Source organism: Triticum urartu, chromosome 2 (genome assembly GCF_003073215.2).
Source record: "Triticum urartu cultivar G1812 chromosome 2, Tu2.1, whole genome shotgun sequence".
Lineage (NCBI taxonomy): Eukaryota > Viridiplantae > Streptophyta > Magnoliopsida > Poales > Poaceae > Triticum > Triticum urartu.
In genome coordinates this window covers 101,479,473-101,623,651 of record NC_053023.1, presented here as the reverse complement: position 1 = coordinate 101,623,651, position 144,179 = coordinate 101,479,473, and the positions used below count along the sequence as shown (strand labels likewise).

General features: G+C 49.1%; 2 protein-coding genes and 1 pseudogene across 2 annotated transcripts in view; all 3 read left to right on the top strand.

The window, feature by feature from the left end:
• LOC125536134 (ribonuclease 1-like) overlaps window positions 1–1,224 on the top strand; it is a 1,237-nt gene extending 13 nt beyond the window's left edge. Inside the window, exons 1-2 of the mRNA XM_048699279.1 lie at window positions 1–175; window positions 335–1,224. The exon at window positions 1–175 is cut by the window's left edge and continues 13 nt beyond it. Coding sequence (XP_048555236.1) covers window positions 80–175; window positions 335–964 — 726 coding nt within the window. The 5' untranslated portion in view covers window positions 1–79 and the 3' untranslated portion in view covers window positions 965–1,224. The remainder of the gene's footprint in view (window positions 176–334) is intronic.
• A 24,563-nt stretch (window positions 1,225–25,787) lies between these two features.
• On the top strand, window positions 25,788–105,020 carry LOC125535274 (annotated as a pseudogene).
• An 18,516-nt stretch (window positions 105,021–123,536) lies between these two features.
• On the top strand, window positions 123,537–124,876 carry LOC125541198 (ribonuclease 1-like). Its single transcript, XM_048704666.1, has 3 exons — window positions 123,537–123,760; window positions 123,845–124,030; window positions 124,106–124,876. Exons 1-3 carry the CDS (start codon window positions 123,668–123,670, stop codon window positions 124,526–124,528), a joined length of 702 nt encoding a protein of 233 aa, XP_048560623.1. The 5' UTR covers window positions 123,537–123,667; the 3' UTR covers window positions 124,529–124,876.
• The last annotated feature ends 19,303 nt before the right edge of the window (window positions 124,877–144,179 follow it).

Genomic DNA, 144,179 nt, shown 5'->3' with positions numbered 1-144,179 from the left:
CTAAAAAAAAAACTTGTTACCTTACGTCGTCCTATAAGTAGCTGCGCGATAGCTGCGGCTACACATCTCATAGTTGAAGATGAAGCTTGTCGTTGTGCTCTCGGCCCTGCTCCTGCTTTCTCTCCTCGCCGTCTCCTCCGCCGAGGAATTCGATTTCTTCTACCTTGTTCAGCAAGTGAGTAATACCACTACTAAATCGATGATGATGATTTTACGATCTGTAGATCCATTCTTGTACAGATTTCAAAGTTAGGGTTACCTGATTCCTCCCAGAAAAGCGGCGAGTCTAACGACCGGCATCTTGTTTTTTGGACGTACGTACTGTACTTTCTAGTGGCCTGGGTCCTTCTGTGACACGAAGAAGGGGTGCTGCTTCCCGGACACCGGCAAGCCGGCGACGGACTTCGGCATCCACGGGCTGTGGCCCAACTACGCCAAGTGCAAGACCCGCGGCGAGCTCGACGGCGCCCTGGAGATGGTGACCAAGCGCAAGAAGAAGTGCTGGCCGGAGAACTGCAACAGCGAGCGCCTCAAGCTCTGGGAGATCAAGGACCTGGTGACGGAGCTGGACGCCAACTGGCCGACGCTGGCGTGCAAGGGCGGCAAGAGCATCGAGTTCTGGACCCACGAGTGGGAGAAGCACGGCACCTGCTCCAACCTGGACCAGCACGGCTACTTCGCGACGGCGCTCGGCTTCAAGGCCCGCCACAACCTCACCGGCATCCTCGCCGACGCCGGGATCGTGCCGTCGGACAGCGAGACCTACTTCCTCAGCAGCATCAGGGACGCCATCAAGGAGGGGACCGGGTTCACGGCGAACCTCGAGTGCAACCGCGGCGTCGCCGGCGAGACGCAGCTGTTCCAGGTGTACCAGTGCATCGACAGCGCCGGGGAGAACCTCATCGACTGCCCGCTGCCGATGCAGGGCAACTGCAAAGACAGGGTCCAGCTGCCGGCCTTCTGATTAAATTTTGAATTCTGATTGAACACCCGTTGCCGGCTTGCCGCCGTCCGTCGGGGTGTGGTGCGGCGGCTGATTGGCTCGACGCGGCCCGGCCGGCCGCCTGCACAGTGCGCGGGTGGATTACGTGATGGATGTACCTTTGTGTTTGCTATTGGTTCAGTTAAAATGCCGTCACAGTCCCGAGTTCTGGGCATCGACGTAACGTTTACTATTAATTCCTGATCTGATCAGGCGAATAAAGACTTTTAATCTTGCCTTTTGATTTTGCTTCACAAATTCTGAACAAAGTCAAAAGATGAAACAAAGTATGTCACGGCACTTTGAGTTGGGATATTTTGTTGTTTCGATGAGATGACCTTGAGTTTATTCAAAAAAAAAAAAGAAGATGACCTTGAGTTGCCATTGGTGCGTGTCTTCTTGATTGATGAGGCCATGAGGTAAGAGCATCTATAGCCGTCTTCTTGGTTGGGGGGGGGGGGGGGGGGGGTAAGAGCATCTATAGTTGGATTTAATAAATCTCCCCTCCCCCCTAACATCTATAGGACGTGTCATAATGCCGGACGACCCCTCATAAGTGCTCAACCTTACAGTGCGGTGCCACCTCACACCAACTGCTCTTCATGGCCGGCCTATGGATGTAACGGCAAGTGTCTTCGTTATCGATGGCATCTTACATGCGCATGGTAACTGGATGCCATGACTAGTCCTGTAGTTGATCTCGAAATAGACTTTTGCCCCGCTTTATAAACTAGATGATGCCCCGCGCGTTGCTGCGGGACATTGGTGCGGGATACCATTATTTTTTCCTAAGCATATTAGCATGAAACATGTCAGATGAAAGGCGAATTAACAACTGGTAGATGCTAGTAATTGAAATATAACAACAAACCCTTAGTGTTTTCATGTCTGGCAAACATGGGGAACTATCTTCGTATCAATATATCATCAGATATAACTATATAAAACAAATAGACATATGAAGTTTATGCTAGGTTGAAAGATTGTATGTACATCTTAGTTAACGTACACACTCACGTATACATGCGCCCTTGCTTCAAACTTTGTCTTTAATAGTGAAAATTATCAGCTAAAAGGTCAGATAAAGACAGAACAAATAAGGGAATGGATAAAAATTGAAAGATGGGTATAGGAGAGAAAAGAGATACAACCACAGATTTAGGAGGGGAAAACTTAGGCTCAACTCGCTTTGTAGTGTATTCAGAAGATAGCACACAGAAAAATGTTTCTCTTGCAAGATGTTTATGGTCTCCTTTGGCAGGGTAATAAATGACATGTGATAAAATTAGTACTAAAGCAGAATTATGTGTTAGGCCTAATAGGCAAGAATTACCATGAGATAATATCAGTAACAAATTAACAGAGAATGGAAATCATATTATCTTGGCACAAACCTTAAGACTGTAGTTGGTCCAACATGTTATTGGACATTGTCACGGCTTAAAACATTGAGGATGTTTATCCTACAAAAATTCAGTACATACTGTCATATTGAGCAGTTCCTACACGTTCCAATAAATCAACGTATCGAACATAGAGTATTTGCTGCAAGATCAAATTTATTTCTATCATGCACCAACAATAATATATCAAGAAAAATATATGCAAAAAAGAAACCTAAAAAATTATAATAGTAGAGTCAAGATCGGGCACAGACCTACCGGATCGTACACAATGACCATCAGGCATTCAGTCATGTCATGCGTGGCAACCACGCTGCTTCGTGGGCAGGGAGTCATTCAGATCGTTGACACTCAATGCACCCTCCAGATGGGAAACTTCGATGTTTTAAGGCCTTGCGAAAAAAACTAATTGAAACATAGATCATAGCATACAGATCATCCTCGTACATAGAGCATAGCAGCAGCGGAGGCTTTCCTGATTGGTAATCAAATAGGGAAAATGTAAACAGAAGTGGGTTCCCCAAAGGATAGAATCGAAGGGTGGCCTCTCCTTTGGCTTCTTGGCAAGTTTAGGCAGAAAATGAAGGGGGTTGTGGTGCTGTTTGTATATCATGTTGCGCCGCAAAAAGAGACAAACAGGGAGGGGGGTATGCAAACCTTAGATCAGATCCAATCGGGGCCAACCTAGGCATGACTGGAGGGACACGCGGGGACAGATACCTGTAGAGAATCATGAATCCTCGGAGCTGAACTGTGGCTCCATCTTGCCCTCAAGGATGTTGATGTCGCTGAAGTACGGCTCCACTCATCCTCTAGATCGATTGCCTTGCGATCTTGCTGCGCCATCGCCGCCGTAGCCGCCGGTGCTACCTCCGATGGTGTTCGCAAACCCTAGATGAAGCTGCGTTCTGTTGCATCCGTCGCCTCATGGGGTTATTTGTCGTTGGGGAGAGAGACAGATGGGGAATGGGAGACAGCGAGGGATTCTGAACGGAGGACGTTTCCACTGGAGGATGGTTCGCTTCTGTGCGCTTCCACTTCCGTGGGTCGAGGGAGGAGTCAACCCGACGGGCGTGACCGCCTGAAGCACCGGGATCAATTCGAGCTACAGATCTGAGCCATCTGTGGTGAATCAATGGCTGAAAATAATTGTGGTGACGTGGATGCATGAGAATGCAGAGAAATCAAGCAGTGGGGGGCTCCTATTTAGATATAGTAGATAAAGCAACAACCGCACAAAGTACACGGTCAAACGATGCCATGGCAAGAGACGAGGCATGGTGGTGTCGTTTGCAAACCTGCCACCAACATTCACTTGCTAGGACGACGCGGGGTTGCCGGAGCGTCATGCCGATGCCCTTTCTCGCTCGTTAATGACCTCACCTTGTGTGTGACGGTGTTGGGATGGCGGAAAGTGGAGGCGGCAACACATGATGAATTCAATTTTGTGGTGCTTTTCGAGTACCCTTGGTTTTGAGCTCTAGTGTGAATACCCTAGGTCTAACCGTAGTTGGTCATACCTGACAATAACAGTGTTTTTGCGTCGTTACCATGCTGAAGGCATTGCTTGGAGTTTGCTCGGACATAATCTTCAGGGTGAAAACCCATGATCTGGCATTCAATGGTTGGATCCGGTGATGGAGGTGCTTGCGCGTTGTTTCGTTCCTGGAAGCATCACTTTTGGAGAACTTTTCTCCTAGTCCTTGTGTTGTCAGGAATGATTGGTGTTGATGGTCATTTTTTTCCCGTCACCTAGGCATAGCTTCGGTCTTGTATGACTTTGTTTTTGCCAGTGTGATCCTTTGTGTGTGTTAGTGCTGATTGTGTGCATCATAGTTATGTAGAGGCTAGGGGCCTTTTCATTGTGTTATATATCCCCTGGAAACTACATAATGAGTCAATAAAAACGCCCTTTGTCAAAAGAATAAGTGTTGCAGGGCAACCACACTCCTTAAATCCAAACCCTCGAAACCATGCAATATATGCACGTGGATCATATATCATGAATTCATCACAATTCAACAATGCAACAAATACAAAGAAAAATAACAGCATATGCAACTATCGTATCCAAGGGCACAACAAATATAACGAACAAAGGCATACAAAATGGAGCAAAATTTATATCCCTTCCTGCTGGGACATTCCGTTGAACAGGACATTTGTAGACCGGATGTCGGTGTTGCCCATGCTTCTCCGCGCCTGTTGGAGTTGCGGCAAGTCGCACACCTCATTGGTCGTCCCCTGCGGTTACATAAATCTTGTTGGAAATATGCCCTAGAGGCAATAATAAAATGGTTATTATTATATTTCTTTGTTCATGATAATTGTCTATTGTTCATGCTATAATTGTGTTATCCGGAAATCGTAATACATGTGTGAATACATAGACCACAACACGCCCCTAGTGAGCCTCTAGTTGACTAGCTCGTTGATCAAAAGATAGTCATGGTTTCCTGACTATGGACATTGGATGTCATTGATAACGGGATCACATCATTAGGAGAATGATGTGATGGACAAGACCCAATCCTAAGCATAGCTCAAAGATCGTGTAGTTCGTTTCCTGTAGTTTTTCCGAATGTCAAGTATCATTTCCTTAGACCATGAGATTGTGCAACTCCCGGATACCGTAGGAGTGCTTTGGGTGTGCCAAACGTCACAACGTAACTGGGTGACTATAAAGGTACACTACAGGTATCTTCAAAAGTGTCTGTTGGGTTGGCACGAATCGAGACTGGGATTTGTCACTCCGTATGACGGAGAGGTATCTCTGGGCCCACTCGGTAATGCATCATCATAATGAGCTCAATGTGACCAAGTGGTTGATCACGGGATCATGCATTACGGTACGAGTAAAGTGACTTGCCGGTAACGAGATTGAACAAGGTATTGGGATACTGACGATCGAGTCTCGGGCAAGTAACGTACCGATTGACAAAGGGAATTGTATACGGATTGATTGAATCCTCGACATCGTGGTTCATCCGATGAGATCATCGAGGAGCATGTGGGAGCCAACATGGGTATCCAGATCCCGCTGTTGGTTATTGACCGGGGAGTCGTCTCGGTCATGTCTGTGTGTCTCCCGAACCCGTAGGGTCTACACACTTAAGGTTCAGTGACGCTAGGGTTATTGAGATATTAGTATATGGTAACCCGAAAGTTTTTCGGAGTCCCGGATGAGATCCCGAACGTCACGAGGAGTTCCGGAATGGTCCGGAGGTGAAGATTTATATATAGGAAGTCAAGTTTCGGCCATCGGGAAAGTTTCGGGGGTAATCGGTATTGTACCGGGACCACCGGAAGGGTCCCGGGGGTCCATCGGGTGGGGCCACCTATCCCGGAGGGCCCCATGGGCTGAAGTGGGAGGGTAAACAGCCCCTAGTGGGCTGGTGCGCCCCCCTTGGGCCTCCCCCTGCGCCTAGGGTTGGAAACCCTAGAGGTGGGGGGCGCCACACTTGCCTTGGGGGGCAAGCCACCCCCTTGGCCGCCGCCCCCCTAGGAGATTGGATCTCCTAGGGCCCCTGTCCCCTAGGGACCCTATATATAGTGGGGGAGGGAGGGCAGCCGCACCCTAGCCCCTGGCCTCTCCCTCTCCCTCCCGTGACACTCCTCCGTCTCCCTGTGCTTGGCGAAGCCCTGCCGAGATCACCGTTGCTTTCACCACCACGCCGTCGTGCTGCTGGATCTTCATAAACCTCTCCTTCCCCCTTGCTAGATCAATTTGGAGGAGACGTCTTCCCAACCGTACGTGTGTTGAATGCGGAGGTGCCGTCCGTTCGGCGCTAGGTCATCGGTGATTTGGATCACGTCGAGTACGACTCCATCAACCCCGTTCTCTTGAACGCTTCCCCACGCGATCTACAAGGATATGTAGATGCACTCCTCTCTCCCTCGTTGCTAGATGACTCCATTGATTGATCTTGGTGATGCGTAGAAAATTTTAAAATTCTGCTACGTTCCCCAACAGTGGCATCATGAGCTAGGTCTATGCATAGTTTCTATGCACGAGTAGAACACAAAGCAGTTGTGGGCGTGGATATTGTCAATTTGCTTGCCGTTGCTAGTCTTATCTTGATTCGGCGGCATCGTGGGATGAAGCGGCCCGGACCGACCTTACACGTACGCTTACGTGAGACTGGTTCCATCGATTGACATGCACTAGTTGCATAAGGTGGCTGGCGGGTGTCTGTCTCTCCCACTTTAGTCGGATCGGATTCGATGAAAAGGGTCCTTATGAAGGGTAAATAGAAATTGTCATATCACGTTGTGGTTTTGGCGTAGGTAAGAAACGTTCTTGCTAGAAACCTATAGCAGCCACGTAAAAACTTGCAACAACAATTAGAGGATGTCTAACTTGTTTTTGCAGCATGTGCCCTGTGATGTGATATGGCCAAAAGGATGTGATGTATGAGATTGATCATGTTCTTGTAATAGGAATCATGACTTGCATGTCGATGAGTATGACAACCGGCAGGAGCCATAGGAGTTGTCTTTATTTATTTATGACCTGCGTGTCAACATAAACGTCATGTAATTACTTTACTTTATTGCTAAAGCATTAGCCATAGTAGTAGAAGTAATAGATGACGAGACAACTTCAAGAAGACACGATGATGGAGATCATGGTGTCATGCCGGTGACAACGATGATCATGGATCCCCAAAGATGGAGATCAAAAGGAGCAAATGATATTGGCCATATCATGTCACTATTTCATTGCATGTGATGTTTATCATGTTTTACATCTTATTTGCTTAGAACGACGGTAGCTTAAATAAGATGATCCCTCGTAATAATTTCAAGAAGGTGTTCCCCCTAATTGTGCACCGTTGCGAAGGATCGTTGTTTCGAAGCACCACGTGATGATCGGGTGTGATAGATTCTAACGTTCGAATACAATGGGTGTAAGCCAGATTTACACACGCAATACACTTAGGTTGACTTGACGAGCCTAGCATGTACAGACATGGCCTCGGAACACAGAAGACCGAAAGGTCGAGCATGAGTCGTATAGAAGATACGATCAACATGAAGATGTTCACCGATGTTGGCTAGTCCGTCTCACGTGATGATCGGACACGGCCTAGTTAACTCGGATCATGTTTCACTTAGATAACTAGAGGGATGTCTATCTGAGTGGGAGTTCATTGAGTAATGTGATTAGATGAACTTAATTATCATGAACTTAGTCTAAAATCTTTACAATATGTCTTGTAGATCAAATGGCCCACATTGTCCTCAACTTCAACGCGTTCCTAGAGAAAACCAAGCTGAAAGATGATGGCAACAACTATACGGACTGGGTCCGGAACCTGAGGATCATCCTCATAGCTGCCAAGAAAGATTATGTCCTAGAAGCACCGCTAGGTGACGCACCCATCCCAAAGAACCAAGACGTTATGAACGCTTGGTAGTCACGTGCTGATGATTACTCCCTCGTTCAGTGCGGCATGCTTTACAGCTTAGAACCGGGGCTCCAAAAGCGTTTTGAGAGACATGGAGCATCTGAGATGTTCGAAGAGCTGAAAATGGTTTTCCAAGCTCATGCCCGGGTCGAGAGATATGAAGTCTCCGACAAGTTCTTCAGCTGTAAGATGGAGGAAAATAGTTCTGTCAGTGAGCACATACTCAAAATGTCTGGGTTGCATAACCGCTTGACTCAGCTGGGAGTTAATCTCCCGGATGACGCGGTCATTGACAGAGTCCTTCAGCCGCTTCCACCGAGCTACAAGAGCTTTGTGATGAACTTCAATATGCAGGGGATGGAAAAGATCATTCCTGAGGTATATTCAATGTTGCAATCAGCAGAGGTGGAAATCAAAAAGGAACATCAAGTGTTGATGGTGAATAAAACCACTAAGTTCAAGAAAGGCAAGGGTAAGAAGAACTTCAAGAAGGACGGCAAGGGGGTTGCCGCGCCCGGTAAGCAAGCTGCCGGGAAAAAGCCAAAGAATGGACCCAAGCCTGAGACTGAGTGTTTTTATTGCAAGGGAAGTGGTCACTGGAAGCGGAACTGCCCCAAATACTTAGCGGACAAGAAGGCCGGCAACACTAAAGGTATATGTGATATACATGTAATTGATGTGTACCTTACCAGTACTCGTAGTAGCTCCTGGGTATTTGATACCGGTGCGGTTGCTCACATTAACTCAAAGCAGGAGCTGCGGAATAAACAGAGACTGGCGAAGGACGAGGTGACGATGCGCGTCGGGAATGGTTCCAAGGTCGATGTGATCGCCGTCGGCACGCTACCTCTACATTTACCTACGGGGTTAGTTTTAAACCTCAATAATTGTTATTTAGTGCCAGCTTTGAGCATGAACATTGTATCAGGATCTCGTTTAATTCGAGATGGCTACTCATTTAAATCCGAGAATAATGGTTGTTCTATTTATATGAGAGATATGTTTTATGGTCATGCTCCATTGGTGAATGGTTTATTCTTAATGAATCTCGAGCGTAATGTTACACATATTCATAGTGTGAATACCAAAAGATGTAAAGTTGATAATGATAGTCTCACATACTTGTGGCACTGCCGCCTTGGTCACATAGGTGTCAAACACATGAAGAAGCTCCATGCAGATGGACTTTTGGAGTCTCTTGATTACGAATCATTTGACACGTGCGAACCATGCCTCATGGGTAAAATGACCAAGACTCCGTTCTCAGGAACGATGGAGCGAGCAACCAATTTATTGGAAATTATACATACTGATGTGTGCGGTCCAATGAGTGTTGAGGCTCGTGGTGGCTATCGTTATGTTCTCACCCTCACTGATGGCTTGAGTAGATATGGGTATGTCTACTTAATGAAACACAAGTCTGAGACCTTTGAAAAGTTCAAGGAATTTCAGAGTGAGGTTGAGAATCAACGTGACAAAAAAAATCAAGTTCTTGCGATCAGATCGTGGGGGAGAATACTTGAGTCACGAATTTGGCACACACTTAAGGAAATGTGGAATAGTTTCACAACTCATGCCGCCTGGAACACCTCAGCGTAATGGTGTGTCCGAACGTCGTAATCGCACTCTATTGGATATGGTGCGATCTATGATGTCTCTTACCGATTTACCGCTGTCATTTTGGGGCTATGCTTTAGAGACTGCCGCATTCACTTTAAATAGGGCTCCATCGAAATCCGTTGAGACGACACCGTATGAATTATGGTTTGGGAAGAAACCCAAGCTGTCGTTTCTAAAAGTTTGGGGATGTGATGCTTATGTCAAGAAACTTCAACCTGAAAAGCTCGAACCCAAATCGGAAAAATGCGTCTTCATAGGATACCCTAAAGAAACTATTGGTTATACCTTCTACCTCAGATCCGAAGGCAAGATCTTTGTTGCCAAGAATGGGTCCTTTCTAGAGAAAGAGTTTCTCTCGAAAGAAATAAGTGGGAGGAAAGTAGAACTTGATGAAGTATTACCTCTTGAACCGGTAAGCGGCGCAGTTCAAGAAAATGTTCCTGAGGTGCCTGCACCGACTAGAGAGGAAGTTGATGATGATGATCATGAAACTTCAGATCAAGTTGCTACTGAACTTCGTAGGTCCACGAGGACACGTTCCGCACCAGAGTGGTACGGAAACCCTATCTTGGAAATCATGTGGTTAGACAACAGTGAACCTTCGAACTATGAAGAAGCGATGGCGGGCCCGGATTCCGACAAATGGCTGGAAGCCATGAAATCCGAGATAGGATCCATGTATGAAAACAAAGTATGGACTTTGACTGACTTGCCCGTTGATTGGCGAGCCATAGAAAATAAATGGATCTTTAAGAAGAAGACAAACGTGGATGGTAACGTAACCATCTATAAAGCTCGGCTTGTCGCTAAGGGTTATCGACAAGTTCAAGGGGTTGAATACGATGAGACTTTCTCACCCGTAGCGAAGCTGAAGTCCGTCCGAATCATGTTAGCAATTGCCGCATTCTATGATTATGAGATATGCAAATGGACGTTAAAACGGCATTCCTTAATGGTTTCCTTAAGGAAGAATTGTATATGATGCAGCCGGAAGGTTTTGTCGATCCTAAGAATGCTGACAAGGTGTGCAAGCTCCAACGCTCGATTTATGGGCTGGTGCAAGTATCTCGGAGTTGGAACGTTCGTTTTGATGAGATGATCAAAGCGTTTGGTTTTACGCAGACTTATGGAGAAGCCTGCATTTACAAGAAAGTGAGTGGGAGCTCTGTAGCATTTCTCATATTGTATGTGGATGACATACTGTTGATGGGAAATGATATAGAATTCTTGGAAAGCATAAAGGCCTACTTGAACAAGTGTTTTTCAATGAAGGACCTTGGAGAAGCTGCTTATATATTAGGCATCAAGATCTATAGAGATAGATCGAGACGCCTCATTGGTCTTTCACAGAGTACGTACCTTGACAAGATATTGAAGAAGTTCAAAATGGATCGGTCAAAGAAGGGGTTCTTGCCTGTATTGCAAGGTACGAGATTGAGCACAGCTCAATGCCTGACCACGGCAGAAGATAGAGAAAAGATGAGTGTCGTCCCCTATGCCTCGGCCATAGGGTCTATCATGTATGCTATGTTGTGTACGAGACCTGATGTAAACCTTGCCGTAAGTTTGGTAGGAAGGTACCAAAGTAATCCCGGCATGGAACACTGGACAGCGGTCAAGAATATCCTGAAATACCTGAAAAGGACTAAGGATATGTTTCTCGTTTATGGAGGTGACGAAGAGCTCGCCGTAAAAGGTTACGTCGATACTAGCTTCGACACAGATCTGGATGACTCTAAGTCACAAACCGGATACGTGTATATTTTGAATGGTGGGGCAGTAAGCTGGTGCAGTTGCAAGCAAAGTGTTGTGGCGGGATCTATATGTGAAGCGGAGTACATGGCAGCCTCGGAGGTAGCACAAGAGGCAATCTGGGTGAAGGAGTTCATTACCGACCTAGGAGTCATACCCAATGCGTCGGGCCCGATGACTCTCTTCTGTGACAACACTGGAGCTATTGCCCTTGCCAAGGAGCCCAGGTTTCACAGGAAGACCAGGAACATCAAGCGTCGCTTCAACTCCATTCGTGAAAGTGTTCAAAATGGAGACATAGAGATTTGTAAAGTACATCGGACTTGAATGTGGCAGATCCATTGACTAAACCTCTCCCTAGAGCAAAACATGATCAACACCAGAACTGCATGGGTGTTCGATTCATCACAATGTAACTAGACTATTGACTCTAGTGCAAGTGGGAGACTGTTGGAAATATGCCCTAGAGGCAATAATAAAATGGTTATTATTATATTTCTTTGTTCATGATAATTGTCTATTGTTCATGCTATAATTGTGTTATCCGGAAATCGTAATACATGTGTGAATACATAGACCACAACACGTCCCTAATGAGCCTCTAGTTGACTAGCTCGTTGATCAAAACATAGTCATGGTTTCCTGACTATGGACATTAGATGTCATTGATAACGGGATCACATCATTAGGAGAATGATGTGATGGACAAGACCCAATCCTAAGCATAGCTCAAAGATCGTGTAGTTCGTTTGCTGTAGCTTTTCCGAATGTCAAGTATCATTTCCTTAGACCATGAGATTATGCAACTCCCGGATACCGTAGGAGTGCGTTGGGTGTGCCAAACGTCACCGTAACTGGGTGACTATAAAGGTACACTACAGGTATCTCCGAAAGTGTCTGTTGGGTTGGCACGAATCGAGACTGGGATTTGTCACTCCGTATGACGGAGAGGTATCTCTGGGCCCACTCGGTAATGCATCATCATAATGAGCTCAATGTGACCAAGTGGTTGATCACGGGATCATGCATTACGGTACGAGTAAAGTGACTTGCCGGTAACGAGATTGAACGAGGTATTGGGATACCGACGATCGAGTCTCGGGCAAGTAACGTACCGATTGACAAAGGGAATTGTATACGGATTGATTGAATCCTCGACATCGTGGTTCATCCGATGAGATCATCGAGGAGCATGTGGGAGCCAACATGGGTATCCAGATCCCGTTGTTGGTTATTGACCTGAGAGTCGTCTCGGTCATGTCTGCGTGTCTCCCGAACCCGTAGGGTCTACACACTTAAGGTTCGGTGACGCTAGGGTTGTTGAGATATTAGTATACGGTAACCCGAAAGTTGTTCGGAGTCCCGGATGAGATCCCGGACGTCACGAGGAGTTCAGGAATGGTCCGGAGGTGAAGATTTATATATAGGAAGTCAAGTTCCGGCCATCAGGAAAGTTTCGGGGGTAATCGGTATTGTACCGGGACCACCGGAAGGGTTCCGGGGGTCCACCGGGTGGGGCCACCTATCCCGGAGGGCCCCATGGGCTGAAGTGGGAGGGGAACCAGCCCCTAGTGGGATGGTGGGCCCCCCTTGGGCCTCCCCCTGCGCCTAGGGTTGGAAACCCTAGGGGTGGGGGGCGCCACACTTGCCTTGGGGGGAAAGCCACCCCCTTGGCCGCCGCCCCCCTAGGAGATTGGATCTCCTAGGGCCGCCGCCCCCTAGGGACCCTATATATAGTGGGGGAGGGAGGGCAGCCGCACCCTAGCCCCTGGCCTCTCCCTCTCCCTCCCGTGACACTCCTCCGTCTCCCTGTGCTTGGCGAAGCCCTGCCGAGATCACCGTTGCTTTCACCACCACGCCGTCGTGCTGCTGGATCTTCATCAACCTCTCCTTTCCCCTTGCTGGATCAAGTTGGAGGGGACGTCTTCCCAACCGTACGTGTGTTGAACGCGGAGGTGCCGTCCGTTCGGCGCTAGGTCATCGGTGATTTGGATCACGTCGAGTACGACTCCATCAACCCCGTTCTCTTGAACGCTTCCGCGCGCGATCTACAAGGGTGTGTAGATGCACTCCTGTCTCCCTCGTTGCTAGATGACTCCATAGATTGATCTTGGTGATGCGTAGAAAATTTTAAAATTCTGCTACGTTCCCCAACAAATCTATCTGGAATCCTCCAATCGGACGTCGGGCAGGGCAGATGGTGACTTCATTATTGACGACTGGATGGACGGGCGTGAGGCGACCAAGTGCAGTGGAGCTTACATATCCTCCTCAAGGTCCACAACATCCTTGTCCGGAACTCCTTACCCCGCCGCTTCCCTCTTGCGCTGCTTTCGTCACCGCTCCCTCCGGCGGATGTTCTCTGGCCTGCAGCTCAACGCCACGGATGGGAACCCCATGGACGACGCAGAGTTAATATCCTGGGAAGAGGTGGGGGACGGGGTACTCGACAACGACATCTAGGGTGGTTGGTAGGGTGGCAGCGCAGATGGAGGAGCAAGGGTAGAAGACGGCGACGGCTAGGGCGCGGGAAATGGTAGACAATGGCATATGAAGGGCGACGGATTTGGTGGACTTGATCAATTTGGTGCAAATTATGGTTGGTCATGCCTGTCGGATCCGACGTCACAGATGCGCCCGGGCGTGTCCGGGCCTCCTCATATGTGCCCCAGATTTGGGCTGGATATGAGGGATGCTCGTTAGCTCGCGCATATAGGGCTGGTATGAGGAGCCCATCTGGGTCGGGATTTTGTGACCATTCAGTGAACGGGCCATTCGCTCGAGCGCATAGGGTGGGTTTGGGGAGCTCGACTGAAGATACTCTAGTGTGCTGGTTAGGCTACTCATAGTGGGGAGTAGCTTAGACTAGTGTCATAGAATTAGTATGATATATAGTTGCATTTATTAGGTTGTAGACTCATTTTACCTTGGATTGTGTGATGTTACGGTAATATCTTATGTCACTACAAACACCTCTCTCCCCATTAATTACTTGCCACACAAACAAACTTGCCTTACTGCCACTATGGCCAAACTTAGAATGTATGATTTTTAAAGAGGCTTTCGCACTGTTTTATAAATAAGTCACACAATCTAACAATATAGAGTACTGAAGACATACACATACAGACTCATCAAACAAAGACACAACAAAAACAAACCGAGCATGCTAAGAAGCACGATGAGTGCAACTATTAGACGCTTTCGATAAGCCATTAAGAAGAAACACGGGGAGGCCGGACCAGCGCAAGACATAGTCAAGGCCACTGTTGAAAAGCAAACACACACCACCTCAAATAAACCACCGGACTTTGTCACACCATCACCATCAAATTGTCGGATGTGAGGACCCTCCACCCTCTCGCTCCAGGAGCGCTGACTCTGCCAGCAAGCAGAAAGTATAGAGACAAGACATTTGTCACGTGCAAAGGATAGGTGTACATGAGGCCACTAGTCACCGGAACCGAGACGTTGGAGCTCCAAACCACCTCGAACACACTGCAACTATTGTACCGTTTTAAGACATAGCTGAAATTATCTCAATGTAATTTTATTATGTTTGGGAAGTTTATACTTCTGGCAAACTTTTATAATGAATCCAGACCCGTAGGCAGAAAAAAGAAAATAAAAACTGATCCATCGATATTTAGAAGTTGTCAAACTGCCATCGATCCCAGTAGATCCTGTCTCAGTCGCCGAAAACCTCCGAACTGAATAATAACCTCTTATATGGAGGCAGGAGGCTAACAACCACTATAGAAGAGTCAGTCATCCACCCCATCATCGACATAATTTTTAGAGTGTCAATATGTGGTCTCGCAGCCTCCATATTGTCCGCTCGGGAGGGAGTGTAGCTAGTGATGAGGGCTCATTTACAGCTGGCTCCAAATCCAATTGTAAGCTCGGGAGGGAAGTTTTAACTTCTTCCTCTTCGCGCCATGCGTTTGAAGCAGTCCGTCCTCCCACACACTACTGGCGACGGGTGCTCAACCATTAATGCCACAACCTAACCCTCAGATTCTTGTGGCGCCCGTCGAATTGCCGCCACATGCCATCATCTCATGGCTTGCATGTTTCCTTGCAACGCGAGTGTACTGTACCGCGACCCAAAATTGGTGTTTCCTTGCCTCGTCTCGCTCGCTCGCGGCAGCTCGGTCACTTCTCACGCATGCTCCCCATGCCAGCTATTGTCGCTCTGCTGGTTTACGAAAAAAAAATCATTTTTTCTAAAAATCTGAAAAATGGGGAAATCAACAAATGTTCGCAAGTTTGCAAGTAGTTCACAAATTTTTAAAATATTCATAAGTTTAGGAAAAAAATTATGAATTTGAAAAAATATTCAGAAATTTGAAACTTTTGACTATTCTTTTTATTTCAAAAACTGAGAAATATTCATGAATTTGAAAATTCTCATAATTAAAAAAATGTTTACCAATTTCTGAAAAGTTCACAGATTTGAAAAATATTTGTGATTCTTCTAAAAAGTGCAAATTTCAAAAATTGCTCACGGATTTCGAAATTTTTTAAAAAAATGTAAATACATAAAACTGGATATTTTTGAAATTTTGTTTAAGAATTTAAAAATCAATAGTATCACTTTTTTTAATAAAATTTAGAAAAATAAATAAAAACAGCTGCAAGATCACAAAATCAGAATAGAGTGGTGGAGCTAGATGGGCCAGCCCATTAAATCAGTCACTCAGCTGGAGTGGCCGACTTATGCGTAGCGTTACAGAGGTGTGTGTATGCTTGTGTATGTGAGCGACTTTGATTATACCATGTTTAAAAAAAACTTAAACGTCAAATAGCATATTCCAAGATTACCTTTTGTCGGAAATATGTTTAAAACCTTTTTGTCCGAACTAAGTGCATGCCAATAGTTTCTAAAAAAAAAGTGCATGCCAATAATTGGGGTCTTCTCCAACCCACAACATAACAAAGTGCCACTGCTCCGTTGCAAGTTGCAACCTCGTGCTCCTTACTCACGTCCATTTTCTTCTCAAACTTTACATTACGTCGTGCTATAAGTAGCCGTGATCAAGCTGCAACTACACATCAACGTTGATAAGTGAAGATGAAGCTTGCTGTTTGTTAGACAAACTAGGATTTGGAACAATACTCGATACCCTTGATGGGCACGGCCGTCATATATTTATAAGAGGGAACCGTATAAATACAGGTTATGTTATAACACGTATATATGCTATATACTTAGTCTAACACCCTTCCTCAATCTTAACTATGTCCTGAAACACTCAGAAGATTAAGATTGCGTCGACAACCCTCAAAAGAAGGCAAGGGCAAGGTTTTAGTGAAGATATCAGCAAGTTGATCCTTAGAAGAAACAAACTTGATCTGAAGAAGCTTCTGAGCAACACGTTCCCTCACAAAGTGATAGTCAACTTCGATGTGCTTTGTTCGGGCATGAAATACTGGATTGGATGAAAGATATGTGGCACCAATGTTATCACACCAAAAGACAGGCGGCTGAGTCGGAGAGACCCTCAACTCCCGAAGCAAAGACTGCACCCACATGATCTCAGCTGTGGCATTAGCAACTGCTTTGTACTCAGCTTCAGTACTACTCCGAGACACTGTAGCTTGCTTGCGAGCTTGCCAGGCGATCAAGTTAGGTCCAAAGAACATAGCATGTCCCCCTGTGGATCGCCGATCATCAGGACTACCAGCCCAATCGGCATCAGAAAATGCTGAGATCAAGCCAGAAGATGCAGGCTGAAGATGAAGGCCATATGAACCAGTGTGACGGACATAGCGCAAGATGCGCTTAACGGCCGACCAGTGAGAGTCACGTGGTGCATGAAGGTACTGGCACACACGATTAACAGCAAATGATATGTCTGGACGAGTAATGAGCAAGTACTGCAGCCCACCAACAATGTTGCGGTATTCAGTGGCATCCGCAGGAGAGAGCAAGTCACCATCAAAAGCTGTCAGTTTGTCTGTGGCAGACGTGGGAGTCATAGCAGCCTTACACTGCAACATACCAGCACGGCGTAGGAGATCCTGAGAATACTTCTTTTGAGTAAGAGTCAAGCCACCATCAGAACGAAGCACCTCCAGACCCAAAAAATAATGCAGTCTCCCAAGATCCTTAACAGCAAATTCAGCACCAAGAGAGGACACAAGTCGATCCGTAGCAGCAGCGGATGAACTGACAAGTATGATATCATCAACATAGACCAGAATTTACATAGTCACCTCAGGTCGCTGAAGAATAAATAGAGATGTGTCTGCTGTAGAAGGCACAAACCCATGCGCACGAAGAGCAGTGCCAAGACGTGCATGCCACGCACGAGGGGCCTGCTTTAGACCATAGAGAGCCTTGACAAGGCGACATAAGTGATGTGGCCGAGCAGGATCAACAAAACCTAGTGGCTGACGCATGTAAACCTCTTCTTCCAGAACTCCGTGAAGAAAGGCATTCTAAACGTCAAGTTGTCGAAGCGACCATCCTCGAGTAACAGCCAAGGAAAGAAGAACACGAATCGTAGTTGGTTTAATAACAGGACCGAACGTGTCTTCATAATCAATGCCATACCGTTGTTTGAATCCCTTGGCAACCAGGCGTGGCTTGTACCTCTCAATGGAGCCATCAGCATGTTTCTTCACCTTGAAAACCCATTTAGAATCAATGATATTGACACCAGATGGAGGTGGAACCAAATGCCAAGTGTTTTTTCTTTGGAGAGCATGGATCTCCTGCTCCATAGCAGCACGCCAATGAGGAATGCCAAGCGCTGCCTGGAAATGTCGTGGTTCAGTTGTAGGATCGGCTTCAGCATGAGCAACACAGGCCGCAAGCCATGCGACAGTACCGTCAGTGAGCTTCTTCGGTTGGAAGATGCCACTCTTGCTGCGAGTATGAGGACGCAAGACGGCCGACTGAGGCGGCGGTGGAGCAGCCACCACACGGGAGCCACTGTCCAACAGAGACGAAGAAGACACGCTGTCAGGCGAGTCAATGATCGCAGCCGGTGAGGTAGTCACTGTCGTACCCGAGCCTGGAGTAGTTGGCGAAGACAGGCTGGGCATGGTTGGTGACGACGGGCCAGGCAACGAGGACGAACCCGAGGCACCAGCCGACGAGGCCGCCGACCCAAGTGACAGGGCTGCGGGGTCAGCCGACCCGGGCGACCGCGCAGACGCCAGCCCAGGCGATGTGGGTGTCGCGGGGTCCATCGCAGTGTCCGTCGCTACGGGGGTCGTCAGCCCAGGAGACTGCAAGGCCGCCAGGTGACGTGGGCGCCCCATCGAGGCCACATGCATGAGGCATGCATGTATGATCAGTGTCGGGGGAGGCGGCCGGCGTATCAACGGGGTCAGCCGGCGCAGCGACAGCTGGCACAGTCGAGGCCGCATTAGCATCATCATCAAGAAGCTCAAGTCGAGCACCTCGTCCAGTCCCTGCACCATGGTTAGGCAACAACAGAGGAGAATATGCAGCATCTACAAATTGATCAGGCAAAACTGGAAAAGAGTGCAACTTGGTGACGGGAGTATCAGTGGGAGATGTGAGCGTGGAAAAAGGGAAGACAGTCTCATCGAACACAACATCACGAGAAATGTAAACACGATTTGTTGGAAGGTGGAGACACTTGTAACCTTTGTGGAGAGGACTGTACCCAAGGAATACACATTTTTTGGATCGATACTCAAGTTTATGCTTATTGTATGGGCGGTGATGCGGCCAACACGCACAACCGAACACTTTAAGGAAGGAGTAGTCTGGAGTTTCATGGAGCAACACTTCTAGAGGAGACTTCATGTGAAGAAGTCGTGCGGGAATCCTATTTATCAAAAAACAAGCAGTAACAAAAGCATCACTCCAGAACCGAAACGGGACAGAGGCATGTGCAAGAAGTGTTAGACTAGTTTCAACTATATGACGGTGCTTGCGCTCAGCTGCACCGTTCTGCTGATGTGTATGAGGATAGGACACATGGTGAGAGATGCCAAGCTTCTGAAAGAAGGTGTTAAGATTACGGTATTCACCCCCCAGTCAGACTGGACATGAATGATTTTGTGCTTAAGCAACCGCTCAACATGTGCTTGAAATTGCATAAAGACATGAAACACATCAGATTTGCGCTTAATGAGATAAATCCAAGTAAAGCGACTGAAAGCATCGATGAAACTGACATAATAGTTGTGACCACTAACAGAAGTTTGGGCATAGCCCCACACATCCGAAAACACAAGTTCGAGAGGAGCCTTAACAACAGACTCGATACAGAAAAAAGCAACTGATGACTCTTGCCTTGTTGACAAGCATCACACACTAGAAACTCCTTATTACTAGACTCAACTGGAAGACGATGACGATGCAGCACATGGCGCACAATGGGAGTGGCAGGATGACCAAGGCGAGAATGCCACTGTGACAACGACACCCGAACACCACTGAAAACTTGAGATACTCGTGGCACATCAAGCGCTCGTGGTACATCAAGCACATATAAGCCATCGCGAGCTCGACCACTAAGAAGAACGGCCCTCGTGTCCCAGTCCTTAACAAAAAATGAAATGGACTCAACAAACACATTGTTGTCATAAGTCAATTTAGGAACCGAGAGTAAATTACGTGTGACTGAAGGAACACGAAGGACATCAAGGAGACGCAAAGTTTTAGTGGTACGCGAAAGAAGAGATGCCTGACCAACATGTGAGATGGGCATACCTGATCCATTGGCAGTGCGGACCTGATCATGACCGGTGTAGGGCTGGCGAGTAGCCAACTTGTCAAGCTGGCTCGTCAGGTGATCTGTTGCGCCTGTGTCCATGTACAAGGCAGGATCCACATAATATGAAGGAGTGAACCCAGGGTCATGTGTGGCGAGAGCGGCTTGCTTCTCGTTGCCCTTCCCATTATTCCCAATGCCAAGGAAGTCACGTTTAAACCAACGATGGCACCGAGACGCCAAGTGTCCCTCAATGCCGCAAAGCTGACACTCCACCCCACCGCCACACGCCTCGCAGTGGAGCCGCTTGCGGCTGGCCATTGGAGGAGCTGAAGCGGGCGGACGAGGCTGGTTGCCCGAGGACGGAGGCGGTTTCTGCTTAGCACCACGGCCACCGGTGCGGAGAGCAGTGTTCGCAGACGGGCCCTCCCTGTAGACTCCAACTGAGCGGCGAGCGGCGAGCCGCTGCTCCGTGCTGAGGAGGCGGGCGTAGAGGTCACGAGGCGGCATCGGCGTGTCACGTCCGTTGACGTTTTCAACAAGAGAGTCATAGTCCTCATCAAGGCCATTGAGAATAAATGAAGTAAACTCCGCGTCACGGAGGGGCTTCCCAATTGAGGACAGTGTGTCAGCCAAGCTTTTGACCTTGTTGAAGAAGGCTGTAATGGAGAGAACATTTTTCTTGACCTCACCTAGCTGATTACGAATGGCAGAAGAACCGGCCAGCGACTGCGAGGAGAAGCTAGTATCGAGGGTAGCCCATGCATCCCTCGACGTCGTGGCAAAGACCACCATGCCAGCCATGGAAGGAGTGAGCGAGGACTGAATAGCACCCAGAATAGCCTGATCCTGAGCAATCCACCGACGATGAGCAGGGTTGGGCACCATGACGGAGCCACCAGTGGCCGAGGGCACCGGAACAGTGGCCGGGGGACACGGCAGCGTACCGTCGACATACCCCTCGAGACACTACTAGGAAAAGGGCTACTAATGGCGCACCAGTTTTGCCTACTAATGGCGCACTACTGGTGCGCCATTAGTATCACGCCACTAGTATTTCTTACTAATGGCGCACCACCGGTGCACCATTAGTATCTGGTATACTAATGGCGCACCACGCAGTGCGCCATTAGTATCTAGCATACTAATGGCGCACTGTTGGGTGATGCGCCATTAGTATGAATATTAGGTTTTTTTTACTTTTCTAAATTTTGCACAAGTTACAAAATATATTATTGGACATAATATAGACAGCACCCCACAACAAGAGCAGATTCATCGAATACAATAGAAGATTAGTCTCCGAATACAATTCATCATATTAGTCTCCGAATTCAAAAGACCGAACAAAGATAGAACATTACAAGTCTCGAGACCGCGAGTAACGAGTTTGTCGGAAGTAATACTAATCCTAACAAGTCCTACTAATCATCATCATACAACTTCTACTCGTTATTAATAACAAGTCATACGATCATCATCTTGATAGTCATCGAACCAACCCAACTTAATTGTTCTTAGCACATGATCATCAGTATTAGGCAGGACCTAAATACCCTATTTAAGCTAAAATAGCATAAAACAATATAGACTCCATTATGGAGAATGGAGAACATCCTGTCTCCAATTCTTGCGCTTCGCTTCCTTTTGCTTCCAAGAATCTCCTTACGACTGTCCATACATTTTTTCCATCCTTTGATTTTCATGTCTCCACTTCTTTTAGAAATCTCGTATGGACAGTTGAGATTCGTAGGATGACCTGGCTGTATGTTCAAAACATTAAGACTACCTTTTGTTATACATCAAATGAGGCACACAATTCTCTGGGATTATCTGTTGAAAAACATAATAATAACTTCATAGTTAGCAATGATGTACTAGTTTTAGAAGTATGCAAAAGATGCACGGATGTCGTAATAGTAAAATCTTACCAGGGTATCTCCATGGTAGTTACCGTAGTTGAACACATGCACTAGTGGCACGTATTTACCATAATGTTGAGGAGTTTGATTGTGGATATTGTAATTCTCAATGTCAGTACAAAATCCGACCAGATGATTTTTCTCCTTGTAAGTTGTTAATTCGGAGCCATCGGTGTAGTGGGTTTTGTCTACCATCTCCTGCATATTCTTTGAACAATAAAAATAAGCTGTCAATGGAAATAAGCTATCAACTATTTTGAAATAAACAATATAAATTAGCTAATAACTATGTTTGAGAAACTCACATAGCGGTAGAACTGGAGGCGTATCAACAAGGACCCAAATGTCCATATTGTCTTGGTTGATGTCAGGATTACCAAGATCCATGGTGATAAGCATACCCTCATCAAAACCATACATCTTGAAAAATGCTTCCCAATTTTTGCAACCAAAATGGGTTACGCTCTCAGAATTATATAGATTTACTTCAAAGTCCACATCGTGATGAGTCCTTAGGTGAATTTTCTTTGTTTCAGAAATTTCATGGTCTTCAAAATCCATCCTCTCCAAGACATAGCGTCTTGCATGGCATGGGATAAGCTATACTCGAATTGTAAAAGATGAAAATTACACGTTGAAATAGTTGAAGTCATGCTTAATTATGAAAATAACACTTGTCGTCGTTGTGTACCGTTTCAACTTCGAAGGTCTCCTCGAGCTTAATGCTGAAGCGCTGATCATCGTCCAGGTGAGGCATGTCGCACAGACGTCGATCGTCGTGGCACCAGTCGCACTCCCCCGACAGACTTTTGTCGTCCGATGACGACATATCCTACGTTCATAATTCAAAACTACATCATTTAGGGTTTGTCGACACCGAGGCATCCTAAAAGCTAAGCTTTTATCATTTAGGGTTTGTCGACGCCGAGGCACCCTAAAAGCCTAAGCTTTCATCATTTAGGTTCTTATCGACACCGAGGCACCCTAAAAGCCAAGGTTTTATCATTCAGGGTTTGTCGACGCCGAGGCAGCCTAAAAGCCTAAGCTTTCATCATTTAGGTTCTTATCGACACTGAGGCACCCTAAAACCTATGGTTTAATGCAGCAAGAATAAAGGGGCAGTTGATCCTACTTAATTAAGTACTAAGATACCCCGGCCCATGCATTAGTCGCAGGTACCCCATATGTCCTATTTTTAGCAAAGTCATGCTAAAATTCATGGAAAATTTCAGCATGACCTTTGCTGAAAATAGGACATATGGAGTACCCGAATTTGCCGGAACGGAAGTTAATCGACATTCCGGCAAACTCAAGGGCCTCTCAGGGTACCTGCAAATTCATCACGACACAATGGTCGGAGACAAAACCCAGCAAACTAGCAAGATGATCATCATCTTTGCAAGTCATTACTTGTCAAACACAGAAGTGCATAACACAAGCTCACCGACATAGACACACATAACAGCCGCACAACAGCATAGACATTAAACATGTGCAGAGATCACAATCAACAAAGGTTTCCATCAGGTGTATTTCATACTATTATTCCCATCCTGAGAAAGCATCGACTTCAGAATATCCCCTTTTCAAAGAATGTGTTCTGTGATGAAAGCACTAGCTAATCATGTTAAAGCTAACCCCTACTTTTGACCCTCAACTATAACGACCGCATGTAGTACAGAGAAGTGTTGATGCAGGCATCAAACATTATAATGCCACAGGGCATGGTCTCAAGTTACATGATCAGTTGTGCTTGACTGAAAATTTCGACAGGAAAATTTTGACTGGAGTAACAAAGGCATAACAGTAGAAATTACAGGTGTAGATTGCTCTGTTCAACAAACTTCCTATTAGTCCAACAATGTTTCTGAATCTAAACTTTTTCAGTTAACAGAACCTAAACCTTACAATGTTCAGTTAACAGAAGGGGGGGAGGGGAACCGGTGCAGCTCACCGAGAGGAAGACGATGGCGAGCTCGTGCGGGGCCGGGGTTGACGAGGTGACGCGGATCGACGGTGAGGCGTTGGTGTCGTAGAGGCACCAGAGACCTTGCCCTGCGAGAAAGAGAAGGGGCCGTCAGCCCCAGCGCAGGCGGGGGGCAAGAGGGGAGGAAGAGGGGGAAGGGGAGGAGGAGGGTCGGGGGGCGTACAGTGCTGCGTCGCTGCTCGGTGCCGACGGCGAGGAGGAAGGCGAAGACGTTGAGGGTCGGGGCGGCGGGGGGCGGCGGGGGTGGGGCGTGGGGGCGGCGGGGGTGGGGGTGCGGGGTCGCGGGGGTTGCGGGGGTGGAGTCCGGCGGGGGTCGGGGCGGCGGCGTCGTGTGTCTGGCGAGGGAGAGAGGGACGAATGGATCTAGCGAGGGAGAGGAAGGACTTAGCTATAGGGGGAAGCTTACTAATGGCGCACCACCCATCGGTGCGCCATTAGAAATCGTTTTTTTAGATAGCAATGGCGCACCCACCACCGGTGCGCCATTAGAAATCTTTTTTTAGATAACAATGGCGCACCACCAGGCCGGTGAGCCATTAGTATATTTTTTTTAATAAATGAATATGAATATGAAACAGTAATCCATGCATTTAAATAATTATTATGTATTTGTATTCTGATAAATATTTGTTAGTTATTATGCCTGATTTATAGAATGATTGAAACTAGTTTAGTGGGTAAACCAAGTTAAGATTTATTTGTGGTGATGTTATAAATAATTTTTGTTATGAATGTTAGTAATTGTTTAAAGGTTTGTTCTTGCATACATAATTTGACCAGAGCGGGGGAGGGTGCGAGGGGTGCTCTTCGGCGGCGGTGGAGCGGGGGGGGGGGGGCCGGGGGGTGCTCGTCGGCGGGGGGGGGGGGGGGGGGGGGGGGGGGGGGCGGGGGGGGTGCTCGTCGGCGGCGGTGGAGCGGGGAAGGGTGCGGTGGGTCGTCGGCGGCGGTGGAGCTAGCGGGGGAGGGTGCGGGTGGAATCGAGATTTATACTAATGGTGCACCATGGCAGAGTACGCCATTACTAGTTTAAACTAGTAATGGCGCACTTTGCAATGGTGCACCATTAGTAATTTTGCAAAAAACAGAATAAAAAAATACAGTATTGGCGCACTCTATGGCTGGTGCGCCATTACTAGTTAGAACTACTAATGGCGCACTTTGCCCGGATTCGCCATTAGTATGTTTGTAAAAATGAAAAAAATTGTTACTTGTGGCGCACCTTGTGCCTGGTGCGCCATTAGTGTCTTCCACACTGCGCATCACCACATGGTGCGCCATTAGTATATAGTAGTGGCGCATCACTTCTTTGGTGCGCCATTAGTGTCAATTTCATCTATAGCCCTTTTCCTAGTAGTGAGATAGTGACTACGCATCAGCGGCAACACCTGAGCGCGCCACAGGAGGTAGTTGTCAGCAGAGAGCTTCACCGTCACCAGATGAGCGAAGTGGAACGGTCCTGGTTCAGCCACCGGTGTGGAGAGCTACGAGTCGTACGTCGGAGGAGCACTGTACGGAGTCAGCGCATCGGCCGACGGAGACGCACGGTAGAGTTGGTGATGACCGTGAGACGCCGGAGGAGGTACGCCGTAGGGCTGCAGCGGCGCGACGTACTGCACAGGGGCAGCGTAGGGCGCGCCATACGGCGCCTTGTAGGGCCCCACGGAGTACGAGGCATACGACACCAGCACAGTGTACGGCGGCGGCGATGACGCGACATACGGCGGTGGATAGGGGCCGCTGTATGGCACTTGGACCTGGGTACCAGGTGGACCGGAGCCCGGCGGCGCAGCACACAGATGGGTTCCATCGGAAGGCAGCGGCGCAGAATACGTATAAGTCCCGCCGTAAGACTCCAATGGATGGATCACGCGTCATCTGCACGCGATTGAAGGGGACGGAGCGCTGGCGATCAGGATGCAGGGGCGCATCGCGCGCGATCGCGGGCGCTGGCGATTGAGGCGCGGGCGGGCATGAAGCACTTGGCCGGGCCCAGGCGAGCGGTGCAGAAGCCATGAACGGCGAGTCCATCGCTAGGGTTGACGGAGGCGGCACGGCGGCGGAGGCCGACGCGGCGGCGACAGAGGAAGCGGAAGCACGGTGCGGATCGAACGCGTCGTCTGATACCATGTTAAACAAACTAGGGTTTGGAACAATGCTCGATACCCTTGGTGGGTACGGCTATCATATATTTATAAGAGGGAACCGTACAAACACATGTTATGTTACAACACGTATATATGCTATATACTTAGTCTAACACTATTGCGCTCTCGGCTCTGCTCCTGCTTTCTCTCGCGGCCGTCTCCTCGGCGGAATAATTCGATTTCTTCTACCTTGTTCAGCAAGTGAGTAACAATAATGCTATACTAATCGATGAGCAATTTCCAATCTGTAGATTGCATCTTGTTCAGATGTTGGTATGCATTGCAATGTTAAAATTTGTGCGATTCCTTCCAAAAAAAGCGATGAATCTAACGATGGTCGTCTTGTTTTTGGACGTGCGAATTTTGTTTCAAGTGGCCGGGGTCGTTCTGTGACACGAAGAAGGGGTGCTGCTTCCCGGATGCCGGCAAGCCGGCGACGGACTTCAGCATCCACGGGCTCTGGCCCAACTACGCCAAGTGCAAGACCCAAGGCGAGCTCGACGGCGTCATCGAGATGGTGACCAAGGGGAAGAAGAAGTGCTGGCCGGAGTTTTGCAACAGCGAGCCCCTGCAGCTGTGGGAGATCAAGGACCTGGTGAAGGAGCTGGATGCCAACTGGCCGACGTTGGCGTGCAAGGGCGGGAAGAGCATCGAGTTCTGGACCCACGAGTTGGAGAAGCACGGCACCTGCTCCGGCCTGGGCCAGCACGGCTACTTCGCGGCGGCGCTCGGGCTCAAGGCCCGTCACAAACTCACCGCCATCCTCGCCGACGCTGGGATCGTGCCGTCGGACGACAAGACTTACTTCCTGAGTAGCATCAGTGACACCATCAAGGAAGGGACTGATGAGGACATAGACCTGGGGTAGGGTAATAGGCCTGACCTATACGTCCTACCTAAGGTCCTTGCCCTAGAAGCAAAGAAGTTCGAGAGTAAACAAGGTGGACCCAATAAAGGCGTCCAGCGCAATCCACTCGACCTACCATCCACTTGGAGTCTACTTCTTCTTTGAGTCACTCGACTATTCAACCACTCGACCATGTAAAAGACCACTCGACGTACAAGAAGATCTAAAGCCATTCTGGACAGCAACGGTCGGGCATTTACTCGTATATTTAACGATCATTCGTAGCACTTTATTACAGACGTTACCTGTAACGCTCTCTCTTTATGAACATTGAACCCTGTGTAACGGAGGGGAGCTGGGGTCCTGGCGCACTCTATATAAGCCATGCCCTCCTCTGGGACAAGGGTTCGCACCCCCTGTAACTCACACGCATATAATCCAGTCGACCGCCTCCGGGATCCGAGACATAGGGCTGTTACTTCCTCCAAGAAGGGCATGAACTCATAAAACTTCCGTGTACAACTCCTCCATAGCTAGGATCTTGCCTCTACTCTCCTACCCCCCATTCTACTGTCAGACTTAGAACCACGACAGTTGACGCCCACCTTGAGGCAGGTGTCTTAGCGACTTGTTGGAGAAGTTGCAATTTTTCCAATCCCCATCAACATTGTTTCAGGCGGAGGTTTGACCGAGGGCCGCGAGATCCGTCTCGGCGCGCTCGTATTAGTCGCCGACAACTCCGCTTGGCTCCAAGAAGCGCCACTTGACGTCGAGGCGCTCCCCGTCCGCGGGGCAACGCACTTTCGCGCGTGCGTCCGTGGCATCCTCCTACGGCAGCCGTCGACTCAGTATCAGTCGGCTCCTGTGCTGACCTCCCTCCCTGTAGTCCGTCGGAGTAAACGTTTCGGTCGATCGAGGATTCAGCGGTGGGTGAGGCATGTGGTGGCTCGCCAGTCGGTCACCCCACAAGTCGCGGCAATCAAGCCCGACGAAACTCTCTACGGCTTGTTCGATCTGTCGACTAGCTCTGTAGAGACTGCATCCGAGTGCGACAGCAACGAGCCTGCGGCGGAAATTTTAATGGCCAATGGACCATGCAGTCCTCCCGGCTTCACCCGTGAAGACGGAGGCAATGGGGGTGGCGATTCCTTTGCGTGTTCACGAAGAGTACCGCCCCGAACCCCTCTCTTCGCAGCGGAGGGAAGAACTTCGCCGCCGAAACATGGATGCGCTCCACACTCCTATCGTTGGAGAAACCCCTGAGGCGCAGGCCTTGGAGGAGGCGCGCCTGGCCAACTTGGCTGAGCGCACTCGACTGGAGAACCTCCAGCGTGCACTCGACGAGCGTGCTCGGCAGCGTATCCCCGAGTCCAGTCGACGCCAACTTTTTCCGCCTCCAACTCAGGTATACCGAACTCCGATCCAGAATCTCGCAGCTGCGGCCCGAATAGAGGAGTCAATTCAACCTTCCCAGTCAGAAGCTGGTTGAGGTTTGGTACAGATCCGGGCTTTGCTCCGTGCTGAAGGAAATATGCCCTAGAGGCAATAATAAAGTTATGATTTATTTACTTATATCATGATAAATGTTTATTATTCATGCTAGAATTGTATTAACCGGAAACATAATACATGTGTGAATACATAGACAAACAGTATGTCACTAGTATGCCTCTACTTGACTAGCTCGTTGAATCAAAGATGGTTAAGTTTCCTAGCCATAGACATGAGTTGTCATTTGATTAACGGGGTCACATCATTAGGAGAATGATGTGATTGACTTGACCCATTCCATTAGCTTAGCACTTGATCGTTTAGTTTGTTGCTATTGCTTTCTTCATAACTTATACATGTTCCTATGACTATGAGATTATGCAAATCCCGTTTACCGGAGGAACACTTTGTGTGCTACCAAATGTCACAACGTAACTGGGTGATTATAAAAGTGCTCTACAGGTGTCTCCAAAGGTATTTGTTGGGTTGGCGTATTTCAAGATTCGGATTTGTCACTTCGATTGTCGGAGAGGTATCTCTGGGCCCTCTCGGTAATGCACATCACTTAAGCCTTGCAAGCATTGCAACTAATGAGTTAGTTGCGGAATGATGTATTACGGAACAAGTAAAGAGACTTGCCGGTAACGAGATTGAACTAGGTATTGAGATACCGACGATCGAATCTTAGGCAAGTAACATATCGATGACAAAGGGAACAACGTATGTTGTTATGCGGTTTGACCGATAAAGATCTTCGTAGAATATGTAGGAGCCAATATGAGCATCCAGGTTCCGCTATTGGTTATTGACCGGAGACGTGTCTCAGTCATGTCCACATAGTTCTCGAACCCGTAGGGTCCGCACGCTTAAAATGCGATGACAGTTATATTATGAGTTTATGTGTTTTGATGTACCGAAGGAGTTCAAAGTCCCGGATGAGATCGGGGACATGATGAGGAGTCTCGAAATGGTCGAGACGTAAAGAGCGATATATTGGACGACAATATTCGGACATCGGAAAGGTTCCAAGTGATTCGGGTATTTTCGAGAGTACCAGGGAGTTACGGGAATTCGTATTGGGCCTTAATGGCCATACGGGAAAGGAGAGAAAGGCCTCAAAGGGTGGCCGCACCCCTCCCCATGGGCTGGTCCAAATTGGACTAGGGAGGGGGGCGCCCCCTTCCTTCCTTCTCCTTTTCCCTTCCCTTTCCTTCCCTCCTACTCCTACTACTTGGAAGGGCTCCTAGTTCTACTAGGAAAGGGGGAATCCTACTCCCAGTGGGAGTAGGACTCCCCTAGGGCGCGCCATAGAGAGGGACGGCCCTCCCCCTCCTCCACTCCTTTATATACGGGGGCAGGGGGCACCCCATAGACACAGCAATTGATCTCTTGATCTCTTAGCCGTGTGTGGTGCCCCCCTCCACCATAATCCACCTCGATCATATCGTAGCGGTGTTTAGGTGAAGCCCTGCATCGGTAGAACATCATCATCGTCACCACGCCCTCGTGCTGACGGAACTCTCCCTCAAAGCTCGGCTGGATCGGAGTTCGAGGGACGTCATCGAGTTGAACGTGTGCAGAACTCGGAGGTGTCGTGCGTTCGGTACTTGATCGGTCGGATCGTGAAGACGTACGACTACATCAACCGTGTTGTGCTAACGCTTCCGCTTTCGGTCTACGAGGGTACGTGGACAACACTCTCCCCTCTCGTTGCTATGCATCACCATGATCTTGCGTGTGCGTAGGAAAATTTTGAAATTACTACGTTCCCCAAGAGTGGCATCCGAGCCAGGTTTTATGCGTTGATGTAATATGCACGAGTAGAACACAAGTGAGTTGTGGGCGTTATAGGTCATACTGCTTACCAGCATGTCACACTTTGGTTCGGCGGTATTGTTGGATGAAGCGGCCCGGACCGACATTACGCGTACGCTTACGCGAGACTGGTTTTACCGCCGTGCTATGCACACAGGTGACAAGCGGGTGTCAGTTTCTCCAACTTTAGTTAAACCGAGTGTGGCTACGCCCGGTCCTTGAGAAGGTTAAAACAACACCACCTTGACAAACTATCGTTGTGGTTTTGATGTGTAGGTAATAACGGTTCTTGCTAAGCCCGTAGCAGCCACGTAAAACTTGCAACAACAAAGTAGAGGACGTCTAACTTGTTTTTGCAGGGCATGTTGTGATGTGATATGGTCAAGACGTGATGAGATATAAGTTGTTATATAAGATGATCATGTTTTGTTGAAGTTATCGGCAACTGGCAGAAGCCTTATGGTTGTCTCTTTATTGCATAAGATGCAAGCGCCAAATAATTGCTTTACAATTATCTCTATGCGATAGCAATAGTTGCAAGAGCAATAGTTGGCGAGACGACCATGTGACGACACATTGATATAGATCAAGATGATGGAGATCATGGTGTCATGCTGGTGACGATGGAAATCATGACGATGTTTTGGAGATGGAGATCAAAGGCACAAGATGATGATGGCCATATCATGTCACATATTTTGATTGCATGTGATGTTTATCTTTTATGCATATTATCTTGCTTTGATTGACGGTAGCATTATAAGATGATCTCTCACTAAATTTCAAGATAAAAGTGTTCTCCCTGAGTATGCACCGTTGCCAAAGTTCGTCGTGCCCAGGCACCACGTGATGATCGGGTGTGATAAGCTCTACGTCCATCTACAACGGGTGCAAGCCAGTTTTTGCACACGCAGAATACTCAGGTTAAACTTGTCGAGCCTAGCATATGCAGATATGGCCTCGGAACACTGAGACTGAAAGGTCGAGCGTGAATCATAGAGTAGATATGATCAACATAGTGATGTTCACCATTGAAAACTACTCCATTTCACGTGATGATCGGTTATGGTTTAGTTGATTTGGATCACGTGATCACTTAGAAGATTAGAGGGATGTCTTTCTAAGTGGGAGTTCTTAAGTAATATGATTAATTGAACTTAAATTTATCATGAACTTAGTCCTGGTAGTATTAGCATATCTATGTTGTAGATCAATAGCTCGCGTTTAGCTCCCCTATTTTATTTTTGATATGTTCCTAGAGAAAACTAAGTTGAAAGATGTTAGTAGCAATGATGCGGATTGGATCCGTGATCTGAGGTTTATCCTCATTGCTGCACAGAAGAATTATGTCCTGAATGCACCGCTAGGTGACAGACCTATTGCAGGAGCAGATGCAGACGTCATGAACGTTTGGCTAGCTCAATATGATGACTACTTGATAGTTTAGTGCACCATGCTTAACAGCTTAGCATCGGGACTTCAAAGACGTTTTGAACGTCATGGATCATATGGATGTTCCAGGAGTTGAAGTTAATATTTCAAGCAAATACCCGAGTTGAGAAATATGAAGTCTCCAACAAATTCTATAGCTAAAAGATGGAGGAGAATAGCTCAAGCAGTGAGCATGTGTTCAGATTGTCTGGGTACTACAATCGCTTGAATCAAGTGGGAGTTAATCTTCTAGATAAAATAGTGATTGACAGAATTCTCTAGTCACCTTCACCAAGTTAGTAGAACTTCGTGATGAACTATAGTATGCAAGGGATGATGAAAACAATTCCCGAGCTTTTCATGATGATGAAATCGATGAAGGTAGAAATCAAGAAAGAGCATCAAGTGTTGATGATTAACAAGACCACTAGTTTCAAGAAAAGGGCAAAGGGAAAGAAAGGGAACTTCAAGAAGAACGACAAGCAAGTTGCTGCTCAAGTGAAGAAGCCCAAGTCTGGTCCTAAGACTGAGACTAAGTGCTTCTACTGCAAAGGGACTGGTCACTGGAAGTGAAACTGCCCCAAGTATTTGGCGGATAAGAAGGATGGCAAAGTGAACAAAGGTATATTTTATATACAGATTATTGATGTGTATTTTACTAGTGTTCATAGCAACCCCTTAGTATTTGATACTGGTTCAGTTGCTAAGAGTAGTAACTCGAAACGGGAGTTGCAGAATGAACAGAGACTAGTTAAGGGTGAAGTGACGATGTGTGTTGGAAGTGGTTCCAAGATTGATATGATCATCATCGCACACTCCCTATACTTTCGGGATTAGTGTTGAACCTAAATAAATGTTATTTGGTGTTTGTGTTGAGCATAAATATGATTGGATCATGTTTGTTGCAATAGAGTTATTCATGTAAGTTAGAGAATAATTGTTGTTTTGTTTACATGAATAAAACCTTCTATGGTCATACACCCAATGAAAATGGTTTGTTGGATCTCGATCGTGGTGATACACATTTTCATAATATTGAAGCCGAAAGATGCAACGTTAATAATGATAGTGCAACTTATTTGTGGCACTGCCGTTTAGGTCATATTGGTGTAAAGCACATGAAGAAAATCCATGCTGATGGGCTTTTGGAATCACTTGATTATGAATCAGTTGATGCTTGCGAACCATGCCTCATGGGCAAGATGAGTAAGACTCCGTTCTCCGGAACAATGGAGCGAGCAACAGATTTGTTGGAAATCATACATAGTGATGTATGTGGTCCGATGAATATTGAGGCTCGCGGCCGGTATCATTATTTTTTGATCTTGACAGATGATTTGAGCAGATATGAGTATATCTACTTAATGAAACACAAGTCTGAAACATTTGAAAGTTCAGAGAATTTTAGAGTGAAGTGGAGAATCATCGTAACAAAAATAAAAGTTTCTACGATATGATCGTAGAAGTAAAATATTTGAGTTACGAGTTTGGTCTTCAATTAAAACAATGTGGAATATTTTCACAAAATCATGCCACCTAGAACACCACAGCATAATGGTGTGTCCGAACATCATAAACGTACTATTATTGGATATAGTGCAATATATGATGTTTCTTACCGATTAATCACTATAGTTTTGGGGTTATGCATTAGAGACAGCTGCATTCACGTTAAAAATGGCACAATCTAAATCCGTTGAGGCGACACCATATGAACTGTGGTTTGGCAAGAAACCAAAGTTGACGTTTCTTAAAGTTTGAGGTTGCAGTGCTTATGTGGAAAAGTTTCAACCTGATAAGCTCAAACCCAAATCGGAGAAGTGCGTCTTCATAGGATACCCAAAAGAAAATGTTGGGTACACCTTCTATCACAGATCCAAAGGAAAGTTATTCATTGCTGAGAATGGATCCTTTCTAGACAAGGAGTTTCTCTCGAAAGAAGTGAGTGGGAGGAAAGTAGAACTTGATGAGGTAACTGTACCTGCTCCCTTATTGGAAAGTAGTTCATCACAGAAATCTGTTCCTGTGACTACTACACCAATTAGTGAGGAAGCTAATGATGATGATCATGTAACTTTAGATCAAGTTACTACCGAACCTCGTAGGTAAACCAGAGTGAGATCCGCACCAGAGTGGTACGGTAATCCTGTTCTGGAGGTCATGTTACTTGACCATGATGAGCCTACGAACTATGAGGAAGCGATGATGAGCCCAGATTCCGCGAAATGGCTTGAGGCCATGAAATCTGAGATGAGATCCATCTATGAGAACAAAGTATGGACTTTGATTGACTTGCCCATTGATCGGCGAGGCATTGAGATTAAATGGATCTTCAAGAGGAAGACGGACGCTGATAGTAGTGTTACTATCTACAAAGCTAGAATTGTCGCAAAAAAGGTTTTCGACAAGTTCAAGGTGTTGACTACGATGAGAGTTTCTCACTCGTATCTATGCTTAAGTCTGTCCGAATCATGTTAGCAATTGCCGCATTTTATGAAATCTGGCAAATGGATAAACAAAACTGCATTCCTTAATGGATTTATTAAAGAAGAGTTGTATATGATGCAACCAGAAAGTTTTGTCAATCCTAAAGGTGCTAACAAAACATGCAAGCTCCAGCGATCCATTTATGGACTGGTGCAAGCATCTCGGAGTTGGAATATATGCTTTGATAAGTTGATCAAAGCATATAGTTTTATACAGACTTGCGGTGAAGCCTGTATTTACAAGAAAGTGAGTGGGAGCACTACAACACTTCTGATAAGTATATGTGAATGGCATATTGTTGATCGGAGATAATGTAGAATTATTCTGCAAAGCATAAAGGAGTGTTTGAAAGGAGTTTTTCAAAGAAAGACCTCGGTAAAGCTACTTACATATTGAGCATCAAGATCTATAGAGATAGATCAAGACGCTTGATAAGTTTTTCAATGAGTACATACCTTGACAAGAGATTTTGAAGTAGTTCAAAATGGAACAGTCAAAGAAGGAGTTCTTGCCTGTGTTACAAGGTGTGAAGTTGAGTAAGACTCAAAGCCCGACCACGGCAGAAGATAGAAAGAGAATAAAAGTCATTCCCTATGCCTTGGCCATAGGTTCTATAAAATATGCCATGCTGTGTACCAGATCTATTGTATACTCTACACTGTTTTTGGCAAGGGAGTACAATAGTGATTTAGGAGTAGATCACTGGACAACAGTCAAAATTATCCTTAGTGGAATAAGGATATGTTTCTCGATTAAGGAGGTGACAAAAGGTTCGTCGTAAAGGGTTATGTCGATGCAAATTTTGACACTAATCCAGATGACTCTAAATCTCAATATGGATACATATTGAAAGTGGGAGCAATTAGCTAGAGTAGCTCCGTGCAGAGCATTGTTGACATAGAAATTTGCAAAATACTTACGGATCTGAATGTGGCAGACCCGTTGACTAAACTTCTCTCACAAGCAAAACATGATCACACCTTAGTACTCTTTGGGTGTTAATCACATAGCGATGTGAACTAGATTATTGAATCTAGTAAACCCTTTGGGTGTTGGTCACATGTCGATGTGAACTATGGGTGTTAATCACATGGTGATGTGAACTATTGGTATTAAATCACATGGCGATGTGAACTAAATTATTGACTCTAGTGCAAGTGGGAGACTGAAGGAAATATGCCCTAGAGGCAATAATAAAGTTATTATTTATTTCCTTATATCATGATAAATGTTTATTATTCATGCTAGAATTGTATTAACCGGAAACATAATACATGTGTGAATACATAGACAAACAATATGTCACTAGTATGCCTCTACTTGACTAGCTCGTTGAATCAAAGATGGTTAAGTTTCCTAGCCATAGACATGAGTTGTCATTTGATTAACGGGGTCACATCATTAAGAGAATGATGTGATTGACTTGACCCATTCCGTTAGCTTAGCACTTGATCGTTTAGTTTGTTGTTATTGCTTTCTTCATAACTTATACATGTTCTATGACTATGAGATTATGTGTCGGATTTCGGGTTCCGGCATTCCCTTGAGGTTCGAACACTGGGGTGCGCGCAGAGATTTCGCCTCCTACCTTCCTGCACCCCTCCACCACACTAGGATCAAAGCTATGAAAAGAACAACACAAGGGACACAGGGTTTATACTGGTTCGGGCCACCGTTGTGGTGTAATACCCTACTCCAGTGTGTGGTGTGGTGGATTGCCTCTTGGGCTGATGATGATGAACTGTACAAGGAAGAACAGCCTCGCAAGGGTCTGTTCTTGGCTGGGGCCATGAACTGCTAGGAGGAGTTCAGCCACCTTTCTCTATCTCACTCTCTCTCTCTGCTTACCACCTCTCTACTTGTCGAGCCCTTGGAGGAGACTGAGCCGAACCCCTTGCTACGTGGGTGGCCAGTCCTATTTATAGTGGCCCTGGTCCTCTCCCCAAATATTGAGTGGGAAGGGAGCCAACAATGGCGGGCTAATTTGAAAGGGGACAGCAAGTATCAACTATCCTGACAAAAGTAGTCTTCGCCTACGCAAAGCTCTGGTGATGACGCCGTCTTAGGCTCCATGGTGACCTCCGTCTCGTGGTCCTCCTGGTCTTGGTCTCGTTGCACCAAAATGGCAACCTTTGCCTGATGCCTCGGTACTCCGCGGCTGCGCTTGCCCCCTTTGCACCAAAGAGGAAAGGAGGACGCTGCGCGGGCTGGCACCCGCCTGGCACCCTGAGTCGTCATGGCTTGCGTCACGGGCACCTCGCGAGGTACCCCGCCTTGATCTCTCCGCCTCCTCGTGAGCCAGCCTGACGAGGCCGTGCCTGAGGAAGCTCCGTGTCGTCCGCCCCGCGAGGCTTGGCCCCACGCGAGGGTCTTGAGTTTGTGTTGGTGAAGATGGGCCGTGCTGGGCCCCCCTTTGAGCCACGCCGCAGGCAGGCAAGTCTGGGGACCCCCATTCCCAGAACACCGACAGTAGCCCCCGGGCCCAAGGCGCGCCCGGACTTGGCCGTGCAGGGAGGTGGAAGGGCAAGAGCGAAGCGCCGCGGGCCCTAACAGCCTTCGGCCTTGGGCGCCGCGTGGCGGTTGATTGGACGTGGGCGTCGCCACTTCCCCACGGCGCCTTGGCAACTGCACAGATTGGACAAGTCCCTGCATGCAAAGCGGGTCATAATTACCTGCGATCGTGGGGGCCGTTGGTTGGCCATCGCCAGCCATAAGTACGGACCGGCGCGCGCCCTTCTAGTTCATCCCCCCTTGCTTATCCTTTTTCTTCATGGCCCCGTCGAGGAGGTTCTCAGCCGCCGAGAAGGGGAAGGCTTGCCGGGTTGAGCCCGCCTCTCCCCCACCCAAGCGCGGCCGAGGGCGCCCTCGCTAGCATCCTTTGGCCACCACGGTGGCTCCCCACGGCCGTGGAGGCGATCTTCAGCACGGCGACGGGCGGATTGCTGCAGCCGGGGGGGCGCGCTCCGGCTGCGCGTCCCCCCAGGCCGCGCGTTCGTGCTGCTGAAGTGCTGCCGGAGTTCATCATGTGGTCGGCGGAGCCGGCTAGCACCCGGCTCCCGCTTCCTCGCTTTCTCCTCGGCGAGCTCCCGGCCGGCGCCTCGGGCGGCCTTTGGCTCCAGGCTGACGGCTGCTGCAGCCGGGCCTGATGGGTCTCTTTGGAGGTCTCCGTGGCCGGGAGCCTGTCCCTGGCCCGCGGTTGGCTGACGTTTTGCCCGCGCGCGTGGCCTGAGCCGTCGGTGCACCCTGCACTTCAAGTTCGACGGCGACGTCACCCTCTACGTGAGGGTGTTTGGGGAAGATGGTCGCCGCGCAGGGTGTTGCCCCGAGGGTGATGACCACGGCTGGGAACCCAGCTCCGGTGATGATGGAGAGAGCAGCGCTCGCACGGCTGGCGGCGTTCGGGGTTCCCCAAGCTTCTCCGATTCTTCTTTAGGCGGCGACTCCTCTAGCGGTGGCCGCGATCAGCCTCGACATCGTCGTGTCTGCTTGGGGGGTGGCGATGTGTCCACCCGCCGCCGCGCCCTGGTGAAGCGCGAGAGGGAGTCCGCCTAAGCTCCGGAGGCAGCTCGGGCCTTCCCTGCGGGCCGGTGTGAGGCGAGCCGCGCCAGATTTGTTCTTCCTTTTCCCTTTTTCCTGCGTAACAAAGACAATAGTGTGGAGCCCCGCGGGGGCGTGTTTGGGTTATTGCTTGTTAATCATCGTTTTGCCTTCGTTACCATACCTTCCGGCTATGTGCCCGAGCGTGGATAGTTCCCGGCCTCGGCCGTGGGGGGGGGGGGCGACCGACCCAGGCCCTTTGTTTGTGTCGCGGTGCCCGTGGGGCACGGACTGGAGGGGTGCTCCTGTAAGGGGCCCAAGTCACGAACTCTTTGAGTGACTAGGATAGGAACACTCGCGAGGGCGCTCGTCTCTCCCCCTCGCGAGGCCTTGCACAAGAGAAACCGAGGCAGGAGAGCGAAAAGCCGAAGAACCGCAAGCCAAAGACGGCAGCAACTTCAATAAAACCCCAAGCAAAGAGGAACAAGCCAACTGCGGAAAGCAAATGAAAAGCCGCGTCCGGCACCTAGTCTAGTCTTCGACGTCTTCTCACCAGCGCGGTGCTAAGTGCTGCCACTGGGCGTGGGAGGGAGCCCCAGGGTCTGAGGCCGGCGCTCCTGAGACTCCGGGGCGTGTATAGCCCCAACTCATTATTACGTGAGAGTGTCATGGGCGGCGAGCTTCACAGGCGCTGGCCTTCTTCACAGGCTCCAGGCCTTTTCCAAAACGCGATAGCTTCACAGGCACTCTCCTTGCTTCACAGGCTCCGGACCTTTTCCAAAACGCGATAGCTTCACAGGCACTCGCCTTGCTTCACAGGCTCCGGGCCTTTTCCAAAACGCGATAGCTTCACAGGCACTCGCCTTGCTTCACAGGCTCCGGGCCTTTTCAGGGGTAGAACCTCCGGAGGTGCCGGATTTTCCATGCATTCTGGACCGGCACTCCCTCTTGAGTCTCCAAGCACGCGGAGCTGGGCCTGGAAACATGAACAACCTTGAACGGGCCCTCCCACATGGGAGAGAGCTTGTGCAATCCCTCCCTGGAGAGAACCCGCCTGAGCACGAGGTCTCCTACCTCAAGAGTCCTGGGGCGGATGTTGCGGCAGTGATATCGCCGCAGTGCTTGTTGGTACCTCGCCGCTCGCAGCGCGGCTTCCCGGCGATGCTCCTCCCCTAGCACGAGGTCCGTCCCCCGCATGGCGTCCTACTGCGCCTCATCGAACGCCAGGACCCGCGCGGAGCGACGTCTGACCTCGTGAGGGAGGACTGCTTCTGCTCCGTAGACCAGGAAGAGCAGGGTCTCTCCAGTCGGCTTGGTCGCGGTGGTGCGGATGGACCACAACACGGACTGCAGTTCGTCATACCAACCTCTGTCGCAAGCCTCCAGCTTCTTCTTGAACGTCCTGGTCTTGAGGCCCCTTAGGACCTTTGCATTGGCTTGCTCGGCCTGGCCGTTGCTTCGGGGGTGCGCCACTGAAGCGTAGCATATCTGCGTTCCAAGGTTAGCACAGTATGTTTTGAAGAGGTTACTGGTGAACTGCGAACCGTTGTCCATGATGATGCGATTCGGCACCCCGAGCCGGCTCATGATGCCCTTGATGAATTTGACTGCAGAACCCGCAAGAATGGTGCGGACAACCTCCACTTCTGCCCACTTGATGAACTTGTCCACGGCAACGTAAAGGTAGCGGTAGCCCCCTGGCGCCCGAGGAAACGGACCCAAGATGTCGAGCCCCCAGACTGCGAATGGCCACGAAAGGGGGATAGTCTGCAAGCCCCCTGCCGGCTAATGGATCTACTTGGCGTGGAACTAGCAGGCCCCACAAGCCTTCACTAGTTCAACGGCGTCATTGAGCGCGGTGGGCCAGTAAAACCCACTGCGGAACGCCTTGCCAACAAGGGTCCGTGATGACGAATGATGTCCGCAGTCTCCATCGTGTATATCTTCCAGTAGTTCCTTCCCTTGCTCCCTGGAGATGCAGCGCAGGGATACATCGTTTGGTCGCTTCCGGTAGAGCTCTCCATCTTTGATGCAGTATGCCGTGGCCTGGCGCGCCACTCGCTCTGCTTCCTCCTCCTTCTCCAGCAGGGTCCCTTGCGTTAGGTAGCTCTGGAGCTCCATGATCCAACATCCCTCCTGAGGTTCCATCGTCAGGAGCAGGCATGCTCCCGAGGCCGGGCCACAAGCCGGAGCTCCTGAGGCAGGTGGCTGAGGGAGCTCCTCCCTGGACTGAGCCGTGTTTGATAATGACGGTAAGGCTGAAGGCTTGACGAGCCGCTCCTCGAAAATGCCAGGCTCCTGAGGTAACCGCCTGGACGCATGTTTGGCGATGTCATCGGCTTCCTGATTGGTGCCACGGGGCACATGCTGCAACTCCAACCCCCAGAACTGCTTCTCCATCCTGCGGACCTCTGCAAGGTAGGCCTCCATGTGCTCATCCTTCGGCTCGTACACCTTGTTGGAGAAATTGACAAGGAGCTGCGAATCGCCCTTGATGGTGAGGCGTTTCACCCCCAGGGCCGCTGCGGCCTTCATGCCCGCTAGCAAACCTTCATACTCCGCTATGTTGTTGGAGACCTTTTCGCCTTGCTGGAAAGAAAGCTACACGGCGTAATAGAGCTTGTCCTGGGTGGGCGATATAAGCACCGCCCCAGCCCCTGCGCCGTGTCTGGAGAACGCCCCATCGAAGTACATGACCCAGCCTTCTGGCGCCTCACTTCCCGGGGACAGGGACCGATGCTCGTCGGCCTTGAGACCTGGCGCCTCCGTCCATTCTGCCACCAAATCTGCCAACGTTGCTCCCTTGATGAGTCTGGTCGTGCTGAATTCAAGCTGAAATGCTTGCAGCTCTATGTTCCACTCAGCGACCCTCCCAGCTGAATTGGGGCTCCTGAGCACCCTCTCCAGGGGGTATGACGAGACGAGCTTGATGGGGTGACCCTGAAAATAGTGCCGCAGTTTGCGCGAAGCCACCAGTAGCGCGAGGAGGAGTTTTTGAGGCATGGGGTACCGTGCTCTTGCATCCCGCAGCACTGTGCTGACGAAGTACACTGGGTGCTCAACGAGGTGGAGTGTGTCAGTGCTGGTGGCTCCCTTCAGAGATCGTGGCGCCTCTTGAGGCAATGGGGCCTCCTGAGACTGGCCATCTGGAAGAGGGGCCTCTTCCGCCTCTGGTGCGCCCCTCTGCGGCGGCTGATCCTCCTCAGCCGTGATGGCGGTTTTTGTGGGCCTTCCTTGTCCCTGTTCTGCCTTATCCTGGGCTGCTGCCGTGGTTTTGATCCGGCGCTCCTCTTTGACTGCTACCAAGGCTGCACTGGCCGAGTAGGGAGTGGCGGCGAGGTAGAGCACCAGGGGCTCCTGAGGGCGCGGGGCCACCATGATCGGTGGGATGGTCAGGTATCTCTTGAGATCCTGGAACGCCTTGTCGGCCTCTTCAGTCCACTCGAAGGGCCCCTTTTTCTTCATTAGCTGGAAGAAGGGCAGGGCTCGTTCCCCCAACTTGGAGATGAAGCGCCCTAGCGCGGTCACGCGCCCCGTGAGCTTCTGCATTTCTCTGAGGGTCTTTGGCGGGCTCATGTCTTCCACCGCCTTGACCTTCTCCGGGTTAGCCTCGATGCCTCGATGGGACACGAGGAAACCCAAGAGCTTGCCCGAGGGGACTCCGAACACACACTTCTCTGGGTTGAGCCGTTGGTTCACTGCATTGAGGCTCGTGAAGGTTTCCTCCAGGTCTTGTATCAAGGTCCTGGCCTCCCGAGATTTTACCACGATGTCATCGACGTAAGCTTCAACATTCTTCCCGAGCTGCTGGCCCAAGGTGATATGCATCAGCCGCTGAAAGGTCGCCCCTGCGTTACGCAGCCCGAATGGCATGCAGGTTTAGCAGTACACCCCGCACGGGGTTAGGAAGTCCGTCTTCTCGATGTCTTCCACCGCCATCTTGATTTGGTGATACCCAGAGAAGGCATCCAGGAAGCACAGCAGGTCGCATTCCACAGTCGAATCAACGATCTGGTCGATGTGGGGGAGCGGGAACGGATCTTGCGGGCACGCTTTGTTGAGGTTGGTGAAGTCGACACACATGCGTTCCTTCCCTCCCTTCTTCGGCACAACGACAGGGTTGGCCAACCAATCTGGGTATCGGACCTCGCAAATGACCCCAGCGGCCTCTAATTTGCGGGTCTCTTGGACGATGAAGGCCTGCTTTTCTGTGGACTGCCGCCTGGCCTTCTGCTTCACTGGGCGCACGTTGGGGCACACGTTGATGTGATGCTCGATTATGCTCCTGGGGATCCCTGCCAACTGGTCCGGCTCCCAAGCGAATACCTTCTTGTTTGCGCGCAGGAACGCGACCAGGGCCTCCTCCTGCTCGGGTTTGAGGTGGGCGCCTATGGTGAAAGTGGCGTTGGTGGACCCGTCCTCATCGACGGGTACCTGCTTGGTTTCTGCCTTGTCTTGGGTGAACAACTGCTTCTTCTTGGAGGGCGCAGCCCCCTCGGGCTCGGGGGCCCCCAAGTCGGCAGGCTGTGCCGACGCTGCTGTCCTGAAGACGAGCTTGAGCACCCGCAGAGCGTCACCGGTATCCCCATGCACGATGAGGACACCGCTGCTCTCGGGCATCTTCATGAGGTTGTACGCCGGGTGCGTCGCGGCTATGAACTGGGCCAGCGCTGGGTAGCCAAGGATGGCATTGTAGGGGAGGCCGATGTGGGCGATGTCGAAGTCGACCAGCTCCATGCGGAAGTTGTCGTAGGTGCCGAAGATCACTAGGAGACGGATCTGCCCCAAGGAGTTGGACGACCTGCCCCCAGCGCCTGAGAAGGGCAGGCTGGGCTGCAACCGTTCCAGGGGTATGCAGAGGAGGTTGAAGGCCTCGATTGAGAGCACGCTAGGGCCCGCCCCGCCATCGATAAGAGTTCTGGTGACGGCCACCTGGCAGATGGTGGGGGTGCATAGCATGGGGAGCGCGCCCGAGCCGGCCGAGTTGGAGGGGTGGTCCTCCGGGCTGAAGCTCAGGCCGGTCTCGGGCGCCGCCCGACCCAGGGGAGCCCCCTGCCGTGTGGGAGCGGCCCTGACCCGGCGGATGAACGGCTTGACGTGGTAACTTGTAGGCGGCGCCTGCAAGCCGCCCAAGAGGGTCGTGACGACTGGGGGTGTTGGTCCAGCGCGATAGGTGGGGAAGAGGTTGCCGGGCTCCGTGGGTGCGCGGAGCACGCGGGACGAAGAACCAGCTGGGGTGAGCGAGTGAGTTGCGGTGTGGCCGTCTTGCCGCACGGATAGATGCCGGGACGATGCTTGCCGCTCGTCCCCCGCCGGGCCGGTGGCAGCGTTGATGGCAGGTGACGGGGAACGGCGAGGGCGCCCGCCGACAGGGGCTGTCTGGGTGACGTGGGAAGCGAGGGCGGCCCAACGCTCCGTGCGGGCCCGACATGCGTCAGACATGGGCGCGATGGTCGGAGGAGAACGGAGCGGTGGAAGACGAATTCTGGCGCACCCCTACCTGGCACGCCAAATGTCAGATTTCGGGTTCCGGCAGACCCTTGAGGTTCGAACACTGGGGTGCGCGCGGAGATTTCGCCTCCTACCTTCCTGCACCCCTCCGCCATGCTAGGATCAAAGCTATGAAAAGAACAACACAAGGGACACAGGGTTTATACTGGTTCGGGCCACCGTTGTGGTGTAATACCCTACTCCAGTGTGTGGTGTGGTGGATTGCCTCTTGAGCTGATGATGATGAACAGTACAAGGAAGAACAGCCTCGCGAGGGTCTGTTCTTGGCTGGGGCCATGAACTGCTGGGAGGAGTTCAGCCACCTTTCTCTATCTCACTCTCTCTCTCTGCTTACCACCTCTCTACTTGTCGAGCCCTTGGAGGAGACTGAGCCGAACCCCTTGCTACGTGGGTGGCCGGTCCTATTTATAGTGGCCCTGGTCCTCTCCCCAAATATTGAGTGGGAAGGGAGCCAACAATGGCGGGCTAATTTGAAAGGGGACAGCAAGTATCAACTATCCTGACAAAAGTAGTCTTCGCCTGCGCAAAGCTCTGGTGATGATGCCGTCTTGGGCTCCATGGTGACCTCCGTCTCGTGGTCCTCCTGGTCTTGGTCTCGTTGCACCAAAATGGCAACCTTTGCCTGATGCCTCGGTACTCCGCGGCTGCACTTGCCCCCTTTGCACCAAAGAGGAAAGGAGGACGCTGCGCGGGCTGGCACCCGCCTGGCACCCTGAGTCGTCATGGCTTGCGTCACGGGCACCTCGCGAGATACCCCGCCTTGATCTCTCCGCCTCCTCGTGAGCCAGCCTGACGAGGCCATGCCTGAGGAAGCTCCGTGTCGTCCGCCCCGCGAGGCTTGGCCCCTCGCGAGGGTCTTGAGTTTGTGTTGGTGAAGATGGGCCGTGCTGGGCCCCCCTTTGAGCCACGCCGCAGGCCGCAGGCAGGCAAGTCTGGGGACCCCCGTTCCCAGAACGCCGACATTATGCAACTCCCGTTTACCGGAGGAACACTTTGTGTGCTACCAAACGTCACAACGTAACTGGGTGATTATAAAGGTGCTCTACAGGTGTCTCCAAAGGTATTTGTTGGGTTAGCGTATTTTGAGATTAGGATTTGTCACTCCGATTGTCGGAGAGGTATCTCTGGGCCCTCTCGGTAAAACACATCACTTAAGCCTTGCAAGCATTGCAACTAATGAGTTAGTTGCGGAATGATGTATTACGGAACGAGTAAAGAGACTTGCGGGTAACGAGATTGAACTAGGTATTGAGATACCAATGATCGAATCTCGGGCAAGTAACATACCGATGACAAAGGGAACAACGTATGTTGTTATGCGGTTTGACCAATAAAGATCTTCGTAGAATATGTAGGAGCCAATATGAGCATCCAGGTTCCGCTATTGGTTATTGACCGGAGACGTGTCTCGGTCATGTCTACATAGTTCTCAAACCCGTAGGGTCCGCATGCTTAAAGTTCGATGACGGTTATATTATGAGTTTATGTGTTTTGATGTACCGAAGGAGTTCGGAGTCTCAGATGAGATCGGGGACATGACGAGGAGTCTCGAAATGGTCGAGACGTAAAGATCGATATATTGGACTACTATATTCGGACATCGGAAAGGTTCTGAGTGATTCAGGTATTTTCGGGAGTACCGGGGAGTTACGGGAATTCGTATTGGGCCTTAATGGCCATACGGGAAAGGAGAGAAAGGCCTCAAAGGGTGGCCGCACCCCTCCCCATGAGCTGGTCCGAATTGGACTAGGGAGGGGGGCACCCCCTTCCTTCCTTCTCCTTTTCCCTTCCCTTTTCTTCCCTCCTACTCCTACTACTTGGAAGGGCTCATATTTCTACTAGGAAAGGGGGAATCCTACTCCCGGTGGGAGTAGGACTCCCCTAGGGCGCGCCATAGAGAGGGCCGGCCCTCCCCCTCCTCCACTCCTTTATATACGGGGGCAGGGGGCACCCCAAAGACACAACAATTGATCTCTTGATATCTTAGCCGTGTGCGGTGCCCCCCTCCATCATAATCCACCTCGATCATATCGTAGCGGTGCTTAGGTGAAGCCCTGCGTCGGTAGAACATCATCATCGTCACCACGCTGTCGTGCTGATGGAACTCTCCCTCAAAGCTCGGCTGGATCGGAGTTTGAGGGACGTCATCGAGTTGAACGTGTGCAGAACTCGGAGGTGTCGTGCGTTCGGTACTTGATCGGTCGGATCGTGACAACCGCGTTGTGCTAACGCTTCCGCTTTCAGTCTACGAGGGTACGTGGACAACACTCTCCCCTCTCGTTGCTATGCATCCTCATGATCTTGCGTGTGCGTAGAATTTTTTTGAAATTACTACGTTCCCCAACACGAGCAGCGAGAGAGCAGAATACAACAGTATCTCAGTCGCGGAATAGGATCCATAGCAGATCCGTGGTTGTAGACACAGTCCAGTCGGCTCACAGCCCGAGATCGCCCTCGAGGCATGAGGGACGTGGGGAACGGCGAGATCAGTATAGAAACCGCGAGCAGTATTATCACCGACTCGATCATGATGATCGTCGTCGAGTGCCCATGCCTCCCCCAAGGAGTGGGTCATACATGCCTCGGCAACATGATGACAGACGTCCTCACGGTGGTGGGCGAAGGATTCTAGTCGACCCCAGGGAACCGGGCTTTGATGCGAGATCTATTCTCGTTCAGGGTCTGGTCGACAGAAACATAGCTCACAGAGAAGGCCACGACAGAGATTTTCCAACCAGTAGCAGAGTGCATGTCTCAGGTCCAGAGTGCTTCAGCAGAGCCATCAGGGCTGCGGTGATTCCTCCCAACTTCAGGTTGGCGACTAGAGTGAGTAAGTTCACTGGTGAGTCCAAGCCTGACACTTGGCTTGAGGATTACCGAGTGGCTGTATAGATTGGTGGTGGCAACGATGAAGTTGCCATGAAGCATCTCCCTTTGATATTAGAGGGCTCGGCCAGAGCATGGCTGAATCAGTTAGCGCCTGGTAATATTTATACTTGGGAAGATCTTGCCCGAGTATTTGTCAAAACATTTGAAGGTACATGCAAACGGCCAGCAGGGCTGACAGAATTACAGTGTTGCGTTTAGAAACCGAATGAAACTCTGAGAGATTATATCCATAGATGGATCACGTTACACCATACAGTGGAGAATGTGTCAGATCACCAAGCAATTTGTGCCTTCAAAGAAGGCGTTAAGTATCGGGAATTGAATCTGAAATTCGGTCAGACAGGAGATATGACTCTGACTCAGATGATGGAGATTGCCACCAAATACGCCAATGGTGAAGAGGAAGACCGACTCCGGAGTGGCAAGCACAAAACAGTTGCCCACGAAACCGGAGGAGGGAACTCCAGTCGGAGGCAGAAGCGCAAAGCCGAGCCAACTGCTCCTGGAGAAGCCTTAGCCGTGACTCAAGGAAAGTTCAAAGGGAAACCCAAAGGACCGTGGAACCCCAAGAAAGTAAAAGATTAATATGGAAATGATGTGCTAGATTTATCATGCTACATTCACACCAAGAAAGATGAAGAGGGTAATTTCATTTACCCGAAGCATACCACTCGACAGTGTCGACTCCTAATCCAGCAATTCTGAGAGAAACAACCCAAGAAAAAGGAGAAGGAAGCGGACAAAGTTGAGGATGAGGAACAGGACGATGATGGTTACCCCCAGGTCAATTCCACTCTGATGATTTTTGCTGATGTTGAGAGTAAGAGTCGACTGAAAATCATCAACAGAGAAGTGAACATGGTCGCTTCGGTGACACCCAGTTATTTGAAGTGGTCTCAGACTGCCATTACATTTGACCAGTCCGATCACCCAGCGCACATAGCCACCCCTGGGAGGCAAGCGCTGGTGGTCGACCCAGTAATCGAAGGCACTCGATTGACTAAGATTCTGATGGATGGTGGCAGTGGTCTGAATATATTGTATGCAGAGACGTTGAAAGGAATGGGCATTCCGATGTCCAGACTCAGTGAAAGCAATATGGGTTTCCATGGAGTTATTCCTGGCAAGAAGGCTGCATCACTCGGCCAGATCGCCCTTGATGTAGTTTTCGGTGATTCCAAGAATTACCGCAAAGTAAAGTTGACATTTGAAGTTGTGGATTTCCAGAGTGCTTATCATGCTATTCTGGGCAGGCCAGCTTATGCACGTTTTATGGCTCGGCCATGTTACGTGTACCTCAAATTGAAGATGCCTGGTCCTAAAGGGGTGATCACTATCACTGGCAATCGAAAGAAGGCAGAAGAGTGCTTCCAGAAGGGCTCAAAGATCGCCGATGCACAGATGGCAGTAGTGGAGTTCCAGGAGTATCAAAAAAATGCAGATCCGAGTAATTTGTTGCGAGCTAAGAAGCCTGCCACAGATTCAACATTCAGTCGTCTGGTGAAACGAAGCTGATTCATATTCACCCAACGGATCCCAATGCTGCTCCGACTCACATTTCAACAATACTCGACTCCAAATAGGAAGAAGCGCTCATCCAGTTCCTCTGTGAGAAATGGGACATCTTTGCATGGAAACCTTCTGACATGCCAGGTGTTCCCAGGGGACTGGTTGAGCATCGTTTGCGAGTCAACCCAAAAGTGAAACCAGTCAAAGAACATCTTCGACGGTCCACCGTACAGAAGAGAAAGGCAATCGGCGAAGAAGTGGCTCGGCTTCTAGCAGCTGAGTTTATCCGAGAGATTTACCACTCCGAGTGGTTAGCTAATGTTGTCATGGTCCCAAAGAATGACGACTCACTTCGCATGTGCATTGACTTCAAACATATCAATCGGACATGCCCGAAAGATCAATTTCCTCTCCCTCGCATCGACCAAATAGTCGACTCGACTGCGGGGTGTGAGTGTTTGTCCTTTTTGGACGCTTATTTCAGGTATCATCAGATCCGTCTGTATGGATCCGATGAGATAAAAATAGCTTTCATCACCCCATTTGGGTGCTTCTGTTATGTCACTATGCCATTCGGCTTGAAGAACACTGGAGCCACATTCATGTGGATGATTCAGAAGTGTTTACTCACTCAGATCAGTCGGAATGTGGAAGCATACATGGATGACATTGTGGTCAAGTCACGTAAAGGTTCCGACCTACTGGCTGACCTTGCTGAAACCTTTGCCAACCTCAGATGGTATGATATCAAGCTTAATCCATCAAAGTGCACATTTGGAGTTCCAGGCAAAAAATTAGTCGGTTTTCTCGTTTCCGAACGAGGGATCGACGCTAACCCAGAGAAAGTGGGTGCCATACTCCGGATGAAACACCCTGTGCGTGTGCATGATGTCCAGAAGCTTACTGGTTGTTTGGCCGCCCTAAGTCGATTCATTTCTCGCCTCGGTGAAAAGGCACTGCCTCTTTACCGACTGATGAAGAAGTCAGATAAGTTCGAGTGGACTCCTGAAGCTGATGCAACATTTGCAGAGCTTAAATCCCTGCTTTCCACCCAGCCGGTGCTTGCTGCTCCAATCAGCAAAGATCCTTTACTGCTTTACATTGCAGCCACTGGACAAGTCGTCAGTACAGTACTTACGGTCGAGCGGGAAGAAGAAGGAAAAGCTTATAAAGTTCAGTGCCCAGTATACTATCTCTCTGAAGTTTTGAGTCCATCAAAGCAAAGATATCCACATTATCAGAAGCTTGTTTATGGGATTTATATGACCACGAAGAAGGTTGCACATTACTTCTCTCACCACTCCATTACAGTCATCAGCGACGCTCCATTATCAGAGATTCTGAACAATAGAGATGCAACTGGTCGAGTGGCAAAGTGATCGATTGAACTCCTTCCCTTAGATATCAAGTTCGAGGCAAAGAAAGCTATCATGTCCCAAGCAATAGCGGATTTCCTCGCCGAGTGGATCGAACAGCAACTGCCGACTCAAGTTCACTTGGAGCACCGGACCATGTTCTTTGATAGTTCCAAGATGCTGAATGGTTCCGGTGCTGGGGTAGTACTGGTATCCCCCCGAGGAGACAAGCTCAGATATGTCCTCCAGATTCACGTTGATTCCTCCAATTACGAAGCAGAATATGAAGCACTCTTGTATGGGTTACGTATGGCCATCTCACTCGGCGTCCATCGCCTCATGGTCTATGGCGACTCAGATTTGGTAGTCAATCAAGTGATGAAGGAGTGGGACGTCAGAAGCCCAGCCATGAATGGCTACTGCAACGCGGTGAGGAAGTTGGAAAGAAATTTGAGGGGTTAGAGCTCCATCATATACCCTGACTGGAAAATCAAGCAGCCGATGATTTAGCAAAGATAGGCTCCAAGAGGGAAGACATTCCTAGTAATATTCCTGGAGCATATTCATGCTCCTTCAGTTCAAGAAGATCCCTTCACTGAAGAGCCCCCACAACCAAAGAGTGCCACCGATCCGACTGAAGTCAAGATTCCAGTCGTGGTCGACCTAATCATGGATATTTTGGTTATTACTCCCGACTGGACAATGACGTACATTGCGTATATCCTTAGGAAGGAACTCCCAGAGCATGAAGAAGAGGCTCGACAGATCGTCCGTCGATCCAAAGCCTTTACTGTGATAAGAGGACAGCTGTTCAGGGAAAGTATAACCGGAGTCAGGAAGAAATGCATAACCCCAGAAGAAGGTTTAGCGATCCTCAACGACATCCACTCGGGGACCTGTGGCCACTGTCGGTGTCAAAACTGGCGGATCTCGGGTAGGGGGTCCCGAACTGTGCGTCTAAGGCGGATGGTAACAGGAGGCAGGGGACATGATGTTTTACCCAGGTTCGGGCCCTCTTGATGGAGGTAAAACCCTACGTCCTACTTGATTTATTCTTGATGATATGAGTATTACAAGAGTTGATCTACCACGAGATCGGAGAGGCTAAACCCTAGAAGCTAGCCTATGGTATGATTGTATGTTGTCCTGCGGACTAAAACCCTCCGGTTTATATAGATACCGGAGGGGGCTAGGGTTACACAAGGTCGGTTACAAAGGAGGATATATACATATCCGTATTGCCTAGATTTCCTTCCACGCCAAGTAGAGTCCCATCCGGACACGAGACGAAGTCTTCAATCTTGTATCTTCATAGTCCAACAGTCCGGCCAAAGGATATAATCCGGCTGTCCGGATACCCCCTAATCCAGGACTCCCTCAGCAGCCCCTGAACCAAGCTTCAATGACGTTGAGTCCGGCGCGCAGTGTTGTCTTCGGCATTGCAAGGCGGGTTCTTCTCTAACTTTCGAACGTTTGTAAAGCAGTGTCCGGTCCCCTTAATGTTTGGACCTCTTGGCTTCTGTGCCCAATAAGGGCTATCTCCCACGCGTCGAATGAATACGAGGCGCCAGGGTGTTTTTACATTCGCCCCCCTAGCCAGATAAATAAATTGTCTATTAAAGAGATGGGGATCCTTAGATCCAATCCATACCATCCTCCCCTAGCGAGAATCCATCAGAGCGTGTTTCGGAAAGATCCATTCCAGCAAGGCCGACCTCCGCAGCTCCTCCTGCCGCCCCCGTAGCCCTAAGCCCGGTGATTGGGAGAGGTGTTCAGTCCCGCACAGTCGATTAGTCGAACTGCAGACTAAGGGATTTCTCCCTCCGGCGTATATGGTTCCCGTTCGAGCCAGGCTTGCCACCTACAATGGCGGGGAGCAAGTGGAGAGCTTTCCCTGTCCCTCTATGGGAGAACGGGTCTGCCTTGTTCCCTATTTTTAAGGGGACTCGGATTTCCAATTCATCCGTTCCTCCGCGGGCTCCTGGAGTTCTACGGCCTCCAATTACACAATTTCACCCCTGCCTCCATTCTACATATCGCCGGCTATGTTGCTCTCTGCGAGTTGTTCCTGGGCTGCGAGGCTCACTTCGAGCTGTGGAAAAGGCTATTTTGCCTCGTCCCTCGCACACAGAGGGGGTCACCTTATCAAGTGGGCGGAGCCGAAATATGGCGCATCGCCGGTACCGGATACCTGTCCGGTACCCCGAAGAAGTCGTCCGAAGACTGGCCTTCGGAATGGTTTTATATGGAGGACGTTCCCCTTCCGGACCCTGTTCGGTGGGGTCTTCCTGAGTTCAACAATGCTCCTCTGAAGAAACGCCGAAGATGGCGCCCACGGAGCCCCTAGGTGGAAGACAATGGAGAAGTCCTCTATCTGATGAACCGGATTAAAGCACTGGCTCAATCAGGATTAACAGTAATCGAAGTTATGTTGATTTGCATAATGCGGGGAGTGCAACCTCTTCAATATCGTGGGCACCCCTTGTGGTGTTTTAACGGGGCGGATGATGCCACCCGCTGCGGGCGTAAGGGCCCAGACAATGCCGCCGCTTTAGCGAAAATTCTGTCCGAATTGTTCAAGGGAGAGGAAGAGGAGTTCACCCACATGAAGCCACGGGATGGATTCTCCATGTACAATCCTCCAAGCTGGGTAAGTTATATCTCCTTACTCCCATTTTTCCCGCATTCTTTGTCATAAGTATTCACCTTGCCACTTTGCGGCAGGAACTGCGAAAAGCCATAAAGAAGGTCAGCAGCCCTTCTCCACAACTAGAGGACCCTGACCGGGCCCTCGACTCCGGACTTGAAGAAGATCCAGTTATATTCGTGGAGCTGATAGACCGGCAGTTCTATCAGTTAAGCTGCGATGATGCCATGGTGGCTATCACGGCCGACTATCCCGGACTGCTCCCTACATCGCACGTAATAAAAACCAAAAATCCCAACTCCAAAAACTAGGATCCCCTTTTATACACTTCACCCACCATATACATATGGCATTTTTACAGGGAAGGCATTCGGGACGCCCTGCCGAACCCGTAGCAACTCGCCAACAAGAGGCACCAAGGCCGGGTAGGCCAAAAAGGAAGGCGGTCAGGACGGAGACGCCGACGCAAAGGTGTAACAAAAACCCCGCTCCGTGGTTGTCGTCTTTCTCGAAATGTAATGACGCCCGTGTTTCTTTAACAGAAAAAACGCTCGCCGGAATATGTCCGGCGATGTTACTAATCACACTTCCACCAGTTAGGCGCCAGGACCGGACATAGAGGCGGAAGCCGTTATGGGGCGGGCGCCGGATAATCCCCCTACAGAGGATGCGGATAGATTATCCGCTACAAACTCAGAAGTGGAAAGTGCCATGAATCATAGGCGCCGTCGGGCCGTACCCCGTGACGCTTGTTTCTCACCAGAGGCATTTGATGCCTTTAATTCTGGAGAGGCGTACCTACGAGCTGCTCAAGATGGTCTAGCCAGAGCCATGGATCAGTATGTAAAGGATGTACGGGTAAGTAAATCTGACGATTTATATGTATCAGTAGCCCCTGAGACTTGAAGCAGTTTGCAAAACTGATTTAAGGATCATCTTTATTGTGCAGGTTCTCATAGAGAAGAATACTAGGCTGTCACAGGAGGTAGAGGAATGCAAGACCCAACCGCAGGCCACTGTTGCCGCATTGCAGGAACCGAAAAAGCCACCCGCTAGTAACATTTACTTTAAAGAATGATGGTTACCATATAGTGTGCGGCGTGGCTGCAGATCTAACAATAGATGTTGCAGATGAATCCAGAGAAACTCTGGTGGACCAACATGTCGTGCGACAGCTAGAGGCTGGCAAACGCGTGCTGACTGAGGTTAGGCGGGAGAAAAAAATCTCCAAGACGCCAATATCAAGCTGAGGGTGGAACTAAAAGACGTTCGAGCCTAGCTTGCAGATTCTGAGAAGGAGAATAAGTGGCTTTGGCGCGGCATTTTTAGTAAGTGCTTGAACAAATCCTTTTAAAGGAGTTCGGCGAAGAAGCCGACTAATAGCGTTATGTCTGTAGGTATGCTGACGGGTCATCCCGCGGAGGAAATGCCCGGGTCTGCGGGTGATCTTCTATCCGAGCTCTCACATCTGCACGAACAAGTTCGGCAGGTGATGCAAGGTGTTACCCAGGCCTTGTGGCATCCGCCTCCCTGCCAGAAGGCGTTGCAGAGCTTATGGAGAAGCTTAAGGGAGCACGGCGGCGCTTCCGATTATGGAAGATATCGACCTGCCGACAAGGTGCCAGAGAAGCCTGGGTCATGGTGAAGACGCGGTATACCAAGGCTGACCCAAATCACATGGCCGAGGTCGGACCTGTGGAGCCCGACGGAAAAGAGATCCCTGTTAGCTTAGTTTATGGGCAAGTAGAATTAGCCACAAAGTATTACCAATAGGATTGTTGGAGTAATGGGCCACGGGTAGGCCAACCTGAGTCCCAGAACTTTTCAAGACATCGGGGCAGGCTGCGCCCCTCAAGACCCCAGGACAAAGAGCCGCCTCCTGAGGAGTCGACGGCAAGGCGGCCGACTGCCTGCTCACGGCCGAGTCCCAGAGATGACTTCCAGAGAAGCCGGCTTTGGGGAGTCGGCCTGCGACTCCAACAAACCCCATGGCCTCATCAAAGGGGACGAGGCAGGGGCGTGGCTACAGCGAAGCCCACCCTCGCCCCTCACCAAGGGCAGGCATGGCCTCAGCACGTCGTACCCCGGAAGATCTCCGTGCGGCGTGGCACTGTGGCCATGCCGGCCCTGACATCAGCACCGCAGGGCTGAATCCTGTACCCACGACGGCTTGTTTGTACGGCCTGGAGGCAGCAGGCCCCACCAGTCAGTGAGACCTCGGAAGATGGCAGGAGAACCACCAGTCGGACCCGTCGGGAGTCGGCCCGGGGGAGTCGGCCGAGCCCTCCCCCGGGGCCCACGCGCCATTAATCAAGATGTGATGGGGAGTGGCAACAGTGATCGCCCGCCAGGCGGCGGGGCTGTTGCTACGACCTCATGATCAAGCCCGCATCATCAGAAGCACGACTACAGTAATCAGCAGCCGGCAAGACCCGCCCGCGGCGGACGCGGCCTGTCGGCTCCGTACCAGGCCAGTCGGCGGGGCCCGCCAGTCGGCGGGGCCTAGCGGTCGGCAGAGAAGACGGAGGCCAGAGGGACTGACGGCTAGGCCCGTGTCCAGCCGGATTACCATTGTACCCCTGGGGAGGTAGGCCTATATAAACCCCCCAGGGCACCCATGCAAAGGGTTGGAACCCATTAGTGCTAGACCAGATTGTATAGAAGGGAGAGAGCTAGCATAGCCCTCTCCTACCACCAGAAAACAGCTCAAGGAACAACCGTGTAAACACTTTTGCCATAGTGATCATGTGGAGACCCCGCAGAGCAGCAATAGGGGTATTATCTCCCCGGAGAGCCCCGAAGCTGGGTAAGATTCGCCGGCATGCATTTCTTCGCCTCATCCTGTTTCCAGGCACCGGCGACGTTCTACTCGCCCCCACCATGATAAGCCATCCGTTGGCATATGTCGCACCAAACCCCCGACATTTGGCACCCACCGTGGGGCCTGGTGCACCAACGTCCGGAGATCTGCTCTGGACGGGAACTCTTTTCCTCCCTGGCGAGCGCAGCCAGCCAGGCAGGCCAGACGGAGTTTGCACCGACGCGCTAAGCGGCGTCGAGATCGCCTGTGCGGTCAGCTCCTTGGCCGAACTTGTCGGTGAGGTCCGCCTCTCCGACGAACTTGCATCCAACGCAGGCACGGGCGGCACCGAGAACCTCCTCGCGGGCCTCCTCGATCAACTCCACGTTTCCGGCGAGCCTGCCGTAGACTTGGAGTCCATAGGCTCCACTGACCCGATGCTGGTCGACTCTGAGACCGCGTCGCTCGACGCGTTCCCCACCAATGTGGTGGTCTACGATGAACCTATCCCCCACGCAGAGAGCAACGGAAGCACCGTCACCGAGGTGCTAGTCATCAGTCATGACGAGCTCCCTGGTGGAGGAGCGCACAACTCGCTCGGTGCGGCGCTGCAAGACCTAACTGCGCCCATTCCTGAAGACGCTGACGCAGAGACATTGGAGGCGCGCCGCCTTCAGCTCGTTGAAGGCGCGAAGAAGCTGGCCAGCATGAGGCACTTGTCAGAAGCCTACCAGCGGGAGATGGATCGCGCCGTCGGCGGCTCGCCGGCCCCGGCGGGGCCCAGCCGCCTTGGCGTGGTCCGGCAGCGCGACGTAGCCATCGCCAACCTGTTTGGGGCAAGCCGCCCTGTGTACGCTACACCAGCGGAGAACATCCGAGCCGCCCAGGCAGCGGCGGACGAGCTGGACAATTTCGAGGGCCAAGAACGCCGCCTCATGATGGAGCGAGTCCAGCGCTTCTCGACGCGGCCGCCGCGCAGGACGAGGCCGGCTGCCGCACGGAGGCGCCTCAATGGCCCGTCGACGGCCTTCACCGATATCAAGGCGCGACGTCTCGGACGCCGACTGGCGGCGCCCGAGGAAGAAGAGACAAGGAGCCGACTGTCAGCCACAGTCGGACTTGCATTACCATAGAGCGCGATCGAGATGGCCGCCCAAGAGCAGTGGAACGACAGGACGGCTGTTCGCCTCCCCCTCCCCGCAAGGAGAGGCAAGTCTCCCCGCCGCCTGTTGACCATCCGACTCTCGATGACCGCCTTGGCTGCCGAGAGGGAGTTGGAGAGAACAACGCCCACCACCGGATCGACCGACTCCACCGATCCTTAGCGCTGGAAGAAGAAGACGAGCTGGGTCCGCCTTGTTTCGGGCCCCGCATTCAGGACGAACCCTTTCCCAGAGGGTTCACGCTCCCAAAAGACACACCCAAGTATACTACTCCATGGCTGTCAGCATAGAAAACGGCAACAAGCGTGTCGCCGTAAAGTACGTTCCGCTCATGCTCCAGGGCACGGCCCGGACATGGCTGAACAGCCTAAGCCCCGCAGCATCAACAGCTAGGTCGACTTCACCGAAGCGTTCGTCCGCAACTTCACCAGTACTTACAAGCGTCCTCCCAAGCCTCGTCAGCTCTCCTTGTGCGTGCAAGGCCCCGACGAGTCGACTCGCGATTACCTCACGTGTTGGGCCGAGCTCCGGAACTCCTGCGAATGCGTGCACGAGGTGCAGGCCATTGAGTACTTCACAGCCAGGTGCAGAGAAGGCACCCTCCTCAAGCACAATCTCCTTTGCGACGAGCCAGAAACCCTTGACGAGCTGCTGATCATAGAGGACAAGTACGCCACGGCCGATTCCTCCATGAAGGTGGAAATTCAAATCAGCACAACTGACAAGGTAGCTCCTCAAGCTCCAAGAACTCCGGCGGCAGACGCCGGCCGGCGACAACAGTAGGGCGACAACAAGCGCAAGGCCCCGCAGCCGGCTTCTAGCAGCCGGCAGGTCGCGACCGTTGAAGACCAGCAGCCAGATGAGCAGCCCCCGCCCAAGCGACAGAAAGGCGGCAAGACAAACTGGTTGCCTGCCTTCTCCTATGAGCAGACCTTGGATGGACCTTGCAAGTTCCACAGCGGCGCAAACCATCGAATCACACCACCCGGAAGTGCCACTGGCTCACCAGGATCGCCAAGGGAGACGGCCTCCTGCCTCCCCTGCCTGCTGGGCAGCCGCCTCCGCCTCCGCCCCAGCAGCCGGCTGTCAGGCCAGTCGGCGCGGTACAAGACAAATACCCTGAAGAGCATGGAGCCTATGTGGTGTTCACCAGTGTGGCTGATGATCGACGCAGCAGGCGGCTACAGCGACAAGAGGTGAATGCAGTAGCGTCGGAGACGCCAGAGTTCATGCACTGGTCTGAGAAGCCCATCAGCCGGAGCAGGGCTGACCACCCAGAAGTGATGCCGAGTCCGGGCTCCTATGCCTTGGTCCTGGACGCCACCTTTGCTACGGACAGACGAGCCGCGCGTTTCTCGCGGGTTCTGATAGATGGGGGCAGCAGCATCAATATCATGTACAAGGACACCATGGAGAAGTTAGGAATCAAGCAAAGAAAGCTTCAGAATAGCCGAACTGTTTTCCACGGCATTGTTCCTGGGCTTTCCTGCTCGCCAATCGGCAAGATCCTGATGGACGTCCTCTTTGGGGACAAAGATCACTTCCATAGAGAGCCTGTTTGGTTTGAGGTGGTGGATCTTGAGAGCCCATACCATTCGCTGCTTGGCCGACCTGCCTTGGCCAAGTTCATGGCGGTCCCCCACTACGCCTACCTCAAGATGAAGATGCCCAGTTCCAGGGGAATTCTGACTGTGGCTGGCGACTACCAGAAGTCGTCTGCTTGCGCAGCTGAGACCAGTCGGCTGGCCGAGTCCCTGGTAATCGCGGCTGAGAAGCGGCTCCTTGAGCGAGCTGTGGCGATGGCCGGCAAGCATCCTGAGGTATCGCCCAACCCAAAAGAGTTGGAGGCTGAGGGTTCGGTCAAGCCGGCCAAAGAGACAAAGAAGATACCCTTGGACCGGAGCACCCAGAGAGGTACGCCGTCGTAGGTGCAAACCTCGACAGCAAATAGGAAGGGGAGCTCGCCGATTTCCTCCGTGAGAATCGGGACATCTTCTCATGGTCCCCCAAAGACATGCCAGGTGTACCGACGAAATTCGCCGAGCACAAGTTACATGTCCGATCTGATGCAAAGCCGGTGAGACAGCCCCTGCGCCCCTTATCAGAAGAGAAGAGAAGAGTTGTCGGAGAAGAGATAGCCCGACTCCTAGCAGCCGACTTCATTATGGAAGTGTTCTTTCCAGAATGGCTAGCAAATCCGGTCCTGGTACTAAAGAAGAACAAGCAGTGGTGAATGTGTATTGACTACACGAGCCTCAACAAGGCCTGCCCCAAGGACCCATTTGCTTTACCAAGAATCGATCAGGTGATAGACTCTACAGCCGGATGCGAGCTGTTGAGTTTTTTGGATGCATACTCAGGATATCACCAGATCAAGCTAAACCCGGCTGACAGACTGAAAACCGCCTTCATCACGCCGTTTGGAGCCTTCTGCTACCTGACCATGACGTTCGGCTTAAGGAACGCCGGCGCCACCTTTCAGCGTTGCATGCAGAAGTGCCTCCTCAAGCAGCTCGGCAGGAACGCCCACGTTTACGTGGATGACGTGGTGGTGAAGATGGAAAAGCATGGGACACTGCTGGAAGACCTCAAGGAGACTTTTGAGAACCTGCGCCGGTTCCAGATCAAGCTCAACCCCGAGAAGTGTGTCTTCGGAGTGCCAGCCGGCCAGCTCCTAGGATTCCTGGTCTCTGAACGCGGCATAGAATGCAACCAAGTAAAAAATCAAGGCCATTGAGAGAATGGAGGTACCCAGCCGACTGCTGGATGTGCAGAAGTTCACCGGCTGCTTAGCGTCCATCAGCCGATTCATTAGTCGGCTGGGCGACAAAGCTCTCCCCTTATACCAACTCATGAAGAAGACCACTTTTTTCGAGTGGAACCATAAGGCGGACGAAGCTTTTCACCAATTGAAGAAGATGCTGACTACTCCACCCGTCCTGGCGGCTCCGACTCCCAAGGAACCTATGCTCCTGTACATCGCCGCCACCAGCCGAGTAGTCAGCACGGTCATTGTAGTGGAACGCAAGGAGGAAGGCAAGGCGCTACCTATCCAGAGACCGGTATATTACCTGAGCGAGGTACTGTCGACCTCCAAGCAGAACTACCCCCACTACCAGAAGATGTGCAATGGCGTACACTTCGCTGCCAAGAGATTGAAGCCTTACTTTCAAGAGCATCCAATCACGGTGGTCTACACGGCCCCACTTGCCGAGATCATCGGTAGCCGAGATGGTTCTGGTCGAGTGGCCAAGTGGGCCATAGAGCTGGCTCCTTACACCATCCACTACCAGCCCTGCACCGCTATCAAGTCACAAGCAGTGTCCGACTTCCTCGTCGACTGGGCCGAGACCCAGTACCTACCTCCAGCACCTGATTCCACCCATTGGCGGATGCATTTTGACGGCTCCAAGATGCGCACTGGCTTGGGAGCCGGCGTCGTCCTCACCTCTCCCAAAGGCGACAAGCTCAAATATGCGCTGCAAATCCACTTTGCCGCCTCCAATAACGTCACCGAGTACGAGGCGCTCATTCACGGGCTCTGGCTTGCCAAAGAGCTTGGCATCCGCCGGATCTTGTGTTGTGGCGACTCGGTCTTAGTGGTCCAGCAATCATCTGGCGACTGGGACGCGAAATATGCAAACATGGCGAGCTACCGTTTCCTCGTGCAGCAACTCAGCGGGTATTTCGAAGGGTGCGAGTCCTCCATGTGCCAAGAAATGACAACGACCAAGCAGATGCATTGGCACGAATCGGCTCTACCCGCCAAGCAATACCATCTGGTGTCGCCCTTCAACGCCTCCTCAAGCCGTCTGTCAAGCCTTCACGAGAATCAGACTCCATTTTTGTGCCGGCTCCTCCCGAAGACGTCGGATCTGACTTCAGAGCTCCGGCAGTCGGAACGAGGATTTTGGCGGAAGACCCCAAAGCTGCCACAGCCAAACCCGGCCCGGGGACTACGGTGGCGGACTCGAAGACTCCAGAACTCGGCCCAAGGACCGCGCCAGTCGGCCTGGGGACTTCATCAACCCAGCAAGCGGCTGTTGACTCCACCCCGCCGCCTCCCAGCCCAACCGCCCTCGTCCAAGTCGCAGTTCTGGCAGTCAAAGAAATAGCAGCACCCTCATGGGCCCAGCCCATCCTCAAATTCCTGGTGAACAAAGAGCTGCCGACTGATGAAACTTCAGCTCGGCAAATACAACGCCGGGCGGCAGCCTACACCATAGTCAACAGAGAGTTGGTCAGGCGCAGCGTCACTGGTGTCTACCAGCGCAGCGTAGAGCCAGAGCAAGGCCAAGCGATTCTCAAAGACATCCATCAAGGCGAGTGCGGCCACCATGCGGCTTCAAGAGCACTCGTCGCCAAAGCCTTTCGACACGGTTTCTTCTGGCCAACTGCCTTGGAAGAGGCCAAGGAGTTGGTCCAAAAATGCAAAGGGTGTCAGAAGTTCAGCTCCAAGCCGCACCAGCCAGCTTCTGCACTCAAGACCATCCCCATCCCCATTGCCTGGCCTTTCGCAGTTTGGGGTCTAGACATGGTGGGACCATTCAAAATAGCACGAGGTGGTTTAACTCACTTACCTGTCGCAGTGGACAAGTTCACCAAGTGGATAGAAGCAAAGCCAATCAAGAAGCTGAATGGGACGACTGCCATAACTTTCATCTTCGATATCACAATTCGGTACGGCATACCACACAACATCATCACCGACAACGGCACAAATTTCGCCAAAGGCGCCTTGGCCCGTTTCTGCGCAACACAGGGCATCCGACTGGACCTAGCGTCCGTCGCCCATCCGCAGTCAAACGGCCAAGTGGAGCGAGCAAACGGCCTCATCCTGTCCGGCATCAAGCCTCGGCTGATCGAGCCTCTGGAGCGCTCGGCCGGCTGCTGGCTCGACGAGCTGCCAGCCGTCCTCTGGAGTCTGTGCATGACTCCAAACAAGTCAACCGGCTTCACGCGCTTCTTCCTCGTCTACGGTGCCGAAGCCGTCATCCCAACGGACATAGAGTTCGACTCCCCACGAGTCACCATGTACACCGAGGAGGAAGCAGAAGAAGCACGACAAGAAAGTGTCGATCTGCTGGAAGAGGGCCGGCTGTTGGCACTCAGCCGGTCCAGCATCTACCAGCAGAGACTGCGCCGATACCACAATAGGAAGGTCAGGCCAAGATCTTTCCAAGAAGGCGACCTTGTGCTCCGGCTGATCCAGCGAACAGCCGGCCAGCACAAGCTGTCGGCGCCTTGGGAAGGCCCTTTCATCATCAGCAAAGTACTGGGCAACGATTCCAACTACCTGATCGACGCTCAGAAGCCCCGAGCACGCAAGAGGGACGACTCCGGCAAGGAGACAGAGCGGCCATGGAATGCAAATCTCCTCCGAAGATTTTACAGTTGACACAGTATGTACCACGCTACCTTTTGTATTAAAGTACCAAGACTTCGCGCAACCCGAGACGAGCTCGGGGACTGCCCTCTTTTGTCTGTATGATAAAAATTATGCCTACAAGTATGATACTCTTTGTCATGCCGCTTGGCACCGGGCTCGACAAGTCGGCCCGGGGACTTGCCGCCTTGCACTATGAAATGCTTCTTGCAGCCGGACAAGTAGTGTGTAACACCTAAACCGTCTTCTGTTAGAAGCCGCAGCTCGCAGAGCGACTGTACAGTGGGCAGAGGTAAGGTAGAATGGGTGTTCGCATGAAAAATGGTTAAGGACTCAAAGCATAGAACATAGCTCAAGACAGCTTCCAGCCTTTCTCGCAAACCGACTCTCGGATAGTCGGATTGCCGTCTTCTATCCAACTTGCTCAAAAGCTCTTTAAAACGGCTAAGTACTTGCTTTCCCAAAGTAGCCAAGCACTTGATCCAGCAACAGTCTGTAGAGCGGCTGTCCAATTGGCAAGGCAGGAAACTAAGAGAAAGCGGCAACGGAAAAAAACCAAAAGAGCAATGAGCAAGAAAAGATAGAACTCAGATAAATATATTTACATAACATAGGCCCTTGGCCGAATTTTCGAGCAGAGGTTCAAAATACACCCCACGGGTGGAATTGTGCGAATTAACAAGTTCTTCAAAGACTACTGAAGCAGACAAAATAAAGATACAGTGGCAGCTTAGGAAGCAGCAGACGGACTCGGAGGGTCGGAGGAGGCGCAAGCGCCAGGCGTCGGAGCGGCCGGCTGGCTAGTCTCGGCTTGATCGCCTCCGGCGGCAGTCGGGTCAGTCGCACGCGGCTCGTTGCTGGAGGCACGGTCGAGCTGAGGCTGGCCGTCTGCTCTGTCTTCTGGTGCCTCCGCCTCGCCTCTGTCCTCCGCCTCGCCCTCTTCCTCGACGCTGGAGCCAATCACCTCCGCCGAGTCCTCGCCGTAGTCTGGGTTCATCCCAAACCACTCCGGCGGTACCTCCTCGCCGTCTTCAGACCGCTCGGGGACGAAGATGCTGGTGTCGGTGTACTCGGTGATTGCCGTAGCACGCTTGACGAGGGCGTCTTCCGCGGCTGCCAGCTCCGTCTGGGCCTCCGACCGAAGCGTGGCCAGCCGGTCTAGGTCCAGCCCCGGATACCATGCCTTGACGAACTCCAAGGCCCGGTGCGCTCCAGCTCGGGCCGAAGAGGCCTTCCAGGCCTCAAGACGACCAGCCGCGACCTCTAGCCAGTCGGCCGTCAGGCTGGGGGTGCGCGGAGCCTGCATATCTGGCCACAGGGCGGCAATCGCCTGGGCACCGACACGCTGAAGCCGGCGCAGCATCCGGTGAGCCGGCCGAAGGCGATCCTCGATGCTCAGGATGTGCTCGTCAAGAGTTCGGGGGGCATCAGCGGCAATCTCTGCGCCCTCCGCCCTCTGACCTTCACGGTCAGCCTCGATGGCTTGGATAGCGGCCTGCGACTGCCCAAGGAAGAAGTCTGCAAAGACACAAAGAAATGAAGAAGCAAGTCAAAAACCAGGAGTCGGCACGATTTAAGTTGGCAGCTCGAAGAAAGGAAATAAAGAAACTCACCATCAACGATGTCTTCAATCTCGTGGAAGCCGGAGGACAGCAGCGCCCCCTTGTCAGACCAGGAGGAGCGCTCGCTCGCGAACTCGTCCAGGAGGGCGGTTTCCGTCTCCTCCGCCTCCCTATGCGTCTTCACAAGCAGCTCCTTCTGCTCTGCCAATTGAGTGGCCAGCAGATCGCGCTCCGTGGCGAGCTTGCTGCACTCCTCCTCTTTGGCGCGCAAAGCGGAGTTGGCGTCGCTCAGCTGCTGTTGAAGAGCAGCGTTGGCCCCTGAGAATAAGAAAGAAAGAAGGCGTCAAGTCATCAGTAAAGAAGGTCGCCGGGGAGATCCGGCCCGACGGCTCAGCAGTCGGCCCGAATCTCGGGTACTACAGCCCGCGGGTGCGCCCCCGCGCCCCCGCGAAGAAGGAAAAAGACTTACTCCGGCTCTCCGCCAAATCGGCGGTCCGCTTGCCCAGCTCTTCGACGTTACGGTTGAAGGCAGTGATGCGGAGGTTGTGGTAATCCTGTGACGAACGTTTCAGACAAAAAGTTAACACCCAAAGTTCATCAATTGGAGTTCCGGGCTGCCTGCTCAGCAGCCAGCCCGAAACTCGGGGACTACACCCAGTGGGTGCGCTGGCGCGCCCCCACAGAGAGGAACAAGAAAAACAAAGGCCAAAAGGAAAAAATACCCGGACGGCTGCCCGCGACGCCAGGTACGCCTTGGTGCAATTGTAGAAAGCGTCGCCCTCGGCACGAAGCTTCGCCTGGACGTCCAGAAGCGCCTGGTTCAGCGGCCCTGTCCCACCTCCTCGCACCCACCCAATGGGCGCGGCGCTCGTTGCCTCGGCGTCTGGGATCGCCGAGCTGGCGGCGCCGGCTTCCAAGGGCGGGGTGCCAAAGTCGCCTTCTCCAGACGGCGGCGCGTTGGCGAGCCGAGTTGAAGGAGTAAACTCGCCACGCCCTCGTCTTCGGTCGGCGGCATCGGAGGGCCCGCCGGTTGCTCGCCCTACGCACCTTCAGACAGCGGCGGAGGCGGCGGCGGAACGTTCACATCCGGCGTAGATGGGTCGCCGCCCTCCCCCACCACGATGGGGTTCTCCCCACCGGCTTCCCCAGTCTGCCCCGTGAACTCCGGAGGCGGCGGCGCAGAGTTCAACGGGGTAACAAGCACCGCCGACTGGCGGCGTGCGGCTTCCTTAGCCTGCTGCTTCGCCGCGGCGGCGGCTTCAGCCTCCGCCAGTTTTTTCTTGGCGGAGGCCTCCGCCCTGTCGGCCTCCGCCTTCTCCAGGGGGAGGGCCTCTTCTTCGTTGCGCTTCTCCTGCGCATTCCGCTCCGTCGCCTCCCGGAGGTCAGCAGCGGGGTCAATCCGTTGAGTGGTGGTGGACGTCTCCGTTGACCCCATGACGGAGGCGGCGGTGACCCTCTCAAGAGAGAGGGGAGCCCTGAAGCAAGAGGGGCAAGCAGAAACTTAGACAAAGTCACAAAGAAAGAATAAAACTTTGAAGACAGAATAAGTACGCGGAGACCAATGGCGGCTTCTTCACTTCCTTACGGAAGCGGATGGCCTTCGCGGCCACCTCGTCCCGCCGGGCCGCCGCAGCCGAACCCTTGGGCTTCTTCGGCCGACTGCCGAACAAGGTCGGCACGGCCCTGCGCTTCTTTCCGCCGCCTGGAGCGCCTGGCGCGACAGAAGAACCCGCGCCAGGCTGGCTGGCTCCTGGCCGATGGCGCGGGGCGACTTCTCCCTCGGCGTCGTCGTCAGGCCAGTCAGCGAAAGTGGCCGAGGGCCTGAAGTCTCCTGCTGTTCCTCCTCCTCCCTCGACGTCATCTTCCAGAGCCGCCGCCCCCAGATCGGGGTCATCGACATCGCTCTCCGCCCGGTCGGCGAGGAACTCGCGGGACGGCCCCGAGGTGCCGGCTGGTGGGTGGAGGAGGGGATTCAAACCAAAGCAGACTGGTCAAAACAAAACTCGGCAAGAAGAAGGCAATCCAAAGAAACAAAGGAAAGGCGACTCACCACGGGCGGGGGGTTGGCGTGGGAGTACGGCTCCTTGCCGAACCGCCAATCCTCCAAGAGCTTGCTGTCCGAGAGGTAGTTCACCATGAAGGCCACCTCTTCGTGAGGCATGTCCTTGGTGCACATCCGACTCGGGTCGCGGTGCCCACTCATCTGGCATATCATATGGGGGCGGCCTTGGAGTGGGAGAACTCGGCGCGAAACGAAGGCGGCCAGCAGGTCTGAACCAGTCAGACCCTCTGACTGCGTCAGCACTCGGAGTCGCGTGATGGCGCCGGCTCCCGCAGGTGTCAGCAACTTGGCCCGGTACGACCAGTTGGGCAGTCGCCCAGCCGGCGGGCCGGCTTCGATAGCCGGCAGATTGACCCAGTCCCCCCTTGCGGAGGCGTTCTTAACATAGAAGTAGGATCTCTGCCACATCTTCACCGACTTGATCAACGAGATGGAGGGGAAGGGATTGTCGGCCCCCGACCTTCGCACGACGATGAAAGCGCCCACTGAGCCGGCACGCCCGCAGCCTGGGTGCCGAGCTTGGAGAAGAAAAACTCCCCCCAGAGCTCAAGGGTGGGGACGACTCCGAGGAAGCCTTCACACATGGCCACGAAGGCGGACAGCAGCACCACTGCGTTGGGGGTGAGGTGGTGCGGCTGGAGTCCGTAGAACTCCAGGAAGGACCGGAAGAAACTGCTCGCCGGCGGCCCCAACCCGTGCAGGCAGTGCGAGCGGAAGATAACCCGCTCGCCCTCCTGTAGCGCGGGGGAAATCTCCCCCTTCGGCGCAAGACGCACCTGCATGCGATCCTCGCCGGGGAGCCAACGAGTCCGGCGGAGGAACTCGATGTGGTCTTCATGAACTTCGGAGCCGTCCCAGGTGCCGGAGCGCACTGGGGGAGGCGCGGCGGCGGAGGAAGAACTCATCGCGAGCTGTCGCCGCAGCGTTCGCCGGAGCTTGGGCGCACGGCGGAGCGAAGAAGAGAAGAGGAAGGAGGAGAGCGAGGAACAGCAAGAAGGAAGAGAACAAGGATTAGTGGGAAGGAGGGGCGCGCGTGCCCCCCTCTTCCCCCTACTTATAGCCTCGTGGGCTGTGAAGCCGAGGGGGCGGACGTGGGGATTTACTGCGCCCACGACCCCACGACCCCCACGATCCACGATAAAGTTACTGCGCGCAGTAACTCCGCGGGAATCCCAACCATCCACCGGGGCCGCAGCGGATCCGCTCGGGCGCCGAGGCGCGGTAGTGGCGGGCCCCGCCTATGGGCTTGTCCCGTCGCGCGCGTAGGCTGGCAGGACGGCCTAGCCACGTGCCCTCGGGTGACAGGCCTAGAACGGGCGGCGGCCTGGAGGCTTAGCTAGCACGCCACTTAAATCCCGCCGCGACGTTCGAAATACTGAGCGAGTCGGAATGAAGTGAGTCCGAGTTGAGCAAGTCCGACTCTGTCTAGTCGGCCCGGCAGAAGTCAATCAAAGACCATGTGTTAAGCACCCGGAAAGAGAAACTGCTGAGGCTTCTCGGTCGATCGTCCGCGACGCCTCACCAGCTTCGGGGACTATTGTCGGAGTAATGGGCCACGGGTAGGCCAACCCGAGTCCCAGAACCTTTCAAGACATCGGGGCAGGCTGCGCCCCTCAAGACCCCAGGACAAAGAGACGCCTCCTGAGGAGTCGACGGTAAGGCGGCCGACTGCCCGCTCACGGCCGAGTCCCAGAGACGACTTCCAGAGAAGCCGGCTTTGGGGAGTCGGCCTGCGACTCCAACAAACCCCATGGCCTCATCAAAGGGGACGAGGCAGGGGCGTGGCTACAGCGAAGCCCACCCCCGCCCCTCACCAAGGGCAGGCATGGCCCCAGCACGCCGTACCCTGGAAGATCTCCATGCGGCGTGGCACTGTGGCCATGCCTGCCTCACCACGTCGTACCCCGGAAGATCTCCGTGCGGCGTGGCACTGTGGCCATGCCGGCCCTAACATCACCACCGCAGGGCCGAATCCTGCACCCACGATGGCTTGTCTGTACGGCCTGGAGGCAGCAGGCCCCACCAGTCAGTGAGACCTCGGGAGACGGCAGGAGAACCACCAGTCGGACCCGTCGGGAGTCGGCCCGGGGGAGTCGGCCAAGCCCTCTCCCGGGGCCCACGCGCCATTAATCAAGATGTGATGGGGAGTGGCAACAGTGATCGCCCGCCAGGCGGCGGGGCTGTTGCCACGACCTCATGATCAAGCCCACGTCATCAGAAGCACGGCTACAGTAATCAGCAGCCGGCAAGACCCGCCCGCGGCGGACGCGGCCTATCGGCTCCGTACCAGGCCAGTCGGCGGGGCCCGCCAGTCGGCGGGGCCCGCCAGTCGGCGGCGCCCAGCGGTCGGCAGAGAAGAGGAGGACAGAGGCACTGACGGCTGGGCCCACGTCCAGCCGGATTACCATTGGACCCTTGGGGGGGTAGGCCTATATAAACCCCCAGGGCACCCATGCAAAGGGTTGGAACCCATTAGCGCTAGACCAGATCGTATAGAAGGGAGAGAGCTAGCCTTGCCCTCTCCTACCACCAGAAAACAACTCAAGGAGTAACCGTGTAAACACTTTTGCCATAGTGATCATGCGGAGACCCCGCAGAGCAGCAGTAGGGGTATTATCTCCCCGGAGAGCCCCGAAGCTGGGTAAGATTCGCCGGCGTGCATGTCTTTGCCTCATCCCGTTTCCAGGCACCGGCGATGTTCTACTCGCCCCCACCATGATAAGCCATCCGTTGGCATATGTCGCACCAAACCCCCGACAAGGATTGTAGGCTAGACTGCCTATTGGATGGTATAGAAGAGGAATTTAGTCAGTCTGCATGACTATGTAATTAAAATGACATGTATAATGCCTTCTAGCCGGATTGTAGATCATTTGTCTTGGCGGACCTTTTCGCTTCAACCTCGGGACCCGATAGTCCGGAGTGTATCCGAATACCCGCTCAGGTATATAAGAACCGGGGTATGCGTGGAGACCAGGCGCATGGGTCATTAGTGCTTGAACAGACAAGTGCCCAACTAGTTATGTTATATTACATGGGTAGTAAGAAACATCTTCCAGGAAGAATAGTTCCATTAAGGGTTCCTTTCCCTGGGTAAGCATGCCCTAAAGTGCATGTCCGGACTGCGATAGGAAACGCGGGAAAAACATCTGGGGGCAGATATGGGCAATAAATAAAAATCATCTTTTTTTCACCGACCGAATATTCCCTTAAGAACGCTAGCTTTCGGCTTCACCCAGTCTGAGGTACACATCCGGCTGACCCGGCAGTAACAATCGCAGAGGTGCTCCCCTTATGCCCTAGCCGAATTAACGGGAACGTAGGGCATAAATACAAGAGCCAGGCAACCCAGCTTGGCCAAAACTTAATTCATATCGATGCATATAATGGCGAAAAAAGGTACATGCGGAAGCATAACACATGTGCGGGGCCTGAGGCCCAGATAAATAATTAAGCTTCTGTGAAAGAAGCCCCTAGGTATGATGAACGCGGCTAGCGCATCTATAATGTGCAAGCGAGGCACAAGTTGTCCCTTGAAGGCCTAGAGAAAGAATAAAAGAAAGGAACAAAGAAAAACAAGACAGATAATGTATATGCAAAAAATGGACAAAGGGAGGAACATAGAGTCCGGGCTAGGCGTAGAATCTTCGGAGCCTGGCTGCGTTCCATGGGATCGGCTCGAGTCGACAAGTCAATGCATCCTGCAGTCGGTACGCTCCACCGGTCAGAACTTGGTCAATAATAAAGGGACCTTCCCATTTGGGCTCGAGCTTGTTCTTTTTCTTATCCGGCAGGCGTAGAACTAGTTCGCCAACGTTATAAGTTTTGACCCGTACTTCCCTACTTTGGTATCTGCGAGCCTGTTGCTGATAAAATGCGGAACGGGCTTTGGCTACGTCGCGCTCCTCCTCCAGGGTGTCCAGACTGTCCTGCCAATCGAGCTCGGCTTCCCTTTCTTCGTACATGCGCACCCGAGGTGAGTCATGAATTATGTCACAGGGCAAGACTGCCTCTGCGCCGTACACCATAAAGAAGGGTGTATATCCGGTACTACGATTCGGTGTGGTCCGCAGCCCCCAGAGTACGGAGTCGAGCTCCTCTACCCACTGCGTGTTAGACTCTGTTAAGGAACACATTAATCTGGGTTTAATGCCGCTCATTATAAGACCGTTTGCTCGCTCAACTTGGCCATTGGTTTGTGGGTGATAGACTGAAGCATAATCCATCTTGATGCCCATTTTGCTGCACCAAAGTTTTACCTCATCGACGGTGAAGTTCGTGCCATTGTCAGTGATGATGCTGTGAGGGACGCCATAACGGTGTACGACCCCGGATATGAAGTCTATCACTGGTCCGGATTCGGCTGTTTTAACAGGTTTGGCCTCTATCCATTTGGTGAATTTATCCACCATGAACAGTAAGTATTTTTTCTTGTGGGTTCCCCCTTTAAGGGGTCCAACCATGTCAAGCCCCCAGACCGCGAAGGGCCACGTAATGGGGATTATTTGGAGGGCAGTGGGTGGCATGTGGCTTTGATTTGCAAAGAGCTGGCAACCGGCGCAACATTGGACAAAGTCCTGTGCATCTGCCCGGGCCGTTGGCCAATAGAATCCTGTACGGAAGGCCTTGCTTACAAGCGCCCGGGCTGCGGCGTGGTGACCGCCGAGTCCGGCATGGATTTCTGCCAGAAGGTTCCGCCCTTCCTCTTCGGAGATGCACCTTTGAAGGACTTCGGTAGTGCTTTTTTTATACAATCCTCCCTCATGGACCCTGTAGGCCTTAGATCGCCGCACTATGCAGCGTGCCTCATTTAGGTCCTCTGGAAGTTCCTGCCTAGTTAGGTAGGCCAGGAATGGTTCTGTCCACGAGGCTATGATGGCCATTATTACGTGGGCTGAAGGTGTTATTTCGATGGCGGAGCCTCCGATTGTGTCAGAGTGTTCGGTATCGGGCATTTTGGCCGGGTCCGGACTATTATTACCGGTGTCCCCTTCCCATACTACGGATGGCTTGAACAGCCTCTCCAGAAATATGTTGGGGGCGATCGCATCGCGTTTTGTGCTGATGCGGGCGAGGATATCCGCCGCCTGATTGTTTTCCCGAGCCACGTGGTGAAATTCGAGCCCCACGAACCGAGCTGACATTTTTAGGACGGCGTTTCGGTAGGCCGCCATTTTCAGATCCTTGGCGTCAAAGTCCCCATTTCTTTGGGATATTGTGAGGTTTGAATCCCCGCGCACCTCCGGGCGTTGAATGCCCATGGAGACTACCATCCGAGGACCATGCAGCAGAGCTTCGTATTTAGCTGCGTTGTTGGAGTTTGTATACAATATTTGCAGTACATACTGAACGGTATCTCCGGTTGGGGACGTCAGGATGACGCCAACCCCTAGACCAGGCAGCATTTTAAAACCGTCGAAGTGCATGATCCAATTGGAGTATTCGCCGTACTCTTTAGGGAGTTCGGCCTCCGTCCATTCGGCGACAAAGTCGGCCAATACTTGCGACTTAATGGCTCGTCGAGGTTTGTATGTTATGTCGAACGGGAGGAGCTCAATGGCCCATTTAGCAATCTGGCCCATAGCGTCGCGGTTGTTTATAATATCATTAAGTGGCACTTCCGAGGCTACTGTAATCGAACACTCTTGAAAGTAGTGTCGCAGCTTTCGGGATGCCATGAATACCGCATAGGCTATCTTTTGATAATGTGGGTACCGTGATTTGCATGGAGTGAGGACAGTGGATACATAGTATACTGGCTTTTGAAGAGGGAATTTATGTCTGTCAGCTTCTTGTTCGACAACGAGCACTGCGCTTACAACTTGATGAGTTGCCGCAATGTACAACAGCATTGGTTCGCCGATGTTTGGCGTGGCTAGGATTGGGTTGGTTGCCAAAATGGCCTTTATTTCTTCCAATCCGGCTGTGGCAGCGTCCGTCCACTCGAAGTGTTCGGTGCGTCGAAGGAGGCGATAAAGGGGTAAAGCCTTTTCTCCTAAGCGGGAGATAAAGCGACTTAGAGCCGCCACGCATCCAGTTAACTTCTGGATTTGCTTGAGGTCTGTTGGGGTAGCCAACTGCGACAAAGCTCGGATTTTGGCTGGATTAGCTTCAATACCTCTACAGGAGACGATGAAACCCAGGAGCTTTCTGGCCGGTACGCCGAAAACGCATTTTTCCGGATTGAGCTTGATGTCGTATGTTTGGAGGTTGTCGAATGTGAGCCTCAAATCGTCTATCAAAGAGTCAACGTGTTTGGTTTTGACGACCACATCGTCTATGTATGCCTCTACTGTTTTTCCTATTTGTTTCTCCAGACAAGTCTGAATCATGCGCTGATATGTTGCGCCGGCGTTTTCGAGCCCAAAAGGCATTCTGTTGAAACAGAAGGGATCGTATGGTGTGATGAATGTCGTTGCGGCTTGGTCGGACTCCGCCATCTTGATTTGGTGGTAACCGGAGTATGCATCGAGGAAACACAATGACTCGTGTCCTGCGGTAGCATCGATAATTTGATCGATGCGGGGGAGGGGGAAGGGATCCTTTGGGCAAGCTTTATTGAGGTCCATGAAATCGACACAAAGGCGCCAGGATTTATCCTTCTTTGGTACCATCACCAGGTTTGCTAGCCAGTCCGGGTGTTTTATTTCTCTGATGAATCCGGCCTCCAATAACTTGGCTAGTTCCTCTCCGATGGCCTGTCTCTTAGGTTTGGAGAAACGCCGAAGATCTTGCTTGACCGGCTTGAATCCCTTTAGGATATTGAGGCTATGCTCGGCCAGCCTGCGTGGGATTCCTGGCATGTCTGAGGGATTCTAGGCGAATATGTCCCAATTCTTGCGCAGGAACTCTCGTAGTGCGGCGTCCACGGCGGGGTTTAACTGTGCCCCGATGGAGGCTGTTTTTGTAGGGTCCTTTGGGTGGACTTGGAATTTGACTATTTCATCCACTGGTTTTAAAAGAGGTGGACTTGGATCTCTTATCGAGTATAACGTCGTCCCTGTCCACTGTGGAGTGTAGCGTGGTTAATTCCTCAGCCGAGAGGGCTTCGGATAATGCCTCTAGGGACGGTGCGGCTGTTTTGTTTTCGGCGTGGAGTGCTGTGTCCAGATCACTGGCAGAGTGATGATTTCATTGGGCCCGGGCATTTTGAGCTTCATGTACCCATAATGGGGTACGGCTTGGAAGATCGTGAACGCCTCACGTCCTAAAAGGGTGTGGTATCCACTGCTGAACGGGGCCACTTGAAATGTAATTTCTTCGGACCTATAGTTCTCTGGCGTACCGAATACCACATCTAGTGTGATTTTCCCAGCGCATCGTGCCTCCCGACTGGGTATGATTCCCCTGAAGGTTGTGCTACTTTGCTCAATGCGGTTCCAATCTATTTCCATTTTTTGAAGAGTTTCCTCATAGATGAGGTTTAATCTGCTGCCGCCGTCCATGAGTACTTTGGTGAGTCGGAAGCCGTCCACAATTGGACTGAGGACCAGTGCGGCTGGTGCTCGGGCTGTTCGGAATTTAGGTTCATCATTGGCATTGAAGGTAATAGCCATGTCACTCCATGGATTTATTGCTGCTACATGGCAGATTTCGGCCATGCTGCAGAATGTTCGCTTGCGCCTATTATTTGACGCGAAGGTCTCAAAGACTGTTAACACCGTATTGTCATCTACGGGATGGTGCTCTGTGGCGTTTGGGATAAGAAGATCCTCACCACTTTTGGCCACCCGCCGGAGTATCCATCATGCTCTAAGGCTGTGCGTTGGCATTGTATTCGCTGTACTATGAATTTTGCCGGGTCCATTAAGCCATCCCTCCAGTACAGTTCCATGCCCTGTAGAGGGTTTTTGTTTCTTTGCAACTAGCTCGGGTGTCTTATGATAGTGCACCCTTTTACTTCGGACTGGGTGTATATTTGGAGCCGGATTATCCCAAAATTTCGTTTCGGTTTTCCAGGCGCTTTCCATTGCATAGTACTTTCGTACTATGGACGCCAAGTCAGCGAAGCGTGATATGTCACGGCGACTTAAGGCGTTAAGGATTCCCTTGTCCGTGCAATAATTGCAGAAAAGTGAGACTGCATCTTCCTCGCGACAGTCCTTAACCTTGTTCATCAGAAGGAGGAAGCTGGCCCAATAATGATGTAGTGTTTCATGGGGCTCCTGCCTGATGTGGGAAAGATCATTTATGTCTGGGTGGTGGGTGGATTTGAGTCCGTCCCCTACCCGATCTGAGACCCAGGGGCCGAGGAGTTTCCAATCTTGGAAGTTCGGGTTCCGGAGTGTTGCCCGATAAGTCTGGCCTGCTGCCTGATTCTAGGTTCAGGGCTTGGGTGATGTCCTCCCGTAAGGGGGTATCCGGCTCGGAGAGCTCAGGAATCTGGACATAGTTAGTCCTCAAAATAGAGGAAGAGTTGCCACATTATTCCTCCACCACCGCAACGTGATGGGTGACCGATGGAGAGTTAATCTCCCTTTGATCGGGTTTAAGCTCAATCCGATCATAGTCCGTAGCAACTCCCAAGGCGGCGATGCGATCCAAGAGTTCGGTTAGGAAAGAGAGCTCCATTGGATCCATCTGCTCGGCGAATTCCGAGCCGACGTGGAGGCTGCTTTTGATGACTCGACATGTCATCGTTGGTGCAGCGGCCGAACAGGCAGTCATGACGAAACTGCCTAGCCGGAGAGTTTGGCCGACAGCCAGAGCTCCCCCGGCGGTAATGTTGCTTTTCACAATGAGATGAGGCATCCTTCCTTACGGCGACGGCACAGAGGAACTCTCAATGAAAGCACCAATGTCTGTGTCAAAACCGGCGGATCTCGGGTAGGGGGTCCTGAATTGTGCGTCCAAGGCGGATGGTAACAGGAGGCAGGGGACACGATGTTTTACCCAGGTTCAGGCCCTCTTGATGGAGGTAAAACCCTACGTCTTGCTTGATTTATTCTTGATGATATGAGTATTACAAGAGTTCATCTACCACGAGATCGGAGAGGCTAAACCCTAGAAGCTAGCCTATGGTATGATTGTATGTTGTCCTACGGACTAAAACCCTCCGGTTTATATAGACACTGGAGGGGGCTAGGGTTAAACAAGGTCGGTTACAAAGGAGGAGATATACATATCCGTATTGCCTAGCTTGCCTTCCACGCCAAGTAGAGTCCCATCCGGACATGAGACGAAGTCTTCAATCTTGTATCTTTATACACTACTAGGAAAAGGCCTACTAATGGCGCACCTAATTTGGCCATTAATGGCACATTAGTGGTGCGCCATTAGTGCCACGCCATTAGTATATTTTACTAATGGCGCACCACAGGTGCGCCATTAGTATCTGGTATACTAATGGCGCACCTCAGATGCGCCATTAGTATATACAACAGTGCGCCATTAGTATGCCTCCCAGGGGGCCATGTATACCCAGGTGCTTTGGCATACTAATGGCGCACAACAACAAGATGCGCCATTAGTAACTTCGGCATACTAATGGCACACTGTTTAATGATGCGCCATTAGTATCCTTTGGCATACTAATGGCGCACTGTGATGTGATGCGCCATTAGTATGAATATTAGGTTTTTTTTATTTTTTTATTTTCTATTTTTTGCACAGGTTACAAAATGTATAATTGGACAAAATATAGACAGCACACATCAACAACAGATTCATCGAATACAATAGAAGATTAGTCTCTGAATACAATTCATCATATTAGTCTCTGAATACACTTCATCATATTAGTCTCCGAATTGAAAAGACCGAAGAAAGATAGAACATTATATTACAAGTCTCGAGACTGCGAGTAGCGAGTTTGTCTTCACATTACAAGTCGATATCGATCATCTAAACTACCATCACATAGAAGAGAGCTGCGGTCATCACGATGAGCATCATCACGATGAAACTCGTCTTCATCCGGTTCCTCCAGCGCTCCCTCCCCTCTCCCGCTAGATAGCGGGCGTATCTAGATTCGGCCTCGGCCCTAGTGGTGTACCCTTTGTAACTGTTACCGCTGAATCGGTGAACCTGTCTCCGACACTCCTCCTAGTCGTCGTAGACTCCGGGAACCTTACCCTTGTACACGACATACGATGGCATCGCTATGCAGTAGCCAAACGAAATGTTAGTACCAATTCATAGACAATACATAAGCAATATATAAGTATGCAACAGAACGATCGGAGGAACAAAGCAAGACATTAATAGCATCGATTACATCTAAGTTGAACGACTCTCGAAACCAAAGAGACATACTACAAGTTCATTAAAGTTTAATTACAACATGAGCCAATCGATGTTTCAGAACTAGACACAGCATCACTGCTTTCGACTCGACTCAAGGGACCGGAGCGTGGATGAAGCCGCCGTTTATCGTGGGAGTCATGAAATAACGGTCGTTGTCAGCCTGCATTTGTAGCATTGTGTCGATGTCACTGTTGGACGGTTGATTTCTGAGGTAGAACTGCCCCGAGGTACGAAGGACATCTTGATGGATGATTTCTGCAAACTCCAACTGGATGCGAAAGAATTCTTGTCTGATGTCCGCGTCCTGGATTGCCGACACGCTCGCGGCCCAATCTTTGAGTTTATTCGGTAGCAGAAGTTGATGATGGTCCCGTACGATCGCCCGCATGTGATGGATGGCGTAGTAGGCACCCTTCTGACTGCCAGGCGGCTGCTTGACGCAGCAGAACATCATATTGTGGGAGAACACGTGCTTGCCGTACTTACGAATAGGCCTGGTGAAGGTGCCTCCAGATTTGACGTAGCCGGGGAGAACATCATCAAGAACCTTCTTGACATTTGTGTAGTCTACGTTCGACTGATGGTCCGGGTCGAAATACGTGGCCATGGAATATTTGGGGCTTAGGAGGATGAGCGTGCAATGTGTGTCACTGCAGAAAACACGGAATGTTAAAAGAAAAACGATCGAAATCTAAGAATTCATATGTTACGGGGCGGTTGAGGGGAGGACTTACTCGGGAAAGTAAGGCACGAGGAAGTTATCCTTATCTTGGTTTGCCAGAATGACGCCTTCGAGGTAAGAAGTCGCGACTTGCCGGTCCCCAGCGCTGCCCAAGATTTTGGCACGCATGTAGAAGGGGTCGACTATCACGATGTCCGGGGTCTTGTCGCGAATGATCCGCATCTCCATACTCAGCGAAAATAGCCGAACGAAGGTGTAGTGCAGCGGATGAAGGTTCAACATAGCATGGATGTCATCAAACCGCAGGACGATCGTACCCCCGATGGAGTTATCCACAAAGCCCTTGCCCTCTGGCACCTTGGCCGCGAAAACCGGGTATGCCACATCCTTCTCGACGAGACGCCGCTTCTCCAAAGAAAGAACATTGTCATGCAGACTCCGCATAGCACCGGTTGCAGCATCGAGCATATTTCTTGGTAGCATCGGCCTACCCGCCACATGCACCCTCCTCGAGATATCCTCAGGTGAAGGTGGCCCGTCCTGAGCACGGATCGTACTCGGTGCCGGCTGGCCCGCACCCTTGTTAGTCTTTCTTTTGCATGCCTTCTTCTTCTCCTGTAATGGGACCGAGTTCTGCTCACAGACCGCCTTCTTGAGTGTGTTGGGGCTGATAATATTTCGCACCTCGCCTATCTGAGGCTCGGTGAAGTCGGCAGCTGGAGGCGTCTCCTGAGAGCTGAACGACAGACGACGCCTGTTGCAACTTGGCTTCTCCGCGGTACCAGCTAGATCGCGCACGTCTTTTGTTGGGTTGGGTTCTTGAGAAGGAGGCCCCATGAAGTCGCCACCGTACCCATGATCGGCAAAGTACTGATCGTCGTTGGCAAATGTATCGTCGTCGTCGTCGTTCTGATCCTGTGCCATATGCATGTTTGGATCCAGTGGCATAGGGATGTCCGGCACCGTTGCGGCGGTCTTGCCATGGGGCCGACTTGGCGTCGGCACGACTGGCGGTGTTGTCTTTGGGGTGGTGTCCCCCGCCCCCAAACGAATCTGGCTCTTCGGCCAAAGCAGGGGCCAGCTTAGGCAGGCGCTGAGGGTCATCACGTCATCATCGTCGGCCCCGACGGGTCGAACCGGAGGTAACAACTCGTCGCAGCCTGGCAGCACCCGAACCAGTTGAACCCTAAACAAGTTGGGTGGCTTCTGGGTACCGTGGAACAAGGGGTTGCCCGGTTGAACGATTTTGCCCTTGGCGACATCGACCAACTCATTGTTCACGAAGTGCAGGAGAGTGCACGGAACGTCGGCGGCGCCCTGCGAAAACATGTAGGGCGTCAGGGATGCCCAGTCAAAGGCAAGGAGATGAAGTCCTCGGCCGAGAGAGGCTTAATTAGTTACCGTGATGATGGCGTCGAGCTCGGCTAATGTTGAGGCACTGCCAACGGCGGGCGTGCAATTGACGGAGGGGCCGCTTGCTGCAGAGGTGCCGGCCGGCGTACACCCGGGTGCATTAAGCTCCCGTGCCGGCGTCGGAGACACCAATGCCGCCTCCGCCGGAGACACCAATGGCCCCGCCATCGCATTCTGCGAGTTGCTGGCCGTGAAGCTAGGAATCGGGGGCGGCCCCTGTTGGCCGCCCGCAATCCACGCACTAATCCCCTGGATCAAGGTAGGCACAATGGTCCTTCTTGTACCGGGCCCTGACAAAGTTCCTGGTCTGCTTGTCACCGTATTTATCGAAGAGGAGCGGTAGGCCTTGCTCGGCACGGTCCGCCTCCTCCTTGTCCCATATAGGCTCCGCCACTCTGTAACCGCCGGGACCGAGTGTGTGTTCCCCTAAGTTCAGCTCCCGCATTTCTTTCCCCCACTTACTTGATTCGGAGTTTGCGGTGCTCGAGCAATTGATCTTGAAGTCGTTGTAGTCATCTTCGGTGATCGAAGGATTTTTCTCCTTGATCTTCTCATAACTCTCACCTTTCTCGATCATTCTCTTCACATTGCTTTTCCAAGTAGACAGGGCCTTGCTCATCTTCGTGAGGGCAGCATTGTTCACTTTATTCCCTTTGAGGCTTGTGTTTTCAAATTCATCGGGGAACTTGTATCGTTCGTGCAGCTTCGTGAAGAGGAGGTTGCGCAAATTCCCTCGGTCAGGATGCCTCAGGTTCTCGGTGTTGATCGAGACGGTGCTCCGGAGAATGCACCCGAGCTGAAGCGAGTACCCCTTGACTATTCGCTCGGGCGCCGTTGGATTCCCGTTGGAGTCCACTTCAGTAACTTCCTTCTTGAGGGTGCAGACCACGGTCGGGCGCCGGTCCTTCCATTGCCTCTTCGGTTGGCTGCCATCTGTGTGTGCGCCGCCATCATCAGTGGTGGCATCCTCGGCGGCACCATCAGTGGTGGCATCAGTGGGGTCATCCTCGGCGGTACCATCAGTGGTCTCAGGATCGGTGGGGAAGGCGGCGTCCTCATACAAGTGAGGTTGTTCCTCCATCTCCTAGGACAGCTTCCAGAATGCCTTGCCGCCCGAACCCCCGGCCTCATCGTTGTTGGCCATGTTTCTCTCTAAATAGGAACAAAGTTTGGTCAAAAAGTTGGTTATTGTCAAGGAACAAGATCATGGTCTCATCATTTAGGGTTTGTCAACACCGAGGCATCGTAAAAGCTAAGCTTTTATCATTGAGGGTTTTTCGACGCCGAGGCACCCTAAAAGCCTAAGCTTTCATCATTTCCGTTTTTATCGACACCGAGGCACCCTAAAAGCCATGCATTAGTCACAAGTACGCCGGGGCACTTGATCCTACTTAATTAATTACTAAGATACCCCGGCGCATGCATTAGTCACAAGTACCCCATATGTCCTATTTTTAGCAAAGTCATGCTAAAATTCATGGAAAATTTCAGCATGACCTTTGCTAAAAATAGGACATATGGAGTACCCGAATTTTCCGGAACGGAAGTTAATCGACATTCCGGCAAACTCAAGGGCCTCTCGGGGTACCTGCAAAATCATTATCCAATGAAGGAATTGTGCCGCACACTGCTGCCTCACACTGCTGCCAAAATCATTATCGACATGTTGAACTTGTATTTCACTCTGCATAGCTGAACAGTCTAACAACCAGAAATATATAACAAGAACTGCACTGCAACCAGAAAATTTAATCATGGAGATTACACTGAAAATATGGGCTAAATTACACTGTAATTCTAGGGTATATTACACTGACAAATACACTCAAAATATGGGATAAATTGCACTATAATTCTGGGGTATATTACACTGAGAATTCATCAAAAGTTGCTGAGCTTACACTAAAATACATATGCACTGCAGGGCTTGTACACACAAATTCAGTGAGATGATCTAACACTGACAAAATAAAGGAAACACCTACTGAACCAATACAGGGCTAAAAACACATGGGGATTACACTTAAAAACATCCAGTGAAAGGCACTAGAAAACCATATAGACACAGGAATAAAGCAGAGCTGACTCATTAAATCTGTTACACTGAGAAAACCCTAAACTAGGGAAACTAATCACCTGCATCTAACCTACCAGGAGGTAACTGAACAAATTCAAGAACTACAACAGCAACACGAACCAATACAGAGATATGAAAGCACAAGTTACTAGCATTTGCCTAAAAACTACATAACTAGTGGACCAACTATCTGTCTGTAACAAGAACTATAACTAGGAAGCTAGCACCAGATGCACTTGGGGATATACTAGTTATGCACTTCACATTCGGATGGCAATTACCTAGTATTTTAAGCTAAAATTACCTAGTAAGTGCTCAATCAATAAGGTACCAGGTAAACTGAATTGACTTTCCAAATTGACAAGCGCAGACAGAGCATAATCAAAGAGGTCAACTGCTAATATCTATTCAATGCAAATAGTAGACATCTGAGTTCTGGTGCTCATATTGGAACATCCAGAACACCAAAGGCATCTTCAAAGTGAAAATTCTTACCCCTACACAACTATTCGGCATAATCAGAATTCAAAAGTAACATTCTTCGATATAGATCATGGGTGCTCGGGGGAAAGTAGCACAAACAGACAATGCAAACAACCAATCAACTAGTGAAGCCAATCAAGAACCTAGAGATATAGCTAGCAAACTGAGAAGCACATGCAGAGCAAAAGCGAAAAGGTTACATGTTCACTACGAAGTAATAGATGCGTGAGTTCCAGTGCCCATATATGAAAAATCTTGAGCAGCAAAGGGCATCATCATCAAAGTGAAACTCTTAAGCCCTACATAATTATGCAGCCTTGATCACACATGACATTACTGGATTTAGATCTATTGTAGTAAATATAAGTACTTGGATGCTCAGATTTAAAGTAAAGTGCACGAGCAGGCAATGCAAACACACAATCAATTGGTGAAAACCATCGACAACCTTGGGACAAATACGGTGCATCAAACCTAGATAATCAGTGGACCAATTCTAAGTATGTATCAAGAACTATAGCTAGGAAGTTAGCAACAGTTGAACTTGGGGATATACTAATCATGAACAATCTCTACTGGTCGGTCCAACTCAGAAATCATACCATTGTCTAAAACTGCTTAATAGATTCAGATCATCTAATTGTGAATCATGTGATTTGGGGTTTTCAATTTTAGATCATCTTTTACTTATCAACAAGATTGCAACAGTTGCAGACACCTCACACTAACAGTTTCAGACTTGAATAGATTCAGATAACTAAGAAGAACATATCCGGAGGAGGGAGGGAGGATGGGGGTGCATCACCCTAATGTGCTAAATGACGTAAGCGCGTGCGCGCGAGGGGGAGACGGGGAGAGGAGGAGGGGGAGCTCATGGTGGCCGTAGGGATAGGGCAGTGGGGCGCGGGGAGGATGTCGGGGACGACGACGACGCAGGGGAGGAGGCGATGAGGTCTAGGTGGTGGTGGTGCTCCGGCGACGGTGGTGTGGATGGGGCGGCGTCCGGGCCGCCGGCGACGAGGGCGGCGGGGCGATGGCGTCCAACGAGGTGGGGCGACAGGGAGAGCAGCGCCGACGTCGGGGCCTCGGGCGGCGGTGGTTGGAGACGTCGCGGCGGGGTCGAGGCGGCGTCGGGGCGGCGTTGAGGCGGCGGGGCAGCGTCGAGGCGGCGGGGCAGCGGCATCGGGAGAGGAGAGGGGAAGGGGATCAAGGGCGAGGGCGAGGGAGAGAGAGGGGATAGGTTTGGGCCGGGGTGGAAATATGGATGGGGGCGGCACAATACTAATGGCGCACCACCCCTCGGTGCGCCATAAGTACATCCATACTAATGGCGCACCTCACCCTGGTGCGCCATTAGTACATCCATACTAATGGCGCAGCTCACCCTGGTGCGCCATAAGTACATCCATACTAATGGCGCGCCTCACCCCGGTGCGCCATTAGTATTTGTGTTTAAATATGTTCAAACTTGTTTTATAAGACAGTAATAATTTTTTTATAAGACAGTAATAATTTTTTTTATAAGATGGCTACTGCAACAGTAATATTTTTTTATAAGACAGTAATAATTTTTTTAAAAATATCATCAAACAGTAATGCCGGTGGAGCGGGGGAGGGTGCGTGGGGTGCGGGGGGTCGGCGGTGGCGGTTGAGTAGGGGAGGGGTGCGGGGGGTCGGCGGCGGCCGTTGAGTAGGGGAATCGAGGGTGCGGGGGGTCGGCGGCGGCGGCTGGTGGACCGGGGGGTGCTCGGCGGCGAGGGGGACCAGATCTGGCGAGGTGGGATAGCGATCGAGATGGAGGGGGATCGAGATCGAGTGTCCATGAAATTTAAAAATATTCATGATAGTTCAAAAAGTGCCCATGAAATATAATCGAGAAATGAAGGCTACGATTTAAATACAATCGATCTTAGCTAGCTATCTGTTCACAATCTTCTTGCCCTTCTTTTTCGCAAATGGATTTCTTCTGTGGAACGGACGTCCTTTAGGTAGGGTGGTCCTGCTTCTTCTTGTGGTGTATGCTGCTACTTCATCATCGTCGTCATGTTCGATCCTCGGGTCGCCGTACTTGTCGAAGTCTTGCTCATTGGCTACTCCATCCATTCCGATGATCTTCCTTTTGCCTCTCCTCACGACAACACGACTGGGCTTTGACGGGTCGGTAATGAAGAAGCATTGGTCCACTTGGGAAGCCAGTACCCATGGCTCATTTTTCGCGGTGACGTTTGCGCCCGCGGTCTTGGATTTGGCTTCGGGTATAACCATGGTGGTGAAATACCGGTCTTCTTTTAGGACGCTCTTCGCCCATCTGACATGGAACATCAGGACCTTCTCTCCAGCGTAGCTCAGCTCCCAGATCTCCTCGATCCTTCCGTAGTATCTGTCCTTGTCGTTACCGGTGTAGGATTCCATCGTTACCCCGGAGTTCTGATAACCATCGCTCTTCATGTCCTTGGCCTCGGTGTAGAATGTGTAGCCGTTGATATCATACGCCTCATAGGTCATCAGGTTGTGCTCGGCGCCCTGTGACAAGGCGAATATGAGTTGTTCTTCCGAGGAAGAATCCTCATGTAAAGGGTACGACAGAAGCTTCTGCTTGAACCAACACGTGAAACATGAGTTGTGCTCTTTGAGTATATCTCCGTCCATCCTCTGTTGGCCTCGGTCATTGTACGTCTTCTTAATAAAGGTTTTGTGCTCTACCACCCAAGGATCGACCACGTCTATGTGTTGTAGCATGACTAGGTTTGCTCTTTCAAAGTCGGCGAGTCGACCCTCGAAGTCAACATGCATTTCGCGGCGACCCTCACGGTGACCCCATCCAGCGAGCCTGCCGAGGTGCCTGTTGACGGGCAGACCAACGGGGTTCTCGATGCCTAGATAATTCGTGCAGTAGGAGATGCACTCTTCGGTCAGAAAGCCCCTAGCTATGCTTCCCTCTGGACGTGACATGTTGCGAACGTATCCTTTGATGACACCATTCATCCTTTCGAACGGCATCATGCTGTGCAGGAACGTCGGCCCGAGTTGGATGATATCGTCCACGATATGGACCAGCAGATGCACCATAACGTCGAAGAATGCGGGCGGGAAGTACATCTCAAGCTCGCATAGTATCACCACGATCTCTTCCTGTAGCCTTCTGAGTTGCCTCACGCCAACAGACTTCCGAGAGATGACGTCGAAAAAGTTGCATAGGCCAAATAGCGTTTCACGGACATGCGCGTCCATGATCCCACGGATTGCAACTGGAAGTATCTGCGTCATCAGCACGTGACAGTCATGAGACTTCATCCCACTGAACTTCTGCTTCGCTGGGTCTAGGTATCTGCTTATCTTCCCCGCGTAACCGTAAGGAAGTTCTACTCCTACGAGGCGGGTGAAAAACTGCTCGATCTCCTCCTGACTTAGAGTGAAGCACGCGGGAGGGTAGTCATTTCCGGTCTTCTTGGCCTTTTTGCCTTTGCGACGACTTTCCATGTCCTGCTTCGCCTCATCATCATCATCATCATCATATATATAGCGTGAAGCTCCTGCCTGATGCCCATTGATTTCAAGTCTGCCCTTGCTTTCGGCCCATCTTTGGTCCTCTCTGGCATGTTGAGCAGGGTACCAAGCAGACTCTCGCACACGTTCTTCGTGATATGCATTACATCAAGGCTGTGAGGCACATGGTGGATCTTCCAGTACGGCAAGTCCCAGAAAACAGACCTCGTTTTCCATACCTTCACCAGCGGCTCTGGCGCCTTTCGCTTCTTTCCCGGCTCTGGCGCCTTTTGCTTCTTTCCCGGCAGTGGGCAATCTTTCCAATTTTTCAACAGCTTGTCTATTTCCTCGCCGCTCCTCATACGCGGGCGTCCTCGGGGTTCGGTTTCACCATCGAATAGATCCTTACGTTTTCTCCACGGGTCATCGTCGCGAAGCCACCTTCGATGTCCCATGAACACGGTTTTCGAAGACCCGGGATCTCTATCTAGCTGGCGATACGTTGTGTCATCCATGCACCTGACGCATCCAGAAAATCCATGGACCACCTGCCCTGCGACATATCCGTAACCGAGATAGTCGTGCACCGTCGTGAGCAGCGCGGCTCTCATAGGGAAATATTCTTTCTCTGCGGCGTCCCACGTATTGGCTGGCGTTTTCCACAGCGTGTCAAGCTCCTCTTTCAGCAGCCCCAGATACAGATTGATGTCGTTCCCTGGTTGTTTCGGTCCTTCAATTAGCATACTCATGTGCATGTACTTCCTCTTCATGCACAACCAGGGGGAAGGTTGTACATCCACACAAACACAGGCCAGGTGCTATGTGTGCTTCTCTGGCTGCCAAACGGATTGACTCCATCGGTGCTCGCGCCCAGCACGATGTTCCTTGGATTGTTCCCAAATTCTAGGTCTTCGAAGTTCAACGCTTGCCACTGGCTCGCATCCTTAGGGTGATTCAGCATCTTGTCTTTTTTATCTATCTCCGGATCATTTGCGTCATCTTCTCGCTTCTTCTCCTCCCTATCCGCGTGCCAACGCAGGAGCTTTGCTACCTTAGGGTCCGCAAAATACCACTGCAGACGAGGGGTGATCGGAAAGTACCACACCACTTTTCGAGGAGCTTTCTTCCTCTTCTTGTATCGAGTGACGCCGCACACCGGACATATGGTAGACTCCGCGTGCTCGTCCCGATAAATGATGTAATTGTTCATGCACACATGGTATTTCACGTGCGGTAAATCCAGAGGACACACGATTTTCTTCGCCTCCTCCAAACTGGTCGGGCACTTGTTCCCCTTGGTAAGACGTTCGTGCCAGAATGACATGTTCTCGTCGAAGCATGCGTCGGTCATTTTGTGTTTTACCTTCATCTCCAGAGCCATGAGCGTTACTTTCAGGTGGGTATCCTCGGGCCTGCATCCTTCATACAATGGAGTAACCGCGTCTAACTCAAATTGATCCATCTTGGCTTTCTCTCGGGCGGCAGCTCTTGCGTTATCCATCTGCTTGAGAAGCAGCTCTTGAATATGAGGGTCCTGCACCCAGCCCATCGATGGTCCAGCGTCGTCTGCTCCGCCGGCATCATCATCTTCATGATCATGCCCGTCGTCTTCTCCAGCATCTTCCTCATCATCATGTCCTGCATCTTCTACATGATGACTGTGTACAGCATCACCGTCGTGATCATCTCCTGGGGATTCTTCGTCTTCTCGCCCGCCCGAGCCGCGGTGGTTGTCTTGCTGCCCTTCCTCATTTCTTGCTCGGCCCCCATGGACGACTTCGTAGTCATCTTCATCACCTTGCCACCGATAGCCATCCATGAAACCACGCAAGAGCAGGTGGTCCCGCACCTGCCCGGATTCCGGGTCCGCAATAAGGCTCTTCAGCTTGCATCTTTGACACGGACATCTTATCTCCGTCTCGTTCTTTTGAAGCATCTCGGCCTTCGCGGACCTCAAAAACCTATTCACGATGCCTTCGGTCATCGTGCGGACCATGGTCGCCTGCGGGGTAGAGCAAAACGATATTTTAGAACCAAGAAAAAATTTGGCATGAGTTTCCCTAAAAATAGGACCAAAAAGAATGCTTAATGCCAAAATTCTCACCGAAACGGAAATGAATCAACATTCTGGCAAAATATTGGCAACTACCGCATTTCAAATACCAGTACACCTCCAAACACAAACACATATGCAACACCACAAACATACATAGATCTAGCTAGGCCGTAAAAAGTGCATGTGCACATTGTTGTAGGGAGAACAACATAAATATAGCTTCCCCCCTTCCTTACCTATCAAAACAAGGTAATTTAACCACTTAAATTGAATGAATCTATGGTGGAAATGAGGTGAAAAAGAGGAGGCACCCGAGACAAGGAGGAGGTGGAGAGAATGAAGTGGGGAGAAAGTGAGTGTGGGTAGGAGAGGCTGTCCAAAATATCTTGTTGCTGCCCACTTACTAATGGCGCACCAACTCTAAATGCGCCATTAGTAATCCAGGTTACTATTGGCGCACCTTCTGGTGGTAAGCCATTAGTAGTTTTGCAAAAAAAACATACTAATGGCGCACTGTTCCACAGTGCGCCATTACTAGTTTAAACTAGTAATGGCGCACGGTCAAACAGTGCGCCATTAGTAGTTTTGCAAAAAAAGGAATAAAAAATATAATAAAAAACAACATTAGTGGCGCACTTTCCGACAGGTGCGCCATTACTAGTTACAACTAGTAATGGCGCACTGTGTCTGGATGCGCCATTAGTATGTTTGGACAGGCGCACTAGTTCAAAAAAAAATTGATACTAATGGCGCACCGTGGGCCAGGTGCGGCATTAGTAGTTTCAGCTCTAATGGTGTATCGGAAGGTGGTGCGCCATTAGTATATACTAATGGCGCACCGCTTGTCTGGTGCGCCATTAGTGTCAATCCCATCTATAGCCCTTTTTCTAGTAGTGATAGTCCAATAGTCCGGCCAAAGGATGTAATCTGACTGTCCAGACACCCCCTAATCCAGGACTCCCTCAGCCACCATGCGTCCTCTAGGACCATTGTGGCTAAAGCATACCGAGCTGGATTTTATTGGCCACGAGCAAATGAAATGGTGAAAGATATAGTCGACAGATGTGAAGGCTGCCCAGTTTTACTCCAATATGTCCCACAAACCTGCGTCAACCCTAAAGACCATTCCACTCGTCTGGCCCTTTGCTGTTTGGGGATTAGGTATGGTTGGACCGCTGAGGACTAGTAGGAGCGGCTTCACTCACGTGCTTGTAGCAGTCGACAAGTTCACCAGGTGGATTGAAGCCAAGCCTATCAAGAATCTAGAAACTAGTACTGTCGTCAGCTTCATCAGAGAATTGACATTCAGATACGGAGTTCCACACAGCATCTGATACGTCTCCGTCGTATCTACTTTTCCAAACACTTTTGCCCTTGTTTTGGACTCTAACTTGTATGATTTGAATGGAACTAACCCGGACTGACGCTGTTTTCAACAGAATTGCCATGATGTTGTTTTATGTGCAGAAAACAAATTTTCTCGGAATGACCTGAAACTCCACGGAACATCTTAGAAAAAATAATAAAAATCCTCGCCAAAGATGAAGACCAGGGGGCCCACACCCTGTCCACAAGGGTGGGGGGCGCGCCCCCCTACCTCGTGGGCCCCCTGGATGCCCTCCGACGCCAACTCCAACTCAATATATTTGCTTTTGGAGAGAAAAAATCATCGTGTTTTACGATACGGAGTCGCCACCAAGCCCTAAAACCTCTCGGGAGGGCTGATCTGGAGTCCGTTCGGGGCTCCGGAGAGGGGGATTCGTCACCGTCGTCATCATCAACCATCCTCCATCACCAATTTCATGATGCTCACCGCCGTGCGTGAGTAATTCCTTCGTAGGCTTGCTGGACGATGATGGGTTGGATGAGATTTATCATGTAATCGAGTTAGTTTTGTTAGGGTTTGATCCCTAGTATCCATTATGTTCTGAGATTGATGTTGCTATGACTTTGCTATGCTTAATGCTTGTCACTAGGGCCCGAGTGCCATGATTTCAGATCTGAACCTATTATGTTTTCATGAATATATGTGAGTTCTTGATTCTATCTTGCAAGTCTATAGTCACCTATTATGTGTTATGATCCGGCAACCCCGAAGTGACAATAATCAGGACCACTCCTGGTGATGACCATAGTTTGAGGAGTTCATGTATTCACTATGTGCTAATGCTTTGTTTAGGTTTTCTATTAAAAGGAGGCCTTAATATCCCTTAGTTTCCGATAGGACCCCGCTGCCACGGGAGGGTAGGACAAAAGATGTCATGCAAGTTCTTTTCCATAAGCACGTATGACTATATATGGAATACATGCCTACATTACATTGATGAATTGGAGCTAGTTCTGTGTCACCCTATGTTATGACTGTTACATGATGAAATGCATCCGGCATAATTATCCATCATTGATCCGGTGCCTACGAGTTTTCCATATACTGGTTTACGCTTATTTACTTTCCCGCTGCTACTGTTACAATCACTATAAAATACCAAAAACAGTACTTTTGTTGTCTTTACTTTTGTTGCCGCTGCCACCATTGTCATATTACTTTGCTACTAAACACTTTGCTGCAGATACTAAGTTTCCAGGTGTGGTTGAGTTGATAACTCAGCTGCTAATACTTGAGAATATTATTTGGCTCCCCTTGTGTCGAATCAATAAATTTGGGTTGAATACTCTACCCTCGAAAGCTGTTGCGATCCCCTATACTTGTGGGTTATCAAGACTAATTTCTGGCGCCGTTGCCGGGGAGCATAGCTCTATTCTTTGAGTCACTTGGGATTTATATCTACTGGACACTATGAAGAACTTGAGAGATCCAAAAACCAAGATCTATCCATCAACTACGAGGGGAGGTAAGGAACTGCCATCTAGCTCTGCACTTAATTCACCTTCTGTTATGAGTAAGTTTGCGATACCTACACCTGCTTCTGCTATTCGTTCTGATATGTCGCATGTTATTGATGATGCCACTTCTGCTATGGATGATACTTATGATGAAACTGCTTCTATGCCTGATACTACTGTGCCCCTTGGTGAATTTCTTGATGAACAAATTGCTAGGGCTAGAGAAAAAGAAATTATTGAATCTGAATATGATGATGAAAGTGATGATGAAAATATGCCTGTTATTCCTGAGGGCTATCTTTTTGATATGGAATCTCCTGCCGCTATTTTAGCTTGCAAAGATAGATATGAGCTCAAGAGGTTACTAGTTAAATGGAACAAAGAATCACTTAGAGATAAAATGAAACCCGACCCTGCTTTTGCTACTTCGCCTATATGTGTTCCTGATAAGGATTATGAATTCTCTGTTGATCCTGATATAATTACTTTGGTTGAATTTGATCCGTTTTATGGCTATGAATCTGAAACTGTTGTGGCACATCTTACTAAGTTAAATGATATAGCCTCCCTGTTTACTAATGATGAGAGATCGCGTTTCTTTTATATACTCAAAATATTTTTGTTCTCATTAAAGGGTGATGCTAAGATATGGTTTAATTCTCTTGATCCTAGTTGTGTGCGTAGTCCCCAGGATATGATTTATTACTTCTCTGCTAAATATTTCCCTGCTCATAAGAAACAAGCTGCTTTGAGGGAAATATACAACTTCGTGCAAATTAAAGAAGAGAGTCCCCCACAAGCTTGGGGGAGGCTTCTCAAGTTACTTAATGCTTTGCCTAACCATCCTCTTAAGAAACCCGAAATACTTGATATCTTTTATAATGGACTAATCAATGCTTCCAGAGATTACCTGGATAGTTGTGCTGGTTCTCTTTTCAGGGAAAGAACACCGGATGAAGTTGAAATCCTATTGAATAATATGTTGACAAATGAAAATAATTGGGCACCTCCTGAGCCCGCTCCTGCTCCAATTACTAAACCTATTCCTAAACCCACTCCGAAGAAGAGAGGTGTTCTATTTCTCAATCCCGAAGATATGCAAGAGGCAAAGAAATCTATGAAAGAAAAAGGTATTGAAGCTGAAGACGTTAAGAATTTACCGCCTATTGAAGAGATACATGGTCTTAATATACCGCCTGTTGAAGAAACATATGATCTCAATTCTTTATTTACTGAAGAACCTCCTGACCCCGATATCCCGACACAGGTAGTAAAGGTAAATTCTCTCTATAGATATGATAAAGCTGAAGTTCCTCCTACTAAAATGGCTAGTCAGTGCTTGGATGAGTTTGATAACTTTATGTTTAAGCAAGACGACTTCAATGCTTATTTTGGTAGACAATTAAAAGAAAATGCTTATATGATTAGACGCTTGGGTGATTATATGGCTAGTATTAAAGGTGAACTTAAACTTGTTAGCAAACATGCTTCTATAGTTACCACTCAAGTAGAACAAGTACTTAAGGCTCAAAAAGAAGTGCTTGATGAAATGAATAGTAAGAAAATTGATTATGCTGTTAGAGTGGCTACTAGAACTGGTAGAATGACTCAGGAACCTTTGTATCCTGAAGGACACCCTAAGAGAATCAAGCAAGATTCTCAAAGAAATAATATTGATGTTCCTAGTTCTTCTAAAAAGAAGAAGAAGAAAAATGATAGAACTGTGCAAACTTCCAGTGAACCTATTGCTGAACCACCTGATAATCCAAATGATATCTCTATGTCTGATGCTGAAACACAATCTCGTAATGAACATGAACCTAATGAAAATATTAATAGTGATGTTCATGATGATGCTCAACCTAGTAATGACAATGATGTAGAAATTGAACCTGCTGTTGATCTTGATAACCCACAATCAAAGAATCAACGTTATGATAAAAGAGACTTTGTTGCTAGGAAACATGGTAAAGAAAGGGAACCTTGGGTTCAGAAACCCATGCCTTTCCCTCCGAAACCATCCAAGAAAAAGGATGATGAGGATTTTGAGCGCTTTTCTGAAATGATTAGGCCTATCTTTTTGCGTATGCGATTAACTGATGTGCTCAAAACAAATCCTTATGCTAAATATATGAAGGATATCATTACTAATAAAAGAAAGATACTGGAAGCTGAGATTTCCACCATGCTTGCTAATTATACTTTTAAGGGTGGAATACCAAAGAAACTTGGAGATCCCGGAGTACCTAGTATACCTTGCTCCATTAAAAGAAATTATATTAAAACTGCTTTATGTGATCTTGGAGCCGGTGTTAGTGTTATGCCTCTCTCTTTATATCATAGACTTGACTTGAATAAGCTCACACCTACTGAAATATCTTTCAAATGGCTGATAAATCAACTGCTATACCTGTCGGTATCTGTGAGGATGTGCCTGTTGTGGTTGCAAACGTTACTATTTCAACGGACTTTGTTATTCTTGATATTCCCGAGGATGATAGTATGTCTATTATTCTTGGAAGACCTTTTCTTAATAATGCAGGTGCTATTATTGATTGCAACAAAGGCAATGTCACTTTTCATGTTAATGGTAATGAGCATACGGTACACTTTTCGAGGAAACAACCTCAAGTTCATAGTATCAACTCCATTGGAAAAATTCCATCGATTATAATTGGAGGTTTTGAATTTCCTCTTCCTACTGTCAAGAAGAAATATGATATACTTATTATTAGGGATGTGCATATCCCCGTTGAGGTAACCTAGTGTTATTCGAAATTTCTCTGGTTTCATGTTAATCGGAATGAGTTTGTTAACAAGACTTGATCAACCTTGTTAGTGGATTCTTTTTGATGAGCATGAGATGGATGAAACTAGAAGCACAAACTTCTGTACCCTCTCTATACTTTCTGTTAATTAGTAGAAATAAAGTAAAAATAGTATTTTTCAGTCTATTTCCTGGCTTATCCGTGCAACATAAAAATATCCCGAAAATAAAAGTCCTCAGAATGACATGCCAATTTAATATGGTTTTTTTCGGAATATTTGAGGATTTACTGTGCAAAAATTACCGCGGGAGGAGCTGCCACCTGGCCACGAGGGTGGTGGGCGCCCCCCCCCCCCTCTAGGGCACGCCCCCTGCCTCGTGGGCCCATGGTGGCCCTCCTCCACTTATCCCAGCACCCATCTTCTTCCTCTGTCTCACACAAACCCGAAAAACCAACTCAAGCACGAGTTCCAGCCACTTTTGCTGTGATTTTCGATCTCCTTGCTCAAAGCACCTCTCGCAAAACTGCTTGGAGAGATTGTTCCTTGGTATGTGACTCCTCCATTGGTCCAATTAGTTTTTGTTCTAGTGCTTTATTCTTTGCAAATTTGTGCTGCATAGGTGACCATGTTCTTGAGCTTGCATGTCAAATTTATATGGTTCCAAGTAGTTATAATGCTTGATTTAGGCTCTAGGCACTTGTAGGAGTAGTTGCTATCAGTTTTATTGAAGTTGGTTCACTTTTGTTTGAAGTTACTTAAAATTTCAGATTATTTCAGAAAAATAATGAGGAGATTTTTGAGGGGCTCATCGAGCCAAAGCTCGAAGGAAAAGGCACCGAAGCCTAAGTATAATTTGTCGCACACCGTGGAGATTCGGGCGTGTGAATGGACTTCTGATGATTTCTTGAGAGCAGCTGGTATCTATGAAGATGTTCATGAATTGGCTCACAATGCAGGCCTCGCTGCTTTCCTCCACGACCAATGCGATCAGTATCTCTTACGCACAAATACCTTTGTGCAAAACTTTCATTTTCATTCTAGGAACTCACCACCTGCGGTTGAGTTTCATTTATATGATGAGCATAAGGAGATGTCACTTTATGATTTTTGTCAGATTTGTTTAGTCCCTTTTGAGGGCAAGACATAAGAACCACATCATGATGATGTGGTTGGGTTTATTGATACTATCACTGTAGGAGAAACTAGGAAGGTTTCTGATGCACGAATCACTAGCATACATTTCCCTGTTTTATGTTACTTTGCATTATTTGCTAGTCGTTGTTTAATTGGACGTAGAAACTGTGGAAACCTTAGTATCCCTGATATAATTATTCTGCTCCATGGTTTATAGAGTGATAACACTTTTAGTATGGGCGGTATTATTGCTAGACGGTTAAGTATGAACCGTACCGAAGGCCCCATCTTTGGAGGCATCTATGCTACACGCCTAGCAGTACATTTTAACATACCTATTAGGCATGCTGAGAAGGAAGAAAAAATTGCTGCCCCGTGTTTATCTAGATCATAAAAGTATGGTGGCACATGATTTTATTGTTAAGAATAGGGCAGGAGAGCTTAAGTATCAATTGTTCTTTAACAAACATCATCCTGAGACTATTATCCTGCCTGCTCCTTCTTTGTTTGATTTGACTGTAGGCATGTACCTTGTTTCGTTGACGGCTATTCATGCCTACCGGAACCCTACACCAGCCGAGGAGCCAGAACCGGAACCACAATTTGATCCTTCGCGGTAGTCTAACTATCAGTGGGATCCGGAGATGATTGCCAGCCAGTGGCAATCGGAGCCTTCTTCTTCCTCATCACAGTACGACCCCAACAACTATTATTATGGATATCCGCCAGGCCAGCCGTGGCCATAGACCAACTTAGGACAAAAGCCTAAGCTTGGGGGAGTACGTATTTCTCACTGACATTACATTTATGTTCACACACACTCATTACTAGATGTCGGTGCTCATACTTTTTCACTGTAATATCCATGCTAGTTTATTTACTTTTTCCTGCTTTCTTCCTGTGTGTTTGTTAAACCTTAAGAAAAACCAAAAAATTAGTAGTAGTTTATTTTTCTGCTGTAGTAGTAATAATTAAAAAGAAACCTCAAAAATATTTCCCGTCCTTCTTTTGCTTGTTGGGAGCTTTCCCGTGTAAATAGTTTTATTTCTTTTCTTTTCTTTGGGGGTCAGTAGGAGAAGACCATAATTAAATTGTTGAAGTGGCTCTTATATGCATTATTGTTGATTTAATGAAGATCCCATATTGCCTTGTCTTCTCCTGTTTATGAATGCTCGCAGATTCCAGCTTAGTCCAATGCACGTGCACTCTTATTATTATTCACACCGTTCGGCCGTGCAAGTGAAAGGCAATTATGATGATATATGATGGGCTGACTGAGATGAGAAAAGCTGGTACGAACTCGACCTCTTTTGTTTTTGTAAATATGATGAGTCCCTCATTCTTGATTCAGCTTATTATGAATAAACATGTTTGGAATGACAATTAGAGATCGTAGTTGCTTGTGCCATGCTTGATTAGCTATGAGTTATAATGATTTACCTTGTGTGCCAACATGCTATTGAGATGGTTATGATGTGGTATGATGGGGTGGTATCCTCCTTTGAATGATTTAAGTGACTTGACTTGGCACATGTTCACGCATGTAGTTGAAACAAATCAACATAGCCTTCACGATATTTATGTTCATGGTGGATTATATCCTACTCATGCTTGCATCCAATGTTTATTAATTTTAATGCATGTACATGGCTGTTGTCGCTCTCTAGTTGGTCGCTTCCCAGTCTTTTGCTAGCCTTCACTTGTACTAAGCGGGAATACTGCTTGTGCATCCAATCCCTTAAACCCCAAAGTTATTCCAGATGAGTCCACTATACCTTCCTATATGCGGTATCTACCTGCCGTTCCAAGTAAATTTGTATGTGCCAAACTCTAGACCTTCAAATAAACATTCTGTTTTGTATGCTCGAATAGCTCATGTATCAACCAAGGCTGTCCTTATCTTCCATGTTAGGCGGGTTATTCTCAAGAGGAGTGGACTCCGCTCCTCACTCACGAGAAAATGGCTGGTCACCGGGATGCCCAGTCCCATGCTTTATGCAAACTAAATCAAAATTAATTGCAAACAAAACTCCCCCTGGGACCTGATGTATGTTGGAGGCACTCGTTGTTTCGAGCAAGCCATGGATTGATGCTTGTTGGTGGAGGGGGAGTATAAACTTTACCATTCTGTTTGGGAACCACCTATAATGTGTTTAGCATGGAAGATATCGTCATCTCTTAGTTGTTAAGTTGACAATGAAAGTATACCGCTCAAAATACAATTTATCTCTATTTCAAAACTGAGCTCTGGCACCTCTACAAATCCCTGCTTCCCTCTGCGAAGGGCCTATCCATTTACTTTTATGTTGAGTCATCACCCTCTTATTAAAAAGCACTAGCTGGAGAGCACAGCTGTCATTTGCATTCATCACTATTAATCTATGTTGGGTGTGACTATGATTGGATCTCTTTTACCATGAATTACAATGCCTAGTCAGTCCTTGATCTTTAAAGGTGCTCTGCATTTATGTTTTGCGGTCTCAGAAAGGGCTACTGAGATACCATCTTGTTATATCATATTATGATTGTTTTGAGAAAGTGTTGTCATCCGAGATTTACTATTATGGCTTGCTAGTTGATTATACTATTGATATGAGTAATTATGAGACCTGAGAATTATTGCAAATGTGGTTAGTTATGATATATGCTGAAAACTTGAATGCTGGCTTGACATAGTAACAACAACAAGAGCAAACAGAGTTTGTAAAAGTTTTTCTTTCTTTCAGATTGTCAACTGAATTGGTTGAGGACAAGCAAGGGTTTAAGCTTGGGGGAGTTGATACGTCTCCGTCGTATCTACTTTTCCAAACACTTTTGCCCTTGTTTTGGACTCTAACTTGTATGATTTGAATGGAACTAACCCGGACTGACGTTGTTTTCAGCAGAATTGCCATGATGTTGTTTTATGTGCAGAAAACAAATATTCTCGGAATGACCTGAAACTCCACGGAACATCTTAGAAAAAATAATAAAAAATCCTCGCCAAAGATGAAGACCAGGGGGCCCACACCCTGTCCACGAGGGTGGGGGGCACGCCCCCTACCTCATGGGCCCCCTGGATGCCCTCCGACGCCAACTCCAACTCTATATATTTGCTTTCGGAGAGAAAAAAATCAAAGAGAAGAAATCATTGCGTTTTATGATACGCAGCCGCCGCCAAGCCCTAAAACCTCTCGGGAGGGCTGATCTGGAGTCCGTTCGGGGCTCCGGAGAGGGGGATTCGTCGCCGTCGTCATCATCAACCATCCTCCATCACCAATTTCATGATGCTCACTGCCGTGCGTGAGTAATTCCATCGTAGGCTTGCTGGACGGTGATGGGTTGGATGAGATTTATCATCTAATCGAGTTAGTTTTGTTAGGGTTTGATCTCTAGTATCCATTATGTTCTGAGATTGATGTTGCTATGACTTTGCTATGCTTAATGCTTGTCACTAGGGCCCGAGTGCCATGATTTCAGATCTGAACCTATTATGTTTTCATGAATATATGTGAGTTCTTGGTTCTATCTTGCAAGTCTATAGTCACTTATTATGTGTTATGATCCGGCAACCCCGAAGTGACAATAATCGAGACCACTCCCGGTGATGACCATAGTTTGAGGAGTTCATGTATTCACTATGTGCTAATGCTTTGTTCCCGTTCTCTATTAAAAGGAGGCCTTAATATCCCTTAGTTTCCGATAGGACCCCGCTGCCACGGGAGGGTAGGACAAAAGATGCCATGCAAGTTATTTTCCATAAGCACGTATGACTATATACGGAATACATGCCTACATTTCATTGATGAATTGGAGCTAGTTCTGTGTCACCCTATGTTATGACTGTTACATGATGAACCGCATCCGGCATAATTATCCATCACTGATCCGGTGCCTACGAGTTTTCCATATACTGGTTTACGCTTATTTACTTTCCCGCTGCTACTATTACAATCACTACAAAATACCAAAAACATTACTTTTGCTGTCTTTACTTTTGTTGCCGCTACCACCACTATCATATTACTTTGCTACTAAACACTTTGCTGCAGATACTAAGTTTCTAGGTGTGGTTGAATTGACAACTCAACTGCTAATACTTGAGAATATTCTTTGGCTCCCCTTGTGTCGAATCAATAAATTTGGGTTGAATACTCTACCCTCGAAAGCTGTTGCGAACCCCTATACTTGTGGGTTATCAGCATCATCACTGACAATGGATCGAACTTTGATTCAGATGAGTTCAGAGCCTTCTGCGCCTCCCAAGGCACATGAGTCAACTATGCTTCAGTTGCACATCCCTAGTCGAATGGACAAGCAGAGAGAGCAAATGGCCTGATTCTCAAAGGATTGAAACCCCGACTGATGCGAGACCTCAAGCATGCAGCGGGCACCTGGGTTGATGAACTTCCATCAGTTCATTCGGGATTGAGGACAAGTCCCAATTGGTCGACTGGCCGAACTCCATTCTTCTTGGTCTATGGAGCTGAAGTTGTTCTACCGAGTGACTTGCTTCATAATGCACCACGAGTTGAGCTCTTCTCTGAAGATGAAGCAGAAAAAGCTCGGCAGGACGCAGTAGACCTCCTAGAGGAGGAAAGAGAGATGGCCTTGATCCGGTCGACCGTTTATCAGCAAGACTTGCGTCGATTCCACGCCAGAAATGTGAAAGGTCGAGCCTTCCAAGAGGGAGACTTGGTTCTTCGAGTGGATCAGCAGAAACCACACAAGCTCGCTCCTGCTTGGGAAGGCCCCTTTATTGTCACCAGAGTGCTCCACAACGGAGCATACCACCTTTACAATGTCGAGCATAAGAAGGACGAGCCACGGGCTTGGAATGCGGAGTTGCTCCGTCCCTTTTACACTTAAGTACTCATTCGAATAAAATGTAATAAGAAATACCTTTGTAATTTGCTTATCAAAGACAAGAGCTTTACAGTCCTCGTAAACGATTGTTGTTGCTTTTATTTGCATATGAAAACCCCAAGTGGGTGACTTAGCTGCGAATCCATTTCGCCTAAGTTTAAAAGAAAATCCTACCGAGTGGTGAGCAACCCTCCCACTTGGAGGCTTAGTCGCGAATCCGTTTTGCCTAAGTTTAAAAAATCCCACCGAGTGGTGAGCAACCCTTCCACTCGGGGGCTTAGCTGCAGTCCAGTACTCGCCTAAGTTTAAAAAAAATCCTATCGAGTGGTGAGCGACCCTCCCACTCGGGGGCTCAGCTGCAGTCCAGTACTCGCCTAAGTTTAAAAAATCCTACCGAGTGGTGAGCAACCCTCCCACTCGGGGGCTTAGCTGCAGTCCAGTACTCTCCTAAGTTTAAAAAATCCTACCGAGTGGTGAGCAACCCTCCCACTCGGGGGCTTAGCTGTAGTCCAGTACTCGCATAATTTTGTAAAATCCTATCGAGTGGTGAGCAACCCTCCCACTCGGAGGCTTAGCTGCAGTCCAGTACTCGCCTAAGGTTAAAAAATCTTACCGAGTGGTGAGCAATCCTCCCACTCGGGGGCTTAGCTGCAGTCCAGTACTCGCCTAAGTTTAAAAAATCTGTCCTTATCCGCAAGGACGACGAGGTGCAGGTCGACTACAACCTTCTCCTTCGGAACTGCGCCACAAATACAACATGTGCTCCATCGACATCCGCAAGGACGACGAGGTGCAGGTCAACTACAACCTTCTCCTTTGGATCTGCACCACAAATACAACGTGCGCTCCATCCCCATCTGCAAGGACGACGAGGTGCGGGTCGACTACAACCTTCTCCTTAGGAGCTGCGCCACAAGTACAATGTACGCTCCATCCCTATCTGCAAGGGCGACGAGGTGCAGGTCGACTGCGACCTTCTTCTCCGAGCTACGCCACAAATACAACGTGCGCTCCATCCCCATCTGCAAGGACGACGAGGTGCAGGTCGGTTGCAACCTTCTCCTTAGGAGTTGTGCCACAAGTACAACGTACGCTCCATCCCTATCTGCAAGGGCGACGAGGTGCAAGTCGACCGCGACCTTCTTCTCCGAGCTAAGCCACAAATACAACATGTGCTCCATCCCTGTCCACAGGAACGACGAGGTGCAGGTCGATTGAAGTCTTCACTTCAGGGCTACATCTCAAAGAGTGAATTCCACGCGAAGGTAAATACAAGCATATTCGGAAATAAACCAAGTTCAGATAGATCCTAAAAGTTCCAGGCCACAGATCAAAAGTATTCGAGCATCAAGCCCGAAGGAGTTTAACGGTTACACAATCACTCGGCATTCTGAGGCAAATAAAGGTGGAGCATAATGTTTTTCGGTCACGCGTCAGGAGAAGGACTGGCTGGGTCGCAGAAACTGTCAAGGTCTATGCTGTCTGCAATACGAGTGGCGGCTTCAAGGAAAGTGTCCATGAAGGACTGGAAAGTGTGTCTCTTGGTGTTAGCAACCTTGAGTTCCGCCAGCTTGTCTTCTTTGACGTCTTTGTAGTGCACTCAGACCAGGGACACCGCGACATCAGCGCCACAGCGAGCGGATGACTTCTTCCATTCTTGCACTAGGTCAGGGATTTGATTCAGTCGAGCCATCAGGGACTCGATATCTTGGGACAGTTCCGCCTGAGGCCAGAGTTCAGCATCAACCCGAGTCATCGCCGCTTTCAGGCGGGCAAGATAAGTAACCGCGCTATCCATGCGAGATTCCAACCGTAGCACATTCATCGCAACATCATCCTTGACTGGACAGTTTATGGGGTCAGGACCCATCTCGACCCGCCCAGTTTCCGCTTCAAATACTTGACAAAACTCTGCACAGTCGAGTGAATGGTGAGTCAGCGATATAATTAGACTTGACAGTCGACAGAAACAAGTCAATCAACCATCAGTACCTTCAAGGTTTAAGACCAGCTTTGCAGCAAGCTGGCCCAGATAAGACTCCAACTCACCCTTCTTAACTTTGAGGCTCCCAAGCTCGTCAGCCAGCTTGTCCTTGTCCTTCTTCAGTCACTCGACCTCCCGATTGGCATCAGAAACAGCAGTCTTCAGTTTGGAATTCTCTTCTTCTAGCTTGCCGACCGAAGCAAGCTTCTTGTCGGCAAGCGCAGTTTTCTCTCGCGCTTCCTTCTGCGCAGCAGCAAGATCCATATCCTTCTTCTCCAAAGCCTACTTCATTTTCTCTAAAAAAATAACACTCTTCAGATGGGCTTGGAGTTGACAGTTTTCACTACATACAGCTGCTCGAGTGGAGTTACTCGGTTAAAAAACGGAAAGGAAAAGTGCCAGCAACAGTAAGATAAACAGTTCATGATCGGTTACCTCCCATGGCAGCTACTTCATCCCAAGCAGTCTTGAGATTCTTTTTGGCCAGTTCCAGATCAAGGTTGAGGCTGATTTGTTGCTAGTTCAGTGTAGAGAGTTGAGCACCGAGATCACAAGATTTCTGCGGCCAACACATAAGACTTGTCAGTCGACTGAAATGAAAGACATCACTGCGATAGCTACTCCAAGACTAAAAAAGAGAGGTTCAGATTCTCAGACCACAGTCGACTGCCCGCTGTCAACTATGGTCTCGGGGACTACACCCAGTGGGTGCACTTAGCGTGCCCCCACTGGTTTTAATTCCACTCGGCATTGTCCGCCCTGCGCGAGTCGTAAAAATGAAAGTTCAGATTCTCAGACCACAGTCGTCTGCCCGCGGTCAACTATGGTCTCGGGGACTACGCCCAGTGGGTGCACTCAGAGTGCCCCCACTAGTTCAAAGATTCAGCTTGAGTCGATCCAAAGTGACTTATACAATTTCAAAACAGCCACACCCTAGTGGGTGATCAGATGAGAAATATGACCTACTAACCTGGACATTGGTTTGCGGAGCAGCTCCGGCGTTGAAGGCCACCTGGCTGGCCTCATGCACCACTTTCATTTGCCCCATCACAAGATTTAACTAAAGAAGAGCTTCCTTGGCCGCAGTCGATGGGTCGTCCGGAGTCTGATACGCGGTAAAAAGTGATGTTGGCAGAGTAGTCGAAGCAGCTGCAGAATCTGAAGCATGGAGTTGTATTGGTACAGCAGAAGTCTGAGCAGCTGATCCTGATGGACAACCAGTCGACAACGGGATAGCAAAGGTGACGTTGGTTCGAGCCGGATCTATCGGTTGCTCGACTGCCACCCCAGGCGTCACGGTCGACTGAAGAACCTGGACCTCAGGCGCTTTCCCGCCCAGTTCCTTGTCTTTCCTTGTCCTCCCCCTCAGCGGTACTTCTTCTTCATCATCCAGGAGCACAACAACGTCCCATGGATCTGCAATAAACAGAGAAAGTCATACGGATAGCTAACAAACAATCCAGTCGTCCAAATAAATTCGAATCGGGCAGACTTACTGTCTTTGGAGGTAGTTGTGTCATCGGTTTCCTCGTCGACCAGATTCTTGTCAATGTCCATGTCAGTCGCAGCTGAGGTCGGGCTGTAAAGGTTCATCATCCACTCGGTCAGAACAAAAAAGTAGGTCGGAACAAGAAAATACAGGAAGAACATTTACCCAGAAGCAACAGGAACGTCCATTTTGATTCTAGGCAAGGTCTTCTGAGCCTTCGAAGGATTGACCTTGGGCTGTTTGGTGACCTTCTCAGCAAATTCTGGAGTCAGAGACCGAGCGCGTTTTTGAGATGGAGCACTCGACGCCATAGCTTTACCGCGCCTGCCCATGGGATCATGGTGCTGCTTGGTTCGACGTTCAGAACGAGCCGGTGAGTCGGCTACTTCCTCATCGCCCGACTCATCGCTCTCATCTTCATCATCGTCGGCTGGTGACTCCCACTCGCCACTCTCCTCCGCACTGTCCTCGCCCTCTTGGTCTTGCTCCAGAGCTCGTTCACCATTGGGCATTGAATACATCTCCGTGTAAATCTAAAAAACAAGGAGCCGACTGCAAGTCAGTCGGATCAACAAACAGTCAGAAAACACGACTAAAAGCTCAGTTGAAATGGCCAAACCTTGTCTGGTTGGTTTCTGTCACTGAAAGGGTTGACTCTCCTGGCGCCCCTGGGGTTGTCCTTGTTCCCGGTGATACCCCTCAGCCACTCGGCCACTGTTTTGGCCGCCACCTCCTTCGGATGAACCCGAGCGGTGTCACCAGCCCCGGAGTACATCCACATGGAGTGGTCATGAGCTTGGAGTGGTTGGATGCACCGACTGAGGAACACCTCTAGTAGATCCATGCCAGTGACACCTTGGTTGATCAACTGAACCACTCTCTCGACAAGCATGCATGTCTCCGCCTTCTCCGCGGCAGTCACTTTCAACAAAGATGGAGTTTGAACACGATCAAAAGAGAAAGGGGGAAGTCCAGTCGACTGGCCTGGCGTCACGATGTCCTGGCAGTAGAACCAGGTCGACTGCCAGCCCCTGACCGACTCCGGAAGAGTCATCGAGGGAAAGGAACTTCTTTTCCTCTTATGAATACCTAGACCCCCACACATCTGGATAACATGGGTTTTCTCGTCGTTCGAGTTCGCTTTCTTCATTATTTGGGAAGGGATGGTAAAGATGTGTTTGAAAAGACCCCAGTGCGGTCGACACCCCAGGAAATTCTCGCACATGGATACGAACGCGGCAAGATACGTGATGGTGTTGGGAGTAAAATGATGGAGTTGGGCCCCAAAGAAATTCAAGAAACCCCAAAAGAAGGGGTGTGGAGGAAGCGAGAAGCCGCCGTCGACATGGGTGGCGAGGAGAACGCACTCACCCGGTCGCGGCTGCGGTTCCGTTTCCCCCACCGGCAGCCGCACAGACTCGTGGATGATCAGCCCTAACTCGGCCATATCGTCCAAGTCCTGCTTCGAAGCGAAGATCGGATCCAATCTCCTTGGATCCAACCTAGCGGCAGCCCCGAGTGCGATGAAGACCCCCGATTCGTCTTCCTGCTTTTCGCCGCCCCCGTCGCCTTCTTCGTGCATTCCAGCGCTGCCGTTCTCTCCTTCCCCATGGCGGCAGAGCGGTGGCGTCGAGAATGGGGAAGCCGGATGGGGTGAAGGAGCAAGAGGAAGAAGAAGGATAATGGGCATGCACAGTGCTGACGCCTCGGTCTCGCCGCTTTTAAAGGCCCACTTCCGAGTGGCTGACGCGTGGGTCCGGGCGATCCTGTCAAATCCCTCAAACAGTCACGCACAGGATACGTGGCGAAAAGGTGGCACGGAAACCGAAATGCCCTGTCTATCCACTCCGCTTACCACAGCATGTTCCGTCTGGCGCGCTCCTACCAAAATTTCGAATCCCGCGAAATCCGGGATCCTCGGCAATTGATCACGCCAAAGATTTTGCATCAAAGATGACACTCGACAGGCGACGTTATAAAAACCAGTCGGTAATTGCTGAATCGATCAAGACGACTGAAACGAAGCTGAAAGTTCCAACACTGGCCTCCATTCAGAGATGAATTCTTCAGAAAGGCAAGAGTCAAGGCAAGATCAACTTCAACCTTCTTTTCACTCAGACCTCAATCCATTCGGGGGCTAATGATGAGGACATATACCTGCGGTAGGGTAATAGGCCTGACCTATACGTCCTACCTAAGGTCCTTGCCCTAGAAGCAAATAAGTTCAAGAGTAAACAAGGTGGACCCAATAAAGGCGTCGAGCGCAATCCACTCGACCCACCGTCCACTCGGAGTCTACTTCTTCTTTGAGTCACTCGACTATTCAACCACTCGACCATGTAAAAGACCACTCGACGTACAAGACGATCTAAAGCCGTTCTGCACAGCAACGGTCGGGCATTTACTCGTATATTTAATGATCATTCGTAGCACTTTATTACAAACGTTACCTGTAACGCTCTCTCTTTATGAACATTGAACCCTGTGTAACGGAGGGGAGCTGGGGTCCTGGCGCACTCTATATAAGCCACCCCCTCCTCTGGGACAAGGGTTCACACCCCCTGTAACTCACACGCATATAAACCAGTCGACAGCCTCCGGGCTCCGAGACGTAGGGCTATTACTTCCTCCGAGAAGGGCCTGAACTCGTAAAACTCGTGTGTACAACTCCTCTATAGCTAGGATCTTGCCTCTACTCTCCTACCCCCCATTCTACTGTCAGACTTAGAACCACGATAGGCACCGGGTTCGCGGCGAAACTAGAGTGCAACCGGGGCGTCGCCAGCGAGGCGCAGCTGTACCAGGTGTACCAGTGTGTCGACCGCTCAGGGGAGAACCTCATCGACTGCCCGGTGCCGGTGCAGGACTAAGATCCGGTGCCTTTATCAAGTGAAGTCACGTCACAACTTTACCCTTTCAATCTCCATCCAAAACATATCCAACGGTGTATGTTAGACATAGGCAAAAACTTCAGCAGTTATCAGTTTGGGCGAGGGCGGGCAAGAAATTGGGGGTTCGCGGGCTATAGCGCTACGTCCGGAACACTCGCGCGCCGCCGGAGGAGGAGAGGAGGGGCAGGTCGCGCCACCGTCGCTCGGGGAGAGGAGGGGCAGCCGCCGCTGGAGAAGAGGAGGGGCGGGCGCGCCGTCGCTGGGGAGAGGAGGGGCGTGCGCGCTGTCGCTGGGGAGAGGAGGGGCGACCGCCGCCGGAGGAGAGGAGGGCCGGCCGCGGCAGAGGAGAAGGTCCATCACTGCATAAGAGGTAATTTACAGGTCCAATTCTATATATTATCCAAGTATTTTTGTGCAGTAGGACAAATTGGTGCTTACCTACACCCTAACAGTTTTGAGAATACTTCTTTGGTTCAAAACTTCAGGCAGTCACTGGAATACATTTTTGTGACAAGTAATTTGGGACAGAGGGAGTATCAAGTACCAGTACCTGCTTGCTCTTGGTTGAGTCATCCAGTGAATATGTTGAGTGCCTGAATACATGGTACCTCAAGACTAGCTAGAACCTGAATATGTAGGACTAGGACCAGTAGGCGTGAGAGAGGAGCAGACTGTAGGCAAAGGGAACATACCTAGCTGGCTCTAATGCATTTTGTTTTTTTGTTTTAGATTTATTTTACTTATTTGAGTTATTTTTAACTGAACTTTTTAGCATACAAATATTGTCACTAACTGAAATTTTTCTACGCGTGAGTAACTGAAGTCAGCATGAGTGCTCTGCTATGAAAATTGAGAACTCTGTTGTGCCTCACAATTTTCAGTGTTGTGGGATGGCAGAAATTGGTAAGGGAATACCTCAAGTTGGTATGAGGTTCAGAAGTGTAGATGAGGCTTGGGCATTTTGGAATGCATATGGGGGTCACACCGGCTTTGATGTGAGAAGGAGATACGCAAACAAAAGCAGACTTGATGGTCAGGTTGGTTCATGCAGATTTGTTTGTTCCAATGAGGGTCATCGAAGAAAAGGGCTAACTGAGACAGCGCCAAAGCGTTTTAGAGCTGAAACAAGAACCAATTGCCAAGCTCGTATGTGTTTCCAATTGGATCGAGAGGCCGAAAATTATGAAGTAACTAAGGTTGTGCTTGAACACAACCACTTGCTTCAATTGCCACAAACCCACCACTTGATGATATCCCAAAGAAAGATTTCAGAACGACAAGCTTTTGAAATTGAAACCGCTGATGATTCCGGCATTATGCCACAAGCTGCACATGAGTTTGCTTCTCGTCAAGTTGGTGGACCGATTAACCTTGGATATACTTGTCGTGACCAAAAAATCATTTGCGAACCAAGCGACAGAGGGAGTTGGCTTTTGGACAAGCTGGAAGTATGTTGAAATATTTTCATGAAAAAATTGCTGACAATCCATCATTCCAATATGCACTACAGTTGGATTGTGAGGAGGATATAACCAACATATTCTGGGCTGATGCTAAAATGATCCTTGACTATGCACATTTAGGTGATGTTGTCACTTTTGACACAAATAAAGAGTATAGGCCATTTGATGTTTTTCTTGGGCTCAATTAGTTCAGAGAAACCACTATTTTTTGTGCTAAGAACAGTATTTTTGGGGGTTGTGATAGTCTCTTTTGGCCTAAATGTATAAGTGAAATGGCCTGCTTTTGTGTAGATGATTACTCAACATTGACACTTATTGCTGTAGCATTCGGACATTATGCGCTGCAGCCTTTTAATATCAAGTTCTACTGGATTTAGTGTCAGCTGCAATTGATTTATTCCACTTTGATTGCATAATGCACTACTGTATACCCAAATTTTGTTTTATAGTCTGCTCATGAGTATCTGCAGTTCTTTATTTTTTGGGTTTCAATCTGTTCAAATAAAACTGAGTTCAAGTGCCATTGCATCATTGTTTGCAGCTAGTCTGTATTGATGTTTGCTGCTATGCTGAAAACTGCTAAGTGTTGAGAGCCTTTCCTCTTGTGTGATCTGGACCGTAGGATGTGGATTGGATGGAGATTAGAAGGGTAAAGTTGCAGCGTGACTTCACTTGATAAAGGCACTGGATCTCAGTCCGCCGGTGCAGGGCAACTGCAAAGACAGGGTCCAGCTGCCGGCCTTCTGATTAAGTTGAATTCTAGTTCAGAGCTTTATCCATTTACCTTATCACCCTCTAATCCAAACACCTCTTTTGTGTTTGTTATTGGTTCAGTTTTTTTTCTTTTGCAGGGTGTTATTGGTTCAGTTTTTTTTCTTTTGCAGGGTGTTATTGGTTCAGTTTTTTTTCTTTTGCGGGGTGTTATTGCTTCCGTTTAATCGCGTCCAATCCTGAGTTCTGGACATCGACGAAAGAAAAAATAAAACAGCCGCACGAATCTTCGTGTAAATCAATGTTATATAATTTAGATGCGCATAACAAGATATATCTAGATTTACTTTGACAAAACTAGTAAAAGGGTTGGACGTGCTTTGCTGCGCCGTTGGTGTTGTTAAGTTTCTTGGAAAAATAATCACTCTATTTCAACATTATGGTGTATTACATTTTTGAAAATTCAAGCCTTTAAAGTTCAATAAAATTTGTAGACAAATATATCAAAACCCATAATATCAAATCGATATTTTTAAACTCATCATGAAATGAATTTCTATACTTTTTTTAATATTGTGGATGTCGATATTTTTGCTCTGAACTTGGTCAAAGTTGGAGAAGTTTGACTTTCTACAAAACTAATACCCCTTATATTTTAGAACTGATGGAATATTTAGTTTGGCGGGTATTGGAGATGATAGAGTGTTTTTTATTTTTATGTCTAATTCGATGATTTGGTGGATCTTTCGTGGTGTGATTCTAAATTATCCACTGACCAACGTATATTTATGTAGGGAAATTTCAGTATCGGTGGTCGCATGTACTACTATATTGATGCTACAATATCACATGGTGGCGCTTTCTTTTTCTGGTGATGGGAGGGTGTACGGGATTGATATGTTTTTATAGGCCGGATGCTGCTGACTGATTTGAAAAATCATTGGCATGGTCAAAATAGTAAACCAAATCTAAAATTGATTACCTCAATCGAATGAAAAAGATTCAACAGGGAACATAATGAATTAAAACAATTTGAATGGGAGAGATTGAGCAAGTGTTGATCCGGTCAAAATCGATTGACCCAATTCTAAATTGAATTCCTCGATTAATTGTGAGGCCATAAAATTAGGAAGCATAATGTATAGTGTAAAATAATTGAATGAGCGAGCTTTGATTAATTGTTAACCCAGTCAAAATTGGATAATCCAATTTTAATTGAAGATCTCAATTGAATGTGAGCTCTTTAAAAATAAAAGTGTTATAGAGGATTTTACTATTAATTCCTGATGAAATAAAGACCTATAATCTTGAGTTCCATTTTGCTCCACAAATTTTGAACGAAGTCAATAGGTGAAACGCGGCATGTCACGGCACTTTGATTGGGATTGGTGTGTCTTTTTGGTGTGGATAATGTTTGTCGGTTACAGCGTCTCCAAACCTCAAAAGCTTTAAAGAAATGCAACAATGTACGCATCCCCATATGTGCTAGTATCACACCCATTTAAAAAACAGATTTCCCTCACTTTATATTACAAAGCAACCATCACCACAAGTATCCGAGCGAACTAATACAAACACACACCGCCGCGGCACACAACACACGCTTAAGGCAAAAAATAAAGGTGTCGGGCACTATCACACCACACCGACGACAACCAAGCAATCTAAAGATGTGCTAAGAAGGACCACTTGGAGACGACGGAGACCTCCACCATCGAGGAGGGTTGAGACGGATAATGACAAAGCAAGGACTCCAAGATGGAGCCTCCCAAAAGGGTATAACCATGGATAGCCGCCATCGTCCAATCCGCAGATCAAGTTTTCATCCGGAGCCACACGCAAGGAGTGGGAGCACCGCAACGAAGCCTCCAAGAAGAATATGACGTCCACAGACGCTGCCGCCGTCACCTGCGGCCAGTACAAGAACTGGGCAGGTGATGTACCCCGGTGCTCACACCCCTGCTCCGTCCACCACCTGCAGTCAGGCCTCCCGCGAATCCATGGATGCCCGCCCGCACCTAAGACATAGGTTCCGCCCCCGAACACCACGCATCCATCGCCAGGGCCGCCCCCAACATCCAGACACCCCCAAGACCATTCAAAGAGATCAACATTGTACCACAGGGACACCCCCGACTGACGAACCGCATCATATGTCCCGCCTTGAACATCGTCGGAGCTCCGACAACCTGCACACAACTAGGGATAGGGGAGGTGGGGGAGCGGACGCATCCGGACCGGCACACCCCTGTGCCAGTGTCAGGTGGCCTGAGTACGTCGGCGCCGCCCATCCCTCCAGCCAACCTCCCCACTAGACACACCCCTATGCCGCCTCACCTCAGCGGCAGACGCAGAACCGCACAAAGCCACCGACGTAGATCCGACCACCAGCAAGGAGGACCCCCAAGGACCACCGTGTACCACCAAGAATACTCATTGGGGAGCCCATCTGAGCTGCTGCCCTCATCCAGTCGGCGGAACTCCTAGAGCCTGACCAGCAGGCCCACCTACCACCGCCGATGCACCTCCTTCACCAACCAGTCGCGGCCACGGCAGGGACGAACACCCGCAGCTCACGCCGCCTGGGCCTAAATCAGGCCGTCCGTCGCCGTTGGAGCCCACCGAGCACCACCGCCGCTGCAGCCCTGTTGAGGCATATCTCTCTCGATGTGGTTTTGGTGATTGATGACAACGTGTTTGCGGACTAATCGTGTGCTTTGAGCATTTCAGAGATTCATCCTTGGCACGAGATGATTTCTTCTCCTCGGAGTGTCATTCAAGACGGTGTAGCTCTTTCTTTTCTCTTTCGGTGGACTAGTTGCGTAGAGGGTACCGTACAATCAAGAGGGGATCCGCCTTGGTATTGCTTGGGTGGAATCAACACGTACACATCTGCTTCTCACCCTCTGAGTCCTTCCGCTTCGATGGAGAGATCTACTCTCTGCTTGTGGGCTTTGTCTGGGTCCCAGCGGTAGTACTGTGGTACCCAGCGGTAGTACCGCTGAGGGGTCACAAGCGGCAGTACTGCCCCGCAGCGGTAGTACCGCCGGTGACTCCGCAGCAGTACTACCGCTGGGTTGCCAAGTTCCTACCGCCTCGACTCGAGGTCTCTTTTTCTCGTGTCGGGTTGTGCGGCACTAGTTGCGGCAGTAGAGGCGGTAGTACCGCCCTTACCACCGCGGTAGTACCGCTCTGGGTCCAGGTCCCTGCTTCTCTCCTTTGCGCGGTAGTACCGCTAGGTGGAACGGCAATACCGCTGGCTCAGCGGTAGTACCGCCCACCCAAGCAGTAGTACCGCTCGTTGCGGGGCTGAGTGGGGGGTAACGATTGGTTTGTTCCCCCCACTATATATAGGGGTCTTCTTCCCCAAAGTTGACCTACCTCTTCCCCCTTAAGCTCCATTAATGCTCCAAGTTCCATTTTCGCCTGATCTATCTCTCTAGCCAATCAAACTTGTTGATTTGCTCGGGAGTGGTTGAGAAGGCCCCGATCTACACTTCCACCAAGAGATTTTTGATTCCCCCACCTATCCCTAGCGGATCTTGTTACTCTTGGGTGTTTGAGCACCCTAGACGGTTGAGGTCACCACGGAGCCATAGTCCATTGTGGTGAAGCTTCGTGGTATTGTTGGGAGCCTCCGATTAAGTTGTGGAGTTTGCCCCAACCTTGTTTGTAAAGTTCCGGTCGCCGCCTTCAAGGGCACCAATAGTGGAATCACGGCATCTCGCATTGTGTGAGGGCGTGAGGAGAATACGGTGGCCCTAGTGGCTTCTTGGGGAGCATTGTGCCTCCATACCGCTCTAACGAAGACGTAATTCTCCTCAAAAGGAAGAAACTTCGGTAACACATCCTCGTCTTCACCGGATCCACTCTGGGTTATCTCTTACCTTTACTTGTGCAAGCTCTTTAGTGTTACTTCTCTTGCTTGCTTGTTTGTTTGTTTGTTGTTGCATCATATAGGTTGCTCACCTAGTTGCACATCTAGACAACCTAATTTGATGCAAAGTTCAATTTGGTAAAGAAAAGTTAAAAATTGTTAGTTGCCTATTCACCCCCTCTAGTCAATCATATCGATCCTTTCAATTGGTATCAGAGCCTCGTCTCTTTATTAAGGACTTTACCGTCCGAAGAGTATGGTTGATACCGTAGACGGTGTGGAGGAACACTCCGGTGTGAATCTGATCTCGTCTACGGGCGATGGGGGAACCTCGGTCTCTTGTGAGGAGTTCAATGTGGCCTTGGAGACATTGAAAACCTCCATGACGAACGAGGTTGAAAGCATGTTTACTAAATTCCTTGAAGGGCTTAAACTATCCACCGCACCGTTGAAAGTGGGTAATCCCACCGACAAGGTGACGGATGCTATCTCCGACAAAGGGGAAGCTAGTAGTGAAAAGGCTCCTTCCTCTAGTGGTAAGAATGGCACCGGCATCTTTTCTCATGTGGAACCACCACTTGTTTATGGTGGACCGGTTCCTTCCACTCATTTGAATCATGCCGGTCCTCCCCCTAAGATTGTGAAAAATGAGGACTTTGATTCTTGGGTTTACCGCTTTAAGCGTCATTTAAATAATGTGAACACTAATCTTTGGAGAATCATTGAAGAAGGTTTCCATCTGCATGATCCAAGCAACTTCACTCCTCGAGAAGCCGCAGATAATCAATTCAATGAGAATGCTCTCTTCATCATTCAAGATGCAATTCCACCCAAAGATCTACCTCATCTTCGGCCCTTAGCCTTGGCCAAAGACGCATGGCTTTGTGTTGTCTCACTCTACCGAGGAAGCGCAAGCATTCAACACTCCAACTATGAAGTGGTGCAAGATGAAGCCGATGAGTTTGCAATGAAAGAAGATGAAGAACCTCGTGAGCTTTATCGGAGAGTAACCAAACTCGCGGTCTCACTCCGAGATCACGGGAGCAAGGACACGGATGACAATTGGATCAAGCGCAAATTCCTCAAGGCAATGATGCCTTACCACAAGGCCATGTCCTCCGTCATTCGTCAAAGGCCGGACTTCCACACTTTGACCTCAAGCGAAGTGTTGGATGAGTTTGTGGCCATGAACATCTTGGACAAGACTGCCGACAATGCGGTGCTCCGTTCTCAAAGGAAAAGAAGCCCAACCTTGCTTTGAAGGCCAAGGTCTGCGTTGAAGAAGAAGAAGAGGAGAGCAACCCCGAAGATACAAAGTATGCATATCATGAACACATGGCACTTGCTTCAAGGCAATTTTGGAGCAAGAAGAACTCAAGGCCAAACTTTAACAAAAACAACTCAAGTGGCACGAAGATCAAGCAACGTGTAAGGACTTGCTACAATTGTGGCAATGTGAGTCATTTTGTTGCGGAGTGCCCGTATGGGAAGAGGGAAGACAATGGTGGCAAGCTCATCCGAAAGGACAAAGCCAAGTCGTTGGTGGAGCAAGCTCATCAACAAGAGCAACTTCACCAAGAAGACTCCTCCCAAGGCATTGGTGGTACAAGAAGAGTACAATGAGGATGATGACGATGATGAAGATGGTGAGTCGGTTGCCATGGCCTCAGTTGCCATTGCGATGACTCCACGGGTGTCTCTCTTCGACTCACCCAATGAGAGCATCACCGCCAAGTGCCTCATGGCAAAATCCACCAACAAGGTAACCCCCAACATCAAAACTACCATCATTAATCATCCTTCTTTGACGGATAGCATTGATGAACATGAGAGAGCTAATGTGGAGGTGAATGAGTTTGAAGCCTTTATGGGCAAACTTAAGGGTAAATCCAAGAAGCACTTTGTTGTTCTCTTGGAACAACTTGGTGAAGCCAATGACATGATCAAGGCTCACGAAGATACCATCTCTAAGATGGAAGGGCATAGTCGTGACTATGCCGATGAGATTTTGGATCTTTCCAATGCTCTTGAGGAAGAGCGTGGTCTTCATTTGGCTCTTGAGGAGTCACACAACGTTGATCATGCTAAGTTAAAGAAAGATTTTGATCATGTTCTCATTGTTTCTCGTGTGCTAAACTCTGAGAAGGCCGAACTTGAGGTTGATCTTGCTAGACTCAAAGGGGAGTTTGATCTACTTGACAAGGCTCACAAGGTCTTGAAGGGTGCTCATGCTAGCCTCAAAGAGTCTCATGATCAACTTCAAGTAAAGCTAACCAAGGAAAAAGCCACTTTTCCTCGTATGATGTTAATTGATAATGCAAATGCTACTAACCCATGTTGTGAGCATGTGCATCTTGTTGAGGAGAATGCTAAGCTAAAGGTGCAACTTGAGAAAGGTCTTGCGACTTGCATACAAGGCAAGAAGAACCTCAGCGACCTCTTGACCAACCAAAAGGGAGTTGTGGCCAAGGAAGGGATTGGGTACGTGCCCGAGTCCAAGAACAAGAAGAAGAATGAAAAGACCAAATGACATCCTCCTCTCATGCAAACCTTTGTGAAGGAGGGAGAGAGTGCTTCCAAGGAGAAGAAGAACAATGCAAAGGGTGGCGGTGTCAAAAAGTGCAATGCCACCCCTTCCATCAAAGTCGACTACTTTAATCCTTCTTATGTGTTATGTCGTGCTAGTGATGGGCATGTCTATGCCAAATTTGTTGGTTCTCCTCATGAGTAAATTGAATGTTCTATTTGGGTTCCAAAGACCCTTGTTACTAACATCAAAGGACCCATTACAAAATTGGTACCTAAAACCAAGCATTGATCTCTTGTAGGTCTTTGCTTCTGGTGGGGGATCATGGTTGCTCGATAGCGGAGCTACAAATCATATGACCGGAAGCAAGGACTTGGTGGTGGACGTGCACAAGATTCCATCTATGCCCACCAATGTCGAGTGGGGTGACGCCTCATCTTCTAAGGTATTGGGACTTGGCAAGGTAGTCATCTCACATGATCTCACGATCGAGAAGGTCATGCTTGTTGAGTCCCTTGCGTACGATTTACTTTCCGTTCGTCAACTTGCAATCATGGGCTTTGCCACTTTATTTGATATTGATACCGTGGCCCTCTTGTGGAGCAAGACTCTTAAAGTAGCCTTTGTTGGGCATGTCGAGAATGGTCTATATGTGATTAACTTTTCGGAGCGACCCACTAAGACCGCGACATGCCTAATGGCTAAGGTTGATGTGGGATGGCTTTGGCATCGCCGTTTAGCCCATGTCAATATGAGATCTTTGCAAAGTCTTCTCAAGGGGGACCATGTCCGTGGACTAACGAATGTTAGTTTTGCTAAAGATCGTGCTTACAGTGCTTGTATCGAAGGAAAACTACATGAGAAGGCTCACCCCCCACGACTATCATTTACTCAAAGAGGCCTTTGGAGCTCCTTCACTTGGATCTCTTTGGGCCTCCATCCTTTGATAGTCTTGGGGGTAGGAAGTATTGCTTGGTGATTGTGGATGACTACTCAAGATACACTTGGGTGTATTTCTTCAAGAGGAAGAGCGAGACCCAACAAACCGTCATTGACTTTGCAAATGAAGCACAACGTCAACACAATGCAAAGATCTTGATAATAAGAAGTGACAACGGCACCGAGTTCAAGAACTACACCTTGGATGAGTTTCTTAGTGACGAGGGGATCAAGCATCAATATTCCGCATGTTACACCCCTCAACAAAACGGTGTTGCGGAGAGGAAGAACCGGACGTTGATGGATGCGGCAAGGACCATGATGGCGGAGTTCAAGTCTCCATACAACTTTTGGGCCGAAGCCATCAACACCGCGTGTCATGCGTCCAATCGGCTCTACCTCCGCAAGGGCTTGAACAAGACTCCATATGAGATACTCACCGGTAACAAGCCCAACCTTAAGTACTTTCGGGTGTTCGGGTGTAAGCGTTTCATTCTCAAGAAAGATGTTCGGTTGTCTAAATTTGAGGCTAGAGCCTATGAGGGCATATTTGTTGGTTATGCTACAAACTCTCATGCTTACCGTGTCCTCAATAAATCCACGGGACATATTGAGGAGACGTGTAACGTGGAGTTTGATGAGAATAACGGCTCCCAAGTGGAGCAAAGTGGCACTTGTGATGTAGGTGATGAAATTCCTCCTCAAGCCATAAGAAGAATGGGTGTTGGTTTTATCCTACCCATTAAGGAACCCCTTGTAGCCAAAGGAGAAGGACAATGATCCACTCAAGTGGAGCCATCACAAACCCAAGGCCCACACACTTCTGAGGAACAACGTGAAGGCCCTCATCCTCAAGAACAAGACCAAGGGCAAGATCATGCTCAAGACGGTGTTATCACACCAAGTGATGCCCAAGGTCAAGTTCCCTCCTCCGAGCAAGTTCAAGATCAAGTCCCAGGTGATCAAGAACAAGCTCAAGACGACGCTCAAGATGATCAAGTGACCACTCCTCGTCTCACCCCCGAGGAGGAATTGGAGCATCGTGCCGCCAAGGTTGCTTCCAAGCTCTCCACCAAGGATCATCTCGTGACAAATGTGCTTGGAAGCTTAAGAAAGGGGGTAAGCACTCGTAGACAATTAGCAAACTATTGTGAACATCGCACGTTTGTCTCTTGTGTCGAACCCCAAAAGGTCTATGAGGCGCTCAAAGATCTGGATTGGCTCAATGCCATGCATGAAGAACTCAACAACTTCGAGCGCAACAAAGTGTGGAGATTGGTGCCAAGACCGACGGGGAACCACAATGTCATTGGAACCAAGTGGATATTTAAGAATAAGTAAGATGCCCATGGGATTATCATTCGCAACAAGGCTCGCTTGGTAGCACAAGGCTACTCCCAAGTCGAGGGTATCGACTATGGTGAAACCTTTGCTCCCGTTGCTCGTCTTGAATCCATTTGCATGTTGATTGCATATGCTTATCATCATAACTTTAAGTTGCAACAAATGGATGTGAAGAGTGCTTTTCTTAATGGTCCTATTAATGAATTGGTTTATGTCAAGCAACCCCCCGGGTTAGAGGACCCCTACTTTCCCGATCATGTGTATCAACTCGATAAGGCACTCTATGGCCTTAAACAAGCCCCACGTGCGTGGTATGACCACCTTACCGAGTTGTTACAAGACCATGCTTTTGAAGTTGGGCTAATCGACCCCACTCTTTTTACTAAGAAGGTCAAAGGGGAGTTGTTTGTATGCCAATTATATGTTGATGATATTATCTTTGGTTCCCCTAACAAAGCTTTCAATGAGGAATTTGCCGCTCTCATGACCTCAAAGTTCGAGATGTCTTCCATGGGAGAGTTGAAGTTCTTTCTAGTGTTCGAAGTGAAGCAAAGAAGAGAAGGAACCTTCATCAACCAAGCCAAATACACTCCAGACATGCTCAAGAGATTCAAGCTAAGTGATGTCAAGCCGGCTTCCACTCCAATGCCCACCAAGTGCCAACTTGACATAGATCCCAATGGTAAAGCGGTGGATCAAAAGGTATATCGCTCCATGATTGGATCCTTGCTTTACCTTTGTGCATCTAGACCGGATATCTTGTTGAGTGTGGGAATTTGTGCACGGTTTCAAGCCGCACCTAAGGAAAGTCACTATGTGGCGGTCAAACGAATCTTTCGATATTTGGCTCATACCCCAAACTTTGGCTTATGGTACCCAAGCGGAGCAAACTTCAAACTTGTAGGGTATTCGGATTCCGATTGGGTGGGAGACAAAGTGGATAGGAAGTCCACTTCCGGAGGGTGCCAATTCCTTGGTTGCTCTTTGGTAAGTTGGTCTTCCAAAAAGCAAAGTTGTGTGTCTCTCTCGTCCACCGAAGCGGAGTATGTAGCGGCCGGTAGTTTTTGTGCACAACTCTTATGGATGAGGCAAACTTTAAAGGATTACGGTGTCATTTGTGACAAAGTGCCTCTTTGGTGTGACAATGAAAGTGCCATCAAGATCTCTCTCAACCCGGTGCAACACTTCAAGACGAAGTGTATTGAGATTCAGTATCACTTCATCCAGGATCACATTAGGCGAGGAGAGATCGAGCTCAACTATGTCAACACTCATGATAACCTTGCAGATATTTTCACGAAGCCCTTGGATGAAGCAAGATTTCGTGAGTTAAGGCATGAGCTAAATATCATTGATTCGAGCAATGTGACTTGAACCCTTGCACACCCCACCACACTCAATTTGTTGTCTAGTTTAGATGTAGGCATGGACATAGGGGGGGTGTTGTTCTCTCAATGAACTCTTCCTCCCCCCTTTATGCATAAATTGATCAAGTCTTTCACATTAGCCATCGTTGATGGTACTTGTGCTTCAAGGACGAGTTTTGGTCATGGGCCCAAGGTTAAAATCTTCGCAGCGCCATACCTCTTGACTCAAACATAGGTGGCCTCGGCCACCACCCTCTCTTGAAGAGGTGTGTCTTGGCCTCTTGCTGGTGTGTTCTCTCTTCTTCTTGCCTTTTGTTCTCTTTTTTTCTCTCGAGCTAAGCCGTGTTGTTTAGTTGCCGAGGCGTGCTGGGCGGTACTACCGCTGGTGGTGCAAGGTACTACCGCTTATAAGCGGTACTACCACCCCCAGCGCGGTACTACCGCTGCGGGACGGGACCAGGGGGTTATATCGGGGCAGGGGGAGGTTTCTTCTCCCCCATACCCATTCGCTCCGCCCCCTCATTCCTCTTCCTCTCTCCAGCCACGCATCACCGCGGGAGGGCTCCGGCGGATCTTCATCTCCGGGGCGTCCCTCTCCATTTCCTTCGGTGGAGACGATCCCCACCCCGTTCTCTTGCCATGGATGCCGGTATTGCCCCCGTTCCTTCTCTCCTTTTGTCTCGTTTTCAGATCTTGCGTCTTAGGGGCAATGGTGGTTGCATCTCTAGATTTTTGGCTAAATCTAGGCTTGAGTAGGTTGGAGAAGGCAACTAGACTTTCTAGATTAGAGTTTGGTAGGAATATTTTTGAATTTGGCAGGCCGGTAGTGCCGGATCTGACCACGGTAGTAGGGAACTGCTGTTTCCCCGCCTCGAGCGGCACTACCGCTCTCTTTGAAGCGGTACTACCGCTTGGGCGGTACTGCCGCGTGCATGACGCGGTACTACCGCCGCCTGCCAAGTTCCATCATGTTCCTGCCATACATTGATCCTTTTTGATGTGTTTGTTGGCTTATGCTCATTCTTTCTGGTTGTTTTGCGTGTTCTTATGTTTGGTTCTAGGTGATGATCATCCTGAGCAGCAGGTCCGCCGTGTCAACCCCGGGCGTGCAACGTCAAAGCGCTACCGCACCTCTGAGCCAGCAGGTGGTTCCTCTAGTACTCAACCGCCACCAGCAGGCGCATCCGCAAGTGCTCCACCACCACCTTAGCAATCGAAGAGATCCGCCAACAAGCCAAAGGGAAAGACTGTGACTGAGATGACTGCCAAGGAGTTTTGGGAAAAGCGTCGCCGCAACCCCTATGAAGCAGACCAAGATCCCACTTTGGTCAACCGCCCGTTCTGGAACCGCTTTCAGTTTGCCATGTATTTTGATGTGATCAAGGCCAAGAAAAATCTCTTTGTTGATGTTCGCTCCATCGACACAGATGCCATGGAGAAGGACCCTGAGTACTTTGGCGAAGCCCTTCAGTTGTGTTCTCAGCTGAATATTCTCAGGATCATGCAGTTCAACAAGAATTTCGATGCAGATTTGTTGGCTCAATTCTTTGCTACCGTTCATCTTGGAACTGATGCCAACAGGACTCTGACTTGGATGACCAATGGCAAGTTGCTTTCCGTCAAGTGGAAGGCCTTCATGGAGTTACTTGATGTGGAAGATCAAGTGCTTGAGACTCCAGTAGGCTTCCGCCCTCACCGCAATGCTACATCCACTCACAAGCAAGCCCTTTGGCCCTACTGCACTGTGAAGGTTCACCCAGTGACTAAGAAGGAAACCTATGAGCTGTCTACGTATCTGGACATTCTTCATCGTGTCTTCCATGAGACTCTCTTCCCTCGCATCGGGAATCTGGATATGGTCCACTCCTATCTCGTGGACATGCTTCTTTTCTGCCAGCATGAGAAGGAAGAAAACACTGGAGAGAGCCTGGACATTTCTCATGTTATGTGGTCTGAACTTCTCTCCGCCGTTTCTGAGCGCAAGTGCCCAATATATGGTCCATTCATCATGAGGCTCATTGAGAAGGCCTGGGCTCGTGTCTATCCCAGAGTGCTGTTGGAAACTGGAGACTTGGTTTCTCATGAGATCAAGTGTCTGAGGAAGGACAATTGGGGCACCCCAGCTCCTAAACCTGGGGGTCCATCTACTACTGATGCTGCCATGGAGCCTGAGGGTGAGGCTGCAACTGATGATCACGAGGACTTTGGGCCCGCTAGTGCAGAACCTTCTTGGGCAAAGAAGCTTAAACGCAAGATGAAGAAGCTTTTCTGCATGGAGTCTCATGGTCAGTACATGACTCATGTGGCTGAGAAGCAGGCCAGGGTGCGCCACAAGGAGCTCATGCGTCACCTGGGTGCGACCGTTGCAAGCGGTTCTGAGGGACAGATCACTGAAGAGGAGGAATGGATTCACCAGCATTGCCCTTGGACTGATTCAGACGCCGAGCAGTTTCTGACCAACGACGGAGATGCAGATGATCACGCTAAGATGTGATGTTCGAGATCCTCAGCTTGCCATCACCTGGAGCCGTAGCAACGCTCTTTGCCCTTTTGGTGTCTTGATGCCAAAGGGGGAGAGAGTTTAGGGATTTGTGTTGTTGCTGTGTTGTGAGTGTGTCTTTGTGTCTTGTGTTTTCTCGTGTGTTTTCTAGTTGTCCTTGCTTGGTTTGGTTTGATGCCAGTGAGACCTAAGTTCTAGACATATGGTGTGAGACATATGCTTCCTATCGCTACCTTATTACTTATGTCTATTCAGTACTGTAGTATCTTATGAGTTGCATGCTTATCCTATTTTATACCCTTCTCTCATATATCCTATGCTTAGAATTGTTGGACTATAAAATATAGGGGGAGTGTTGATCCGAATGTGTGTGTCTTGCATTCCAAAGGCTCCACTAACTAGGTGCACACATTCAGGGGGAGCCCGTCTATATTTTGTAGTTCTAAGTATCCTTACTTTCGTATCTTTTCATTTTGCAAATCCCCAGTTGTCATCAATCCACCAAAAAGGGGGAGATTGTTGAGGTATATCTCTCTTGATGTGGTTTTGGTGATTGATGACAACGTGTTTGCGGACTAATCGTGTGCTTTGAGCATTTCAGAGATTCATCCTTGGCACGAGACGATTTCTTCTCCTCGGAGTGTCATTCAAGACGGTGTAGCTCTTTCGTTTCTCTTTCGGTGGACTAGTTGCGTAGAGGGCACCGTACTATCAAGAGGGGGTCCGCCTTGGTATTGCTTGGGTGGAATCAACACGTACACATCTGCCTCTCACCCTCAAAGCCCTTCCGCTTCGATGGAGAGACCTGCTCTCTGCTTGTGGGCTTTGTCTGGGTCCCAGCGGTAGTACCGTGGTACCCGGCGGTAGTACCGCTGAGGGGTCACAAGCGGCAGTACCGCCCCGCAACGGTAGTACCGCCGGTGACTCCGCAGCAGTACTACCGCTGGGTTGCCAGGTTCCTACCGCCTCGACTCGAGGGCTCTTTTCTCGTGTCGGGTTGTGCGGCACTAGTTGCGGCAGTAGAGGCGGTAGTACCGCTTCTCAGCGGTAGTACCGCCCTTACCACCGTGGTAGTACCGCTCTGGGTCCAGGTCCCTGCTTCTCTCCTTTGCGCGGTAGTACCGCTAGGTGGAACGGCAGTACTGCTGACTCAGCGGTAGTACCGCCCACCCAAGCGGTAGTACCGCTCGTTGCGGGGCTGAGTGGGGGGTAACGGTTGGTTTGTTCCCCCCACTATATATAGGGGTCTTCTTCCCCAAAGTTGACCTACCTCTTCCCCCTTAAGCTCCATTAATGCTCCAAGCTCCATTTTCGCCCGATCTATCTCTCTAGCCAATCAAACTTGTTGATTTGCTCGGGAGTGGTTGAGAAGGCCCTGATCTACACTTTCACCAAGAGATTTTTTTATTCCCCCACCTATCCCTAGCGGATCTTGTTACTCTTGGGTGTTTGAGCACCCTAAACGGTTGAGGTCACCACGGAGCCATAGTCCATTGTGGTGAAGCTTCGTGGTATTGTTGGGAGCCTCCGATTAAGTTGTGGAATTTGCCCCAACCTTGTTTGTAAAGGTCCGTTCGCCGCCTTCAAGGGCACCAATAGTGGAATCACGGCATCTCGCATTGTTTGAGGGCGTGAGGAGAATACGGTGGCCATAGTGGCTTCTTGGGAGCATTGTGCCTCCACACCGTTCTAACGGAGATGTACTTCCCCTCAAAAGGAAGGAACTTCGGTAACACATCCTCGTCTTCACTGGATCCACTCTTGGTTATCTCTTACCTTTACTTGTGCAAACTCTTTAGTGTTACTTCTCTTGCTTGCTTGGTTGTTTGTTGTTGTTGCATCATATAGGTTGCTCACCTAGTTACACATCTAGACAACCTACTTTGATGCAAAGTTCAATTTGGTAAATAAAAGTTAAAAATTGTTAGTTGCCTATTCACCCCCCCCCCTCTAGTCAACCATATCGATCCTTTCAAGCCCCTTCAAGGTGCCGCCCACAATCCGCCAGTCCGCTACCGGCGGCTGCTGTTGCTGCGCCCCGAGCAAACCCCAAGCCACCGCCTGACCTGGAGGCCCGCGCCCGCCAGACAGAGCGGGGGAAGAAGAGCACGCCGCCGCCGCCAGCACTGCCGGGCTTTGCCTGCTAGTACGTCGAGGCGGCGGCAAGGGGAGGGAGGCGCGTGGAGGGGGCTCGCGGCGGCGCTAGGGAGGGGAGGGGGGCCTAACAATGTCACACCCTTTCTTGCAGATATGGATGCATAAATTCAACTCCAGGGGCTAGTCCTAATTTCCTAGCTAATAAGATCATATGATTCATATCTCTTATTTGAATGACTTTGATTGGCTGCTCCTAAAAATGCATATAACAACCACGACAATAACACCTTACAAAGTTTCTAAGGAAACCATAGAAAGATGCACATAAAAAGGACCTCATTTAAGTGCCATGTACAACATGAAACAAACATTGGCTCATGCTTCTTATTATTCCTTTTCCAGAGAGAAACATCTGATGATCCACCAAAGAAGGTGGTCATGAGTAGGGACAAGCGTACACATTACAAGGCTTGTAAGCTCGCCTTGGGAGTAATTGGAACAAGGCTTTCCGTGTATAAAAGTATGTCGAACCAACAAAAGTTTTCCCATGCATGCCCCATGGTGTCTTCGGTATGTCCAATGAACCTTAAGTCATCGATATCCAATGTGTCTTCTTCTTTTATGCCGTGAGCTTCCAAGTAATAACGGAAGAGACTATTGCCTCTTCTTAAAAGAAACCCACCATGGCTTAGCGAGGCTATTGGATAGCACGGCTCTGAGAAATTGATTATGCAATGACACTTCCATTGTGGATCTAGGATATCTCTTGTCATCCATATCAAGACTTTCCTCCGCACCTTCAAAAAGATGGTAGCGCATAATTCCCCATCGAGCTCATGGACAATAATATCTTCATCTTCAACTTGAGTGTACATATTAGGAAGCAATGGAGTAAAACCAAATGTTTCGTCCCAAGGCTGAAACGGAGTAGCACCCGCGTGGAGCAGCTGTGGATTTTTCTATCAATGAAATAGAATAGACACCCCTTGCAGTGTATGGCAGTCTGAGGACACGAGATAAGGGCGGGTGGATCAGTCAAGGTTTCCCTCCAAGATCTATCTTGGCCATCATTAATGCTGAACACTTCCATTCCCATCGCAATGTGATGGCAATCAATGGAATAGTAGAAAGAGCGCACAACCTTATATCTGCCCGTGGAAGCATCAAGGCCAAATCCAATTGGAAGGCAGGTTGAATGTTGCAACATGTTGCGGTGGCTCTTAGGCAGCTCGACGACATCTCTCATGGCAGGGTTAAAGATGTAGGTGTTGGTGTCGGTGGGTAGCAGCACCAAGCCATCGCAGTGTGCCATTTGGGACACCAACCCAAACTCGCCTGCCTGGAAGTGCTTCCCGTAAAGGAGTGTTGCAATTGCACTACTGCTCATTCTGTCATCTTGTTGTTGTTGTTGTTGTTGTTGTTATTGTTGTTGTTGTTGTTGTAAAGAGCAGTGGTAGAGGCGGATGTTGGTGGAGACAATGTTGGAAGGATCCGGTTTCAGATAAATCTGGGGGATGATAAGGAAGGATAATGGGTTGTGATGTTTCTGTTTGGAGTAACGGAGGTGCGCACGAACAAAAACAGGATCCGAGATGATGCTGCGCCAAGCCTTGCTGACCAACTTGAACCTCACCAGTGATTCCACGGGAAGCCTGATTAAGATCTCCCACACTATCTCGTCCAGCAAGTCCTCGTAGGAAAATGTAGTCTGCCGCTTCATCGTCCTTGGCTTTCTCTGTGGCACCTTTTTCTTTCTCGCGTCATTAACCGCCATCTTGAAGGCAGAAAGAAATTAAGCTTTACTTGATCTGTATATATACGCAATGCACGGGGCTGGATATTTATATGTAGCTCTCCCTGATCTGTTTGGGATCCTCCTCGGACACGGTCTCCGTCTTCGTATAGGGACGCACCCGATTTTGTAAATCAAACGGGGAAAAACAACAGAGGACCCGATTTTGTATGAGAAAGGAATCCGTGAGATCTGAGACATCGAATTGACTAACTCAGATCTGGTCAAAGGCAGCTTCTCTCGGAGAAAAATATGTAGGGGAAAAAGTACAAGAACTTTTTTGGTGTACTACGTAGCAGAAATTACCCTGAATTCTCCTTCCGTTGACGTTGGTGTCCCCGCCATGGCTGCTGCTGGGGGAAGGATTTGCGCGACGCATGCATTGGAGTGACGCGACTTGGCTCGGGCGCGGCTATACCTCACAGCCTTCCGACTCTGAAGTCGTCCGAGCTGCTGGGCCGGCCAAGTGCACGACCGAGGGAACTCTGGCAGATGGACCGGCCCAGGCGTACGCGAGGCCACAACCTCGTGTTTTTCTGGGTTTTTTTCATGTGTTTTGTTTTTGCTTTTCTCTTTATTTTTAAATTTGTTTACACTTTCAAATATTCTACTAATTATATACTATATTAAAAAAACCTACATAAAACATTAGAAAATATTAACGAAGCATTTTAAACATGTTAAATGTATATAGAGAAAATGTAAGTCTTATAGAGATTACAATATGGACTACATACGGAGCAAAATGAGTCAATCTACACTCTAAGCTATATCTATATATATCTGTATGTAGTTTATATTGAAATCTCTAGAAATATTTATATTTAGGAACGAAGTAGCCAACATGTTGTGCTATCACCAATTCTCTCTATTATAGCTAAAGTATCGTCAATCTTATTTTGATTTCTATTCATTTTCAGCAGAGTGAGGTACCAACACTGCTAATAACATTGTCTCCTACACTAAGTAAGTGCTGAACATTGCCATGTAGGCATCGAGCCATAAAGCATAACAACTTTTTAGAGGACTCCTATCCATTACTACTAAACTGCAAAAACATCTGATATTTAGATATAGGGGAATATGCTTTAACATTTTTTTAAATTAAATGTATATGAACACGTTTTAGTGTGTTTGTTCACTCATTTAATTCATATGCAGTTCATGTTGAAATATCCGAAAACAATTGTATTTGTTAACGGAGGGGATATAAAGGTTCATCAGAAGTACAAAAAACCAGAAACATGATAAAGAAATACATTAAGATCTCTGAACCACCATCGAAACTGCCATCGTTAGAATGAGCTATTGACACTGTCGCCGCTTCTATATCAGAGCCGACTTGACCTTGTCGATGACAGTCGAAAAGTCATTGTGTACATGTCCCTAAGGACCATCGCCCCAGAGCTATACTCGTCGCCATAGAACCCTTAAATTGATCCGAGAAACATGACATCAAATTTCACCGTGGGAATGTACGGTTGGAAACCCTAACTTTACTGCCTCGAAGAGCCGGCAGGAAGATACATCAAAGCTGTGTCTAATCAGTACCAACAGACAAAATTGAGGAGGATAGGAGTACGGAAGACCGACTCGACAATGAAGCGCCGCCATCAGCCCGATCGCCATGTAGAGGAGAGGCGGATCCACCAGCTCGCTTGTGGAGATCGCACAGAGAAAACATTTTCTTTCCGTATTGTTGTCAAGAAATTCGAGTGCAAAACCAACCCTACCGACACTACAATCCAGAGATCCGCCTGTCTAATTAGTAACTACTACTACATCCATTCTGCAGGGTTCTACTATATTGCTGCCAAACTGTAAAGGGACCAATGATCGTAGCCTCATAACACAGATCTGGCTCTTTCATCAAACTCTGAACTTTGTTTTAATTACTCAATGAACCAGATCAATTATGGCCCATGGTCTAAAAGTATTTTGGAAGTGCCAGCTTTTGGTCCTCGTGAATCTCGTGCCCGTATGGTCGAGTCGGGATCCTGCATGCGCTGCAGCGCTCGTTCTGAACTTCTGATCCCGCATAGGATTAATTAGGTGTTGCCGTATGAACATTAGTCCAAACAAATCTTTTTATACTACTTTAGGATCGCACATTTCGGTCGGTGCCCTGCCCAATTCGCCATGTCGTTACGGTCCTAATATATGCGATTGTAGTCCTCACCCTGTGCTTATAAACGCAATTAGTGCACATACGGGGAGCATCAGACTGTCTGAGTGCAAGCATGAGACTCCATTGCTGTTCTCTCGCCGTCCTCCTGCTCCCTCTCCTTCTCGCCTCAGCCACCGATTTCGATTTCTTCTACCATGTCCAGCAGGTAAACTAACTAATCATTTATGAACTTTTGATTGCTCTATCGTGTGTGTGTGTCTGAACTGTGGCTGACCGTTCCTGAATGCAGTGGCCCGGCTCGTTCTGCGACACGACGGGCGGCTGCTGCTTCCCGGGCAACGTGAAGCCGGCGGCGGACTTCGGCATCCACGGCCTGTGGCCCAACTACGCCGCGTGCCGCCCCGCCGGCGATACCAACAGGACCAGGTGCTGGCCGGACTTCTGCAACGCCGGCGACACCTTCAACCCGTCGCTGGTGCGTATAAATAACCGCATGCCACTCTTCATCTCCAGAAGTTCCCTCTGTAATCTGTCGGCGAATGCGTTGCAGATCAGCGACCTGAGGAGCGACATGGACCGGAACTGGGGGACGCTGTCGTGCAGGAGCAACGACAGCACGGCCTTCTGGAGCCACGAGTGGAGCAGGCACGGCACCTGCTCCAACATGGACCAGCACGCCTACTTCCTCGCGGCGCTCCGGTACAAGGCCCGCTTCAACCTCACCCGCATCCTCCTCGACGCCGGGATCGCGCCGTCGGAGGAGAGGACGTACTGCGTGGGCAGCATCCGGGACGCCATCGGGGAGGCGACGGGGTCGGCGCCTGGCATCGAGTGCAACCGGAACGCGCGCAACGAGACGCAGCTGTACCAGGTGTACCAGTGCGTCGACCTCGCCGGCACCGGCCCCGTCCCCTGCCCGGCGGTGCCGATGCAGAGCCGCTGCACCGACCAGGTCAAGTTCCCCGCGTTCTAGCTGGAGCCCAGGGCATGTGACGCGGTAACCTTTCAATGCCGGCCGGCCGGCCGGCGCTGCACAATGTTTGACGGGGCGAACGGCAGCGCGCGGTCGTTTTCACTGTAGTTTTACTAAGTCTCAGTTGATGCTATATCACCAGATCTTGCATTGAGATCTGTGTAATTTTTTCGACTGAGACATAGCTACGCTCTTTCACTATTTTGTCTTTCGCTTAGATTCCAAAAGCTCGCTATACATTGTTCCCGTTCATTCGCGGTAACAGGTAATTAAGTATTTTTTTGATAAGGGATGAATTTTATATTGATTTAATATGAAGCATTAAGAGGACGCACCTACTACATACTCCCTCGTTTTTAAATAGAGAAAAGTATACTTTTGAGTTAATCACATCGGTGGTGCTTGAACTTGGCGTAAACGGTCACTTTGATGCTAGAACTTACGGCATACATCGAACTCGTGTAACAACTTGGCTCGTGCGTGCAACACGGACCCCGGCTTCGCACACGCCGAATTCAGTACAAGGATTTGGATCCCGAGCAGACATTTTTTCTCGCGGGGCATCGAAAACGAAATACTGTAAAAATTTCGTACGAAATTTGAATTTCAAATTTGGATTTGAATTCTTTTGCCTTACTATATGTTGAAAATGAAAACTAATTCACTAGTAAACACATTGTGGCGCGTTGGTTAGCGTTATCTATGGTACTAGTTGCCTTCGGTTGGAGGGTTCAAATCCCGCCGAGGTCATATTTTTTTGCCGTGGAGGGTTGGGTGCCACTGCTCGGTCATGGACAACACGCGAGAGTGCAAGCCAGATGTTCGATGAAATGGCTCAATAAAACAAGAGAAATACCGCCGCGTGGATAAAGACCAGTCAAACCCGTACTGAGTCAGCAACAATACCGGGTCAGCCGAGACAAGAGACTGAAGTTCTCTGGTTTTAAAAGTCAATGGTGCAAGTTGACCGATAAAATTTAGATTCCGCAAAGAGTTGAGGGACTAAAAGTATACTTTTCTCTTATAAATATAAGAGCAACTCTAACGCGGCGACCCAAATGGAAGCGCGTTTTGTCCGCTTTTCGTCCGTTTGGGTCGGTCACGCGAACATGTGCGTCCGCATTTTTATATGGGTCGACTTGGCCGCCCAACGAGAAGCGGGCCCAAATTTATCGGCATAGAAAAAAACAGGTCATAGAAATAAACATAATTAAACATTAAAGTGGCTGGTCAACCGCCGGTCAAAGCCCACTTAAATCTAATGTGGCACCCCAGCTCAGAGAGACCAGAACACCCCGTATTCCAGCCCAGGGATCAAGTCTTCTGGAATACGACACTACTTAGCATAGAACAAATCAGTTCTTTATTACAATCGATATGGATACAAAGGTTACGATATAACAAGGAATTACACCGGCACAGCGACACTACGCTTGACACGGTTGCTCTATGCAAGCAGCAGAACAACTCGAAGCTGCGGAACAGCGACGACGGTGATGGACTCCACTCCGTAGGGACTCTGGCTGGGACACGGTCTAGCTAGCACGAACGGTGACCTCGACAAGCAATCAATCACGACATCACCTACAATCTGGCATGACACGCCAGGTCAGTACATTGAATGTACTTGCAAGCTCACAACAACCAAAGCAATCAAGACAAACAACAGCATGGCATTTACACGTTAGAACATGATACCACTAGAACAACATAAGATGAGCATGGCATAAATATATTGAACATAACACATCTAGCATCATATGAAATGATCATAGCAATGTCACTCATGATATGCACAAGATGATTCTAGCCTACGACATGCTTATCATGATTTACTTACTTTGTTCAGGGCTACCTCGTAACCACCACATGAACCACTTACCATGGCGGACATCACACAATAATCTCAGGTTCAACCAAGCTTGGTATTAACAATACCGTAGTGACCACAAGACCACAAGGAGCTTGATCTACACGGGGTCATCACATGACACCATAATCAACCAACTTCAGTATCCACGATACCACTGTGATCCTCTCACGATCACATAAAGATCAACCGGCTTCTTTCCTCATCGAACCAGGGTTGTTCATTTAATCAGGTTATTATTATTACCGTTGACCCATAGTGTGACCTACTACGAACTGGGCCCTTATCCGAGGGCACGGCTATCGATAGATTAAACACACACTGCAGAGGTTAGCACACTGTACCCACACCATAGAACCCATGGCCTCGTACTCCGATTCGGGTGGACCAACGGCGTTCCGACAAAACTGATCTATTGCCATGACACTCTCCCGGCCACTCCGACAAACTCCCGTTTGGGCTAAGTCATGGGTGGCCCTAATGTCACCGCGTGACATCCAACGACCACCATCGTGGCAAAACAAAACGGTCCCAAACGGGGACATGAGATCTCAATAACAAACACGGGCACACAAGGCTTATGTCCACCTACCTGGCCAAGGTAGCACGCACCCATAACCTTTCCTAGTTTGAGGCACCGACAAGAGGCATGACAATAGACCCAGTTAGGAGCCCCCATAAAGCAAGTGTGGCTGCACTGGTCAGCTCGATTTCAATGGCACTATGACTCAGCCAACAGGTGTTCAAGTTCAATTAAAGTCCGGTTGAACTTGAATGCAAATGATGTTGAGTCATACAATATAACATGATGAAATAAAAGTGCATATGAGCATGATATCAACATGAGCATGGGTAGAGCAACATAACCATATGAATCATTAGCATCAATAATAATAAAGCACTTAGTCTACTTGATGCAGATGAACATGGCATAGCGATGATCGAACGTAACACATGTGCTTCATAACAAACGGTAATCATGCATTAGACGAACATTACTATCACCAGCATGTACTGCTACCAAGCATGACATATGAGAATAATGCTAGCAAGTAGTACATACTAACAAGGTGCATAAGAATATAGCATGAAGATAAGCATGTATCCATAAGCATAACCGAAATAGCAATAGTTAAACGAGCAAACATTTATTAAATATTCAAGTGAAAACCATGGCTACTGCAAATCCATCATGCAATTGGCTGTCATGGCTTGCCTGGGGGTGAAGAATACTCCGGGAAGAAGTGTGGTGAAGCCGCGGGACGATTCGCCGAAACGCTTCTCTCTCAAAGGGGGCTAGATAAGGGCAACGGCATAAAGGTCATTTTCATAGAGGTACCACATAGTGAAAATGATACCAACAGATAGAGCTCGACGAGACGAAGAAGTAGGCGTTGGATTCACCTCAAACGGAGTTACGGTCGCAGAGATATGAGCGATAGAAGAATAGGGACCAATCTGTAATACTGATACGTCTCCAACGTGTCTATATTTTTTGATTGTTACATGCTATTATATTATCTGTTTTGGATGTTTATGGGCCTAATTATACACTTTCATATTATTTTTTGGGACTAACCTACTAACCCAAGGCCCAGTGCAAATTGCTGTTTTTTTGCCTATTTCAGAGTTTCGCAGAAAAGGAATATCAAACGGAATCCAAACGGAATGAAACCTTCGGGAGCGTTATTTTCGGAACAAACGTGATCCAGGGGACTTGGAGTAGATGTCAAGAAAGAAACAAGGTGGCCACGAGGCAGGGAGGCGCGCCTGCCCCCCTGGGCGCTGCCCCACCCTCGTGGGCCCCTCGTAGCTCCACCGACCTACTTCTTCCTCCTATATATACCCATATACCCCGAAAACATCCAGGAGCACCACGAAACCCTATTTCCACTGCCGTAACCTTCTGTACCCAAGAGATCCCACCTTGGGGCCTTTTCCGGAGCTCCGCCGGAGGGGGAATCAATCATGGAGGGCTTCTACATCAACACCATAGCCTCTCCGATGATGTGTGAGTAGTTTACCTCAGACCTTCGGGTCCATAGTTATTAGCTAGATGGCTTCTTCTCTCTCTTTGGATCTCAATACAAAGTTCTCCTCAATCTTCTTGGAGATCTATTCGATGTAACTCTTTTTGCGGTGTGTTTGTCGAGATCTGATGAATTGTGGGTTTACGATCAAGTTTATCTATGAATGTCAGTGTCAAAACCGGTGGATCTCGGGTAGGGGGTCCCGAACTATGCGTCTAAGGCGGATGGTAACAGGAGGCAGGGGACACAAAGTTTACCCAGGTTCGGGCCCTCTTGATGGAGGTAATACCCTATGTCCTGCTTGATTGTTCTTGATAATATGAGTATTACAAGAGTTGATCTACCACGAGATCGTAGAGGCTAAACCCTAGAAGCTAGCCTATGGTATGATTGTATGTTGTCCTACGGACTAAACCCTCCGGTTTATATAGACACCGGAGGGGGCTAGGGTTACACAGAGTCGGTTACAAGGGAGGAGATCTACATATCCGTATTGCCTAGCTTGCCTTCCACGCCAAGGAGAGTCCCATCCGGACACGGGATGAAGTCTTCAATCTTGTATCTTCATAGTCCAACAGTCCGGCCAAAGGATATAGTCCGGCTGTCCGGAGACCCCCTAACCCAGGACTCCCTCAGTAGCCCCTGAACCAGGCTTCAATGACGATGAGTCCGGCGCGCAGTATCGTCTTCGACATTGCAAGGCGGGTTCCTCCTCCGAATACTCCATGGAAGATTTTGAACACAAGGATAGTGTCCGGCTCTGCAAAACAAGTTCCACATACCACCGTAGAGAGAATAATATTTCCACAAATCTAATCTGCTGACACATTTTGACAGCATGACATCACGCCATGGCCCGGTCATTATTCGAACCGTTTTTCTCAACCAGCACTGCACATATCGCGAGGCGGTTTTCTTGACACGTCTTGTCAAAGCAGAGATCGTGTTCCCCTTATTACGGGATTCTCATTAACACGGACGTGGGTAACCCAACCGCGCCATCAATTACGGCGCTTGGGGAATAAGCGATTTTGCCAGGAAAGTGGGAGGCGCATCGCCTCTTCCGCCCTTATAAAGGGATTAGGATTCACTCTTTTCACCCACGCCTTCTTCCTCCTTGCTTACCCACTCTCGCACACTCGAGCTCCAGTGCTCAAGTTCGCGTCTTTCTTCTCAAACCACTCCAAGCATGTCCGAAGCGGGAGGCAAGTGGATGGTCTCCTCCGTCACGGAGGAGAACATCACAAAGTTACGGGAAGCCAGATATCTGGCCACGGATATTGCGCACCGGCTGCCAGATGTAGGGCAGATCATCCCTACGCTCGAACCCCATGAGAGGGTAGTTTTTCTTACCCACTTCGTCCGTGGACTGGGATTTCCTCTCCACCCGGTTTTCCGCGGGCTCATGTTCTACTATGGGCTGGATTTTCATGATCTGTCCCCCAATTTTATCCTCAACATCTTGGCGTTTATCATCGTGTGCGAGGCCTTCCTCCGGATCAAGCCCCATTTCGGCCTGTGGCTGAAGACCTTCAATGTCGAACCAAAGGTGGTGGTCGGCCGGCAAGCGGAGTGCGGAGGCGCCATGGTGGGCAAGATGCCTAATGTCACCTGGCTTGAAGGCTCCTATGTGGAGACCATAAAGCAGTGGCAATCGGGGTGGTTCTACATCACCGAGCCGCGCGACACCAACTGGGTGGCGGTCCCCGAATTCCGATCCGGAATCCCCACACGGCTCACCTCCTGGAAAGAGAAGGGCCTGTCCTGGGGTTCCTCGGTAGAGCTGACCGGACTCCAGACCTGCATTAAGAACATGATGAGCAAGAAAATCAAGCTCGTCAACGTGGTCCAGGTCATGCTCTTCCGCCGGATTCTCCCGTGTCAACAACGGGTATTCAACTTATGGGAGTTCGACCCGGCCAAGCACCAGACGCTGCGAGAGCTCTATGACACGATGCACGAGGACGTCTGGAGGGTGCTGTTCAAGGGCGCCGAGGTACCTTCTTCCCTCACCGAGGACCGCAGACTTAACGCAAAGCGCCGCGCCAATCCGGTAAGTTTTTATACTTTACAGGGTATCCATTTGCCGCAGTTTAATCATGTGCAGGATCTAAGCCTTCCATGCCTTTAACAGGACTGGGTGAAGACAACAGAGCAGATCGATTGCCCCGCCCCCCTGCCGGAGGATCCTGTAGATGCTCTCCTGACAGAGATGCTGGTTCCGGCACCTTACGAGGTGCTGGTGAAGAAGGCCAAGAAGAAGGCCGCAAGGACACGAAAGGGTCTCCGGCGTAAGGTTGTATCGGACTCATCGTCCGATAACTCCGACACGCCCTCCTCCCATGAAAACGAGGAGGAGGAAGAGGAAAGTTCTACCCCCAGCCGGGGGAGATAAGAAAAGGAAGGCCGACCCAACGGGGAGGCCGAAGGGTCCAAGAAGGGCAGGACCCTCCCTCTGGACTGCTCCACGACGGCCGCCTACAGCGGCGACGAGTGGCTACCCAAGGTCAAGCCCCTGGCGAAGTCGTAAGTATCCGGACACCATAGTAATTCATGGTATGTTTTACTGCACTGCTTCTCCTCATGCCAAACATGATTATGCAGTCCATCCTGAGCTCATCTCGACATATCTTCATCGAGCGGTTCGTTGGACTCGTCGGATATGAACAGCGATTCTCTTCCGACCACCTCCACCCCTTGCCCTGCGGACAACGTTGAGGTGTTGTCTCAACAGGCACCGGGCCAAGGGGAGGCAGTCCTGCGAGCGCCTCGAGGCGACCTTCCGGACCCTGGGCGCAAAGGGAGCCGGACTCCCATGGGCTCCAGGTTTGGCCCCCAGCCGAACACTGCACCGGAATCTTCGGTGGTTCCGGACTCCAGCAGGCGATCCCCCATTAAGGGGGGCCAGCCGCCCGTGCCGGTGTCCTCTATCCATCCAGAGGCACCGGATAACTTGCTGGAAGCGCTTCGCAGCGCCTCCATCGATGAGGAGCACCGCACTATCATGAGTGCGGTGATCGAGAAGGTTCAGTCCGCTAAAAACGGATTGACTGAAGCTTGTGCCAGCCACCTAACAGGCTTTGAGGTAAGCAATCAAAGTATAAGAAAGTATTACCACATAGATAGTAGCCCCTGGCACTCTGTTCGGCGTTCGAGAAGAAAGGCCGAATAGAGGATCAAATGATGACTCAGGAGTCTAATCAGAATATATCTATGTGTATGTGCAGGCTTCACTGCTGGTCGCTGCCGCATGTACTGCGGAGGTCTCTGCACTAAAGCAGGGCCTGGAGCGGTCCGAGAATGAGCTCAGCCTTACCAAGAGGCAGCTCGAGGAGAGCAAAGGTAAGCAATACCTTGTCTACGCTTTTGAAAAGAAGTTCAGTTGTAAAATAATAGGATCATCATGAATTTGTCAGGGGCCACGACCGAGGTGGCGACCCTGAAGAAGGCGATGTCCGAGGCCGAAAACAAAGCGGCTAAGGAGCACCGTGAGCGGGAAAAGCAAGAAGCCCGAGTAGGCGAGGTGCAGCAAGAGCTCGAGGCTCTCGCCAAGAAACATGAGTCCTTGGAGCTTGACTCTAAGACGCGAGAGTCCGAGCTCGCGCAGGCACTTGAAAGCGCCCGGAGCGCCAAGGATGAAGCCCACAAGGCCCTCCAGGAGATTTATGTGGTGAAGAAGATAGCAGCGGGTAAGGCATTCATTGTACAAAGCAAGCATGTGAAGGAAACTTTCCTTTTTCTTACCCGAGTTCGGAGCTCTCCAGGAGCGTCCGCAGATCTTACCGCAGTGTACTGGACGCCGTGGAGTTTTGCCGAGCTCAGGAGGGGAGCTCGACGGAAAAGTTGTTCTGGTCTCAGTATACTGGGACCGAACACCCAATGCCCTTGAACGACCAGCTGAAGAAATTGGTCGAGCTTCACAAGGCGGCCGAATAGGCCATGAGGGGCATTGTATTCTGGATGTGGCCCGGCGAGCCCCTGTCCGGCAGCTACTTTGGTCTGGTGAGGCGGCTTGTGGATGCCTGCCCACGTCTTGAGGTCATCAAGCGGTCCGTTTGCATCGAGGGTGTGCGCAGGGCTTTTGCCCAGGTGAAGGTGCACTGGGCAAAGCTGGACGCCGTGAAGCTGGTGAAGGAGGGGCCGCCAGAGGGCAAGGAGCATCGCTACCCCAAGATGTATTATGAGAGTGTCCTGAAGGGTTCCCGCCTTGTGGCGGATGAATGCGCCAAGGATGTAATTTTTGAATGAACATGTTCATGTGATCCTGTAATGTGAAATGAGTTCATCTGCGCTATGCAATGCTTTTTTAATTTAAAATATTACCTTCTGTGCGGCCGTTTATAAAATCTGAGAGTTGGCCAGTCGTCGGCTTCTGCCCCCATGTAACTAGTACCGGGGTGTTCGGGATAAACCTGAGCATTCTTTACCCCAATTTTGGGTCCTTCAAGGGAGGTGTTCAGCGCAACGAACCAGACAATCAGACTATAAGGCTTTATCACTCTCACTTAGCCATAGAAGTCTACAATTTTAAATTTTGGCGAAGCCCCTAGTATTTGGAAGGCCGAATTTGGGGGGCTATACACGCCTAAGCCAGACAAGGACGACTCCTCGCCCGAAGTAGAAAAAGTCTTTAAGGACCTGAGACCTCTCGAACAGCGACCGGTCTCTCGCCTTATCATGACAGTCAGTTTTCGGCTTTCTCTACTGAGGTGCTCGTCCGGAAGAACCGGGACACAGTCGCAGTAGTTCTCCCACCGCTACCTTAGCCGATATAGCGGAACGTAATGTACCAAAGCATGGGAGCTGGCAAACCCAACTATTGACCCAAGACATGATTCGGAGCTGACGCATATAGTGCTATAAGTTCGGGGTGCCGCACTGTCAAAAGTGTTCGTACTTCTCGCGCCGTATTGTGGGGTAAACGAAAGCCCCTGGCGTACTGACCGTACCCGAATATATGGGTGCGGATTGTCGTAAATGGACATAAAGGAAGAAAAAAGAATGAATAATGCAATAATAGAATAATGCTATGCATTGTTATTTAAATAATACGTCGAAGCGTACTGGTACAGGTAGTGCAATAAGCAGAAAGTAGGACTATTTGAAATGTCCTATCCAAGGGCAAGCTGCGTATGGATAGTAGAAAGCGGGTATTATTATTAGAGACCACCTGGGGGTTCCCGTGTACATCTTAGCTTCTTGCCGCCTTGGTTGTTCCTTCCCGTAATGTGTGCGGCAATCGTACTGCGGGAAAGGGCTTCCAGAGAGTTAGGCCCTGAAAGAGAAAAGAAATGATAAAGATATACATCCCCTAGGGCGGTTAAGCCGCATTGCGGGACGTGCCCTGATTGTGCCCCCGCCTATGTCCATGGTATTTTCAGTGCGTAATTATGTGCGCGCGGCACGGATTTCGTCGCTTGACTGGGACTGGGATGGGGGCCGAATTGCTAGGTGAGCTCTGAATGTGCCAGGCGATCCTGTTGCAGTTTACTCCGAACACGCTTGAAGGTGTTCGAGGGCTGTATCGCTGAATTAGCGGCTTGCCTTGAAAGGTTGCTTTGTGCTTCTGCTGTGAGGGCCGCAGTGTGCTCTTCCGTGTAGAGCGAGCGTTCTGTGTTTCCATTCACTGTTATGACCCCCTGATAACCCACAAGTATAGGGGATCGCAACAGTTTTCGAGGGTAAAGTATTCAACCCAAATTTATTGATTCGACACAAGGGGAGCCAAAGAATACTCTCAAGTATTAGCAGCTGAGTTGTCAATTCAACCACACCTGGAAACTTAATGTCTGCAACAAAGTATTTAGTAGCAACGTAATATGATAGTAGTGATAACGGTAACAAAAGGTAACAGTAGTAAAAGCAATGTTTTTGGTATTTTATAGTGATGATAGCAATAGCAACGGGAAAGTAAATAAGCGAAGAACAATATATGGAAAGCTCGTAGGCAATGGATCGGTGATGGAGAATTATGCCGGATGTGGTTCATCATGTAACAGTAATAACCTAGGGTGATACAGAACTAGCTCCAGTTCATTGATATAATGTAGGCATGTATTCTGAATATAGTCATACGTGCTTATGGAAAAGAACTTGCATGACATCTTTTGTCCTACCCTCCCGTGGCAGCGGGGTCCTTACGGAAACTAAGGGATATTAAGGCCTCCTTTTAATAGAGAACCGGAACAAAGCATTAACACATAGTGAATACATGAACTCCTCAAACTACGGTCATCACCGGTAAGTATCCCGATTATTGTCACTTCGGGGTTAACGGATCATAACACATAATAGGTGACCATAGACTTGCAATATAGGATCAAGAACACTCATATATTGATGAAAACATAATAGGTTCAGATCTAAAATCATGGCACTCGAGCCCTAGTGACAAGCATTAAGCATAGCAAAGTCATAGCAACATCAATCTCAGAACATAGTGGACACTAGGGATCAAACCCTAACAAAACTAACTCGATTACATGATAGATCCCATCCAACCCATCACCGTCCAGCAAGCCTACGATGGAATTACTCACGCACGGCGGTGAGCATCATGAAATTGGTGATGGAGGATGGTTGATGATGACGATGGCGATGGATTCCCCTCTCCGGAGCCCCGAACGGTCTCCAAATCAGCCCTCCCGAGAGGTTTTAGGGCTTGGCGGCGGCTCCGTATCGTAAAATGCGATGATTTCTTCTCTCTGATTTTTTTCTCCCCGAAACTCAATATATGGAGGTGGAGTTGGAGTCGGAGAGGCAACAGGGGGCCCACGAGGTAGGGGGGCGCGCCCTAGGGGGCAGGCGCACCCCCCACCCTCGTGGAGAGACGGTGGGCCCCCTGGCCTTCATCTTTGGCAGGTATTTTTCTTATTTTCTGAAAAGTGGCTCCGTGAAGTTTCAGGTCATTCCGAGAACGTTTGCTCCTGCACATAAATAACACCATGGTAATTCTGCTGAAAACATCGTCAGTCTGGGTTAGTTCCATTCAAATCATGCAAGTTAGAGTCCAGAACAAGGGCAAAAGTGTTTGGAAAAGTAGATACGTTGGAGACATATCAACTCCCCCAAGCTTAAACATTTGCTTGTCCTCAAGCAATTCAGTTGATAAACTGAAAGTGATAAAGAAAAACTTTTACAAACTCTGTTTTCTCTTGTTGTTGTAAATATGTAAAGCCAGCATTCAAGTTTTCAGCAAAGATTATAACTAACCACATTCACAATAACGCATAGGTCTCAAGTTTACTCATATCAATAGCATAATCAACTAGCGAGCCATAATAATAAATCTCGGATGATGACACTTTCTCAAAACAATCATAATATGATATAACAAGATGGTATCTCGCTAGCCCTTTCTGAGACCGCAAAACATAAATGCAGAGCACCTTTAAAGACCAAGGACTGACTAGACATTGTAATTCATGGTAAAAGAGATCCAGTCAAGTCATACTCAATGTAAACTAACAATAATGAATGAAAATGACAACGGTGCTCTCCAACTGGTGCTTTTTAATAAGAGGATGATGACTCAGCATAAAAGTAAATAGATAGGCCCTTCGCAAAGGGAAGCAGGGATTTGTAGAGCTGCCAGAGCTCGGTTTTGAAACAGAGGTGAATAGTATTTTGAGCGGCATGCTTTCATTATCAACATAACAACCAAGAGATGGCGATATCTTCCATGCTACACATATTATAGGCGGTTCCCAAACAGAATGGTAAATTTTATACCCCCCTTCCACCAACAAGCATCAATCCATGGCTTACTTGAAACAACGAGTGCCTCCAACTAACAAGATTCCCAGGGGGAGTTTTGTTTGCAATTATTTTGATTTAGTTTGCATAAAGCATGGGACTGGGCATCCCGGTGACCAGCCATTTATCTCGTGAGTGAGGAGCGGAGTCCACTCCTCTTGAGAATAACCCACCTAACATGGAAGATACGGACAGCCCTAGTTGATACATGAGCTATTCGAGCATACGAAACATGATATTTATTTGAAGGTTTAGAGTTTGGCACATACAAATTTACTTGGAACGGCAGGTAGATACCGTATATAGGTAGGTATAGTGGACTCATGTGGAATAACTTTGGGGTTTAAGGAGTTTGGATGCACAAGCAGTATTCCCGCTTAGTAGAGGTGAAGGCTAGCAAAAGACTGGGAAGCGACCAGCTAGAGAGTGATAACAGTCATGAACATGCATTAAAATTAATCGACACCGAATGCAAGCATGAGTAGGATATAATCCACCATGAACATAAATATCGTGAAGGCTATGTTGATTTTGTTTCAACTACATGCGTGAACATGTGCCAAGTCAAGTCACTTAAATCATTTGGAGGAGGATACCACCCTATCATACCACATCATAACCATTTTAATAGCATGTTGGCACGCAAGGTAAACCATTATAACTCATAGCTAATCAAGAATGGCACAAGAAACTATGATCTCTAGTTGTCATTGCAAACATGTTTATTCATAATAGGCTGAATCAGGAACGATGAACTAATCGTATTTACAAAAAAAAAGAGGTCGAGTTCATACTAGCTTTTCTCATCTCAGCCAGTCCATCATATATCATCATAATTGCCTTTCACTTGCACGATCGAATGATGTGAATAATAATAATAGTGCATGTGCATTGGACTAAGCTGGAATCTGCAGGCATTCAATAAACAGGAGAAGACAAGGCAATAGGGGTTCTTTTGTCAAATCAACAATAATGCATATAAGAGCCACTTCAACAATTTAATTATGGTCTTCTCCTATCGACCCCCAAAGAAAAGAAAAGAAATAAAACTATTTACACGGGAAAGCTCCCAACAAGCAAAAAGAAGAACAGGAAATCTTTTTGGGTTTTCTTTTTAATTACTACTACAAGCATGGAAATTAAACTAACTAAAAGCTACAACTATTTTTTTTGGTTTTTCTTAAGGTTTATTAAACACACAAGAAGAAATCATAAAAGGAAAATAAACTAGCATGGATGATACAATGAAAAAGTATGAGCATCGACATCTAGCAATGAGTATGTGAACATAAATGTAATGTCGGTGGGAAATACGTACTCCCCCAAGCTTAGGCTTTTGGCCTAAGTTGGTCTATGGCCACGGCTGGCCTGGCGGATATCCATAATAGTAGATGGGGTCGTACTGCGATGAATAAGAGGAAGACTCAGCTTGCCACTGGCGCACAATCATCTCCGGATCCCACTGGTAATTGGACTATCGTGAAGGATCAATTTGTGGTTCCGGCTCTGGCTCCTCAGCTGGTGCAGTGTTCCGGTAGGCGTGAATAGCCTTCAACGGAACAAGGTACGTGCCTACAGACAAATCAAACAAAGAAGGAGCAGGCAGGGTAATAGTCTCAGGATGATGTTTGTTAAAGAACAATTGATATTTAAGTTCTCCTTCCCTATTCTTAACAATAAAATCATGTGCCACCATACTTTTATAATCTAAATAAACACGAGGCAGCACTTTTTCTTCCTTCTCAGAATGCCTAACAGGTATCTTAAAATGTGCAGCTAGGCATGAGGCGTAGATGCCTCCAAAGATGGGGCCCTTAGTATGGTTTAGACTTAACCGTTTAGCAATAATGCCGCCCATACTAAAAGTGTTATCACCGTATAAACCTTAGAGCAAAATAATAATATCAGGGATACTAAGGTTTCCACAGTTTCCGTGACCAATTAAGCAACGACTAGCAAATAATGCAAAGTAACGTAAAACAGGAAAATGTATGCTAGTGATTCGTGCATCGGAAACCTTCCTTGTTTCCCCTACAGTGATAGTATCAATAAAACCCTCCACATCATCATGATGTGGTTCTTCTGTCTTGCCCTCAAAAGGGACTAGACAAATCCGACAAAAATCGTAAAGTGACATCTCCTTATGCTCATCATATAAATGAAACTCCACCATAGGTGGTGAGTTCCTAGAATGAAAATGAAAGTTTTGCACAAAGGTATTTTTGAGTAAGAGATACTGATCGCATTGGTCATGGAGGAAAGCGGTGAGGCCTGCATTATGAGCCAATTCATGAAAGTCTTCATAAATCCTGGCTGCTCTCAAGAAATCCTCAGAAGGCCATTCACACGCCTGAACCTCCGCGGTGCGAGGCAGATTATACTTAGGCTTTGGTGCCTTTTCCTTCGAGGCTTGATGAGCCCCTCAAAATTCTCCTCATCATTTTCTGAAAAAATCTAAAATTTCTAGTAACTTCAGAATAAAAGTAAACCAAACTCAATAATATTAATAGCAACTACTCCTACAAGTGCCTAGGTCCTATATCATGCATCAAAACTACTTTTGACCATATAAATTTGACATGCAAGCTCAAGAATAGGGTCACCTAAGCAACACAAATTTGCAATGAATAAAGCACTAGAACAAAAACTAATTGGACCAATGGAGGAGTCACATACCAAGGAACAATCTCCCCAAGCAGTTTTGTGAGAGGTGCTTTGAGCAAGGAGATCGAAAATGGCAGCAAGATGAGCTAGAACTCGTTCTTGAGCTGGATATTCGTGTTTGTGGGAGGAAGATCAAGTGTGTGGGTGCAGCAATAAGTGGGGGAGGGCCACCGTGGGCCCACGAGGCAGGGGGCGCGCCCTAGGGGGGTGGGCGCGCCCTCCACCCTCGTGGGTAGGTGGTTGACCCCCTGGTGTGTTCTTAGTTCCATAAATCCTCAAATATTCTAGAAAAAATCATATTTAAATTTCAGGGCATTTGGAGAACTTTTATTTTTGAGGTATTTTTATATTGCACGGATAATCAGATAAAACACAGAAAAATATTTATTTTCATTTTATTTAATATAAATAACAGAAAGTAAAAGTGGGGTACAGAAGTTTGTGCCTTCTAGTTTCATCCATCTCATGATCATCAAAAGGAATCCACTAACAAGGTTGATCAAGTCTTGTTAACGAACCCATTCCGAATAACATGGAACCAACGAAATTTTGAATAACACTATGTTACCTCAACGGGGATATGCACATCCCCAATAATAAGAATATCATATTTCTTCTTGACAGTAGGAAGAGGAAATTCAAAACCTCCAAATATAATTGATGGAATTTTTCCAATAGAGTTGATACTATGAACTTGAGGTTGTTTCCTCGGAAAGTGTAACGTATGCTCATTACCATTAACATGAAAAGTGACATTGCCTTTAGTGCAATCAATAACATCCCCTGCAGTATTCAAAAAGGGTCTTCCAAGAATAATAGACATACTATCGTCCTCGGGAATATCAAGAATAACAAAGCCCGTTAAAATAGTAATGTTTGCAACTACAACAGGCACATCCTCACAAATACCGACAGGTATAGCAGTTGATTTATCAGCCATTTGCAAAGATATTTCAGTAGGTGTCAACTTATTCAAATCAAGTCTACGATATAAAGAGAGAGCATAACACTAACACCGGCTCCAAGATCACATAAAGCAGTTTTAACATAGTTTCTTTTAATAGAGCATGGTATAGTGGGTACACCGGGATCTCCAAGTTTCTTTGGTATTCCACCCTTAAAAGTATAATTAGCAAGCATGGTGGAAATTTCAGCTTCTGGTATCTTTCTTTTATTTGTAATAATATCTTTCATGTACTTAGCATAAGGATTGGTTTTAAGCATATCAGTTAATCGCATACGCAAAAAGATAGGTCTAATCATTTCAGCAAAGCGCTCAAAATCCTCATCATCCTTTTTCTTGGATGGTTTGGGAGGAAAAGGCATGGGTTTCTGAACCCATGGTTCTCTTTCTTTACCATGTTTCCTAGCAACAAAATCTTTCTTATCATAACGTTGATTCTTCGATTGTGGGTTATCAAGATCAATAGCAGGTTCAATTTCTATATCATTATCATTACTAGGTTGAGCATCATTATGAACATTATTATTAGCATTATCACTAGTTTCAGGTTCATTACCAGATTGTGTTTCGGCATCAGAAATAGAAATATCATTTGGATTCTCAGGTGTTTCAACAATAGGATCACTAGAAGCATGCAAACTCCTATCATTTTTCTTTTTCTTCTTTTTAGAAGAACTAGGTGCATCTATATTATTTCTCTGAGAATCTTGCTCAATTCTCTTAGGGTGGCCTTCAGGATACAAAGGTTCCTGAGTCATTCTACCAGTTCTAGTAGCCACTCTAACAGCATTATCATTATCTTTACTATTCAATTCATTGAGAAAATCATTCTGAGCTTTAAGTACTTGTTCTACTTGAGTGGTAACCATAGAAGCATGTTTACTAATAAGTTTAAGTTCACCTTTAACATTAGCCATATAATCACCCAAGTGTTCAAGCATATTTGAATTGTTTTTCAATTGTCTACCAAAATAAGCATTAAAGTCTTCTTGCTTAGCCATAAATTTATCAAACTCATCTAAGCATGGGCTAGCAAATTTAGTAAATGGGATGTCAGCTTTATCATTTCTATAGAGAATTTACCTTTACTACCTGTGTCGGGTTATCAAGACCATGAGTTTCTTCAATAGGATAAGGATTTGGATCATATGTTTCTTCAACAGGCGGTAAATTAAGACCATTTATTTCTTCAATAGGAGGTAAATTCTTAACATCTTCAGCTTTAATACCTTTTTCTTTCATAGATTTCTTTTCCTTTTGCATATCTTCAGGACTGAGAAATAGAATACCCCTCTTCTTCGGAGTTGGTTTAGGAATAGGCTCGGGAATTGGCTCCGGAGGTGTCCAATTATTTTCATTTGTCAACATATTATTCAATTGAATTTCAGCTTCATCCGGTGTTCTTTCCCTGAAAACAGAACCAGCACAACTATCCAGGTAATCTCTGGAGGCATCGGAGCTTGTGGGAGACTCTCTTCTTCAATTTGCACGCAATTATATATATATATCCCTTAAAGCAGCTTGTTTCTTATGAGCAGGGAAATATTTAGCAGAGAAGTAATAAATCATATCCTGGGGACTACGCACACAACTAGGATCAAGAGAATTAAACCATATCTTAGCACCACCCTTTAATGAGAACGGAAATATTTTATGTAAAAGTAACGAGTTCTCTCATCTTTAGTGAATAGGGTAGCTATATCATTGAATTTAGTAAGATGTGCCACAACAGTTTCAGATTCATAACCATGAGAAGGATCAGAGTCAACCAAAGTAATTATATCAGGATCAACAGAGAATTCATAATCCTTATCAGTAACAAAGATAGGTGAAGTAGCAAAAGCAGGGTCAGATTTCATTCTAGCATTTAAAGATTGCTTACTCCATTTAGCTAATAATCTTTTGAGTTCAATTCTATTTTGGCATGCTAAAATAGCTAAAGAAGCTTCTTGATCGAAGACATAACCCTTAGGAATAACAAGTAATCTTCATCATCACTTTCATTAGTATCATCAGATTCAATATTTTCAATTTCTCTAGCCCTAGCAAGTTGTTCATCGAGAAAGTCACTAAGTGGCATAGTAGTATCAGGCATAGAGGTAGTTTCATCATAAGTATCATGCATAACAGAAGTGGCATCACCAATAACATGTGACATATCAGAATGAATAGCAGCAGCAGGTGTAGGTGTCGCAAGCTTACTCAAAATAGAAGGTGAATCAAGTGCAGAGCTAGATGGCAGTTCCTTACCTCCCCTCGTAGTTGAGGGATAGATCTTAGTTCTTGGATCTCTCAATTTCTTCATAATGATAAGCAGATATATATCCCAAGTGACTCAAAGAATAGAGCTATGCTCCCAGGCAACGGCGCCAGAAAATAGTCTTGATAACCCATAAGTATAGGGGATCGCAACAGTTTTTGAGGGAAAAGTATTCAACCCAAATTTATTCATTCGACACAAGGGGAGTCAAAGAATACTCTCAAGTATTAGCAGATGAGTTGTCAATTCAACCACACCCGGAAACTTAATATCTGCAGCAAAGTATTTAGTAGCAAAGTAATATGATAGTAGTGATAGCGGTGACAAAAGGTAACGGTATTAAAAGCAATGTTTTTGGTATTTTATAGTGATGATAGCAATAGCAATGGGAAAGTAAATAAGCGAAGAAAAATATATGGAAAGCTCGTAGGCAATGGATCGGTGATGGAGAATTATGCCGGATGTGGTTCGTCATGTAACAGTCATAACCTAGGGTGACACAGAACTAGCTCCAGTTCATTGATATAATTTAGGCATGTATTCCGGATATAGTCATACGTGCTTATGGAAAAGAACTTGCATGACATCTTTTGTCCTACCCTCCCGTGGCAGCGGGGTCCTTACGGAAACTAAGGGATATTAAGGCCTCCTTTTAATAGAGAACCGGAACAAAGCATTAATACATAGTGAATACATGAACTCCTCAAACTACGGCCATCACCGGTAAGTATCCCGATTATTGTCACTTAGGGGTTAACGGATCATAACACATAATAGGTGACTATAGACTTGCAATATAGGATCAAGAACACTCATATATTGATGAAAACATAATAGGTTCAGATCTAAAATCATGGCACTCGAGCCCTAGTGACAAGCATTAAGCATAGCAAAGTCATAGCAACATCAATCTCAGAACATAGTGGACACTAGGGATCAAACCCTAACAAAACTAACTCGATTACATGATAGATCCCATCCAACCCATCACCGTCCAGCAAGCCTACGATGGAATTACTCACGCACGGCGGTGAGCATCATGAAATTGGTGATGGAGGATGGTTGATGATGACGATGGCGATGGATTCCCCTCTCCGGAGCCCCGAATGGTCTCCAAATCAGCCCTCCCGAGATGTTTTAGGGCTTGGCGGCGGCTCCGTATCGTAAAATGCGATGATTTCTTCTCTCTGATTTTTTCTCCCCGAAACTCAATATATGGAGGTGGAGTTGGAGTCGGAGAGGCAACAGGGGCCCCACGAGGTAGGGGGCGCGCCCCCCACCCTCGTGGAGAGACGGTGGGCCCCCTGGTCTTCATCTTTGGCAGGTATTTTTCTTATTTTCTGAAAAGTGGCTCCGTGAAGTTTCAGGTCATTCCGAGAACGTTTGCTCCTACACATAAATAACACCATGATAATTCTGCTGAAAACAGCGTCAGTCCGGGTTAGTTCCATTCAAATCATGCAAGTTAGAGTCCAAAACAAGGGCAACAGTGTTTGAAAAAGTAGATACGTTGGAGACGTATCACCCCCCGAGGTCCTGGCATCTTGAGCTTCATGTATGCATAATGCGGTACTGCATTGAATTTTGCAAATGCAGTTCGTCCGAGCAGTGCATGATAGCCACTGCGAAACGGGACGATGTCGAAGATTAACTCCTCGCTTCGGAAGTTGTCCGGTTATCCGAAGACTACTTCCAGTGTGATTGAGCCCGTGAAATGGGCCTCTACACCTGGGATGACGCCCTTAAAGGTGGTTTTGGTGGGTTTGATCCTCAAGGGATCGATATCCATTTTTCGCACTGTATCCTGATAGAGCAGGTTCAAGCTGCTGTCGCCGTCCATAAGGACTCGAGTGAGATGACATCCATCGATGATGGGGTCTAGGACCAGTGCGTCGGATCCGCCATGACGGATACTAGTGGGGTGATCCCTGCGATCGAAGGTGATCGGGCAAGCAGACCATGGGTTGAACTTTGGGGCGACGGGCTCCATCGCATAGACGTCCCTTAGTGCACGCTTCCGCTCCCTCTTGGAAATGTGGGTTGCGTATATCATGTTCATTGTATTCACTTGTGGGGGGAACCCCTTCTATCCTCCCGTTTTCGGCGGC

Coding starts and splice junctions, on each gene's coding strand:
- LOC125541198 (XM_048704666.1), top strand. CDS start 123,668: ATGAGACTCCATTGCTGTTCTCTCGCCGTCCTCCTGCTCCCTCTCCTT. Junction 123,761..123,844: donor TCTTCTACCATGTCCAGCAG/GTAAACTAACTA, acceptor TCCTGAATGCAG/TGGCCCGGCTCGTTCTGCGA. Junction 124,031..124,105: donor ACACCTTCAACCCGTCGCTG/GTGCGTATAAAT, acceptor AATGCGTTGCAG/ATCAGCGACCTGAGGAGCGA.